General features: G+C 40.8%; 2 protein-coding genes across 3 annotated transcripts; one reads left to right on the top strand and one right to left on the bottom strand.

The window, feature by feature from the left end:
* Nucleotides 1-19,271: 19,271 nt before the first annotated feature.
* On the bottom strand, nucleotides 19,272-41,024 carry golph3a (golgi phosphoprotein 3a). 2 transcript variants are annotated; one of them, XM_026311697.1, is made up of 5 exons: nucleotides 40,927-41,024; nucleotides 40,291-40,502; nucleotides 38,740-38,871; nucleotides 29,488-29,602; nucleotides 19,272-22,486 (listed from the first exon to the last, which is right to left on the bottom strand). In XM_026311697.1, exons 2-5 carry the CDS (start codon nucleotides 40,498-40,500, stop codon nucleotides 22,062-22,064), a joined length of 882 nt encoding a protein of 293 aa, XP_026167482.1. In that variant the 5' UTR covers nucleotides 40,501-40,502; nucleotides 40,927-41,024; the 3' UTR covers nucleotides 19,272-22,061. The 2 variants fall into 2 exon arrangements, with proteins under 2 accessions (XP_026167482.1, XP_026167491.1); XM_026311706.2 differs by lacking the exon at nucleotides 40,927-41,024 and having other exon boundaries at nucleotides 19,272-20,613; nucleotides 22,062-22,486; nucleotides 40,291-40,911.
* A 29,978-nt stretch (nucleotides 41,025-71,002) lies between these two features.
* Nucleotides 71,003-138,925, top strand: npr3 (natriuretic peptide receptor 3). Its single transcript, XM_026311744.1, has 8 exons — nucleotides 71,003-71,820; nucleotides 96,900-97,022; nucleotides 98,225-98,394; nucleotides 104,437-104,572; nucleotides 133,109-133,203; nucleotides 133,320-133,437; nucleotides 133,528-133,612; nucleotides 137,171-138,925. Exons 1-8 carry the CDS (start codon nucleotides 71,157-71,159, stop codon nucleotides 137,271-137,273), a joined length of 1,494 nt encoding a protein of 497 aa, XP_026167529.1. The 5' UTR covers nucleotides 71,003-71,156; the 3' UTR covers nucleotides 137,274-138,925.
* Nucleotides 138,926-144,179: the final 5,254 nt, after the last annotated feature.

Here is a 144,179-nt window from a genome sequence, read left to right as displayed (position 1 = left end):
AAAAATTTAGGCCCCGTAGTCACTTAAATATGTTTGTTGTATTGTCATGATGAAATACCTTTCTTTTGATGTCAATTTGCATGAGCTACTGTATTGTACTGCACCTCTTTGAGGAAGTGTCTGCAATGTAAGTCAGGCCTCCTCCTGGCTTCCATGGTGAAGATGGGGCGTTGGGGGAGCGGAATGAATGACTGCCGCTATAGAAGGAGATGTGAAGTCCCGAGTGCAACAAGACATGTTGGAATGGTTAGTTGACATTTGCTGGAGCCAGTGTCCAATAATGGTGGACAGTGGAGTTCTGCTGAACTTTTCTGTGGGCAGTGTTTGGACAGAGCCTGAGGAGGGACCTGCGCCTTGTCTCCGGATACAAGAGAAGGAAGTGGAAAACCTGTCGTTTCGCCACTTCTCTTCAAAAAACAGGAAAAGGGGGAGAGGGGAGGTGGTGCATCTCCACCTTGCTTGGTGTGTGCAGACACCAGATGGACATATACAGTGGTACCCCATCTTGACAGAAAAAAACAGAAATGTAGAAATTTTGCAAATTTATTAAAAAAGAAAAACTGAAATATCACATGGTCGTAAGTATTCAGACCCTTTGCAGTGACACTCATATTTAACTCACAATCTGTCCATTTCTTCTGATCCTCCTTGAAATGGTTCTGCTCCTTCATTGGAGTCCAGCTGTGTTTAATTAAACTGATTGGACTTGATTAGGAAAGGCACACACCTGTCTATATAAGACCTTACAGCTCACAGTGCATGTCAGAGCAAATGAGAATCATGAGGTCGAAGGAACTGCCCAAGGAGCTCAGAGACAGAATTGTGGCAAGGCACAGATCTGGCCAAGGTTACAAAAGAATTTCTGCAGCACTGAAGGTTCCTAGAGCACAGTGGCCTCCATAATCCTCAAATGGAAAAAGTTTGGGACGACCAGAACTCTTCCTAGACCTGGCCGTCCAGCCAAACTGAGCAATCGTGGGAGAAGAGCCTTGGTGAGAGAGGTAAAGAAGAACCCAAAGATCACTGTGGCTGAGCTCCAGAGATGCAGTAGGGAGATGGAAGAAAGTTCCACAAAGTCAACTATCACTGCAGCCCTCCACCAGTCGGGGCTTTATGGCAGAGTGGCCCGACGGAAGCCTCTCCTCAGTGCAAGACACATGAAAGCCCGCATAGAGTTTGCCAAAAAACACATGAAGGACTCCCAGACTATGAGAAATAAGAATCTCTGGTCTGATGAGACCAAGATTGAACTTTTTGGTGTTAATTCTAAGCAGTCTGTGTGGAGAAAACCAGGCACTGCTCATCACCTGCCCAATACAATCCCTACAGTGAAACGTGGTGGGAGCACCATGTTGTGGGGGTGTTTTTCAGCTGCAGGAACAGGACGACTGGTTGCAACTGAAGGAAAGATGAATGTAGCCAAGTACAGAGACAACTCTGTGACCCTTCTTGACTGGCCCAGCCAGAGCCCTGACCTAAACCCAATTGAGCATCTCTGGAGAGACCTGAAAATGGCTGTCCACCAACGTTCACCATCCAACCTGACAGAACTGGAGAGGATCTGCAAGGGAGAATGGCAGAGGATCCCCAAATCCAGGTGTGAAAAACTTGTTGCATCATTCCCAAGAAGACTCATGGCTGTACTAGCTCAAAAGGGTGCTTCTACTCAATGCTGAGCACAGGGTCTGAATATTTATGACCATGTTGTATTTCAGTTTTTCTTTTTTAATAAATTTGCAAAAATTTCTACATTTCTGTTTTTTTCTGTCAAGATGGGGTGCTGAGTGTACATTAATGAGAAATAAAATGAACTTTTTTGATTTTGGCAAATGGCTGCAATGACACAAAGAGCGAAAAATTTAAAGGGGTCTGAATACTTTCCGTACCCACTGTAAGTGTATCAAAATGACCAAAAAGTCAAGTTTGCATAATAGAGGTGTTGTTTAGAGAGTTTAGGAGAACACGGGCAGTATACCCTGGGGTAGCTCATTGTCTGTACTATGGTTTGTGAATAAACACCTGTGAACTTGGATCCAGTTGTGTCTCTACTGTTTGTGATCCTATAGAAGAGGATTGCCAGCTATACTTAGGAAAATTGACTCAGTTATAGTATAGTTAGATTGGAATTTTCACGGAAAGCATCAAGGTCGTCAGCACATGACAAAGGACCTTTAAACAGTGTGTCTCAATTACAAGTTCACCATGTGTTATTATAGAGAGGATATGATATTGGATTCACGTTAATCTTAATGTTCAGCCACATGTCGTTGTTCTGTTGCTGGCTGTCTAGGTGGTGTCCAGCAAAGGTGGTGTCCCTTTCGCATGAATTACTGCAGCAATATGCCATGGCATAGAGGCCCAGGTTGCTCTTCAGTTCTTCTGTGTTGTTGGGTCAGAAATCAGCATCTCCATAAAGCTGGTCAGCAGAGGAAAGCATGAAGTGCTCTAAAACTTCCTGGTAGATAGCTGCGCTGATCTTGGACCAACACCAGCAGATGACATGGCTCCCCAAACCGCCACTGACTGTGGAAACTTTACACTGGACCTCAAGCAACTTGGATTCTGTGCCTTTGATTTCCAAATGAAATGCAAAATTTACTTTCATCTGAAAAGAGCACTTTGGACCAATGAGCAGCAGTCCAGCCTTTTGTCCTTAGTCCAGGTGAGAAGCCTCTGATGTTGTCTCGGTTCAAAAGTGGCTTCACATGAGGAATGCAACAATTGTAGCCAAATTCCTTCAGAGGTCCATCCGTGGTCGCTCATGATGACTCCAGCCTCAGTCCACTTCTTGTGAAGTTCCCCCAAATTCTTGAACAGGTATTACTTGGTAATCTTCTGAAGTCTGTGGTTAAGTCAAGAAACCTTTGCATGTGTTTTGAGTTAATTAGCTGATGAGTGTGTGACAGCAATAGTTAACAGTATTGGACTTTTTATAATACAATTTTTTGAGATACTGATTTTTGGGTTTTCATTAACTGTAAATCAAAAGAAATGCTTTAAATATTTTGCTTTGTGTGTACTAAACAAATATAATATAGAAGTTTCATATTTTTAATTGAACTACTAAAATTAATTAACTTTTCCACAAAATTATTATTATTATTATTTATTTAGATGCACCTATATTGTAGAGGACAGCGCACACACTAAAAGACACAAAATTGTGTTCAAGGTTCAAGGTCAAGCTAAATTAAAATCACGTTTATGATTAGGCACTTCCAAACTCTTGGTTTATTTTCTAGGATCAATGTACAAAGACTAGAGGTCTGTTTATTTTGACAACATATAATCTCTCATTTTCAGTCTGCAATTTGAGGTGATTTTCACATATCAGTCACCCACTAATCACTCCAAGCCCTTTGCAAAACATACAATATGGAAACTGTAGCAAAGCAACATCTTTCACAAGATCCATGAAACTGAGCAGCAAAAGTTGCGTTAGAACAAATGTGAAGATAAAATCTAAAAAAATAACAAGGCAATGTAAAGTTAAAATACAGTTCATAGTCAAAATGCTTAGGTAGTTTAAGAGCCCAGGGCCTAACATTTTGAAAGACTGCAGCTGAACCATGACAGACTTTAGAAAGCGGACATTGCAATTATGACAAAATGTCCTTTTTTGTGTCTGCCATAAATACAAAATTCTATACATGAACATGTGAAATGGGAGCCCACATTTAGATTTTCCGGGAGAAAATGGTATTACATAATCCATCAAGTTTTTTCAAAATGTCTTAAGTAAAATTGATTCATTAATAGAGCTCCCACGAGTATCTGCAGACCAAGACTGTCCGCATATTAAAGCATATCTAATGGTTTGGAAAAGCACTAAATTTGACATCAAGCTCACACTAACATAAAAAAACCAATGTGTATTTTAGCTCTGTGTAATATAAATAAATATATTTGAAATATATTTAGCCTAGCATATAGCATATAGACTGGAAGTAGGTTGCAACTTTCCCCATTACAATTAAATGAATTTAAAGAAGTACCTTCCAACAACTCTGATGTGCATATTGTATGTGCTGAGCTGCTGACTAAAGGATTGGGTTTGTGGACAGTACTGGGCTCTAATAAACACAATGAGGTTAAACCTTTTGAGATGCATGGAGTCACAATTCAATTCAATTCAATTCAATTTTATTTGTATAGCGCCAAATCACAATACAAATCATCTCAAGGCACTTTATAAAAACATGTCTGGTAAGAAGAAGGAGCATGATAGTTTGGTTAGTGTGTGGCAGGAGAAAACAGCAGAGAACCCTCGCTGATCCACTCCCATAGAAGAAGACCAGAGTGCAGGGTCCATATGTCGTCTGCTTAAAGTGCCGCGACTTTGCCAAAAGCGTGCGGTGACCAGCGGCATAGCCCTGCAAGATCCTTTCTACAGGGGTCAGTGGGCAGTCTGTTCCATTCCAGCAGAAAAGAAGAAAGTAAGAAAGAACAGTGCAGGTAGTATCAGGCTGAACTGTGCCACCTCTACAACTTTATGGACATTTTTAGCAACTTGTTTGCTTGTTGAAATACTGTTTATTAAGGATAAAATAGTTTGTTTTCAACTACAAGAATAGACTAACTATTGTTATTTCTGTTTCCAAGTTTCCTTGTTACAAATATCTAGTGATATTTGTTTTGAGATTTCAACTGTTTGATCAAGGGCTAAATATAGTCTCTAAGCACTTACGTAGCTGCAAGGGGTTATATGCACATTAATTATGGTAGTGTTCTAAATCAAAATGTCATGAATGGAGAAAATTCGCAGAGTGCTGATTTTAGTGCACAAATGGACACTCTTCAAGTACAACTGGCTAAGTGAACAGTTAAAATCTCAAACTGAAGTGAAATGGAAAGATTGGAGTCACTTATAAGTGATGTTAAATAGCAATGATGGAGTCTACATCTACCACTTCAAAGACAGCTGAAAACAGGAAATCTTCACGGAAGAGAAAGTTAATTCCAAAATTGCTAGAGCTGAAACAGCAGGAGATTTCTCAGGAGAGTAATTTCATTAGGCTACATGAAAGCGGGAAGGAACAAGTTAGTGCAACACACATCAAAACGAAGTGCTCAGACCAAAGGTTTGAGTGCCCAGGCCAAGACTTGATCGACATGATGGATGCTGTTGAAGGGCTAGAGAAACAAATGAAAGATGTGTATGAAAATCTACGATCTCAATTGGCACCACCCAGTGAGATTAGAAGATGGGTTCCTGTAACATCAGATTTAATGGGTTTAATGAAAGTGTACATGAGTGAAGTGGGACAAGAAGAGTTTGATGATAAAGCAGAAAATGCAAGAGTATATTTGGGACCATAACCTCCAAATCCCGTTTGTAGCCAGTATTCACACTGTTCATCAGAACAGCTAAGCATCACAGCCAAAAGAGCAGAATGTGCTGCACACTTAGATGCAAAAGAAGCCGAACTGAAAATGGAAATTGCTGCACAAAGGCTAGAGCTCAAAAGACTGGAAAATCAAAATAAGAACTGCAAAACTTAAAGCATACTCAGGGAGGCCTGTGAAACCAGTAGAACAGCACACAGTGAGGTTGTCAGTTGTGTCCCAGTGTTGTGTGACAAAATTAATAGAGAAAACACATGTAAGCACAGCACCAAGATTGAAGCATCATTAGTACAAGCCCTAAATGACACAGTGGCTCTTACCAGACTTCCTGTACCTGAACCCACATTCTTCTCAGGGGATCCACTTAAGTTCTATGATCAAGCATGGGAAGCGCTTAACATTTGGTAAGGCCGCTCTTTTGTAGTCCAACGTGCAGGTAGAGAGAGACTGAATAACTGGCCATAAATTGGCTCAAAAGAGAATCTGTGACAATTCAGTGATTTTCTAACAACCTACAGCAATGCCATGCCACACATGATCATCATCAAATACAGTAACACGCATGTGCTGTGGAGAAAGCCACTCCATCCACAAATGCCAGATGTTAACCCTCTGGGGTCTGAGGGGGTTTTGGGGCCCTGGACAAGTTTTGACATGCCCTGACATTTGTGCTTTTTTCAGTGTCTTTTAAACATATTAATGTCTAAAGTCTAATAACACTGTAATCAGCACAAAATTGGCTACAATAATATGTGAGCAGCACATTTATACATGATTGTGTTTTTGAGAAAACAGCGTTTTTCGCATGGTTAGTGAAATACTAACATTTTTAAGTCACTGAAATAAGATCATAAAACACATACAGAAGACAAGACAACAAGAAGACAAGTTCACAAGACTTTTGAGGACTGGATCTTGTAGCCTAAAGTTGTTTGCTTCAAAATGATGTGAAAATCATTTTGTTCACTCATTCACAGAAAACAATGCACTGATTAGACTTTTCTAAGGCCCTTTTTAGTAGAAAGGGAATATGCAAGAAGGTGTGCATGATCATGAATAATCATGATTTACCTGAGAAGACAAAGACTCGCGTAATGAGCCTTTCAGTCAGGAATGTGGCTGAGAGGGAATTACTGCAATGCAATGAAGATGCAAACATTCATCATCTGAGTAACGTTTTTCCTCTGAGGACAAAATAAATTCTTTGTCGCTGTCTGGAACCATCCAAAATGCTTCTTCACCCAAATAGCAGGTCATCATCCAGACACGAAGAAAAAGTAAGTAAATTCTATGATGAAGCTTGACGTTTTATCAGATTAGCTATAATGATGTGAGACAGGAGAAACCGTACAGCTTCTTACTTTCATACGGATTACATAAAAAGAGATGATTTGTTTTCAACATGAATTGTCTAATTTAAAAGAAGACATTTCAAGCTTTCTATACATACAGTGGGTACGGAAAGTATTCAGACCCCTTTAAATTTTTCACTCTTTGTGTCATTGCAGTCATTTGCCAAAATCAAAAAAGTTCATTTTATTTCTCATTAATGTACACTCAGCACCCCATCTTGACAGAAAAAAACAGAAATGTAGAAATTTTTGCAAATTTATTAAAAAAGAAAAACTGAAATATCACATGGTCATAAGTATTCAGACCCTTTGCAGTGACACTCATATTTAACTCACATGCTGTCCATTTGTTCTGATCCTCCTTGAGATGGTTCTGCTCCTTCATTGGAGTCCAGCTGTGTTTAATTAAACTGATTGGACTTGATTAGGAAAGGCACACACCTGTCTATATAAGACATTACAGCTCACAGTGCATGTCAGAGCAAATGAGAATCATGAGGTCGAAGGAACTGTCCAAGGAGCTCAGAGACAGAATTGTGGCAAGGCACAGATCTGGCCAAGGTTACAAAAGAATTTCTGCAGCACTCAAGAGCACAGTGGCCTCCATAATCCTCAAACGGAAAAAGTTTGGGATGACCAGAACTCTTCCTAGACCTGGCCGTCCAGCTAAACTGAGCAATCGTGGGAGAAGAGCCTTGGTGAGAGAGGTAAAGAAGAACCCAAAGATCACTGTGGCTGAGCTCCAGAGATGCAGTAGGGAGATGGGAGAAAGTTCCACAAAGTCAACTATCACTGCAGCCCTCCACCAGTCGGGGCTTTATGGCAGAGTGGCCCGACGGAAGCCACTCCTCAGTGCAAGACACATGAAAGCCTGCATAGAGTTTGCGAAAAAAAACATGAAGGACTCCCAGACTATGAGAAATAAGATTCTCTGGTCTGATGAGACCAAGATTGAACTTTTTGGCGTTAATTCTAAGCGGTGTGTGTGGAGAAAACCAGGCACTGCTCATCACCTGCCCAATACAATCCCTACAGTGAAACATGGTGGTGGGAGCATCATGTTGTGGGGGTGTTTTTCAGCTGCAGGGACAGGACGACTGGTTGCAATTGAAGGAAAGATGAATGCGGCCAAGTACAGAGATATCTTGGAAGAAAACCTCTTCCAGAGTGCTCAGGACCTCAGACTGGGCTGAAGGTTCACCTTTCAACAGGACAATGACTCTAAGCACACAGCTAAAATAACAAAGGAGTGACTTCGGACAACTCTGTGACCGTTCTTGACTGGCCCAGCCAGATCCCTGACCTAAACCCAATTGAGCATCTCTGGAGAGACCTGAAAATGGCTGTCCACCAACGTTCACCATCCAACCTGACAGAACTGGAGAGGATCTGCAAGGAAGAATGACAGAGGATCCCCAAATCCAGGTGTGAAAAACTTGTTGCATCATTCCCAAGAAGACTCATGGCTGTACTAGCTCAAAAGGGTGCTTCTACTCAATACTGAGCACAGGGTCTGAATACTTATGACCATGTGATATTTCAGTTTTTCTTTTTTAATAAATTTGCAAAAATTTCTACATTTCTGGTTTTTTCTGTCAAGATGGGGTGCTGAGTGTACATTAATGAGAAATAAAATGAACTTTTTTGATTTTGGCAAATGGCTGCAATGACACAAAGAGTGAAAAATTTAAAGGGGTCTGAATACTTTCTGTACCCACTGTATATGTCATCTCTTTGAGGCAAGTATTCGCTGAGATTCAGGTTGTTTTATTTACGTGTCTGTGAAGAGAGATGACAGAGACAGAGAAGACAGAGTGCACCCTATCTGCTTTCTCTTTTGTTATTGAGTGTATACAAATAAAACTGGACCTTTTACAGATTTGAATGATACATTGCTTTTATCTGTACGATCAAAACTAACAGAGAAATTTAAGTTAGTTTTGGCGTTATCAGGAGAAGATGTAACAAAATGCGCCGGTATGTTTGTCGACCCCTGAGGGTTAAGCAGCCAGCCTGTGGAGGAAAGGAGAAAGTTCATCCATCCATCCATCATCTATACCCACTTATTCCTTAACCAGGGTCACAGGGATCTGCTGGATCCTATCCCAGCTCTCTTTTGGCTGGAAGGCAGGGGTACACCCATAACAGGTCACCAGTCCATCACAGGGTGGAGAAAGTTCACATTAAACAATAATCTGTGCTTTGACTGTCTTACGAGAGGAAACATCTCAAAGGACTGTAAAAATAAGGCTACTTGTGGGATTTTCAAAAAACATCACCTGGCACCAATACATGAGGAATGTCCCTATGCAGCAGAGACATCTTCTCAAACCATGAAAGCCGAAAAAAATACATTTTCCCTTTCCTGCTGTGTGGACAGCAGTGATGGTGGGAGCACATCTACTTCTCTGTTCTCTGTAAGAACTTTTTTAATCACAACCCCTGGAACAGAAATCCTTAGTTTATGCATTGCTGGACACTGGACAGTATAGCAACACTTTTGTAGAACGAGAGATATTTGAGAAAATGGGAGCAGGTGCGGAGCCAGTCAATTTAAAGCTCACCATCAGGATCATGATCCCTTTAAGACATGCCAACAACTGCCTGAAAATAGGCAGCTGGCTCTGGTGTGGCAAAAGTACCTAAAGGGGAAATTTGAGAAAAATCCCAAATTCAAGGATGACTATGGAAGGTGTCTTTAAAGATGCGGCGAGAACAGAAAACCATCCTGAAACAGAAAAAAAAAATGTGTGTCCACACCAGGGGTCTGTCACTCTAGAAAGCCAGGGAATATCAGGGTGTTGTTCGACTGCTTTGGCTCTGAATGATTACTTATTGGCCCAATTTCACAAACAGACTAACAGGTGTGCACTGTAGATTTTCGCCAACACCCAATTGCAGTCATCTGATGTGGAAAAAATATTCCAGAGATTCCATGTAATCAAGAAGACAGACTTCTTAAGGTTTCTGTGGTGGTAAAATGGAGATACAAACTCAGTGCCAAAACAATATTGCATGAAAGTCCACCTTTTCAGAGCAGGATTCTACCCCAGCTGTGCAAATTATGAAGTATCTTGCAAGCCAAAATGAAAAGGAGTCCTGCATCAGTCAACTTCATCAGAAAAAATTTCTACGTTGAGGGTCTCAGTGTAGAATCTGTGGACATAGCCGTCTAACTAGTGAAAGAAGCACAAACTGTGTGTGCAAAAGGTCAGTTACACCTTCATAAATTCATCTCTAACATCCAGAGGTTGAGTCATGGCAAATGGACTTCCAGTTTTTAGGTTGAAACGTTTCACTACTCATCCAAGTAGCTACATGGTGTTGTGAGTAAACTGGAGTGCAAACAGTGATACTCTTTTTCAAAGTTGCCCTAAATGAGAAACCAGCAACACAAAGGGGAATCTTCACAACTATAGCCTCTGTGTTGGACCCTCTATGTCTCTTGGCTCCCTTCCTCTCACTGAGAAAGAAAATATTGCCAGAAATTTGTCAAAGGGGCATTGGATAGGATGAACCACTGCCCAGAGAACTAGAATCCCATTGGGAAAGCTGGCTTAATGATTTGAAGAAACTGCATGAACTCCAGATTCCTAGATGTCTGGCTCCTTGGAAACCTAGGCATGGTCCAGAGAATTGAACTGCATCATTTTTTTAGATGCAGGTAGCCAGCGTTATGGTAAATGCTCATGTATCTGAGTGATGAGTTAAGACAAAGTGCATTGTTCCTTAGTCTTAGATAAGGCAAGGGTTGCACCCACAAAGGTTGTAACCATACCAATGCTAGGGCTAACAGCTCAAAATTGACCAGGTAGTCCTTTTGGACTCATTTACAGGTAGTCTTGGGCTACATTAATGATGAAGCCCAGAGATTTCATATTTTCGTTGTAAATTGAGTTAAAAGAATCAGAGAAACATCTAACTCTGCACAGTGGCACTATATCGACACTGACCAAAATCCAGTGGGTCATGCATCCAGAGGGCTCCAGGTGCTAGAACTGAGCTCTACTTAGCTCTACTTCATTTACTGGATCCAAGTTTTGGTGGAAAAGAGAGATTGTCACACCAAAATTCACTACAAACCTTCTGGTGGGTGATCCTGAAGTCAAATTGACACAAGCACTGCAAACCCATGTAGTAAGTAGACAGTTTCTTGGAGGGTTTTGAGCATTTTTCAAAATGGTGCACAGCAGTGAACACTGTTGCTCGGATCAAGCAGCTAGTAAAGAGAGCAAAACAAATAACACCCATAAATGTCAACCACAGGAGGAAAGTCATTGCTTGTGAGATTGGGGCAAAGAGATGCTTTCAGAGAGGAAATGCAAATATTGAGTCAGGGCAATCCTTTTGTGGGATGCGCTGTTTTGGACCATTTCACACTAAACAAGGAAGCAAAGAGCATAAGATATGTGGTTTCATATTTACCTGCCTGCTGTCCAAAGCAATTCACATAGAAATGTTCGAAGATCTAACAACCAATGGCTTCATCAATGGGTTGAGATATTTTATACAGTGGTGTGAAAAAGTATTGGCTCCCTTCCTGATTTCTTATTTTTTTGCATGTTTGTCACACTTTAATGTTTCAGATCATCAAACAAATTAAATATTAGTCAAAGATAACACAAGTAAACACATCATGCAGTTTTTAAATGGTTTTTATTATTAAGGGAAAACAAAATCCAAAACTACATGGCCCTGTGTGAAAAAGTGTCCCACCCCGTTAAAACATACCTTAACTGTGGTTTATCAAACCTGAATTCAATTCCTCCAGCCACACCCAGGCCTGATTACTGCCACATCTGTACACAATCAAGAAATCACTTAAATAGGACCTGCTTGACAAAGTGAAGTAGACCAAAAGATCCTCAAAAGCTAGACATCATGCTAAGATACAAAGAAATTCAAAAACAAATGAGAAAGAGAGTAACTGAGATCTATCAGTCTGGAAAAGGTTATAAAGCCATTTCTAAAGCTTTGGGACTGCAGCGAACCACAGTGAGAGCCATTATCTACAAATGGCGAAAACATGGAACAGTGGAGAACCTTCCCAGGAGTGGCCAGCCAACCAAAATTACCCCAAGAGCGCAGCGACGACTCATCCAAGAGGTTACAAAAGACCCAACATCATCCAAAGAACCGCAGGCCTCAGTTGTCTCAGTTAAGGTCACTTAAACATCTTGATGATCCCCAAGACTTTTGGGAAATTACTCTGTGGACTGACGAGACAAAAGTTGAACCTTTTGGAAGGTGTGTGTCCCATTACGTCTGGCCGCATTTCAAAAAAAGAACATCATACCAACAGTAAAATATAGTGGTGGTAGTGTGATGGCAGCAAAATAGCAACGTTTTGCTGCTTCAGGACCTGGTAGACTTGCTGTGATAAATGGAACCATAAATTCTGCTGTCTACCAAAAAATCCTGAAGGAGAATGTCCGGCCATCTGTTTGTGACCTCAAGCTGAAGCGAACTTAGGTTCTGCAGCAGGACAATGATCCAAAACACACCAGCAAGTCCACCTCTGAATGGCTGAAGAAAAACAAAATGAAGACTTTGGAGTGGTCAGTTTAAAGTCCTGACCTGAATCCGATTGAGATGCTGTAATATGACCTTAAAAAAGAGGTTCATGCTCGAAAACCTTCCAATGTGGCTGAATTACAATTCTGCAAAGATTAGTGGGCCAAAATTCCTCCACAGCGCTATAACAGACACATTGCAAGTTATCGCAAACACTTGATTGCAGTTGTTGCTGCTAAAGGTGTCCCAACACTTTTTCACACTGGGCCATGTAGTTCTGGATTTTGTTTTCCCTTAATAATAAAAACCTTCATTTAAAAACTGCATGATGTGTTTACTTGTTATCTTTGACTAATATTTAAATTTGTTTGATGATCCGAAACATTAAAGTGTGACAAACATGCAAAAAAATAAGAAATCAGGAAGGGGGCCAACACTTTTTCACACCACTGTAGCTATTCATGGAGCTGTAAGACAAATCACATCTGATTAAGGAACATATTTTGTTGGGGCCAAAAATAAACTGAAAAAGGCTTTGAAAGAAGTGGACAAAGACAGATTGGCTGCATACAGTGGGTACGGAAAGTATTCAGACCCCTTTAAATTTTTCACTCTTTGTGTCATTGCAGCCATTTGCCAAAATCAAAAAAGTTCATTTTATTTCTCATTAATGTACACTCAGCACCCCATCTTGACAGAAAAAACCAGAAATGTAGAAATTTTTGCAAATTTATTAAAAAAGAAAAACTGAAATATCACATGGTCATAAGTATTCAGACCCTGTGCTCAGTATTGAGTAGAAGCACCCTTTTGAGCTAGTACAGCCATGAGTCTTGTTGAGAATGATGCAACAAGTTTTTCACACCTGGATTTGGGGATCCTCTGCCATTCTTCCTTGCAGATCCTCTCCAGTTCTGTCAGGTTGGATGGTGAACGTTGGTGGACAGCCATTTTCAGGTCTCTCCAGAGATGCTCAATTGGGTTTAGGTCAGGGCTCTGGCTGGGCCAGTCAAGAAGGGTCACAGATTTGTTCCAAAGCCACTCCTTTGTTAATTTTAGCTGTGTGCTTAGGGTCATTGTCCTGTTGAAAGGTGAACCTTCGGCCCAGTCTGAGGTCCTGAGCACTCTGGAAGAGGTTTTCTTCCAGGATATCTCTGTACTTGGCCGCATTCATCTTTCCTTCAGTTGCAACCAGTCGTCCTGTCCCTGCAGCTGAAAAACACCCCCACAACATGATGCTCCCACCACCATGTTTCACTGTAGGGATTGTATTGGGCAGGTGATGAGCAGTGCCTGGTTTTCTCCACACACACCGCTTAGAATTAACGCCAAAAAGTTCAATCTTGGTCTCATCAGACCAGAGAATCTTATTTCTCATAGTATGGGAGTCCTTCATGTGTTTTTTGGCAAACTCTATGCGGACTTTCATGTGTCTTGCACTGAGGAGAGGCTTCCGTGGGGCCACTCTGCCATAAAGCCCCGACTGGTGGGGGGCTGCAGTGATAGTTGACTTTGTGGAACTTTCTCCCATCTCCCTACTGCATCTCTGGAGCTCAGCCACAGTGATCTTTGGGTTCTTCTTTACCTCTCTCACCAAGGCTCATCTCCCACGATTTCTCAGTTTGGCTGGACGGCCAGGTCTAGGAAGAGTTCTGGTCGTCCCAAACTTTTTCCATTTGAGGATTATGGAGGCCACTGTGCTCTTAGGAACCTTGAGTGCTGCAGAAATTATTTTGTAACCTTGGCCAGATCTGTGCCTTGCCACAATTCTGTCTCTGAGCTCCTTGGGCAGTTCCTTCGACCTCATGATTCAACGATTCTCATTTGCTCTGACATGCATTGTGAGCTGTAAGGTCTTATATAGACAGGTGTGTGCCTTTCCTAATCAAGTCCAATCAGTTTAATTAAACACAGCTGGACTCCAATGAAGGAGCAGAACCATCTCAAGGAGGATCAGAAGAAATGGACAGCATGTGAGTTAAATATGAGTGTCACTGCAAAGGGTCTGAATACTTACGACCATGTGATATTTCAGTTTTTCTTTTTTAATAAATTTGCAAAATTTCTACATTTCTGTTTTTTTCTGTCAAGATGGGGTGCTGAGTGTACATTAATGAGAAATAAAATGAAGTTTTTTGATTTTGGCAAATGGCTGCAATGACACAGAGTGAAAAATTTAAAGGGGTCTGAATACTTTCCGTACCCACTGTATCTAGCTGGAAAACAATGTAACTTTGTTGTGAATGTGTCTGATGAAAGTCACATAGGAGTGATCGGAACGGAAAATCAGGACAGTTAGGAGTGTCCTAAACTGTGTCCTCTCACATAGCACTTTAAGACTGAATGATGACTGTACACCAGGAAAAGGTGGCGTAGAGTCCAATATCTAATGGAGTGTTTCTGGAGTAGATGGAGAAAGGAACATCTAGCAAATATTACTCTCTGACAACACTGGCGCTCTCCCAGTCAAAATGTGAATATTGGAGATATTGTCATTATTAAAGAGGAAGCAGTTCCTTGCAATGAGTGGAAACTTGGACAAATACCTGATGTTTGCAAAGATGAAGATGGATTGGTGAGAAAGGAAACAATACAATATAAAGAGGAAACAGAGTTAAAAGGGGTTCAGCAACTCAATCAGTACATTCTTGAACATCCTATTCTTAAATTAGTTGTACTTGTAGGAAAGAACTAAAATATATTTCAGTAGAACCAATCTCTGGGCACCTACTGGTGCTGAGTTTAGAGTGTTAAGTTATGACTTTGTCCATTTATTTTAAAATGTGCCATACAACAATGGTTGTAAGCAGTTTAATACTTCATGTAAAGGTGTTTGTGTATCATTGTCACTGAAGCTTGCCATGTGGCACAACAGTGCCATTATGGATCAGTAATGAGACATGCAGAGAAAGAGCATGCGTCCCAAAATATTGGTATACTGCACTTGACTCAAGAGGCGGACACAGTAATTAGGCCCGAGCCCCCACCGAAGGTGAAGGCAAGGGACTATTATAACTGCTCAATATGCAGAAACCCACTAACCGGGTCAGAGTCACTAACGGACCACTAAACAGTGACCCGGACCCCACCATGACGTGGGGATGCGCAAGACCTTTCCGAAAATGTATATATTGAGGGTGCTGAAAAAACGCTATATTGTTATCGTTAGGATTATTAGGCCCGAGCAAGGACCGAGGTCCCAGCGCAGGGACTATTATAATCGCTCAATGGGCAAGGGACGAATAAGCGGGGGGGGCGGTTTCTGGCTTCCTCTACCGTCTCCCCACACCCCACCATGATGTTACTGGGCGTTAGACCTTTCCAAAAATGTATAGTGTGTCGCTGTCGCGCGGCCGTGGGCCTGGAAATTGCTAGGATTATTAGGCCAGAGCAAGGACCGAGGTCCCAGCGCAGGGACTATTATAATCGCTCGACGGGCAAGGGACGAATAAGCGGGGGGGGCGGTTTCTGGCTTCATCTACCGTCTCCCCACACCCCACCATGACGTTACTGGGCGTTAGACCTTTCAGATAATGTACAGTGTGTCGCTGTCGCGCGGCCGTGGGCCTGGAAATTGCTAGGATTATTATTAGGCCCGAGCAAGGACCGAGGTCCCAGCGCAGGGACTATTATAATCGCTCAATGGGCAAGGGATGAAGAAGCGTTTACAGCCTTATTTGACCCCCTGAACGTGTGTGAAAACTCACCAAAATTTGCACCCCCCTCAGAATCGCGTCACAATTTGATATTTTATGGGTTTCATAAACGACCTCAAAAGAATGGCTCTGCGGCGCCCCCGACAGAGGTCGAGATACATTGGGCCTATGGGAAGTCATGTGACACTTTTTTCATCGTACAGTCGCAAAACCTGGCACACATCTTCTTCATGTTAGGCCAGGCAAAAAAGCTTATTGTGTCCTGGTCGTGTGACCGACAGGAAGTCCACCAGCTGGGGGTTTATCTCGAGGTCATTGAGTTCGTTGATTTTGCTCACCTCGTATTCTTTCGAACTCCTCCTTGGGCTTTTGACCGATCGAGCTCATTTTTGGCCAGCGTCACCTAGACCCATGGGGCTGCAAAAGTTATCCAAATTCTTTGAATAAGTATTACGGTTTTCCTTTAGCGGGCGCGGCAATTTGGCCTAGGCTTTTGGCTCGCCGCCGTTTCTTCAACTTGTAATAACTCTCACACGCATTGTCGGATTGGAATCGGACCAATTGATAAATTGTAGTCCCTGCCGCCCTGGACCCATCTGATTAAACTAAATCCAAATAGGCCATATAGCGCCCCCTGTATAACGATTTGAAAATTGCCATTCAAACCAAACCATTTACTTTGTCAAAATTGTACCAGATTTGGCACACACATCCTTTAGGGCGTCCTGATCATAAAAGCCGATCGGACCCATGCCCTGATTTGCATGTGGTTGCCTTGGCGATGACCGGATCTCGCCATTCGTTTCCTATGGGAATTTTGCAAAATGTCCAGCTTTTGTCAGAACGGTACCAGATTTGGCACAGACCTCCGTGGGGGTCCAGTGAAGGACGTGGTCTACTTGGGGGGGTGGGGGGGGGGCGGATAGCGCCCCCTATGTACTTGCACTTACTTTGTCAGAACTGTATCAAATTTGGCACAGACCTCCGTGGGGGTCCACTGAATGACGTGGTCTATTTGGGGGGGGTGGGGGGTGCGGATGGCGCCCCCTATGTACTTGCATGTACTTTGCCGGAACTGTACCGAATTTGGCACAGACCTCCGTGGGGGTCCGCTGAATGACGTGGTCTACTTGGGGAGGTGCGGTCTCCTCGGGGGAGGGGTTTTGGGGGGTCCGCCAGTTTTTGGGGGACGGTCGATTTAGAGGGCGGGGGCGCTTGGGGAGGCGTTTCGTCCGGGGAGGCCGTTCGCTGGGGGAGGCGGTTCGTTTGTGGACGCGGTTCGCTCGCGGGGGCGGCGCGCCGGGGGAGGCGGTCCGCTCGAGGCGAGGGCCGATCATCGCCGCTTGCGGCTATATTTAGGCCCAAGCAAGGACCAGGGGTCCAAGCGCAGGGACTATTATAATTGCTGAATGGGCAAAAATGAATGAGCGGGGGGGGGCGGTTTCTGGCTTCCTCTACCATCTCCCCACACCCCACCATGACGTTACTGGGCGTTAGACCTTTCAGAAAATGTATAGTGTGCCGGTGTCGCGCGGCCGTGGCCCTGGAAATTGTTAGGATTCTTTTTTTTTTTTTTTAGGCCCGAGCAAGGACCGAGGTCCCAGCGCAGGGACTATTATAATCGCTCAATTGGCAAGGGATGAAGAAGCGTTTACAGCCTTATTTGACCCCCTGAACCTGTGTGAAAACTCACCAAAATTTGCACCCCCCTCAGAATCGCATCACAATTTGATATTTTATGGGTTTCATAAACGACCTCAAAAGAATGGCTCTGCGGCGCCCCCAACAGAGGTCGAGATACATTGGGCCTATGGGAGGTCATGTGACATTTTTTTCATCGTACAGTCGCAAAACCTGGCACACATCTTCTTCATGTCAGGCCAGGCAAAAAAGCTTATTGTGTCCTGGTCGTGTGACCGACAGGAAGTCCACCAGCTGGGGGTTTATCTCGAGGTTATTGAGTTCGTTGATTTTGCTCACCTCGTATTCTTTCGAACTCGTCCTTGGGCTTTTGACCGATCGAGCTCATTTTTGGCCGGCGTCACCTAGACCCATGGGGCTGCAAAAGTTATCCAAATTCTTTGAATAAGTATTACGGTTTTCCTTTGGCGGGCGCTGCAATTTGGCCTAGGTTTTTGGCTCGCCGCCGTTTCTTCAACTTGTAATAACTCTCACACGCATGGTCGGATTGGAATGGGACCAATTGATGAATTGTAGTCCCTGCCGCCCTGGACCCATCTGATTAAACTAAATCGAAATAGGCCCTATAGTGCCCCCTGTATAACGATTTGAAAATTGCCATTCAAACCAAGCCATTTACTTTGTCAGATTTGTACCAGATATGGCACACACATCCTTTAGGGCGTCCTGATCATAAAAGCCGATCGGACCCATGCTCTATTTTGCATGTGCGGTGACCGGATCTCGCCATTCATTTCCAATGGGGATTTTCCAAAACGTACCGTTTTTGCACACGTCGTACTTTAACGAACTTGTCCTAGGGCTTTTCGCCAAATGAGCTCATTCTTTGTCAACATCACCTAGAGATGTGGCACATCAAAAGTTATCCAAATTATTTTGCTAACTTTCACGGTTTTCCGGTACCGCAGCCAGAGAGTTGGCGTCCGCTCTTTCGCTCGTTTATGTCCAATTTGAATGCAGACCAAAAAATTTAGTTTGTCACACTTGAATATAATTTGACACAAAAATTCCTTTGGGGGATACCGATCAAAAAAGCCAATCAGACCTATGCCCTATTTTCAAAGGTGTTGCCGTGGCGATGACCAAAAGCCTCCATTCATTTCAATGTGAATTTTACAAAATGTACCGTTTTTGCACACGACTTACTTTACCAAACTCATCCTAGTGCTTTTGGCTTAATGACCTCACTTAGAGATATGGAGCATCAAGAGATCCAAATTACTTTGATAACTGTTATGGTTTTCCAGTACCACAGCCAGGGAGTTGTCTTCTGCATTCTCCCTCGTGTATGGACAATTTGTATTGAGAATAAAAAAATTTAGTTTGTCACACTTGAATATACTGTTGCACAAAAGTCCTTTAGCATATACCGATAAGAAAAGCCAAACAGACCCATGCCCTATTTTCAATAGTGTTACCTTGGCGATGTCCGAAACCCACCATATATTTTCAATGACAATTCTGTCTAATGGGACACAAAATGGCTGTCATGTTTTCAGGCTGAAAATGTGGATCCCACTGAAATCACTGGCTACACAGTTTGACTTCGGCAGCAGGGGCTGGTCACCGTCCTGGCTGTAATGGACGGTCAATGGTGGATACAGGGGAACCTCGGCGGGTCACGGCGGGTCGCGAACGGCGAGGGCCGTTCATCGCCGCTTGCGGCTATATTTATTTTTTATAATTCCTTATTTTTGTAGAATTAAGTCAATGAGGCTTATATGGACAAATATATTATGACTTTATTTTGTTTACCTCAGTTTTGCTATGCTACCATGTCTGGAACTGTCTTACAATGGACATTTTCTGAGACCTTGAAGTAGTTGTTACACGATTTAAGCTTGTTCTCAAAGGTTATTATTGTGTGTTCACTTTTTTTGGTTTGTTTTCACAGTGTCTGCTGAAGAAAGAGAGAGAGAGAGAGAGACAAAAAGGTTCAGAAGACAGCTGGGGATGCGTGTCTATTACTGAATTGAACCAGTATAGCTACACCAGGGATAGTTGGAAAACAAGCAGGGCAGTATTTCTTGAGGACCAGAGTTGGAAACCACTGCACTACACTTCATGAAATTTAATATTGTGCATACAATCATTTGAGAAATTGCTGAACTAGAAAATAAATAAAATCCCAATAATTGACAATGATGTTCAGATAAGTGTTTCACTAAATGTCTTCAGTGAATAATATTTTTTACAAGTACACTTCTATACACAAATTCAAAAACAGATGATAAATGCATTTATCCTGCATTAATCCTCAAAGATTACGCCATCTAATTCACTAAGTGAAACCGAAATATCTATTTGAATTTTGTTCAAGGTAACTGGCATTGATTGGGTCTACTTTCCTGAGCAAAGCTGATCCCCAACAGCCACTTGCGTAAAAAGGTGTTTTACCCCAGAAAGTTAGTTGACACTGGCAAATCCCATATATTACAAATGTTTAGAACAATTTGTTTTATCAAACAAAAATATAAGCAAAAATGAAAAATCATGACATTGGACATAAAGACATGTTTTCTTTCAAATATTATGTTCTGTTAGACAAGAGTTCAGAATGTAACCTAGTTCAGATTATATATGCACACATTTTAGCTGTGTCTCGATCCAAGGGCTGCATTTAAAGGCTGACTATGTCACAGCATTGCAACAAGGCTGTCCCATTTTGAAGACTCCTTCAAATGCAGCTTTCTATCCCAAGGAAATAAAAGCTTTAAGTGTTGTATCCTTCGCAGCCCAACATTAATGTGATGTAACACCCTGTAACTCAATCGAAGAGATAACAATACACGTTAAAAAACAAGGGGTCTTAAGAAGTTCAAGCTGGCAGTGAAGCATCTCATTTCCCTCCAAAGGGGGGGGGGGGAATTCTGGCTCCATCATTAACAAATTTTCCCACCTGGACAGTTGCTAGATGACAGGAACAGCCCTTTGTGACTCACTGGTAGGGGTGGAAACAGTGACACAAAAAGGAAACTCGCTGTAGTCTAGGCCATCTCATTTCAGTTCAGCCCATAGTCGTCCATGTAGTCTACAGTCGTGGCCTAATGGATAGAGAGTTGGACTGGTAGCCTGTAAGTTGCGGGTTTGAGTCTCAGGATCGGCAGGAATTGTCGGTGGGGTGGAGTAAATAGCTCTCTCCACCTTCAATACCACAACTGAGGTGAGACCCTTGAGCAAGGCACTGAACCACAGCCACAGCAATGGCTGCCCACTGCTCCGGGGGTGTGTGTTCACTGCTCTGTGTGTGCACTTCGTGGGACTAATAAGTCACTAATAATAACTTATACTATACAGCTTTGTGGACTGTGGCCCCTGACATGAAACATCTATGAACAGTTCTTGTAGAACACACCGAATCACAGTCTGAATTCTCGATCAAAACTCGTTTCCTTATGAAAAAATAAATTCCTGGCCTAAGAATATTTAAATAGTATGACCTGTTTTCAGTTATGTCAGGAAATTTCATTAATATTTAGTATGCATCATTTTCCTTCCTTCATCAATATATATGGACTGCACCGATTCCACATTTTTTAGCACTATTTTTACAAAGTAGCCTAAATAACTCTAAAGATATGGCTCTGAGGTCAAAGTGACAAGGAAAGTCATATAGATTAGCTGCTACTTAAATGACAACTAATGGGGATCTGAATAAAGAATACACCTCTTCTCAGGACTGTACATAACTTCCATGCGTGTCTGGATCACTGTAGGACCTGCCCCACTTTAGCCAGGAGAAATGGAATGTCAGGAAACATGGTGACGCAGGTGACTACACTGTTGTCTCACAGGAAGAAACTCTAGAATCAAGCAGACAGCTGCAGCCTTACTGTGTAAATTTTGAATTTCTTCTGAAACAGTCCAATGACCTGGTCCATATATGTCAAGTAATTTGGAAACTCTAAATGACCTGCAGGTGTGAATGGCTGTCTACCTCCATGTGTCTGCCCTGTGATATTACTGGTGACTGTGATAGTAGGTATGGAGGATGCAATGACTTAAGAGGCAGTACCTGATTAAAAATGTTGACAGTACACAGTATCAGGATCTAGACTCGCCACAATAGTGATATCCCAGAAACTGAAGTAGTAGTAGACAATATTTGTCATATGATAACTCAAACGGTGCTATATAAATCATACCTCAAAGAAACAGTTGTAAATATATACCCAACAAAAAAGGAAAGGTATGAATCAACACCTTAATTTTGGTCTCACCTATATCATCACCAACCACTAAATTTCAAGTTTGGTTAAGAGAGAGAGAGAAAGAGTTTTTTTTTTTTTTTTTCCTAACCAAACGTGAACATATAAATGACATATGGGGAAAATGGGTCCAGGAAGGACCAACAAGGACTATTACTGTATCTGGAAGGTAAATTAAGTGTGTCCAAAAGTCTAGGCAGGGATATATTGTTAAGTCAGTTCTCCCCCATTATTCAATGCCACTTGAATGCCATAACTATTTGCTGTCCTCTTTTGTAGTAGACTCATTTGGTGAAGGCAGCTACCACTGCCCATAAGAGCTCATTGGTGTTGGCCTTCATGCTCTCCCCCTCAGGCTCCAGTTCCAGCAGCTGCCGCACCCTCTTCATGGCCAGGTCATATTGTTCATCTAGTAGTGGAGCAAAGGCATTTTCTAAGACATCTGAGGAATGGGCTAAGAAGATCAGTGCAAGTAGCCGCTTGTCCATTCGACGAGGGTCATTCACCCACTTGTCCAGTACGGCTTCCTGGACCTTTTTGATGAGGCGCTGCTTGATGATGTTGTTGGTCAAAGGATGTGTGGTCATATCAAAAAGCAGGAAGTTCTGCTTCTCAGTAGTGAGGACACCTTTTTCCACCAAGTTTTTGGCGAGCCGTTCACGGACGTTCCTCAGTTGATAATGAAGCTTCAGGGGGTTCCATGTCTCTCCTAAAGACGAGTCAAAAAAAAGAAAAAAGAAAAAAAAAAAAAAGTGCTGTCACAAAAAGGTACATCAATGTCGACAGACAGAACACAGCAAGTGCTAATATATTTGACATTACCTACACTACATTTGTAAGCTTGAACTAAGATGATGTCCTCTTTCCAGGGTGTCCAGTGGTGTCACTTTTCATGTGGCTTCACATTTCATACCAACTACATGAACTCATAATAATGCCACTCAGATTTATCTATCTATGAAACCTGATAACACAAACCTGTTGGCCAGAATTCAGGTGTATTAAAAGGACATAAAGGCCTGGATGTCCAGTAACTTTCTACTTTTAAACTCAGTGAAAACAGAAGTTATTGTATTTTGGGCTAAAAACCTCAGAAACAGCTTTTCTAACAATATGGCTACTTTAGATGGCATAGTCCTGGCCTCCAGCACTACTGTGAAAAACCTTGGAGATATTTCTGACCAGGACATGTCCTTTAACTCCTTTAACTAAAATTAGGAACATCCTGTCTCAAAATAATGCAGAAAAACTAGTCCAAGCATTTGTTACTAAAAGGCTAGATTACTGTAACTCATTGCTATCTGGATATCCCAGTATAGTTGGGACTGGTTCAGACAACCCTGAACCTAACCTAACCCTTAGTTATGCTCCTATAGGCCTAGACTACCTGTGGACGCTCCATCGGTGCACCCTAACCCTCCCTTCCCCTTTCTTTTTTGTAAAGTGCCTTGAGATGATTGTATTGTGATTTGGCACTATACAAATAAAAAAAAGAACTGAATCATAACCACAATTAACTCTTGGGTTGCTTGCTTTGAAAAGATGGTGGTGCAGTTCAATTACATTAAGAGTTTTGTGATGTGTTAAAGAAGTGAACTAGACAAAGCCAAACTGTATTTGCCAACTGAGTCAACATGGTTACACACTAGTGTTTGAGATTTCACAGTGCTGTGAAAACCCCAGTGATTGAGATATATAAACTTATATATATATAGATATATATATATATATATACACACATATATATATTACCGAAGGATACGGAATTCTGCGTGGAGAGGGCGCACTGGTCACTGTCTATGAAGCCAAGAGATGTGGCATCACCAAGATTGATTATTGTCTGGTTTTCTGACTACAAAGTTAAAGAAAAGATATTATGCCCTTAATAAATGAAAGGCATAATCAAGTCTTCACAGGCTCATGGGCTGAGGCCATTATCTCAGTTATTTATAAGGATGGCAAACACGCACAACTCACGACTGTGAAGGATATAGACCAATTAGTTTATTATGTAACAATTTAAACCTGCTGACCAGCATTTTAGCTAAAAGGATACAAAAAAAAAAAAAAAAAAACACTCATTCACTTGGAGCAAATGGGCTTTACCACAAACAGGCACAGTACTAATAATATAAGAACTTTGAATATCATGACACAGGCTAAAGAAAGGAAGCAAAACTCCATGTTAATTAACTTTGATGCACAAAAGGCATTTGATACAGTTAATTAGCAATTTCTATATAAAACTCTGATGGCCATGGGATTCCATCCACAGTTTGTGGAATTAATAAGGGTGACATACACAAATCCGAGATCATTTGTCATAGTTAATGGATGCTGCTCGGATTTCTTTTATTTGGAAAGGGGAGTCTGGCAGGGAGACTGTCTTAGTCCCCTACTCCGTTATAAACACTGAACCACTAGCAGCATCAATATGTGGCATTCTTTTCTCTCTCCTCTATCCTCTTTTCTCTCTCCTCTATCCACTCGCCCCAACCAGTCGAGGCAGATGGCCGCCCAAACTGAACCTGGTTCTGCTGGAGGTTTTTTCTTCCGGGAGTTTGGGAGTTTTTCCTCTCCACTGTCACCAAGTGCTTGCTCATAAGGGATTTGTTGGGGGGGTTTTTTGTGTTTTTTTGGAAAGTGCCTAAAGATGATTGTATTGTGATTTGGCCCTATACAAATAAAATTGAATTGAACTGAATAAGGATGAATAATAAGATTAAAAGGTGTGGAGGATGAAAGCAAGAAAGAACACGAGATTTCATTTTCCACTGATGATATCTTGACTGACGTCAGGGATCCTGCCACATTCTGTAAAGAGGAGAACATCTTAGTTCAACCTCACTGGCTATCAGATAAATCAATCAAAATCTGAGGCAATGATGTTAAAAGGCCACTGGCACACAAACCTAACAGATTTAAATTCCAAAAGTCAAATCAAGGCTTTAGATATTTAGGAATTATTATAACCCCTCAAATATCACAGTTGTTTAAAGCAAATTATGGGAAATTGATGAATGAACTAAAACCAGACGTTACAAGATGGGGAATTCTCCCCTTATCACTTATTTGATGGGTAGAAACAATTCGGATGAATATGTTACCAAGGTTGCTCTTTCCGTTTCTTTCATTCTTTCATCTTCTCTGCCCTCAATAAATGGCTCTCAAAATTTATATGGCAGAACAAACGACCAAGGATTAAACTCAAACCATTTATGTGATCAAAAGGAGGAAGCTACAGAGAGCACACAGGAAATCAAGGGGAGATGGGAATTAGAAATGAAAATAATAATTAAGGATGAAGATTGGGAACAGACCCTTTGGGACATACAGTAGAATAACAAACAGTCCTGCATTAAGAGAGTTTGAGTGAAAACCAAAATAAGATTCTTTAGAACATCTTATATCACATCTAAGTTTGGGTAGACCTCATATCAATGTTGGAGGGTCTGTGGTATGCCATACACATATTCTGGGATTGTCCAAAATGACTAAATTACTGGAGAGACATACAAAGTGAAATTAAGAAATGCTTAGGTATTACAACTCCATTAGACCTTAGACCAAGCTTTAAAATAACTTACAACCTAATCAACAGTTTCCTGTATTGAAAATCTTACTTCTACTTGCTAAGAAAATGATTATGGCCCCCACAGTCACTCAGTGGAAGAATAAGGTGAAAGAAGTGTAACACAAGGACAGTATAACTGTAAAATTGCAGATGAAAACTGATATTTATGGATATATGGTCCTGAATGCAAACATATATTTCAAAGTGATTATTGTTTTTGTGTGCACTTATTTTGCTTTCTCTTCATTGTCTCCTGGATAGTTGTAATCCTGTTTTGATTATGACTGCTATATTAGATATGTCTTATATTTGGACTCCTTATTCAATTTGCAATTAATTTTACTATTATTAATTTTAATTTTTAATTGGCAATTCAATATACAATCACACAACGGATACCCATGTCCCAGGCGTGGGATAAAAATTGTTTTCTAGATGTGTCACCAAAGATCAAAGATCACATTTGAATAAAGTCTGACAAACTATATATCAAATGAAAGCTTAAAGTCTTTTAGTTCTTAATGTTTAACAAAAGTGAAAATATACCTTTTCTGCCGTGTTATTTCGTATGTGTACATCAAGTATTGCATGTCATTTTGTTCGTTAGAATCCAGGGAACATAGTCATCCACGTTTTAGTCCAAAAGACGTATTATACCTGAGTAAATACATAAAACCATTGTCGTCCTCGTGAAAAGCTTTAATCCGGTTCGTTTTACGGTTGATTTTGTTGTTTATTCAATAAAAATGGACATAGGAAGTTTCCGTGAGTCACATGAGACCAGAATCAATCTTATTGGTTACATTTTACAATGTAAGTAAGCCTAAAACCAATAGAAATCACCCCTCAGAGCAAATGCCACCCGTGGGATAGACCAACTTCTAATGGAAGTAGATCCAGCCAGTTGCATTGTTTGGCAACGATGACTGACGTATCTTGTAGCCAATGAAACACCCTTTCCAGCAATGTATCACACTGTATAGCCGACAAAGGGTAAGGGGGATTTAAACGGCACCCACCACTACAGTAAGTTGCCTTGACAAAGGTGGGCACGCAGGGGACGAAGCTAGAGGCGGGAGGAGAGTCATATTTCATATTTTACAGACTGCAATAATAAACTGTAAAGCTTTTCCTTCAAACGACACCCAAGGTCATCGATATAACCCTTAAAATGTAAAGACAACAGCCAGTTTAATTTGGGTATGTGTTGTTCAGCCGTCTGCAGAAAAAGGGGCGGGGTGAATAACAGGTTTTAAACATGCAATTTGAAAATGCACCTTGAAAGTGGCAACTCAATGTACAAAGTGGCAGTGCAATATTCAATTAATTTGGAATTATTTTGGTTAAAATTTTAAATAACAGCATAATCAGTTGCTATCAGTTTTTGCAATTGGCAGTCTTGTTCAAGTGGTACTCCAACAACATACCTCAGTGTCTCCTGCCATTTCATTTTTAAGCAGTGCCACATCCACACCTATGACATTTTTCCTCAAACTACCTTGTCAGAGACCCATCAGTACATATTAGCATTTACACTTAAGCAGATATTTGGTCAAATGTGCCCTACAACTCAGCAATCGCCATCAGTGATCATATCACAAACCGTCTTGGTAGTCATTTACACTTGAATGTCACTAACCTTGTGCTCTCTCTCTCCCCTAGTTTGTGCTTTCTCCCTCTCTCTCTGTTCTCTCTCTCTGTACCTTCTGCAGGTGTCCCTGGTCCTGGAGCTGTATATTGCTGATGTGCAGTTACTGGTCCCACCAACCTGCAGTGTCTATTTGTTGTTTATTGTTGCTTTTCTTTTCTCTCTGCTCTATCCACTCACCCTAACCAGGCGAGGCAGATGGCCGCCCAAACTGAGCCTGTTTCTGCTGGAAGATTGTTCTTCCGTTAAAGGGAGTTTTTCCTCTCCACTGTCGCCAAGTGCTTGCTCATAATGGATTTGTTGGGTTTTTAGTTTTAGTAAAGTGCCTTGAGATGATTTGTATTGTGATTTGGCGCTACACAAATAAAATTGAAGTGAACTTGAATTTAACACTATAAACTTGTGAGCCGATCATTCAGGACTCATTAACAAGTAACTTAAAACCAAGTCTAAACATCTATGTTGCATTGGTATGAGGTTTTCACTATAAGATTATCGTCTTAGAAAATATCTGTTTCACAGTATCAGGTTGTGGTATTACACAATTATTGTAACATGTAACTACAAAAATGGTATAACTAACACATGTTCATTTACATGTTATTGCCTGTGGTGCAGAAAGTATTCACATTCTTGGATGTATATTATATTATTATGTATATATATTATTATTAATATTATATCATTACGTTTTTTTTGGCCTCTTCATTCAATTTGCAGTTAATTTCAGAACTGACAATTCAATATCCATTTTGTTCATGCAATATGGAAACGCATTTTACAACTGACAAATATGCAAAGTGGATGTAGCAATCCCTTAGTCAGAAATTATCCTACTAAACTTAATTTTTATATTGTTAAACTTAAAAGACCAACGACTAATGGCTGACCCTGACTACCAGGAAAGATAATGGAAGTTGATTTGAACTCGCACTGGTCTGACTCCCTCAGACAAAGTTACCTTCCCACAGCAGGAAAGCTGAGATCAACACCATTCCAACAAGCGCTTGATGAAAAAACAAAACAAAACAAACAAACAAAAAAAAAAAAGGCACTGAAGTTACTCCTCCATAGATAGGCCAGTGTCAGGTGCTGGAACATGTGTTAATGGAGCAAGTGGGACTAAGTTAAGGTTAAATAAGCATAATTAAATTAAATTAAATTATAATGTAACTGTGGTCTGCAGGATAGTGTGCACAAACACACTAACAACTTGTTGAGAGTCAGATATGAAGTTAGCTGCAGACATAACATTAGCAGTGCTGCTAATTTATATAGCAGAGACCAAATATGACATGCAATTGATTTACCTTTAAGTACCTTAATTCCAAATCCAATTCCATTAATTCCATATTGCATTGTCAATTTGCATATTAAATTGCCAATTGCAGATGAATTATCAAACTGCATGTTCAAATGCTTCACAATTGCAAAATGAAGCATAATTGAGTGGACTGAGTAAAGAGGCTATAAAAAAAAAAAAAAAAAAAAAAAAAAAACATGGAAATATGACATCCACTTCATTTGAAAAAGCCTCCTTATACTAATACCACAGAAATTCTTGAAATGAAAATGATGAATATGCAAGCATTTACACACAATATAAAGTATAAAAAATTTAAAGTGTTAAATGCAGAAAAATATCCCCTGCAACTGATATTCAGTTTTATATTGTTAATCATGACCTAATATAAAAGCATGATTTTACTATTATAGTGGATAGAGCTGGAGCTCTTTTGAACTATTTTGTATCCAACTGAACCTAATGATTATTTTCATTACGAATTATTTTGCTGCTTGTTCAATCTATTAACTGACTGATAGTTACATTTTGAAAATAGCAAGCCATCACAAGTGCTATAAAGGTTTTATTAAAATAGTCACCAATTTATTGTAGGAGCACCACAGAACAGCCAAACCGATCCTGTCAGTACTATTAGTTCACACACAATTACAGTGGGTACGGAAAGTATTCAGACCCCTTAAATTTTTCACTCTTTGAGTCATTGCAGCTATTTGCCAAAATCAAAAAAGTTCATTTTATTTTTCATTAATGTACACTCAGCACCCCATCTTGACAGAAAAAAAACAGAAATGTAGAAATTTTTGCAAATTTATTAAAGGTCTAGACAGTAAGACTGCACTCTCACAGCCAGTCCTGGCAACTTCGCTCTAGTGAAAGTAGACAGCCTCTGTGTAAAAAGTCATCAGCTTTATCGCTAGTCACTTTTTTGAGCCACTAAATTGCACTAAGTTGTCAGCACTGCTACCAAGGGCATGACTTATCCATGCTTCATACACATAAAGCAATGTGGAGAAGACAGGTTGAGTGAGTGAAACTGGAGTTGAAGACAACTTACATGTCCAACAAATAAATAAGTAAATAAAAATAAAAAAGGTTGACAACCCCCACCCCACAGTATGGATCAGTTTCATTTAGAGATTCCATCAGTGTCGGTGTGAGGGGCAATAAAGTAACTACACTCACCACTGAGCAGCTCAATCCAGCCCTGCACAGTCTCTGGTGGTTGGGTGTCTTTGATGTGTTTCAGGGCTTCATCCAAGAGCACATCACCTGTTGGAGCATCTGACTTACAAATCACCTATGGATTTTATTCAGAATGATAACAACCCGTTACAAGGTGTAGTTTAGACGGTAGTCATTGAAATAATAGGAAAGTCAAACCCATTTTCCTGTATTTTTCAAAAAACAATATTTCAGGGGCACAAAAGTGACATATGTATTATTCTGTGGCAAATTAACAAAAATAATTCCTCACTAGGATAGCTAACTTTTTTTTGTTTTAAAACATTAAAAATTTCCTCAATCTAACCAGAAGTGAAACTGTCATTGGAGATTATTTTGAAGCTCATTTATTTGTATTTCCGACACGATGATGCTCAACTTATACCAAATCATAAAGTATATTTAATATAATTTAAACTGATGTCAAAATATCACAAGCTTTGAAATTTCAAAAAAAAAGTATGCCCAGAAAATGCTATATGTGTCGTTTTCTCCACCCACCACACCTGCCTCTCAGCAGGACACAGGACTGACAGCGCGTTGCCTGAGTTTGCATAGCTTTTCTTTCTTTCTTTTAATTACGTCTTGTCTAACATTCCTAGATCATGCTGTATATTTTAATAATGGATTAAACTGACGATACAAGTTGTATGTTTAACCCTAAGGGGTCGACGAACACGCCGGCGCATCTTGTGGAATCTTCTCCTGCAATATATCATTAGAATCTGTAAAGGGTCTAGTTTTATTTGTATACACTCATAATAACAAAATGCTGTGCTTTTCTGTGCTGTGCGCTCTCTGTCTTCTTTGTCATCCCTCTTCACAGACACGTAAATAAAACAACGAGAATCTCAGCCTATAAAAATAAGAAATATATGGCTAGAAAGCTTGAAATGTCTTCTTTTAAATGAAACAATTCAAGTCAAAAACAAATAATCTCTTTTTATTCAATCCATATGAAAGTAAGGAGCGGTACGTTTTCTCCTCTCATCCATTATAGCTAATGTGATCCGGCCTCGCACTGAGCGCATTGTTCATATGGAAATAATCTGAGGTGAGCAACATAATTATGTGCACGCCCCTAAGAAATGGCATAAAACGTCAAACTTCATCATAGAATTTACTCACTTTTTCTGTCCGTTTGGATGATGGAACGCTACGCGGGTGAAGAAGTGCTTTGTATGTTCCGAACAGTGACGAAGTTTACTTTGTCCTCAGAGGAAAAACACAACTCAGATTATGAACGTTTGCATCCGCATTGTATTGCAATAATTCCCTATCAGCCACATTCCCGACTGGAAGGTTCATTATGCGGGTCTGTCTTCTCACATTCATGATAAGACACACCTTCCCGCATATGTCTTTTCTAAACAAAAGGTGTCTTAGAAAATTTAAATCAGTGTGTTGTTTTCTGTGAATGAGTGAACAAGATGATTTTCACATCATTTTGAAGCAAATACTTTTGGCTACAAGATGCATTTCTTAGAAGTCTTGTGAACCAATGTTATGGCCTTATTTCAGTGACAAATTGTAGTTTTTCACTAACCATGCACAAACGCTGTTTTCTCAAAAACACAATCATGTATAAATATGCTGCTCACATATTATTGTAGGCCAGTTTGTGCTGATTACAGTGTTATCAGACTTTAGCCATTAATATGTTTAAAAGCAACTGAAAAAAGCACAGATTTGATCTGTATCCAAACTATTATTGGTGGGAAAAATAATCATCTTTCACTTTAAAACAATTCTGAATCAATGATGGAAAGTTAATTGATTTTAATATTTGATGGAATAAAGTCTGCCAGTCAGTCACATTTTACTACTGCCGGATTACAAACGGTCTACATGTATTCGTGCACGTTTAGGCTCATATGTTTAGGTGCGCTACATGAGAAAATGGTGGAATAAACTAGAATTATACGAGCGCTGCCTGCTTCATTAAAACCTAGAGTTTGGAGACATTATGGATTTTATGAAACTGAATCAGAAGGAAATCGGGGGTCTGCAGAATGTAAATCTACTGTTTGTCTTTTTGTGGTAAATAAACAGAGAAAACAACTGGAGAACAAACGGAATTAAAACTTTTTAATAAGGACTGATAAGTGAAGTGTGTGTGTATATGTGTGTGTGTGTGTGTGTGTATATATATATATATATATATATATGTGCGCACACACACACACACACACACACATATATATAAATTTTAAAAAAATAATCACATCTCTCCTCAATTGACCCAAAAGTTCCAGAAGCGGTTTTGAATTGGTGAAATGATAACTCACTCAAATTATAACATACCTCAAAGATGGCTAATCAATGTTTGTCTGAGCACTTGGTGTCAACAAACCAGTTGCCAACATGGACATTTTTATACTTATTCACAAAGCTGATGTCTTTAACTGTGTAGAGTCCCTTTTCAGTGCAGCACAGCTCCATACGGTGACATTTACAATCAAATTCACCTCATCAAATGCCCCTCCCAGCCCCCCTCAAGGCACTACTAGTACTTTAAAATTTTCTTTCTTACTTGGCGCCCAAGAAAAAAGTTGCAGTAAAACGACAAAGGCCAGTGATAGGGAGTACAAAGAATGAAAAAGGATGACTATAAACTTTGACAAGTCTGTTTAGAGGACCGAAAAGTTATCTGCCACTGGTCACTAATTTAGGTTTCAAAATGGATAGGGATCTTAAATTCGATAAGCAAATCGGTGCAGTGGTAAAATCCGTTTTTTTTCACTTAAGGCGTTTGGCAAAACTACGACCTCTAGTGTCAAAGCAGCACTTTGAGCTAGTAATTCATGCCTTTGTTACATCACGCCTTGATTACTGTAATGCTCTGTATCTTGGGGTCAGTCAGGCATCCCTTTTACGTCTCCAGCTGGTCCAAAATGCGGCGGCGCGTCTTTTAACTGGAACGCGAAAATACAAGCACATCACACCAATCCTGGCTGCACTCCACTGGCTGCCAGTGTCTTTTAGGGTTCATTTTAAGGTTTTATTATTTGTTTTTAAATCGTCTTGCCCCTCCTTATCTTACTGAACTCCTTCACCCTTATACTCCTAGCCGCTCCCTTAGATCAGCCGACCTCCAGCTTCTTGAGGTACCAAAAACGACGAGGAAGCTCCGTGGAGATAGATCTTTCTCTGTTGCTGCCCCAAGGCTGTGGAACAATTTGCCTTTGAACATAAGACAAGCCCCTACATTAGCTATGTTCAAAGTACAACTTAAAACCTATTTGTATACTCAAGCCTTTGGACCAGCGTGATGGAATGATCATAGACTGTTTTTATTGTTTTTATTTTTTTAAAAACTTTTAACTTACTCTTAAAATTCTTATTCATGTATGTGTGTGTATATATATATATATATATATATATATATATATATATATATATATATATATGTAAATTCTTTGTTTTGGTGTACGGCACTGTGTCAGCTCTTGCTGTTCTTAAAGCGCCTTATAAATAAAAGTGTTATTATTATTATTATTAACCAACAGAGTTATGTTTGAAATAGAAAATATGAGAATGCAATGGATGTGTATAACTGTGAACAGAGCATGATTGAGACTTTCTCATTTCCATGAGGAAATGTGCATCTCCAAGTTGTTAAGACATGTTTGACCAGGGATCAGTCAAAAAGGAAGAATTTGAATATACTGTGCCTTAAATTGCCAAAGAAACAGTTAGCTGGTTGAAAAGGAACAGTGTTGTTATGGGTGATGATCTGAGAAAACACCTGATAAAAGAAGGATGCAGACAGATTTTGAGCTTTAAGGAGGGACAGGGTAGATGCAGAAAGAAAACCCATGAATTGTGTTATACATAAACTAAAATTTCAGTCCAAACACAGTGAGAAACTTGAGCAGCAGCATCCCAAAAATAAATAAACTGATTAGTGGTTGAACAATTAAGCCATATAATGACACCAAAAGAACTTGCAAAGCAGAGGATAATAGCAGTCTGGCACAGGTCTACAGTATTAAGACATCACAGAGAATGATGATAGGTAAATATTTGGTGCACTTTATGAGGGAGATGATGAAGTGAGACAGGGAAAATTTACAGATAGAAACTGAAGTTGAAGTCAGTGCTGCAAACATGAAGAGTAAAAAGCACATGGTCATAAATGAACATGGAATAGAACAATGGCATCCAGGAGTAGCAGTTGCTTGTGGCACAGGGGGTTTACTTTTAATTGTACATCTTGAAAGATGATTTGGCATTATACAAATAAAACTGAATTGAATTGTAGGCTGCTTGTATGAGTGTGATCTCTTAGAGGAATATGTGTGTCAAACTTAATTTTGTTGCATACTATGGTGGTGAAACTGATGAGTGGGTTTTTTTTTTTTTTTCCAGTGTGTGGTTAGCAGACCCCTGCATGAAGGGTGCCCAATCCTGGTCCACAAAGGTCCCTTTCATGCATGTTTTCCAGCTATCCTTGCCCTACCCACTACTGACCACCTGTTGCGTTTCAAATACGTGGGCCTGAGGTGGCTATCAAACAGGCTGGGGAGGTCTGGCACTGTGTGTTTTGGTAAAGTGCCCTGAGATGATTGTATTGTGATTTGGCACTATACAAATAAAATTGAATTGAATTGAACTGAATTGGTTCAGGTCTGTTCAGTCCATAAGAAGCCGGAAGATACCATCTCAGATAAGGGTGGAAGTCAGGGCAGACAAAGTGATATGGTATCTCCCAGCTTCTGATCCAGGTAATGAGCAGGAGGTAGGGCAGGGACGGCTATAAAATGAACAGGAAAGTGGCCCTTAAGGAACATGGATTGGACACCCCTGCTCTTAGAGAAACCACAGGTAAATTAGTGGGGTTAGCAGACTACAAAACTGTACATAATACAAACATAAAAACCGACAGCTGTTGGACATTTGAGCGGGCCTGGCTCTCAGAGGAAAAATGCCTAGCCAGTTGGACCACTATATAACCTGAACAAATACAATGTACAGTGGGTACGGAAAGTTTTCAGACCCCTTTAAATTTTTCAATCTTTGTGTCCATTGGGTTTAGGTCAGGGCTCTGGCTGGGCCAGTCAAGAAGGGTCACAGAGTTGTTCCAAAGCCACTCCTTTGTTATTTTAGCTGTGTGCTTAGGGTCATTGTCCCGTTGAAAGGTGAACCTTCCGCCCAGTCTGAGGTCCTGAGCACTCTGGAAGAGGTTTTCTTCCAGGAAATCTCTGTACTTGGCCGCAATCATCTTTCCTTCAATTGCAACCAGTCGTCCTGTCCCTGCTGCTGAAAAACACCCCCACAACATGATGCTCCCACCACCATGTTTCACTGTAGGGATTGTATTGGGCAGGTGATGAGCAGTGCCTGGTTTTCTCCACACATACTGCTTAGAATTAAAAAGTTCAATCTTAGTCTCATCAGACCAGAGAATCTTATTTCTCATAGTCTGGGAGTCCTTCATGTGTTTTTTGGCAAACTCTATGCGGGCTTTCATGTGTCTTGCACTGAGGAGAGGCTTCCGTCGGGCCACTCTGCCATACTGCCCCGACTGGTGGAGGGCTGCAGTGATAGTTGACTTTGTGGAACTTTCTCCCATCTCCCTACTGCATCTCTGGAGCTCAGCCACAGTGATCTTTGGGTTCTTCTTTACCTCTCTCACCAAGGCTCTTCTCCCACGATTGCTCAGTTTGGCTGGACGGCCAGGTCTAGGAAGAGTTCTGGTCGTCCCACACTTTTTCCATTTGAGGATTATGGAGGCCACTGTGCTCTTAGGAACCTTGAGTGCTGCAAAAATTCTTTTGTAACCTTGGCCAGATCTGTGCCTTGCCACAATTCTGTCTCTGAGCTCCTTGGGCAGTTCCTTCGATCTCATGATTCTCATTTGCTCTAACATGCACTATGAGCTTTAAGGTCTTATATAGACAGGTGTGTGCCTTTCCTAATCAAGTCCAATCAGTTTAATTAAACACAGCTGGACTCCAATGAAGGAGCAGAACCATCTCAAGGAGGATCAGAAGAAATGGACAGCATGTGAGTTAAATATGAGTGTCACTGCACAGGGTCTGAATACTTATGACCATGTGATATTTCAGTTTTTCTTTTTTAATAAATTTGGAAAAATTTCTACATTTCTGTTTTTTTCTGTCAAGATGGGATGCTGAGTGTACATTAATGAGAAATAAAATGAACTTTTTTGATTTTGGAAAATGGCTGCAGTGACACAAAGAGTGAAAAATTTAAAGGGGTCTGAATACTTTCCATACCCACTGTATATATTATATGTGTCAAGTCACCAAATATTTGCTCTTGGCCTGGGTGAGGATAGGATTCAGGGATGCTTTGTGTCAAGGTCAAAATAGTGACATTTTCCTAGTGGAGGTTAATTTAAAGATACTTCAGGCCAGACTAAACGCCTATACATACTCCACAAGAACAGAGAAATTTTTTCAGTCTCCTAGGGCTGCGATTTTTTTTCTCATAGCTTGTTCTCGACACATCATCCAGGCAGCACTTTTTTCTCATCTGGTGTCCGACAACTATTGTGTGATTGTTCAGAAATTTGAAGTGGACGTGGTCAATGCAGAATGTTCTCATTCCCGCTTTTTCTGCTGGCGGTTGTCATTGCAATGGATAGTTTTGAGGAACAGCTGGCAGAGGCGGTGAGGAAGTATGAAAATTTTATTGTGCTGTAAAATTGTTTTATCTTTTGGCAGTGAAATGTAGTTTGGTTTGAGATCAAATCACCCTAAACATCAGTAAAATGCTTATAAGCTCAGTGTACATAAATCTGCACCAAAATCTTAGCGATCTAATTAATGCCTTTCAGTTGCACATGAGAAAATGTGCAGTTTTATTTAAAAAATGTATATTATCTAACTCAGAGCAAATGATTTTTAGGTAATTTTTTTTAAACTAAAGCTTTATAAAACAGATGATGTCTGAACATACAATGTGTTCATGTCAGTCTGGCCCAGTATGTAATTTTCTCATGAATTTACAATGACCTAATTTATGCTGGTGTTTTATGCTTATCGTTATAATAATATAAAACTGGGTTATAGTAAAGAAAAGCCTTGTAGACTCAGCCAACGCGCTGCTAGTCCTCTGTAGTAGACAGAATGATTATACGGAACTTGAGGGAAGTGACATTTTTCACATTCAGTTTTACAATGAGGGAAAAAAAAAAAAAAAAAAAAAAAAAAAAATCACTATCCTGGTAAACAATGTTTTTTTTTGCTTATTTATCACAGTGTAATTCATATGTCATTTTTAGGCATCAAAATAAGCTCTAAGTATGGGGGAAACAGGTTTGACCACCCAACTTTGCAAAGGTGTTTGAAAAAGGCCAGCTCTAGTGACAAATGGGGAATGATCAACATGTCAATTTTCCATTTTCCCCACTTGTAAATTACTTTCTGCACAACACTGGATTGGTGAAGGAAAAGGGAAAAAAAAAAAAAAGGAACTGTGATGAGTCCTCTTCTTTTACATTTTCAGCAGCCTAGACCATACACATACACCAAGGGTGTCAAACAAGTCCTTGAGGGCCACTGTCCAACTTGTTTTCCAAATATTCCCACCCTTGCAGGTTGTGATTGGATGAACATACGTGATCCAGGCAATCAACAGTGGGTAAGGCAGGGATACTGTATTTTCCAAAGCTAAGTCACACTTTTTTTTAGTTCTCTGGCTTGTTGTGCCACTTATATAGCAAAGCGACTTTCATGTGTTCATTTAGTGTCATTTTGTTGAATAATAACTAGTGTTAGAATGCACTCTTGGCACTCTTGACTCAGTTGAAGATAATACTATACCCTAATACAATAAGTCTTTTTTTTTTTTTTAACTGGGGTTTGGGGTTTACTTGACATCACTTCTGCTTGTTGTTATGCCTATCCTAAAAAGACCATTTTTGCTAAGAATAACTAATATTCCGGTGAGACTTATAGTTCAGAAGATACGGTAGTTTGAAAACAAGCAAAACAGGGGCCCTCAAGGACTGGAATTTAACACCTCTGCCATAGACACATATTAAGATTTCTGTAATACACTGATGTTCTATGACATGGTCTAGAATTTGGAACTGCTTAAAAAGTCAAACTCAAAATGTATCACCAGCTTTTTGCATAGACAGAAATTGTACCAGCTTACTTTGATGCATACCTGCTATGCAAAACATGTACAAGTTGGCAGGTCTGTAAATGTCTGGTTTTGTCTGACCAGAACAGAGACAAGCAGACATCCACACATTGGAGAAGCTGCAACTACAGAATTATGGGACACTTTTACGCATAATTAAAATGCAATACTTTTGAATTTCTTTTCTATAAATGTTGGAACTAGGGCTGCAACGAATCCTCAAGGAAATCAAGGAATTCGATCACAGAAAGTCCTTGAGGCACATTCTTTGCCTCGAGGATTCGTTTAATACTATCACTTGCGTTATTGAATCTGCCCCGCCCAGGGATCACTGTTCCACATGGACCGTAATATCGCACATCAAATTTCAATATTAAAAGTTGGAGCTATAACAGATAGCGAAACTGTCCGTAAAAGGCAGAAAATGTCCACAGTTTGGGATTATTTCACAAAAAGATGATGACACAGTGCTATGTGTGTATTGTAAAGTAGAACTGGCGAACCACAACAGCACTTTGTCAGTGCTTCAACATCTGAACAGAAAGTATCCAGTTCTGAACCAGACCAGCTCACCCAGCAGAGCCAACACAAGGTAAAGCCATTTCAAGGTAACCTGTCGTCTCTGTCATGCATTACACAGTATTATTGTTTAAAAAATGTAAAAGTCTATTTTATCTGATTACTCGAGTAATCACTGAAATATTCGGTAGAATAGAATCCAAAAATAATCGATAGCTGCAGCCCTAGTTAGAACATTATGAAAGTTAATGACAAACCAAATGTCCTCATTCACTTTCACTCTGGGCTTTACATTTATATAGCATATAATAAAGGAAAACAAAGTACTTTAGGTGCAAAGAGGTCATCTCCATGAATTTGTTGGAATTGGTTGTGCCTTTTTGCAAATAAATGTGCAGAATACTGTACAGGTTGCTGTTCACAAGTCATACAAAATTAGTTACTGTGATGGCAAAAAAAACATAAACAAAACATAGAGCACCAGGAGAGTTATAGAGGAGTAAATACAACTGCTCTCAACTAATTACGCATTAAAATGCTTTGTAGTCAAACCATAACTACACACATATGTCCTACCTTTCTAGCCAGCAGACTTTTCCGCCTCATGCCACACATCTCCAGCTGCAGTCGTCCTCGTAGGGCCAGTTCAATCAGCATGCACCCTCGCAACCCTGATGAAATGCAGTCATTCCAGAACGAGGTGTAGCCCTACATCATAGAAACAAAAACGGTTAATCACTTGTAGGTATTTTGAGTCACAAATGTTTTAAGCACCCTCAAGAAAAAAATTACAGTAAAACATTTAAGTGTTGGAAGAGTGGCACCAAATCTCTATTCACTAGCGCAAAGATTACAACTAACACTACATTATGACAACTTCATCTTTATACTATATCAAAAATGAATAAGCCCCTGTGTAATATCACTGAAATGTTGGCTAAATAATTCAAATCTGCAGCATCTTCCAGTAACTGTATCATTTAAAGGTGATCTGTAGTATAACTAAAAGCAAACAGGTTAGATAGATTGAACATAAAGGATCCATATTTCAACCCCAGCAAACAGGAAGAGTTTTGTGATCACTGCAACAAAAGTGATTGCACATGCGATTTTCAATTAAGGCTAGCTGTATAAACAAGTTTATAAAAGAACTCATGATCGCAGTCCTGGTTATGATTACTACAACTTTCCTAATAGAAAGCAGATTATAATACTTATACAGGAGTATACAAGAGCATCAGTAAACAAGTGAAAATGCTTTGGTCAGATGAAACCGAGAAAAATTACTGTAATTTGGATCAGATGAGGCTACAGCATGCTTGATGTGGACCTGACCAAGACCAGCACAGTGCAGAGGTGAAAGTGTGGTGATATGGGGTTGTATGAGTGCAAAATGTGTAAGTAAAATGAATGCAAAAAATCCCCTCCAGCAAACAACATTTTATGCATTAAATTGACAGTCTTTGTAATTATTAATTTAGTAATAATATCTAGGGGATGTACACATGTATTTTATGCCTACAGTTAGTGTCATATTGGTATCAAAGCCATGTCTGTCCTCACAGGTACTGAGGTTCATCATTAAAAAAAGAAAAAAAAATTAAAACCTAATCCATGTGAATAAAATCTGTCAACTTACTGAATGAATTTGTAGGTGAAGGGGTGGACAGTTTTTAGTTTCAAATGCAGAAATAGTCATGACATGCAATGCCACGGCTTCTGTTTGGAATACTGTATCAGCATTAGTAAAAATTCAACACAGAGGGATGCGATAACTATGTTGACAGCAGATTAACAGATCGATTGTGCGATCTTTTCAGCACTGGAAGAAACCAACATGTAGCTAGGTTTCATCATCGACCTAACATTATTTCACCACAACAATAAATTCACTGAACGCATCGGCAAACTGAATGTACAAGATAGCTTCTCGACATTTCGTTAAGTGATTTAAAACATACAGTCCGGTATGTAGCGATGAAAACTTATTGCTGTTAGCGAACGCTATTGCTAACATTATGGAAAACAAGAACAAAGCTAATGTTAGCTGTTGTGACCACTTAGCATCTAACGCTATGGTCTATCTTAATTTTACAGCGTTAGAGTTAAAGATGTAGTTTCCATTACCTCTCTGTCCTTCAGTCCTAACAACAACACTTCTTCCATCAAGGTGAGGCGTGTTTCTTTGGAGTCTCCGGTGTCCTCGGCGTCCTGCTCGTCTTCCCATCGGGGCTCCTGGTCCTCCTGGCCAGTCGGATGCTCTTTGTCAACGGCATTGCGCGAGGCTTCTGTCCGCCTCTGCACGAGGCCCGAACTCCGCTTAGTCAGGGAAGTCATGTCTACCAGCAAGTTCGTTAAAAAAAGGAAAATAACTCACTTCAGACTCCGGTGGCCGAGGTGTTTTATTTACTTACTTGTTGTCAACCATACAGAAGTTACCACACCTGTTTTGCTAACTGACTAACGTTACTACAACAACGTTACTGTTGCCCTTCCTTGGTCCGCAGTATTGTAACGTCTGTCTAATATGGCGTCGTGTGGTGAATGTGGTACCGAACTTATCCAGCAGGTAGTGGCCAAGACAACCTGAACACCGAGCACCGGAGTCAGATTGAATGAAAACTTGAACAAAAAATCCACTCTGTTATACCGAACCTCTGCATCATGTGACTCAACGGTGCATTTATATGAATACATTATAATTACCATCATCATCAAAATATTCAACAAAGAACTTCATATTGTAATGCCCGTTATACTCACAGCCGACAGACGCTCTTTCGTTCAACTTTTCTTTATACCTTTTTATTTTCTCTCTCTCTCTCCCTCTCACCACGCACACCCCTTTCTTCTACTCTCCTACACGTCTCATCTCCCTCTAGCGCCCCCTCCCGACTCCTCAAAGAACACCTCGTACAAGGAACAACATCTGTACAGTTATTACACTGCTCCCCCCTTTAAAAAGCCCCTCGCCCTCGAGGGGTCATACAATTCAATTCAATTCAATTCAATTCAATTCAATTCAATTCAATTCAATTTTATTTGTATAGCGCCAAATCACAATACAAATCATCTCAAAGCACTTTACAAAAACTAAAACTAAAAACCCAACAATTCCCTTATGAGCAAGCACTTGGCGACAGTGGAGAGGAAAAACTCCCTTTAACGGAAGAAAAAAACCTCCAGCAGAACCGGGCTCAGTTTGGGCGGCCATCTGCCTCGACCGGTTGGGGTGAGTGGATAGAGCAGAGAGAGAAGAACAGCAACAATAAACAACAAATAGACACTGCAGGTTGGTGGGACCAGTAACTGCACATCAGCGATATACAGCTCCAGGACCAGGGACACCTGCAGAAGGTACAGAGAGAACAGAGAGAGAGGGAGAGAGCACAAACTAGGGGAGAGAGAGAGCACAAGGTTAGTAACATTCAATGGTGGAATATACATGAGGTGGGAGGAGAGAAGAGAGGGGAGGGGAGGGGAAGGGAAAGGGGGGGGTTAGGGTGCGAGTTCCTGTCAGGACTCTGGCTGCGGCATTCTGGATTAATTGGAGGCTTTTTATGGAGATATTGGGACATCCAGATAGTAATGAGTTACAGTAATCTAGCCTTGAGGTAACAAATGCATGGACTAGTTTTTCTGCATCATTTTGAGACAGGATGTTCCTAATTCTGGAAATGTTGCGCAGTTGAAAGAATGCAGTTCTAGAGATTTGTTTTATGTGTGAGTTAAAGGACATGTCCTGGTCAAAAATAACTCCAAGGTTTTTTACAGTAGTGCTAGAGGCCAGGGTTATGCCATCTAGAGTAGCTATAATTTGAGAAAAGTTATTTCTGAGATTTTTTGGCGCAAATATAATGACTTCTGTTTTCTCTGAGTTTAAAAGTAAAAAGTTACTGGTCATCCAGGCCTTTATGTCAGTTAGACAGGCTTGAAGTCTGGTTAACTGGTTTGTGTTAACAGGTTTAATAGATAGATATAACTGAGTGTCATCTGCATAGCAGTGGTAATTAATAGACTGCTTCGTAATGACATAGCCTAAAGGAAGCATGTACAGGGTGAACAGAATCGGTCCTAGCACGGAGCCTTGTGGAACTCCATAACTAACTTTTGTTCGTGTGGAAGGTTCATCATGGACATGAACAAACTGGAATCTGTCCGATAAATAGGATTGGAACCACTTTAACGCTGTTCCTCTGATACCAATCACATGCTCCAGTCTCTGTAATAAGATGTTGTGGTCAATGGTGTCGAATGCAGCACTAAGGTCTAGGAGGACAAGTATTGAAAGAAGTCCATTATCTGAGGCTAAGAGAAGATCGTTGGTAACTTTCAACAGTGCTGTTTCTGTACTATGATGTGCTCTAAATCCTGATTGAAAATCTTCAAATAGTTCATTCCTGTGTAAGTGGTCTGATAGCTGCTTAGCAACAGCTTTTTTTAGGATTTTAGAAATAAATGGCAGGTTGGATATTGGTCTATAATTAGCCAAGACTCCAGGATCAAGACTAGGCTTTTTGAGTAAAGGTTTGATTACTGCAGTCTTAAAAGCCTGTGGTACGTAGCCTGATACTAGAGATAAATTTACCAAGTACAATAAAGATGAGTTCATTAATGGCAGGGTGCCTTTAAGCAGTCTAGTCGGGATGGGGTCTAAGAGACACGTTGATGATTTCGATGAAGCAACTACTGATGTAAATTCAGAGAGATCTATGGGAGAGAAGCAGTCTAAACACAGAAGTCCTCAAACTGCCAGGGTGTGTTCCTCCATCTGCGGCCGGGGATTAACAGTTCGCTGTTCGTTCTGCAGCTCCTCCTGTGCAGAACTCCCTTGTTCTGTGACCGGAACGCCCCTCCCTCTAATCAGTGCTAGCCTGTCCCAATGAACATCTGCCTTCCTCCCCCTTCCAGGCAGCTGCACCCTAAAAACTACCTCCCCTATTTTCTCCAACACTCTGCCTGGCCTAACCCAGTGGCAGTCCAGTTTTGCGCAGCAGCCTTTTTTCCGCCTGGCAGTTCCTCGACCTGGAAGTCTCTCCCCTGACTCTTCAGGTCGTAATTCTTTTTTTGTCTCATACCAGCCTTCTCCAGCTGATTACGAGCAAAGGTGTGTGCAACCTCTAATCGGTCCTGCAGCTTCCTCGCATACTCCAGTTCAGGGAGGTTCTCCTCACTGGGGTCGGCCATATGCCAGCCAGTTTTGGAGTGATTTTTGCTGTGCATCTGAACTTCTGTGACTTTTTTGTACAGTTCCGGTTCCATGTTTCTATCAGGAAGTTCAGCTGTAATGTATTTAGACACAAAATCACACACCGTCTGATCAGAGTCTTCTTCAAACACAGGGGCACCTTCCACCCATAAGAGACCATGTATGTGTCGGCTTCCTCTGTGCTGAAATTCCAATAGGTAGAAGTAGTCAATGACCAACTGGCTGTGCAGGAGACAGGATCAACTCTCTGTACAGAGCCTCAACATGTTTGTCAAACATGCGCATTGTTGTGATGGGATTGCTTCGCAATATCTCACACTTGGAGGACCAGTCAAGTTCATCAAAATTAACTTGTTCGCCTTGCTGAGTCTTAATTGCTGTGAAAACCTCTTTCCAACGCATCCAGCAGCAGAGATTGTACAAAAGAATGTGGGTGTTCCTAACTGTCTGATCATGGCAAAGAGGTCTTTAGTGTTTTTTTCCCAATAGGCTGGGATGCCTCTCAATGGCGTCATAAATCAGATTGCATCTTTATTACGCACTAGTCTTTCAATCTCACGTTTATCTTGTAACATGGCATTGTTGATTTTGCGGCCATCTCGGGTAAAGGGCCTACCTTTACGCAACTGTATTCTCATGCTGGAAGTAGATGTATTTCAGTCACAAACTGAGCAAAGTAGTTTGTATTTCTAGCAAAACAGTCATCGACACAGCAGAGCCTAGTTTTGAAATAACTGCAGGGTGTTAATCTAATAGGTCTGTTTTCATCTAGTGTATTCTCACCAGTGGGACACTGAACAGGGAAAGCCATGGCCTCCAGTTTAGGCGTTTTGAAAAAGCTTGTTTCCTTCAGCAGGGGCAACAGAATAGATTCCCTCACCAAAATTTAGTATCTTCTCTTAAACATCAGGTGGCTGAAGACATGACTCAAGAACAACACCACCATTAGGTTCATCACTTTCCTGCTGCACGTTATCCAACTGCTCCTGCAACTGATGGTCATCATGTAACTGATGGTGCATACTTTGATTATTGTTTTCAGGATCACTTTATGCCTCGCAAAGGCTATCATTATTAAATCTGTCAATTTCCATCAAATGTTCCTCGTTATAATCATAATCATCCATGTTTTTTTCATCTTCATCACTGTCATCATTATCCTCATCAAGTGTGGGGTCACATAACTGAGCCTCAACTGTTATTGTGACGTCTTCATACTGGGGATGGATTTCTTTTAGTTTAAGCAATGCTTTCACAAGTTTTGTCCAAGTCACAGTTTGGAAAATCTGGTGTCCTTTGTAACTCAATCTCCTTTTTGGCTTCACTCTCATCACTTGAGACTCACTTCTAAGTCTAGGTAAGGCACTGACTGTCTTTTGGACCTCAGACGGGACACAGACCTCACTGCCACAAATGGCTCTTTGTTGACCTTTGGCAAGAGCAATTCAGCTCGAATAGCTGCAAGCTCTAAATTATTAGCCATGGCAATGGATAGCATATTACCATTCTTAAGGTGATCATGGCAAGTATAACATATTCATTCTCTCTTTCGCTCGTTTGGTACTGTGCACTGTTGTGAGATTTGGCATTTGTTACTACAAACATGAACATACATCCCTGTGAGGCAAGTTTCAGAAACATCTGGGTTTTTAACATAATTTATCCTATTGCAAGGTTTTACCTGATTTGAAAACAATGCTCTATGACAAACAGTACAAACATATGTTGGCCCATTTTTTATGACCGAAAAACCTATGGCTTTTCTAATCAGACTGTCATTGCTCTGTTCATGTTGTCGTTTCATTTGCCTGTACTTTTACTTTATTTTCAGTGCACATAACATGTTATTCATGATCCTATATCGAGAGTTTTCTCTCATGAAGCACTGAGGCTTTCCTGACAATTGTGCCGAAAAAGATTCAAAGCTTCGAGACTTCAGTGACGGTGACATCTGGTGGACGACTGAAGCAATAGCAACCTCTAAAGAGCACGACTGAAGCACTGGCACTGTTTCAATCCCATGACAGCAATAAAAGTTCAGACCTTTTGAGATCAAAATGATACCAAACTTTAGAACGTCGCTGTTATGACCCTAGGGGTCATTATGTGTGTATGGTTGTGTGTTATTGGCCCTCCCCATTACGTGTGTATGTGTGTGGGTGTGACGGAGGATGGAGTGGGTGTGGACGTAGGAAGCCCGTGGATTGGACTTCCGGGATTGGTCCAACACTTCCCGGAAGGACTATAAGAAGCCCACGGACTGCTGTTCGAGAGAGCTATTCTCCCACCTTTGCCATTCCCAACTACTTTGCTAGAGATTTCGACTTCGAGTTAGTTAGTTAGTTAGATATTAGGTTTTGTTTCGTTTTGTAGGTAGTGTTAATGATAGGATTTTCGTTATTTAGATTAGAAATACTTAGAGATTTAGGTTACGTTTGTGTTTTGTTTTCTCCGGTTTGTTTTAGGAGTTTCCAGGCTAGCGACCTGTGATTTTGTGTTATTTCTTTTGATTAGCTATTATAGGGCTGTTTAGCGTTTTTGTTATTTTGATCTTTTGTTTGATTGATATCGTAGGGCTCACGGAGCGTTTTTGTTTGAGTAGGGCTAAATTAGCGTTTTGTTTGTGTTGAACATTCTGTATTGTATTCTGTGTTTAAACAGAATAAATATTCTTGTTAATTGTAGTTCGTCCAGTTCGTGTTTGTTGAGAGTGGAAGAGGTTTGGAGGAAAACTCCACAATCGTGTTACGCTCCGGCAACCCCTAGGCTGGGGCGTAACATAGATTTGGGGGCTCGTCCGTCGCGTTTTGCGTACCGTTCCCAAATCATAGATTTGGGGACTCGTCCGTTTTTTTTTCTCGTGTGTGTCGTCCGTCCTTTGCCGGATTCATCAACGAGATACGTCAGTGTTTACTCTTCTGTCTGTTTCGCAGTTTTTTCTTTTTGTGGTGGTGGCAGCATGGAGTTTAAATTAGAGGACTTTACCTTGAGTCCAACTTTGGATAAGTTGGATAGGTGCCGCAAGGCTGATTTGGTGCTAATCGCCAACTTGCACTTGACGTGCATGTGCCGACAAGTGCAAAGAAGGAGGAGATAAAACAACTCCTCATATCAAAGCTGACGGAAAGGGGGTTGTTTGGTGGGCCAACTCCCACAAATGGAGTCGGGCCGGGTGATCTGGCTGGTATTCCTACCCCACCTAAAGACCTCCCAGTCCAAGCTGGACGAACAACAGAGGAGTTGGAACTCACTCTGCGAATTCGGGAGGTGGAGCTGCAGAACAAAAGGTTGGAGGTGGAAGCCATGCACCTTAAGGTAAGGGTTCTGGAGTTGGAGCAGGGAGCTGCTATCGCTGCCAGTCCCTCCTTTCAGTCACCTATTTCCAGACCCCACGAAGGTTTTGACGTGAGCAGGCACATAGCTTTAGTACCACCTTTTAGAGAGTCTGAGGTAGACTCGTATTTCAGCGCATTCGAACGTATAGCTGCCACCTTGAATTGGCCAAAAAATGTGTGGTCTCTGTTGCTACAATGCAAATTTGTTGGAAAGGCCCAAGAAGTATGTGCGTCACTGTCTATTGAAGACAGTTTAGATTATGATACAGTTAAAACCACAGTCCTTCGTGCGTATGAGTTAGTGCCAGAGGCTTACAGACAGAAATTTAGGAATTGTGAAAAAACTGCTACACAGACTTATGTAGAGTTTGCACGAGAGAAGAGCGTTCTCTTTGACAAATGGTGTCAGGCCAGTAAGATTACAACCTTAGACAATCTACGTGAGCTTATGTTAATGGAAGAATTTAAAAATTGGTTACCAGAGAAAATCGTGCTTTATTTAAACGAACAGAAAGTTACATCTCTGGACAATGCTGCTGTTATGGCTGACGAGTTTGCGCTAACGCATAAAACCGTCTTCGTTCCACCCGTCAGGCATGACTTGAGTTTCGTTGAGAGGAAAAATCCCTCTCCAAAAAGCTTCCGTCGTACATTCCCAGTCACCGCTGAAAAACGCGAGTGTTTCTACTGCCATGAGCAGGGTCACCTCATTGCTGTGTGTCCTGTTCTGGAAAAAAAAGAGCAGAATAAAAATCTTAAATCTGCTAAGTCATCATCTCCAGTGGCTCTTATACAAACCCCGCCACCTACCCTGCCACCTGTGGGCATGGTTGGAAATAACAAAGTGGACAAGGCATTTAAGCCATTTGTTACAAAAGGGTTTGTTTCCTTAGAAAATAGTCAATCCAAATTCCAATTACGATCCTGAGAGATACTGGTGCAAAGCAGTCTGTGTTACGTAAAGACGTACTACCTTTCTCGGCCCAGTCTTACTGCGTGTCCGACATTTTGATGTGGGGAGTTGAAATGAATGTTGTACGTGCCCCATTACACTTTGCGCAACTGTCATCCCAATTTCTGTCAGGCAAATGTAAAGTTGCCATTCGAGAAAAACTGCCAATAGAAGGGGTAGATCTTATTCTTGGGAATGATTTAGCTGGCGGACAAGTGTTCCCGTCACCGGAAGTGATCGAATGTCCGACCGCTTCCGTAACTGTTTCAGATGACTCTGTGTTAAACTCACCTGTAGTATTTCCCTTGTGTGCTGTAACCCGTGCTCAAGCACGAAAGTTTGGAAACTTGGTGGATCTCAGTGATACTTTTGTGAGCACTTCTGATCCGCCAAGTCTACCTACAAAATGTGAAAAAGAAAAATCTGTGTGTGTTGAACTACAACCTGATGACAAAACACTGTCTCTGTCAGTGGACAGAGAACAGCTAATTAAGGCACAACAAGCTGATGTTACGTTGTCTTCCTGTATGTCACTGTTACAAAGTCAACAATGTAATCGAGGTGTGTCTTACCTTGTGAATGATGGTGTGTTGATGTGACGTTGGACTCCGAGCTCTGGTAATGTACATGACTCTGTTTGTCAGGTAGTAATACCCCAACCCTTTCGTTTCCAAATTTTGACATTAGCACATGATCACAGTATGGCAGGACATTTGGGAATACGAAAGACATACAATCGTATTCTTCGTTACTTCTTCTGGCCAGGACTCAAGTCCGATGTGGTAAAATTCTGTCGTTCCTGTCATACATGTCAAGTGTCAGGTAAGCCCAACCAGGTAATTCCTGTTGCCCCATTGAAACCAATTCCTGTAATTGGGGAACCGTTTGAGCACGTCACTATTGACTGTGTGGGTCCGTTGCCAAAAACCAAATCCGGAAATCAATACATCCTTACGATAATGTGTGCTGCCACTCGTTACCCCGAGGCAGTGCCACTCCGAACATTAAAAGCTCGTGCCATAATCAAGGCACTTGTGAGATTTTTCTCCACATTTGGTTTGCCCAAGTATATTCAGAGTGATCAAGGTTTGAATTGAATTGTGTGACCCAGACCCTCCGGCCTTGTTCCCTTGTGTCCATGTCCTTGTCCCATGTTAGTGTTTCATGTAGACCCTCGTGCCTTGTTTTCTTGTGCCCTGTTCATGTTTCGCACCCATGTGTTTCCCTGCCTTGACCTATCCCTGCTTAGTCAGTGTTTGTTTCTTGTTAGCCTTGCTTAGTTGAATAAAGTCTTGAGTTGAACCCTAAGTACCAGAGTGGGCGCATCATTGGTCATAAAAATAAATATTAATTTTCCAAAACTTGACACCATCCATCCATTTTCTATACCGTCTTCTTCCTTAACCAGGGTCATGGGGATCTGCTGGAGCCTGTCTTAGCTCTCTCTCGGGTGGAAGGCAGGGATACACCCTGGATAGGTCATCGGTAAAAATGAAACAGGAATCAAGAAACTATACAGCATAGCTAAACATATGTGGACATTGCAAGGTTAAACAGGACTGTAATCGGCATTAATGCTTTGCAAGGACAGCCTCCAATTTTCTGATTTCATGCTTTCTACTAACCTGGAACCTAGCTGCAGGAATTTGCTCCCATTCAGCCACAACAGAATTCATGAGGTTCAACAGTGATAAGACCTGAATCACAGCTGGAAATCCAGCTCCTTCATCCAGATATGCTGGATGAAGTTAATGGCGTGCAGGACAATCAGGTTTTCCACAGCAAACTGGGAAAGTTTGAAGTGAGAAAGATACAGTTTGTAATATAGTGTGCATATTTTTTAAATAGTAAAGTTGTGTAGTCATTAATGCAGAAAAAGGAACAACATATCAGTAGCATTGAAATCATGGTTGTGGCAGCATGTCTTATTGAATAGTTTGAAAACACAAACCAAGCACACTCTCCAGGCACTTTTCAGCACTGTGTCTTATGTCCCACAAGGTAAGGCACAATATTTTACCTTTTTGTGTAATGATTGAATGATTTTAAATGTTCTGACAGATCTGGAAAACATTGGCATGTACGTCAGCAAATTCTGCTTCACTTGCCAGGAAACAAAATGTGTCTTAGAGATTTAGTGGGTGAATCAGCAGTGGCACATGTTAATGAGCCATGATAAGTGCAAGGCTACTAAATCATTAGAGGATATGAGCTGAACTTTATGTTTTGTTTTGTTTTTAATTCTGCACAGTAGTCAGCTGCTCTGTAAGAACGAATCTCTGTGCTGTATAAAAACATTACTATATTTTATGTTCTTAATTATACTCTTCCCTACTTTATTACCCATAAAATCAAACAACATACATTTGTTCTTGCACTTTATTACTGCATTTACCCCAGTATATTTTAAATATAGGGACCTTTCTGTGTGGAGTTTGCATGTTCTCCCTGTGCTTGCGTGGGTTTTCTCCAGGTACTTCAGTTTCCTCCCACAGTCCAAAAACATGTATGTTAGGTTGATTGGTGACTCTAAATTGCCCATAGGAGTGATAGTGAGTGTGTGAGGTTGTTTGTCTCTATGTGGCCCTGTGATGGACTGGTGACCTGTCCAGGGTGTACCCCTGCCTTTCACCAGAGACCTGAGATAGGCTCCAACAGATCCCTGTGACCCTGGTTAGGAATAAGTGGGTATATATAATCAATGCATTTAGTAGTATTCTTAATAATAGTGTATTTGGTGGGGACTATTTTCAATGGTAGATTAATCAGTATTTGTGTATCAAATTACAGTGTTATGGTAATGAAGGAACATGTCACATCACAGCACAACAGTGTGGCTCAATGATTTTAATCATTTTTGGACAGTGATGTATCATGCTTTGGATACACATATAAAAATTTGTTTTGGTCTTTTTATGTCAATTTATGGACTACAAAATGACAGACGAATAACATTTAGACTTATTCGGCTCTATGTACATCACGGTACCACAGTAATTTGATCGATGGGTTGTTATAGCTGTTTATTTAAGATCTGTTCCGGAAGGTGGGGGAATTATCCTACTCTTCAATCAGAAATGGGTTAACCCCCAAAATGTGACTGTGAAAGAGAGGGTCTGCTGTCCGGACATTTAATTGGTCTCAGTTGGTTTCAGCCCAAGGGAGTTTACATACATAGTCGCCATTGTTGTTTACATTCCACGGAAGGCGGCGACCGCAACGGCATGTGATGTCATGCATGATGACATTGCTAGGATACAGATCCAGCACCCTGATGCATTTAATTGGCGATTCCATAGTCAGGAACGTGGAAATAGAGACGCCAGCGACCATAGTCAAATGTTTCCTGGGGCCAGAGCGGGCGACATCGAGTCAAATCTGAAGCTGCTGGCTAAGGCTAATCGTAAATATGGGAAAATTGTTATTCACGTCGGCAGCAATGACACCCGATTACGCCAATCGGAGGTCACTAAAATTAATGTTGAGTCGGTGTGTAACTTTGCTAAATTAATGTCGGACTCCGTAGTTTTCTCTGGACCCCTCCCCAATCTGACCAGCGATGACATATTTAGCCGCATGTCGTCGTTCCGTCGCTGGCTGTCTAGGTGGTGTCCAGAAAACGATGTGGGCTTCATAGACAATTGGGCCACTTTCTGGGGAAAACCCGGTCTGGTAGTGAGAGACGGCATCCATCCCACTTTGAATGGTGCAGCTCTCATCTCTAGAAATCTGACCGAGTTTATTAGCCAACCTAAAGACTGACAACCCAGAGTGGGGACCGGGATGCAGAGACTCAGTCTAAAACACCTCTCTGCAGTTTCCTTAGAGCCGCCGCCCCCCTCAAACCACATAGAGACTGTGTCTGCCCCTCGAACATATAAATCAAATAAATCAGAAGTTAACAGAAGAGGAGTTATTCATAAAAACTTAATAAAAATTAAGACCACTCCTCTTATTGAACAGAAAAACAGAACTGTCAAATGTGGACTATTAAATATTAGGTCCCTTTCATCTAAATCTTTGTTAGTAAATGATTTGATAACTGATCACCAAATTGACCTACTTTATCTTACTGAAACCTGGTTACAGCAGGATGAATATGTCAGTCTGAATGAATCAACCCCCCTCAGTCATAAAAATTATCATGTTCCTCGAAGCACAGGTCGAGGTGGAGGAGTAGCTACAATCTTCCACTCAAACTTATTATTAAACTTTCATCCTCAGAACAATTTTAACTCATTTGAGAGCCTCACTCTTAGTCTCTCACATACAAACTGGAAAACACAAAAACCAGTTCTACTTGTCACTGTGTACCGTCCACCTGTCCCTTACTCAGAGTTTTTAACTGAATTCCCTGACTTCCTGTCTGATCTAGTGCTTAGATCAGATAAAGTTATTATAGTGGGAGATTTTAACATTCATGTAGATGTTGAAAATAACGGCCTCAGCATTGCATTTAATTCTATATTAGATTCAATTGGTTTCATTCAAAATGTTAATAAACCCACCCACTGTTTCAATCACACCCTTGATCTTGTTCTGACCTATGGCATCGAAATTGAACATCTAATAGTTTTTCCCCCAAATCCTGTTTTGTCAGATCATTCTTTAATAACTTTTGAATTTAAAATGATGGATCATGCAGCGTTTGGAAGAAAATTCCACTACAGCAGATTTTTATCCGACAACGCTGTTAATAAATTTAAGAAAATGATTCCATCTTTATTTACGTCTATGCCAAGTATAAACATAGTGGAGGGCAGCTGCTTCAATCCCACTCCCTACCAAATTGATCATGTTGTTAACAGCGCTGTAACCTCACTGTGTGAAATGCTTGATTCTGTAGCCCCTCTGAAAAAGAAGTTAGTGAATCAGAGAAGACTAGCCCCATGGTATAATTTACATGTTCGTACCTTAAAGCAGGCATCACGAAGGCTGGAAAGGAAGTGGCGTTCCACAAACTTAGAGGAAATTTTTCTGGCCTGGAAAAACAGTCTACTAACATCTAAAAAAGCTCTCCGTAAAGCCAGAACTGCATACTATTCATCACTAATCGAGGAAAATAAGAACAATCCCAGGTTTCTTTTCAGCACTGTAGCCAGGCTGACAAAAAGTCACAGCTCTGTTGAGCCCAGTGTTCCCTTAGCGCTCAGCAGTGATGAATTTATGAGTTTCTTTACAAATAAAATCACAACTATTAGAGATAAAATTCAGCAGATGCTTCCTATACCTGCAATAAATGAATCTTCTACTACAGTAGCTCTTGAATCATCCGTAGGACCTCAGTTATGTTTAGACTGCTTCTCTCCCATAGATCTCTCTGAATTTACATCAGTAGTTGCTTCATCGAAATCATCAACGTGTCTCTTAGACCCCATCCCGACTAGACTGCTTAAAGGCACCCTGCCATTAATGAACTCATCTTTATTGGACTTGGTAAATTTATCTCTAGTATCAGGCTACGTACCACAGGCCTTTAAGACTGCAGTAATCAAACCTTTACTCAAAAAGCCCATCTTGATCCAGGAGTCTTGGCTAATTATAGACCAATATCCAACCTGCCATTTATTTCTAAAATCCTAGAAAAAGCTGTTGCTAAGCAGCTATCAGACCACTTACACCACTTACACAGAACATCCTGTCTCAAAATGATGCAGAAAAACTAGTCCATGCATTTGTTACCTCAAGGCTAGATTACTGTAACTCATTACTATCTGGATGTCCCAATATCTCCATAAAAAGCCTCCAATTAATCCAGAATGCCGCAGCCAGAGTCCTGACAGGAACTAGCAAGAGAGATCATATTTCTCCTATATTGGCTTCTCTTCATTGGCTCCCTGTAAAATATAGAATAGAATTTAAAATCCTTCTTCTCACATACAAATCCCTTCATAATCAAGCTCCTTCATACCTTAAAGACCTCATAGTACCATATTATCCCAATAGACCACTTCGCTCTCAGAGTGCAGGTCTACTTGTGGTTCCCAAAGTTTCCAAAAGCAGAATGGGAGGCAGAGCCTTTAGTTATCAAGCTCCTCTCCTATGGAACCAGCCTGGGTTCAGGAGGCAGACACTCTCTATACTTTTAAGCCCCCCCCCCTTTCCCCTTCCCTCTCTTCTCTCCTCCCACCTCATATTCCACCATTGAATGTTACTAACCTTGTGCTCTCTCTCTCTCCCCTAGTTTGTGCTCTCTCCCTCTCTCTCTGTTCTCTCTGTACCTTCTGCAGGTGTCCCTGGTCCTGGAGCTGTATATCGCTGATGTGCAGTTACTGGTCCCACCAACCTGCAGTGTCTATTTGTTGTTTATTGTTGCTGTTCTTTTCTCTCTGCTCTATCCACTCACCCCAACCGGTCGAGGCAGATGGCCGCCCAAACTGAGCCCAGTTCTGCTGGAGGTTTTTTCTTCCGTTAAAGGGAGTTTTTCCTCTCCACTGTCGCCAAGTGCTTGCTCATAAGGGAATTGTTGGGTTTTTAGTTTTAGTTTTTGTAAAGTGCCTTGAGATGATTTGTATTGTGATTTGGCGCTATACAAATAAAATTGAATTGAATTGAATTGAATTGATTCAGTGTCCACAGTGTGTTTTACCTTCAAAAGTTCTGTTCCACATTAGTGAGGTGATCTTCATACCATTCTTCTTATTGTATCCATTTCGCATGGCTTCATGCAAGGCAATGGCATATAGCAACATGGCATCATGGAATCCCTCCACAAATATGTTGACCTGAAAAGGAACATATAATCATGAAGCGGAAGAGGAATTGTATTGCAGCTGCTAAGTTATGATTGACTGCTCTACATGACCATCACAGCAACTTAAATACAATAATAGAGATCTATTGTTTATCCATATTTTACTCTTTTTCATCAGTTTAATCATGATTATTCTTTTTTAAATGCTTAGTCATTGTGCCTTGTGACTATCAGAACATTTGGGTCATTAACCCTCTGGGGTCTAAGGGTGTTTTGGGTGTTTAAAGGTGTTTTTGACATGCCCTGATATTTGTGCTTTCTTCAGTTGCTTTTAAACACATTAATGGCTAAAGTCTGATAACACTGTAATCAGCACAAACTTTGCTACAATAATATGTGAGCGGCAAGTTTATCCATGATTGTGTTTTCGAGAAAACAGCGTTTATGCATGGTTAGTGAAAAACTAAAATTTTTTTTTTTTGAATTGAATTTATTGCAATTACAGGGGATCCCCATCTGTCTCTCTGTCCTCCTGCCTGACTGACTTGGTACAGTATGTGGACTGTCCAACACATGGAGAAAGGACATTAGATCTGTTCTATGATAACGTCAAAGAAGCCTACAGGGCTGTACCTCTTCCACCACTGGATAGATCTGATCACAACATGGTCTATCTTCAGCCCACATATAGACCTTGTGGGCAGAAGCTTCCTTTTACCACCAGGTCTTTCAGGAAATGGTCAATAGAGGCAAGGGATTCATTGAGAGACTGCTTTGAGTGCACAAATTGGGATGTACTGATGGAGGAGCAGGAATTGGACAATGACTTGGACATCATTCTGACTACATTAATTTCTGTAGAGACACTATACTCCCAATTAGTACAGTACAGTGCTATCTTAACAATAAACCATGGATCACCAGTGACATTAAAGACCTCCTGAACCAGAAGAAGAGGGCTTTCCAGGACAGGGATAAGGAGAAGCTGAGGAGTATACAATGGGAGCTCAAAAAAACACTGAGGGGAGCTAAGGTGGAGTACAAGAAAAAGTTGGAAAAACAGCTGGAGAACAATACCAGGGAGGTGTGGAGAGGGGTAAGGACCATCACTGGCTACAAACTGAAGAACTCTGTCTTTGGATGGTGGTGTGGATAGAGCCAATACCAGTATTACAACCAGTATTACATCAGGTTTGACAATGTGGCTACTTCCACCTACATCTCTAGAGTTACTCCCTCCACCTCTGAACCTCCTCACTACACCTCATTCTCTATGTCTGCTCCCTCCACCTCCACCTCTGCTGCTGCTTCCTGTACCTCTATGTTAAAGGCTGCTCCCTCCATCATTATTAACTCTATGGCTGTTCCCTCCACCATTACCTCTGAGGCTGCCCTCTCCACATATTCAGCTGTCTCCTCCACCTCTGCGGCTGCTCCCCCCCTCTCCAATGTGGCAGAGGCTCCCTCCATCCCCACCTCTGCAGCTCCTTAATATACCTTGTCCTCTATGGCTGCTCCCTCTTCCTCCACCATCCCTCTGTTACAGTCTGAACAGCTGCTTATGTCTCTTACAATGGTAGAGGTTGGAGCTGAGCTCAGGAGACTTCGGCCAGGGAATGCAGCTGGACCAGATGGAGTATGTCCAAGTCTTCTGAAGGACTGTGCAGGACAGCCAGCTGTTCCTCTTCAGAAGCTCTTTAATATGAGTCTTTGGCTGGAAAAAGTCCCGGTGCTGTGGAGGACTTCTTGGAGCTAAATCACTATAGACCGGTGGCTTTGACATGTCACATGAGGCTGCAGGTTTAGGAGGATCTTGATCGCCTTCAGTTTTCATATCAGAAACACATGGGAGTGGAAGATGCGGTGCTTTACATGCTGCACCGGGCATATGCCTATCTGGATGTGCCTAGTTCATATGTGAGGATTATGTTCTTTGACTTCTCCAGTGCTTTCAATATTATACGGCCTCCCATACTGAGAGAGTTTCTATGTATGGGGGTGGTCCCCTCCCTGACTTCATGGATTGTGGACTATTTGACATCCAGCCTGCAGTATGTCAGGCTGGGGAGATATGTTTCTGGGACACTGGAATGCAGCACTGGGGCTCCATGGGGGACTGTTCTTGCTCCTTTTCTGTCTACACATCAGACTTTGGGTATAACTCAAGAGTCTTCCTACCTTCAAAAGTATTCTGATGATACGGCTGTTGTGGCATGTGTGCGCAGTAGACAGGAAGGGGAGTACAGGGACCTAGTGGAGGCCTTCACTGACTGGAGCAAAAAGAACTATCTTCTCCTGAACACCACCAAGACTAAGGAGCTGGTGGTGGATTTTAGGAGCTCAAAAGCACCATGCCAGTCAGTCTGCATTGATGGACAGGAGATAGAGACTGTACAGACCTTCAAGTACACTCAAAAAAATAACTCATTGGATGAATTCAATTTAATTGAGTGCAGGATTTCAATCCAATAATTATGTGTAGCTCCAACTCATAAAAAACAAATTCATGCAATGAAATGTAATTGAGTTTGGCCAACTCAATTTGATCAAATATAGTTTAAATGATATTAATACATTTACGAAATGAATTTTTTTTATGCTTGTTGAACTCAAACTAAAACATTTCACTATTTAACTTGAAAATAAATTATGTAGAAATCCTTCTAATTGTGTTCCCCCTGAGAGACAAATCTTGATTTATGTTTTAATGTAAAACACATAAAAACACATGTACAATACTGTACTTTTTTTTTTTTACTGTAAAACAATCAAAACGTTTATTTAACAAGCTGACAGTTAAATACACTGTTTTTAAACATCCTTCTGGTAATTTGCCTTTGTCAGCATGAGCAGCACATGAACAATTTTTGGTATGCCAAAGTCAAGTACTTTTAATAAGAAGTCAATATGAACTTGACCAATTATAAAGGTAACATAATATAAATATGAAACAAGAAAAACATCAAAAATAAACCATGAAGGCACCAGCATACAGCTGCACAGAAAACCTTCCATAAGACATGGGGTTTTTTGTGTTGATGTAGAAATCAACATCAGTTCCCAACTTAATGAGTGTGCCTCCACATCTCATGCAAACAGCTTAATTTTAAGCTGCTGGATCTTTGCATTCAACTTATGTCCATCCATGTTCATTATGATTTTCTGGAAAAACTCAAAGGTGTACTTGAGGTTGTCCGGAAAGCTCAAGGAAAGAGCGTAAATGAGACCAAACAGCATGATGAACGCCAAGATCACACAGTCTAGGTGGCTCAAAACTTTAACGCCCTCGATCACAACTCCTATGTCATCTGGTCCTGTAGAATCTCCTCTTCGAATTGTGTAAATCCCCATGACTGTGCTTGTGATGTCATTTTCTGCATCTTCCATGGCTGAAGCCTAAACAAAATATAAAACAATTTGGTTAAGCCTTGTTTAAAACTCAAGGTGATTTTTTTTCCTTTAAAAAATACACAAATTGCATTGAGTCTTACATTTGTTTTCCTTAATTTCTTGGACTGTTTGATTTGAAATACAAAAAATGAATAGAATATCAATAAGGGAAAATTGTAATTAGAAAAATGTATAAACAATTTTTGGGGTGAAAGTATTAAAATCAGTCTATTTAATTGTAATGAATCAAGTAGGCCAAATCTGACCCTGTAAATATGGAGTGGGATGTCACTGCTAAAACTACAGCAGAGATCATTCAAGATCATCAACTTCAGGCTAGTGGACTGGAAGCTCAGTTCAAGGTACAGGTGAAGATAAGATGCTTATTGATTTATTATGTTTTGAAACTGCTGTAAACATAAAGTTAAAAAGAACAGCATTTGATCAAATATTTTCTAACATTAATAACATAAGTATTAACATAGTAATAACATTTACTATCACTTTTTATTTTATTTAACACTTTCTTGCTGAATAAAAGTATTAATTTCTTTAAAAAAAAAAAAAAAACTTTACTGACCCCAAATGTTTGAATAGTACTGTGTATTGTAACACAAAATTTCTATTTTGAATAAACACTGTTCTTTGTAACCTTTTATTTATTAAAGAATCCTGAAAAAATTATCACAGGTCCCAAAAAATATTAAGCAGCACAACTGTTTCCAACATTGCGTATAAATCAGCATATTAGAGTGATTTCTGAAGGATTATGTAACACTGAAGACTCAAGTAATGATGCAAAAAAATCCAGCTTTGAGGCACAGGAATAAATTATATTTTAAAGTGTACTAAAATAGAAAGCTGTTATTTTAAATTTCAAAATTTCACAAAATAATTTTTTTCTGTATTTTTGATCAAATACATACTGCCTTGATGAGCACAACAAAAACCATTTTTAAAAAACATTTAAAAAAGTTTTTAAAAAACTCATCGCAAACTTTTGAACAGTAGTGTATATCATATCACCCAGGCCAAACACTGCTCAATGTAAATTATAGGGTATCTAGACAATGTAACATTTGCTCTTAAGCAATGTGGATTGTAGTACTTACCACATAGTCCTTGAAGAATGAATCTGGATTTTCATTGAGGTAGATAACAAGGCCTTTCAGGATGCACTCGCTCCTGATGTTTATGTTGTCACACTACAGCAGATGGAAAATAAATACTGATTTTAGCCAAATGTAGAAAGCTGCACAATAACTACACAACACAGAACCTGTTGCATGCATTTCTATTAACAGAGTCAGTGATCGCCAGGGTACTTTTGAGCTTCTGCCCTTTTACTCCTCCTCTGCTCTTAAAGATCTGGATCAGTTAATCTGAAAAGTGGTCCAGCTTTGATAGGAATGTTGACTGCAGTGGCTTAGTAGTGATCCGCATGAACTCTCACCTGCATTCAAATAAACAAAACAGAAATTAGTTATGTTTATTACTACCATAAAAAACAGACTAAAAACAAACACTGTAACACATTTACTCACGTCACTCTGCTGAAAAAGAGCTGGCCACTGATTCTTAAAATCCTCAATCATGGGCCTTTGCTCCACAATCTGCTGACGTCTGTGGGAAAACGTTCTTTCCATTTTTGCCTTTATCACCACTTCGTTGTCACACTTTTTCACTTCTGACAATAAAACAATTCTCTCTCCCTCCAAGCTTTCTGTAGATTCACCTTTTGGATGCAAAGGAATGTAATTGACCTCAGCCTTCCTTGGTTTCTTGATGTTGGCCGCAGCTTTGCCTTGCCCTTTTCGTTTGTTCTTAAAGGAATTCACACAGATTTCAGGATGTCCAAGCCAAGCTTTGTGCGATAATTTTGCATCTTGTACTTAAGTGACTGTTTCCATCCCCAAAATCCTGTCTTGGAACCCAGTTGCCCCAAACAAGGATAGGCCCTAGTTAAAGCTGCTGCTACCTCTTCACACTGGTAGTCTTTAGGATATTTTGTGTATTTTATCATTTCTTGGGCGAGGCCATCCAGAATGATCCCTTTCAGATTTGGGCCAGGGTTAAAGTATGTCCCATTGGCCTCAAACTCTGCATTCTTTATGTTTAGCTCAAATTCTGCATCGTAGGTAAACTTGGGGACCATAAAAACTTTGGGCCATGGGGCTAAACCCAAGGGCATTTCTGTTGATGAATGAGACAATATATCCTGTGTATCAACATCGAAGGATGAGGCAAGTGATGCGGTTTGTGGTTCTGAATCAGTGGTAGTCTCACTAAATGAATTTACTGGGTACACCGTGATGCAGGGCACATTAATCTGAGGTTCCTCAAGTGACAAAGCAGGCAAGTGTATTACCTTCAGTGTGCTTTTGTGTTCAATTTCAGAAACTGAAGTGAGGTTCATAAACTCTGAAGTCAGTATCCATGTACTGCAGATGGAAATCCTGATTCAAACCAAAGGATGTCCTTATCAAAGCATGAAGTTCTTCCACAGTCTCTGGAACTCCAGACATCAGGGACAATTTTCTGGAGTCAGTCTCATCACCGAAGATAATCCGTAGAGCAACAGCAGGACCCGTCATAATGGAACACCTTTAAACTATTGGGAAAAGAGAACTAGAAATCATCAAAATTGTTTTTTTTTTTTTTATTACTGTAGACACTGGTCTTCAGACCTCAGACTAGACTAGAAGGATTATACTAATCTTCAGTGATGATGAATCTTCTCAAGGTCACCATGCGCATAACCCCAACCTTGTATTCCACAAGGGGGTGTGGGTGTTTCAAATCACCATGCTCAATCAGGGCAACCTCTGTTGTAGGCAAGGCAGATAACTCAAACCCTCTATAATGCTCCCTATACCAAGCACACAAAGGTTTCACAAGGAAACACAACTTCTCCTTAAGAATACATAGTTTAAGGATCTTGTTGAATTTAGGCAGTCCATCTACAGATTCATGTACAATAAGCATCCCTTCACTGTAATGTATACCACTGCAAGACACATTTTTTGCCATATGAACCTGAGTCACATTTGGGTATCTTTGCTTCAGTGTACACATTACTCTCTCATTAAGGACATCAACAGGCATAATTGACATGTCTGTGACCTCCAGGGATGACCTCTTGACACTCAAGGAATGTGTATGATAGGAAAGCATGAACTGGTGTTTAAGAGCTAATGAACGAGCTATATTCTTAAAACAATTTGTATGGTGAGCAACCTGCTTGAAGAAGCTATGCTTCGCTTCAAATCTCATTGTCCACAGTCCAATTAGAGGCCCGAAGCAATGGATCATTTGTGGATAGTGCTCCAAATAATGATGTTTCAGTATGTCTTGAGGGAAAAGTTCAAGGTAGCGCTGTCTGTGTTCATAAATCTTGGCCTCAAGATATGCAGTGGTCTTATCTGTGTGAACAGGGGCTACAACCAGTTTCATGTGCATTTCCACCTATGGTGTTGCTGGATGTGAAGAAGCGAGGTATGGCTTCTGGGCGATTAGTTTTGTCCCCCCATTTGTATGGAAATGTCTGTATTAATGTGTTGAGAATGTCAAGAGTGAAGTACTTTTTGGAGAGCCACAGACTGATACAATGTGCCAGTTCAACTGGAACAACACCCTCAAAATCGAATCACTTACTAGAAAAAAAAAAAAACTTTTCCCTGGGTTCGAAAACTTTAGAAGTTGAAATGAGTTGATGGCTTTAAGCAAAAGGCACGCGTGGAACATTTCACCTTACTTTACCGTACTTCACTCAGCATTACGATATTCATATTCTTTTACAGTGAAGTACATTTTTAACTACAAAAAAAGAATACTTAAGAATAACGAATCCAATTGCTAAGCAATCCTTCTCTTTAGAGTCCTCTCCAGCACAAGAAAATGGTGGTCACACACTCTGAGTTGAGCTTGTTCTGCACATGCTCAAATGGCGACTCCAAAATCAACTAATTTGTGTTAATCAAATTGAAACTAGATAGATATACTCATAGATGACACTATTTATACATTTTATGTTATATTCATTAAATATATATATGAATTATTCGTAATTACATATGTTTAAATGAATTGAACAGAATATTAATGTGTCATATCTATGAAGTGCTTGAATCATTTTTTTGAGTGTACCTGGGGGTGGTACTGGACGAAAAACTGGAGTGGTCTTCCATTGTGGATGCAGTTTACAGAAAAGGACAAAGCCGCCTTTTCTTCTTGAGATGGCTCAGTTCGTACAGTGTCTGCAGTGACATGCTGTGCATGTTCTACCACACTGTCATGGCAAGTACACTGTTTTATGCTGCTGTCTGTTGGGGGAGTGGCATTATGGACAGGAAGTGTAGGCGCCTAGACAAACTGGTGAAAAAGGCCAGTTCTGTGCTAGGCAGGGAACTGGACCCTCTCAGAACTGTGGTGGAGCAGCAGATGTGGAGGAAGCTGCTTTCTATATTGAACAATAATTAACACCCCCTTCATGATATACTGACTAAACAGAGTAGCAGCTGCAGTGGGAGGCTCATCTCACTACGCTGCAGAACTGGGAGGTTGAGGAAGTTCTCTGTCCCCACAGCCATTAGACCGTTTAATAGTAATTGTTGACATGTTAGTTATGCTATTTATGTTATATGTTATTGACTGAGTGCCTGTCACTTTTCTTTATTAATTTGCTTTAGTCAGAACAAGTAACAGGCTACTGTTCCAGCCGTAGCCACCCTAACTCCTTTGAAACTGAACAGCTCTCCTTCCCTCCCACACACACACACACACACACTCTTCTTCTCCTCTCCTCCCTGTCTCACTTACCTCTTGCTCTTGCTTTAAGAAGTCCCTCGAGGGGTCATACAGAAGTCCACAAACCACCACGGCCTGATCCTCCATCTCTGCAGCCAGGGATTATTAGTCCGCTGTTCACTCAGTGACTCCTTCTGTGCAGAACTCCCTTGTCCCGCGACCTGAACTCCCCTTCCTCTATACAAAGCTAGCCTGTCCCGATGAACAGCTACCTTCCTCCCCTTTCCAGGCAGCTGCACCCTAAAAACAACCTCCCCTATTTTCTCCAAGACCCTGCCCGGCCCAACCCAGTGGCAGTCCAGTTTTGGGCAGCGGCCTTTCTTCCGCTTGGGAGAGTAGATCCAAACCAGTTCCTCGACCCGGAAGTCTCTCCCCTGACTCCTCAGGTCGTAATTCCTTTTTTGTCTCATACCAGCCTTCCCCAGCTTATCTCGAGCAAAGGCGTGTGCAACCTCTAATCGGTCCTGCAGCTTTCTCGCATACGCAAGTCCAGGGAGGTCCGCCTTGCCAGCCGGTGGTCGGCCATATGCCAGCTCCACCTGTCTCCCAGCCTAACATCAGCAAAGTGGGCGTGCAGCCTGTTGAGCATTGGACAGCTGAGCGATATGCCATTAGAACAAGTGGATGGTGTCTGTCCCAATCTCGCTGGTGGTTTGCGGTCAGAATAGCTAACTGCTGCTGAAGAGTGCGGTTAAAGCGCTCCACCAACCCATCACTCTGTGGATGCAACGGCGTGATGCGAGTCTTTTTTACAGCTAGCCGCTCGCACAGGGCCGCGAAGACCCTGAACTCAAAATTCCTGCCCTGGTCACTATGCAGGATCTATGGGGCACCAAAGCGGCTAACCATGCCCTCCAATAGGGCATCTGCCACTGTCTCTGCCTCCTGGTCCGGCAGGGCGTAAGCCTCCGGCCATTTTGTAAAATAGTCCATTGCACACAGCACATATTTGTTTCCCCGGTCTGTCACTGGAAAAGGCCCCATAATATCCACTGCTACCCTCTTCATAGGTGCCCCTACAGCTTGCTGTTGCAAGGGAGCGTGTGACCTGTCCCTAGGACCCTTGTAGGCTGCACACTCATCACAGCGCCTACAAAAATCCTCGACATCGCAGCGGTGCTGACCCCAGTAAAATCCCTGATGCAGCCTGCGTAGGGTTTTAGAAGCCCCGAAATGTCCTGACACTTCCATGGTAAGGTCCCAGCACTGCATCCTGCAGGTCCTTGGGGAGCACCACTTGCCACCTCTCCTCCCCCGTGGCATGGTCCTTCCATGCACGCTCGAGCACTCCATCCTTCAGATGAAGTGCCTCAAACTTCACAGTCCCTTCGTGGCTACCGAAAACACACTCTCCCAAGACGATCTACCAGCCCCCAGGAGCCACTGTCTGACCGGCCTCAGGTCCCCATCTCTGTCCTGTTGCTCCGCCCAATCTGTGATGCCCCCCACCTTCAGCGAACAACACGAAGGCTCAGGTCCCGCTCTGTCCCCCTTGAGCTCGTCCTCGCTAGCGTCCCTCCGATCACAGCATCCGCACCCAGCTGCTGCACATGGGCGCCTTGAGAGGGCGTCTGCATTCATGTGTTGGGACCCAGGCTGATGTGCGATTTCGAAGTTGTAGGATTGCAGCTCCTCCAGCCACCGAGCAATCTGTCCCTCAGGCTCTCAGAAGGACATTAGCCACTGTAATGCAGCATGATCAGTCCGAATAACAAAAGGCATTCCACACAGGTAGTACTTGAAATGTCGGACAGCCAGTACCACCGCCAACAGTTCTCTCCTTGTCATACAGTAGCGGCGTTCACGCTTGCTGAAGTACACTACCACCTGCTCCCCCTGCGGCCCAGCTTGTGCCAACACCGCCCCCATTCCGGTATCACAGGCATCTGTGTCCAGAGTGAATGGCAATGCGGGATCCTGGGGCATCAGCACGGGGGCACTCATCAGGGCCCACTGCAGGGTGGAGAACGCCTCCTGGCAACCATCAGTCCAAGAAAATGGCTGATTCTTCCGAAGAAGCTGGAAGAGGCGGCTCCGATGAACGAGAACCCCTTGACGAATCTCCTATAATAACGCCAAGCCCAAGGAAACTCTTAAGCTGCTTTTGGTTCCTCGGAACTGGCCAGTCCTGAATGGCTTGAATCTTTTCCCGCAGTGTACTGATGCCTTCCCCGCTCACCTTGTGACCTAAGAACTCCACTTCCTTATGCATAAAGTGGCACTTATCCGGGTGCAGTTTCAGGCCCACAGCTGCAATCTCCCCCAGCACCCGTCGCAGAGAGTCCAGTGTGGCTTGAAAAGAGTTCCCGTGGAAAAGAACATCATCTAAATACACCAGGCACTCCTGCTGGGGCACACTGGCCAAGACACGGTCCATTAGTCTCTCAAACGTACCTAGCGCATTACAAAGTCCGAAACTCAGGACCTCAAACTGCCAATGTCCCCTCCCGGTGCTAAATGCCGTTTTTGGTCTTGACTCCGCCAACAATAGGACCTGCCAATTGCCGCTGCGTAGGTTGAGCGACGAGAACCACGACAAACCTGAGACCAAGTCCAAGGTTTCATCGGCCCGTGGTAATAAGAATAAGAATAAGAAAATCTTTATTTGTCCCGCAATGGGGAAATTGCATTGTTGCAACAGTAAGTACAGTACACAGCAGAGAGCCAGAAGTAGCAAGATGTGAGATAAATAAGAAATTAAAAATATTAAAAAAGTACTAAGTGGAATAAAACTATAAAGCTACAAAAACTATAAGTATATACAATATGTGCCTATGGGTATGTACAGTAAATGGACATCACTGGATATATAAATAAATACCAGGTAAAGTGACTACAGTATATTTCACTGATGTGATTTACATTATACTACACTATTGTACATGATTACAGCAGATGGATGACAAATGTACAGCAGTGATCATTGTAGAGTCTGACAGCAGCAGAAAGGAAAGACCTGCGGAATCTCTCCTTCACACAGCGAGGGTGAATCAGTCTATCACTGAAGCTGCTTTCCAGGGCAGACAGGATGTCCTGCAGGGGGTGAGACTCATGGTCCAGCATAGAAGTTAGTTTAGCCACGACCCTTCTGTCCCCCACCTCCCTCACTGAGTCCAGAGGATAGCCTAGGACAGAGCTAGTCTTCTTGATGACCTTGTCCAGCTTCTTCCTTTCCCTCTCCGTGATGCGGCAGACCACACTGTACAGGATGGCTGATGCCACCACAGAGTCATAGAAGGTCCTCAGGAGTGACCCCTTCACCCCAAAAGACTGCAGCCTCCTCAGGAGGTAGAGTCGGCTCTGGCCCTTCCTGTACAGTGCATCTGTGTTATGAGTCCAGTCCAGTTTGTTGTTCAGATGAACACCAAGGTAATTATAAGAGTCCACTCTCTCAATGTCTATTCCCTGGATGTTCACTGACGAGGGGAGAGTAGACCAACGTCTGTGGAAATCCACCACCATCTCCTTGGTCTTCCCTGCATTGATGAGGAGGTGGTTCTGCTGACACCAGTCCACGAAGTCCTGTGTCAGTCTTCTGTACTCCGTGTCATTATCGTCCGTGATGAGCCCGACAATCGCAGAGTCGTCAGAGAACTTCTGCAGAACACAGCTGTCCGTGTTATGTCTGAAGTCTGCAGTGTAGAGGGTGAAGAGGAAGGGGGCCAGGACGGTCCCCTGGGGCGCCCCCACACTGAAGGTCAGGAAGTCAGACACACTGTCCCAGGCTCTCACAAACTGGGGTCGGTTTGTGAGGTAGTCTCTCACATCCAAACTGGAAAACACAAAAACCAGTTCTACTTGTCATTGTGTACCGTCCACCTGTCCCTTACTCAGAGTTTTTAACTGAATTCCCTGATTTTCTGTCTGATTTAGTGCTTAGATCAGATAAAGTCATTATAGTGGGAGATTTTAACATTCATGTAGATGTTGAAAACAACGGCCTCAGCATTGCATTTAATTCTATATTAGATTCAATTGGTTTCATTCAAAATGTTAATAAACCCACCCACTGTTTCAATCACACCCTTGATCTTGTTCTGACCTATGGCATCGAAATTGAACATCTAATAGTTTTTCCCCCAAATCCTGTTTTGTCAGATCATTCTTTAATAACTTTTGAATTTAAAATGATGGATCATGCAGCGTTTGGAAGAAAATTCCACTACAGCAGATGTTTATCCGACAACACTGTTAATAAATTTAAGAAAATGATTCCATCTTTATTTACATCTATGCCAAGTATAAACATAGTGGAAGGCAGTTGCTTCAATCCCACTCCCTACCAAATTGATCATGTTGTTGACAGCGCTGTAACCTCACTGCGTGAAATACTTGATTCTGTAGCCCCCTCTGAAGCCCCATGGTATAATTTACATATTCGTACCTTAAAGCAGGCATCACGAAGGCTGGAAAGGAAGTGGCGTTCCACAAACTTAGAGGAAATTTTTCTAGCCTGGAAAAACAGTCTACTAACATCTAAAAAAGCTCTCCGTAAAGCCAGAACTGCATACTATTCATCACTAATCGAGGAAAATAAGAACAATCCCAGGTTTCTTTTCAGCACTGTAGCCAGGCTGACAAAAAGTCACAGCTCTGTTGAGCCCAGTGTTCCCTTAGCTCTCAGCAGTGATGAATTTATGAGTTTCTTTACAAATAAAATCACAACTATTAGAGATAAAATTCAGCAGATGCTTCCTATACCTGCAATAAATGAATCTTCTACTACAGTAGCTCTTGAATCATCTGTAGGACCTCAGTTATGTTTAGACTGCTTCTCTCCCATAGATCTCTCTGAATTTACATCAGTAGTTGCTTCATCGAAATCATCAACGTGTCTCTTAGACCCCATCCCGACTAGACTGCTTAAAGACACCCTGCCATTAATCAACTCATCTTTATTGGACTTAGTAAATTTATCTCTAGTATCAGGCTACGTACCACAGGCCTTTAAGACTGCAGTAATCAAACCTTTACTCAAAAAGCCTAGTCTTGATCCAGGAGTCTTGGCTAATTATAGACCAATATCCAACCTGCCATTTATTTCTAAAATCCTAGAAAAAGCTGTTGCTAAGCAGCTATCAGACCACTTACACAGGAATGAACTATTTGAAGATTTTCAATCAGGATTTAGAGCACATCATAGTACAGAAACAGCACTGTTGAAAGTTACCAACGATCTTCTCTTAGCCTCAGATAATGGACTTGTTTCAATACTTGTCCTCCTAGACCTTAGTGCAGCATTCGACACCATTGACCACAATATCTTATTACAGAGACTGGAGCATGTGATTGGTATCAGAGGAACAGCGTTAAAGTGGTTCCAATCCTATTTATCGGACAGATTCCAGTTTGTTCATGTCCATGATGAACCTTCCACACGAACAAAAGTTAGTTATGGAGTTCCACAAGGCTCCGTTCTAGGACCGATTCTATTCACCCTGTACATGCTTCCTTTAGGATATGTCATTAGGAAGCACTCTATTAATTACCACTGCTATGCAGATGACACTCAGTTATATCTATCTATTAAACCTGTTAACACAAACCAGTTAACCAGACTTCAAGCCTGTCTAACTGACATAAAGGCCTGGATGACCAGTAACTTTTTACTTTTAAACTCAGAGAAAACAGAAGTCATTATATTTGGGCCACAAAATCTCAGAAATAATTTTTCTCAAATTATAGCTACTCTAGATGGCATAACCCTGGCCTCTAGCACTACTGTAAAAAACCTTGGAGTTATTTTTGACCAGGACATGTCCTTTAACTCACACATAAAACAAATCTCTAGAACTGCATTCTTTCACCTGCGCAACATTTCCAAAATTAGGAACATCCTGTCTCAAAATGATGCAGAAAAACTAGTCCATGCATTTGTTACCTCAAGGCTAGATTACTGTAACTCATTACTATCTGGATGTCCCAATATCTCCATAAAAAGCCTCCAATTAATCCAGAATGCCGCAGCCAGAGTCCTGACAGGAACTAGCAGGAGAGATCATATTTCTCCTATATTGGCTTCTCTTCATTGGCTCCCTGTAAAATATAGAATAGAATTTAAAATCCTTCTTCTCACATACAAATCCCTTCATAATCAAGCTCCTTCATACCTTAAAGACCTCATAGTACCATATTATCCCAATCGACCACTTCGCTCTCAGAGTGCAGATCTACTTGTGGTTCCCAGAGTTTCCAAAAGCAGAATGGGAGGCAGAGCCTTTAGTTATCAAGCTCCTCTCCTATGGAACCAGCTCCCAGCCTGGGTTCAGGAGGCAGACACTCTCTATATTTTTAAGGATAGACTTAAAACCTTCCTCTTTGACAAAGCGTATAGTTAGGGCTGGCTTCAGGCAACCCTGAACCATCCCTTAGTTATGCTGCTATAGGCCTAGACTGCCCGAGGACCATCGGTGCACTGAGCTCCCCTACCCTAACCCCCCCCTTTCCCTTCCCCTCCCCTCTCTTCTCTCCTCCCACCTCATGTATATTCCACCATTGAATGTTACTAACCTTGTGCTCTCTCTCTCTCCCCTAGTTTGTGCTCTCTCCCTCTCTCTCTATTCTCTCTGTACCTTCTGCAGGTGTCCCTGGTCCTAGAGCTGTATATCGCTGATGTGCAGTTACTGGTCCCACCAACCTGCAGTGTCTATTTGTTGTTTATTGTTGCTGTTCTTTTCTCTCTGCTCTATCCACTCACCCCAACCGGTCGAGGCAGATGGCCGCCCAAACTGAGCCCGGTTCTGCTGGAGGTTTTTTCTTCCGTTAAAGGGAGTTTTTTCCTCTCCACTGTCGCCAAGTGCTTGCTCATAAGGGAATTGTTGGGTTTTTAGTTTTAGTTTTTGTAAAGTGCCTTGAGATGATTTGTATTGTGATTTGGCGCTATACAAATAAAATTGAATTGAATTGAATTGAATAGTCCAGGATCCACTCTGCCAGGTCAAAGTCCACGCCAGCCTTCTCCAGTTTGTCCCTTAAAAGCACCGGAGGTGGCCCAGGACCAGTCTCTCCAGTGTCTTCATCAGAGGGGACGTGAGAGCCACCGGCCTGAAGCTGTTGAGATCTTTAGCGTGCGGTGTCTTGGGCACTGGTGCCACACAGGAAGTCTTCCAGAGCTGTGGTACCACCCTCAGCTTGAGGCTCAGGTGGAAGACATGCTCCATAACTCCACACAGTTCATCTGCGCAGGACTTAAGGAGCCTGGAGCTGATGGGTAACAGTCTTTGTGTGTCACCTTATTCAACAGCCTGTAGTCGACACAGAATCTCCATCTCATCCACTTTTTCTTCGGGACCATGACCACTGCTGACAATCACGGGCTATCCGAAGGTTCACTGATGCCCGCCTCCAACATGGCAGCAACTTCCTTGTCCGCCGCCTCCTGCCGAATCAGGGGGAGGTGCCTAGGCCGTACCTTAATGGGTTGTGCCCCTCCGCTGTTTATTATATATAAATATTTTATATTTTATAGTGAAATTTCTATGTTAAAGTTAATATAAGAGCTGCAGGACAATCTGAATTTCCCCCATGGAGGATGAATAAAGTATCTATCTATCTATCTATCTATCTATCTATCTATCTATCTATCTATCTATCTATCCAATCAACTGTAAATATTGTGCAAGGAGCTAAAAACTTTCTGGACCAAATTAAAATGCATTCATAGTGCATCTCATTGTTGAGGTCAAGCCCATAAGGTACCCATTACAGTTCAAGAAAAACCAGGAGTCCTGCAGCAGATGGTCTGATCCCACAGAGTCCTAATCTCAGCAATGTGGAGTCAGTCTGGGATCACATGAAGAGACAGAAACACTGGGACACAGCTGAAGAATTAAAACCAGCTTATATACCTTATATATAGCGACCTCCGGGAAGTAGTATTATTGTCATGTCGACACAGGTAATGGCTATTATAATCAATTACAAACATGCTATATGCCAGCTAGAGAAATAGTAATCATTCTCCCCACAGTGCAATGACCCAAATGCTTATGATTCCAAAGTGAATTGCAGAATACACAATTTCAGGTTTAACACGCAATGTATCACTTAGATTTGTGAACCGTGGCGCGATGTGTATAATGCATCTTTTAAAAACACAGAGGTGTGTGTGTAGTTAGCTGTTTCAGGCTGAAATGTCTGTAATATTCATTAATAACATTAGCTCATGAGGCGTTGAAGTGGCTCATTGTCAGCTCCGCAGTAGTGTAGCTTTAAGAAGGAGGTGGGCATCGCTCCGATGACGCAGGAATAATACTGAAAAGATGCTTCAAAACTCCAGGCCGGAGCCAGCGTGTGTGTTGGCTGCTGACTGAGCTGGAAGAATCTCCGATCCTGGCAAGATCAACTGTTGAGAGAATATTTAGAGCAGGTTCAAGAGCTTTCGAAGGAACTCTCAATGCAGAATAAAACACACATATTTTAGCACCTTCGCTTCTTTAAAAGACAAACTGGCTTAGTAATAAATAACTCCTTTACTCACAGCGGACGGCTTTCTGTTTGCGCTTATATGTGCACTACCAAGTGGAGCCAACTTGGGGAAAGAAACATTTAAAGAACATCTCTGCAACGCTGTTTATTGATCTGAATTGGGAATTGGAAAGTCGCGTCATGCTATATTTCATTATACTGTGTGTGTACTACTTTTTGGTGGTCCTGAGCCCAGTTATGACCAACAACATCACAGAGGACATAGAGGTTTTGGTATTTTTGCCACAAAATAACTCCTACCTTTTCTCGTATGCAAGAGTCGCGCCAGCGATCCTTTACGCGCAACAAAGGCTGAAGATAGAGGGAGGACAGTACTCCGGGTTCCTCTTTAACATCCAGTTTGAGAACTCCGACTGTGTCAATGATGCAATGTTTATGTTAGCTGACAGATCGTGCGGACAGAAGCCGGACTTGATTCTGGGTCCAGTGTGCGAATATGAGGCGGCTGCGGTGGTGAGGCTGGCATCCCACTGGAACATCCCAGTGATCTCAGCAGGTGCCCTGGCTGCCGGCTTCAGCAACAAGAAAACTGAATTCTCCCACCTGACTCGCATCGCCCCGTCTTACGTGAAAATGGCAGAGATATTCACTGCAATGTTTGAGCATTTCACCTGGAAGACAGCGCTGCTGGTCTATGAGGACGACAAGGAGGAGCGGAACTGTTACTTCACTTTGGAGGGAGTCTATCACCTGATGGCTGACTATAACATTAAAACGTACGCTGTCTCCCAAGAGAATCGCTTGGACGCTGACGACATTCTGCAAAAAATTTATGACACCGAAGGTAATGCAATTTTCACTACGGCTACTTGATTCTGATGGTTCATATATAGCCTAGAATTATTTCTGTCAACCATTTTATTTAGACATTATAATTTGGAATCAGATTTTAGTTTTTGGTGTTACTTTTACATCTGAAAGTAAACTCATTAAATATTAAATTGATTTTTTTCTCGTATAAGGTTACAACATTACAGTGTAGTCTACATTACTGTAACTTGTCAAACGATCTGCCCAGTGGTGCTGAAAACCTTGACTACTGTAGACTAAATAATCTACAGGTTCGAAAATCAACCTTTTGTCCAACAATTAACAAGTTTCAGTAACTAGCAACATTTAGAAAGTCTATTTCAGTCTGGATTGAATTCAGGGTGCAACTAACGATAATTTTTATTATGAGTTAATTAGTTATTTTCTCTGCGAAAATAGCCTAGGCACAAGTTCCTAATCCAAGGCGACATTTTCAATTAGCTTGTTGTGCACATCCAATAGTCAAAAACACACTGATTCATCTGAGGATAAGACAAGCAACAAATCCCTACCATTTCGAATTGTGTTCAACTGAATTTACACACCAGTAAAATAAAGCATTACCAATTGTAAGAAATACTTTTAAAGTACGCCTAATGCTTATAAAATGTTACAACTTATCATTACTACGATATTCCCTTTTAACAAGAATGCAAGTTATAACTATTGTATACATTGAAATCACAATAAGAAATCATCTTTTTGAAGGCCAGTATGGACAGCAATTATTCATTGCGGAACTTCACAGAAATGTGAATAAAGCCTGGAACTTCTCAGAGTTACTGGGTGAAAAACGTAAAAATATATTTTCTTTCCATTGTAAAAATGATACAGTTAGACTTTGAGCATTGGGAATTAGAAAAGTTACCACCCTCACTGTTCAAGCTATATTAATGTATTTTGCATGTATTTATTTATTTATTTGAATGTGCAATGTGTAAAATGTTAAAGATTTAGCAGCATATAGTGGGAAGATTGCAGACTGTGACCTTCTGAGCAGCCAACTCACTCCCCACCAACCCCACCCCCGTTCTCAGGTGTGAGGGAGGTTATAACTCACTTTTAAAACAAAACACTATTCCTTATCTAGGGTCAGTGTTTGGTTTGTCCATTCCGGCCTATTGTAGAAACACTGTCACAACATGGCTGCCTTCATGAAAAGAGACCCACTCCCCATGAAGATTTAAAAGACTGATTCTAAGATTAAAACAATACAATGGTTGGTATTTTCTGGTGATCACATTAATGACAACATATATATATATAAAAGATTCCTGAAAGAAAGAAAGAAAGACAAAGTCACCAACGGGCATATTAAATCAATTAAAAACAGGCAATTTTAGAATTTTTAGAAGTTTTAGTAATGGTAGGTTTTGTGTTTAAATAGTTGTAACTGTTCTTACAATGTGAAGCATTAGCTCTTAGTTTGACATGATATATAGATTGGAGGAGCCAATCCCGAATAGACAGTGTGGAGGTGGGGTACACCCTGTACAGATCACCGGTCTTTCACAGGGTTGGAACATAGAGACAGACTCTCTCAGTGTAAAAAGTATGACAACTTTCTGCATTTAAGCCAAATGCAAAAATACTTTATTAGTCCTGTTGTGACCTGTTGTGTAGCCTTTTTACTCATTTTAAAGTCAAACAAAATGAGAATACAAAAATGTCAGGGCTGTTTCCAAGATAATTCCTCATGGAGCCAAATGGTAGCCATATGTCTTGAAATTTTGCGAAAGAAAACTGTAATTGAAAAGCAAAAATTGTACTTGAAACCTGAAAGGAAGCGCAGGACTGTAGGACTTAGAGTAGGGACTTTGAATGTAGGGACTTGGATGTAGGGAAAACTAGAATTGGCTGATATGATGGAGAGAAGAAAGGTGGATATCTTGTGTGTTCAGGAGACCAGGTGGAAAGGGAGGAAGGCATAGAGATTAGGAGCAGGATTCAACCTGTTTTATCATGGTGTGGATGGGAAGAGGAATGGAGTAGGAGTTATCCTGAAGGAGGATTTTGCTAGGAATGTTCTGGACGTTCTGAAGCTGGTGTGATGTTGAATGTTGTCAGTGGTTATGCCCCACAGGTAGGATGTGAGTTAGAAAATAAGGAGAAATTGACAGATGACATGTAGTGAGAGCAGGGAGCAGGTGGAGGAAAATCAAGAGAGGTGGAGGTTTGCTCTGGAAAGGAGAGGAATGACGGTTAGCCATTAGCCCATAATGTAGCTCCATAATTTTACAGATCATGACCATGATGATAATGTGCAATATTATTGCAGGCAAACATTGGGCAAGATGCTAACCATCCTGCTATCTGAGATCAAGTATTACAGTACCTGTGTGTGTGTCATTAATCGGTCTACGCTCTATAACATGTAAAACGGGAACATGAAAGGAATATTCTAAAAGTAACCTTCCTCTTTGACAAAGCATATAGTTAGGGCTGGCTTCAGGTAACCCTGAACCATCCCTTAGTTATGCTGCTATAGTCCTAGACTGCACACGGACCATCGGTGCACTGAGCTCCCATACCCCTCCCCTCCCTTCCCTCCCCCTCTCTTCCTCTCCTCCCCGCTCACATCTACCATCGAAAGTAGCTAGAATTTTAGAGAAGTTATTTCTGAGGTTTTGAGGTCCAAATACAATAACTTCTGTTCTCTCTGAATTTAAAAGTAGAAAGTTACTGGTCATCCAGGCCTTTATGTCAGTTAGATGCGCTTGAAGTCTGATTAAATGGTTTGTGTTAACAGGTTTAATGGATAGATACAACTGAGTGTCATCTGCATAGCAGTGGTAATTAATAGAGTGCTTCCTAATGACATAGCCTAAAGGAAGCATGTACAGGGTGAACAGAATCGGTCCTAGCACAGAGCCTGGAACTCCATAACTAACTTTTGTGCGTGTGGAAGGTTCATCATGGACATGAACAAACTGGAATCTGTCCGATAAATAGGATTGGAACCATATTATCGCTGTTCCTCTGATACCAGTCACATGCTCCAGTCTCTGTAATAAGATGTTGTTGTCAGGATTCAGGAAGCTTGAGGACCAGAAATGCCACATCCACAGTCGAACACCAGGTAGTGTCTTTATTTACAATAGTCCACACATAGAATGGAAGATGGTGGTACAGAGGAGTCTAGTCAGGAACTTCAAAGTATAATCCTAAATTTGTCTAACAAAAATGCACCTCCAGAATAATGCCCAATTGTCTTAGAGGGAAAACACAAAACAGTCAATTGGCTCCACAAAACCATCCGTAGGCAAAAACTCAAAACTCCATCCTTAAACGTTCAACAAAAATTCACCTCCTGATTAATTAACTGATTGGAGGGAGAACAAAAATAGTCACTTGGCTCCACGGTACCTCCCGAAGCCACACAGGATGACATTCGAATCCTTCATCCTCCTCGGGTAAAACGTGACTCTCTATGTGATAGCCGCTCCTTGGAATCCACTTAAAACCCTTCGTTACTGTGCTAGGTTCGAGCGAAACCTCCGTCCTCGGCGGCGAAGCAGATAATCCGGCGACCAGTCTGTGACCAAAGGTGAGTATAAGTACAGAGAGATCCTCAAAGACAAACAGGTGAGTAGCGTTAATGATTAATCCCGGAACCCGAGAAGTGACCGATCGCACGTGGAACTTTTCAGAACAAAAGTCACCACCGGAACCTCACGTAACCGATCGTGACAGTACCCCCCCCTCAATGGCCGACCCGTGACGGCCCCTTGGGCTGATCGGGGTGGGTCCTATGGAAATCCTTGATGAGGTCAGGGTCCAAAATGTGCTTCCCAAGTACCCAAGAACGCTCCTCTGGGCCGTAGCCCTCCCAGTCCACGAGATACTGCACGCCCCGGCCCTGTCGTCGAGACTGCAGGAGCCGACGAACCGAGTAGGCGGGACCCCCGTCCATAAGCTGGGCGGGTGGGTGGGGAAGGGAGGGAGGGTAAGAGTCTACTCCTGTGGACTGGTTTAACGCGAGACACATGAAAGGTGGGATGAACCTTTAATGTCTTGGGTAAACGTAACCTTATTGCCGCTGGGCTTATTACCCTCGCAATTGAAAAGGGACCAATGAATCTGGGAGCCAACTTGGGGCAGGTTGCTTACAGGGGAACCTCTCTAGTTGAAAGCCAAACCTTCTGTCCAGGTCGATAAAGAGGAGCCGGCCTCCGCCTCCTGTTCACCTGACGAACATAGCTGGTTCCTGTAGCCAAGAGGGCCTGTCGAGCCCGTCTCCAAGATAGGTGACACTGGCGGAAGGTCGCAGCGGCAGAAGGAACTCTCGCCTGTAGAGTCTTGGGGCCGAACACGGGAGGTTGATATCCATAAACTACTTGGAAAAGAGAGAGTTTAGTGGAGGCAGAAGGAAGGGAATTATGGGCGTACTCAATCCATGAAATGTACCTTACCCACGAACTGGGATCCTCCGCACACAGGACGTGCAGCCCCTTCTCCAACTCCTGATTTAACCTCTCGGCCTGGCCGTTGGTCTGAGGGTGGAACCCAGAGGACAAGCTCACGGAAATTCCCAGGAGCCCAGAGAACTCCTTCCAAAATTTTGCGATGAACTGCGGCCCTCTGTCAGACACGATGTCCTGCAGGATGCCATGCAGCCGGAAAACGTGGTCGACGAGCGCTTGAGCAGTTTGGGCAGCAGAGGGAACCTTGGACAATGGAACAAAGTGCACCATCTTGGAGAATCGATCAACAATGGTCAGAATTGTGTTCGTACCCGAAGAAGTGGGAAATCCCGTAACAAAGTCCATTGAAATGTGGGACCAGGGTCGGCTGGGAATGGGAAGGGGCTGGAGGAGACCCGAGGGCACCCGGTTTGAAGCCTTGAACTGGGCGCAGGTCGGGCAGGCCAGGACATAATCTCGAACATCCTGTTGCAGCCCAGGCCACCAGAAGCGTTGTAGAACCACTTGGAGAGTTCGCCTGATTCCCGGGTGGACGTGGAGTCGGGAAGCGTGGCAAAAATCCAATACTCTGCATTGGCCTGGAGGATATCTTGCTCCACAGAGAGTCGAGCCACCCCTAGTCTTACTGAGGGTGGCAGGATGTACTTTGGATCCTCCACCTGGTCGGGTGGTGTGTGTAGGCGTGACAAGGCATCAGCCTTGTTATTCTTGGTTCCCGGACGGAAGGGTAGGGTGAAATGGAATCTCGCGAAGAAGACGGACCAGCGGGCTTGGCGAGAGTTGAGTCTCTTAGCTGTACAGAGATATTCCAAATTCTTGTGATCTGTGAGTATGGTAAATGGGTGCCTCGCTCCCTCCAACCAATGTCTCCACTCCTCTAGGGCCAATTTCACTGCCAGCAGTTCCCGATCTCCAACATCGTAGTTTCTCTCTGCGGAAGACAATTTCTTAGAAAAGAAGGCACACACGGGTGAAACTTAGAGTCCTCTGGATCCCTCTGGGAGATGATGGCCCCGACTCCCGTGTTGGATGCGTCTACTTCCACCAGAAAGGGTAAGTCATGGTCAGGGAACCTGAGGATGGGAGCCGAGGTGAATCGGGACTTCAAATTGTGAAAGGCTTCTCTGGCCTCGGAGTTCCAGTTGAACCGAAGTTTAGAGGAGGTGGGGTGGTGAAGGGGATGGGCTATCGAGCTGTAGTTTCTTATGAACTTGCGATAGAAATTTGTAAAACCTAAAAAACTCTGTAACTGTTTACGGGTTTGTGGTTCCCGCCAATCCCTAACTGCCTGTACTTTTACTGGGTCCATTACGATCCTTCCGGGTTCTATCACAAACCCTAGGAAGGAGGTCTTCTTGGTGTGAAACTGGCATTTCTCCACCTTGACAAACAATCGATTCTATAGTAGTCTTTGGAGGACAATTCGGACATGGTGAGAGTGTTCGGCCTCAGACCGGGAGAATATGAGGATGTCGTCTAGATATACAAAGACAAACTTATTAATCATATCTCCCAATACCTCATTGACCAGGTTCTGGAATACCGCAGGGGCATTAGTGAGCCCAAACGGCATGACCAAGTACTCATAGTGACTGTTGGGTGTATTGGAGGCAGTCTTCCACTCGTCCCCCTCTCTAATTCGAACGAGATGATAAGCATTACGTAAATCAGGCTTAGAAAAAATCTTGGCCCCCTGAATGAGTTCGAAAGCTGATGTGAGAAGGGGCAAGGGGTAGGTGTTCCTTACTGTGATCTTATTGAGCCCACGATAATCAATACAGGGCCTTAACCCACCATCCCGCTTCTTCACAAAGAAGAATCCAGCCCCTGCTGGAGACCTGGACGGCCGAATAATGCCGGCCGCTAGAGACTGCTGGATATCAGAGTGCATAGCCTCCCGCTCCGGGCCTGATAGAGGATATAGCCGGCCCTTTGGGGGAACAGTGCCCGGTAACAGGTGAATCGCGCAGTCATAGGGACGATGAGGAGGTAAAGAAGTGGCCCAAGTCTCATTAAAGACCTCTTGGAGATCATGATAGATGTGAGGAACCTTGGTTAAATCAGGCTTGTACTGACTCACTGGTGTTGGTGCAGAAGGATTGAGGGCGGAACGTAGGCATGAAACGTGACAGCTCGTACTCCACTCTACTATCTCCCCAGTAGTCCAATCGAGACGTGGGTTGTGAGTCTGCAACCACGGAAGGCCCAAAACACTTGAAGAGAGACGAGAATCAACCACATAAAAGGCAACATACTCCTGGTGGTAGCAATGGACAAAAATACAGGCTTGGTTCTGACCTGAACTTGGTGCAGCAGTACGTCGTTGAGAGCCTTGACTTGGAGGACCTGGGCCAACGGTTCCGTCTCTAACTGGAGTAGGTCCACTGTGGATCGTGACATGAGGTTGGTGTCAGCCCCGGAGTCAATGAGGACGGGAAGCTGTTGCTGATGCGGGGCTGCTCCAATGGTGACCATGGTAAGTGGACGTGAGGATCTGCGTTCCGAAGGGGCCTGGCTCAGCAAGGACCTCACCCTCCTTACTGAGCCAGATCTTTTATTGTGCAGTGACGGACCTGGTGTCCCGGTTGGCCGCAGTAGAAACACAACTTCTGAGCTTGACGTCGTTCACGTTCAGCCGGAGAAATCTGGTTTCGACCAAGTTGCATGGGCTCGGGGCTAGAAGATCTAGGTCGAACCCCGGAGGTCTGAGTTCTAGGATGTTGAGTAGCTACAATTGCTCTGACCTGATACTGTTCCTGTTGTCGCTCCTGGAACCGTTCCTCCAGACGAGTAGTTACCTGGACCAGTGTGTCTAAGTCTTTGGGTCGGGGTTGATGGGCCAAGTCATCCTTAAGCCTTGGGTTGAGTCCCAAATAGAAGTGATCATAGAGGGCGGAGGCATTCCACGAACTGTCCTCAGCCAACCTCCGAAACTGGACCACGTATTCCGCCAGAGGTCGGTCTCCCTGCTGCAGCTTAGCCAAGTGGTGCATGGCGCCCACTTTGGGTCTGATGGGATCGAAAATAGAGGAGAGCTGCTCCCCAAACTCCTTTGCCGTCCTACAGTATCTCTCCTGCTGTCGCCAGGCGGACGTTCCCCACTGCACTGCCTCCCCCTCCAGTAGTGAAATAATGTAGATGACCTTGGACTCCTCCGTGGGGAAAGCCGAAGGTTGTAATGAAAACAGAAAGTCACATTTAGTGAGGAACGCACGACTGCGTCCCACTTTTCCACTCTACGAGATAGGGGGAGGGAGCCTCGGTTCAGAAACCGTAGGACGACTGGCCGGTGGAGGAGAAGCTGGAAGGGGAACGCTGGACGCATCTCGTGCAGAGAACACTTGGATCATCTGATTCAGCTGATTAGAAATCCGGTCCATGGATTGATTAATACCACGGAATCTGTCGTCATGGCTCTGGATGGCTGCCTCAATATTCGAACACAATGATGGTGGGGAGGAAGTGGCTTGGTCCATTATGGCTGGATTATACTGTCAGGATTCAGGAAGCTTGAGGACCAGAAATGCCACATCCACAGTCGAACACCAGGTAGTGTCTTTATTTACAATAGTCCACACATAGAATGGAAGATGGTGGTACAGAGGAGTCTAGTCAGGAACTTCAAAGTATAATCCTAAATTTGTCTAACAAAAATGCACCTCCAGAATAATGCCCAATTGTCTTAGAGGGAAAACACAAAACAGTCAATTGGCTCCACAAAACCATCCGTAGGCAAAAACTCAAAACTCCATCCTTAAACGTTCAACAAGAATTCACCTCCTGATTAATGATTAACTGATTGGAGGGAGAACAAAAATAGTCACTTGGCTCCACGGTACCTCCCGAAGCCACACAGGATGACATTCGAATCCTTCATCCTCATCGGGTAAAACGTGACTCTCTATGTGACAGCCGCTCCTTGGAATCCACTTAAAACCCATTGTTACTGTGCTAGGTTCGAGCGAAACCTCCGTCCTCAGCGGCGAAGCAGATAATCCGGCGACCAGTCTGTGACCAAAGGTGAGTATAAGTACAGAGAGATCCTGAAAGACAAACAGGTGAGTAGCGTTAATGATTAATCCCGGAACCCGAGAAGTGACCGATCGCACGTGGAACTTTTCAGAACAAAAGTCACCACCGGAACCTCAAATTTTGACATGTCCTGACATTTGTGCTTTTTTCAGTGTTTTTTAAACATATTAATGTCTAAGATCTGATAACACTGTAATCAGCACAAAATTGGCTACAATAATATGTGAGCAGCAAGTTTATACATGATTGTGTTTTTGAGAAAAAAGTGTTTATGCATGGTTAGTGAAAAACTAAAATTTTTTACTCACTGAAATAAGACCATAAAACACAAACAGAACATTGGTTCACAAGACTTTGGAGACCAGCATGTTGTAGGCTAGTGTTTACTTCAGAGTGCTGTGAATGTCATCTTGTTCACACATTCACAGTAAACAATACACTGATTTAAATTTTCTAAGACACTTTTTGTCCAGAAAGGCCATATGCAACAGGGTGTGTCTGAGGATGAATAGTCATGTGATTTACAGTGGGTACGGAAAGTATTCAGACCCCTTTAAATTTTTCACTCTTTGTGTCATTGCAGCCATTTGCCAAAATCAAAAAAGTTCATTTTATTTCTCATTAATGTACACTCAGCACCCCATCTTGACAGAAAAAACCAGAAATGTAGAAATTTTTGCAAATTTATTAAAAAAGAAAAACTGAAATATCACATGGTCATAAGTATTCAGACCCTGTGCTCAGTATTGAGTAGAAGCACCCTTTTGAGCTAGTGCAGCCATGAGTCTTCTTGGGAATGATGCAACAAGTTTTTCACACCTGGATTTGGGGATCCTCTGCCATTCTTCCTTGCAGATCCTCTCCAGTTCTGTCAGGTTGGATGGTGAACGTTGGTGGACAGCCATTTTCAGGTCTCTCCAGAGATGCTCAATTGGGTTTAGGTCAGGGCTCTGGCTGGGCCAGTCAAGAACGGTCACAGAGTTGTTCCGAAGCCACTCCTTTGTTATTTTAGCTGTGTGCTTAGGGTCATTGTCCTGTTGAAAGGTGAACCTTCGGCCCAGTCTGAGGTCCTGAGCACTCTGGAAGAGGTTTTCTTCCAGGATATCTCTGTACTTGGCCGCATTCATCTTTCCTTCAATTGCAACCAGTCGTCCTGTCCCTGCAGCTGAAAAACACCCCCACAACATGATGCTCCCACCACCATGTTTCACTGTAGGGATTGTATTGGGCAGGTGATGAGCAGTGCCTGGTTTTCTCCACACATGTCGCTTAGAATTAACGCCAAAAAGTTCAATCTTGGTCTCATCAGACCAGAGATTCTTATTTCTCATGGTATGGGAGTCCTTCATGTGTTTTTTGGCAAACTCTATGAGGGTTTTCATGTGTCTTGCACTGAGGAGAAGCTTCCATCGGGCCACTCTGCTATAAAGCCCTGACTGGTGGAGGGCTGCAGTGATAGTTGACTTTGTGGAACTTTCTCCCATCTCCCTACTGCATCTCTGGAGCTCAGCCACAGTGATCTTTGGGTTCTTCTTTACCTCTCTCACCAAGGCTCTTCTCCCACGATTGCTCAGTTTGGCTGGAGGCCAGGTCTAGGAAGAGTTCTGGTCGTCCCAAACTTTTTCCATTTGAGGATTATGGAGGCCACTGTGCTCTAAGGAACCTTGAGTGCTGCAGAAATTCTTTTGTAACCTTGGCCAGATCTGTGCCTTGCCACAATTCTGTCTCTGAGCTCCTTGGGCAGTTCCTTCGACCTCATGATTCTCATTTGCTCTGACATGCACTGTGAGCTGTAAGGTCTTATATAGACAGGTGTGTGCCTTTCCTAATCAAGTCCAATCAGTTTAATTAAACACAGCTGGACTCCAATGAAGGAGCAGAACCATCAAAAGGAGGATCAGAAGAAATGGACAGATTGTGAGTTAAATATGAGTGTCACTGCAAAGGGTCTGAATACTTATGATCATGTGATATTTCAGTTTTTCTTTTTTAATAAATTTCATTTTATAAAAAATTTCTACATTTCTGTTTTTTTCTGTCAAGATGGGGTGCTGAGTGTACGTTAATGAGAAATAAAATGAACTTTTTTGATTTTGGCAAATGGCTGCAATGACACAAAGAGTGAAAAATTTAAAGGGGTCTGAATACTTTCTGTACCCACTTTACCTGAGAACACAAGACTTCTCCTCACGTTCATACGGATTGAATCAAAAGTGATGATTTGTTTTTGACTTGAATTGTTTCACTCAAAAGAAAACATTTCAAGCTTTCAATTCAATTCAATTCAATTCAATTTTATTTGTATAGCGCCAAATCACAATACAAATCATCTTAAGGCACTTTATAAAAATTAAAACTAAAAACCCAACAATTCCTATATGAGCAAGCACTTGGCGACAGTGGAGAGGAAAAACTCCCTTTAACGGAAGAAAAAACCTCCAGCAGAACCGGGCTCAGTTTGGGCGGCCATCTGCCTCGACCGGTTGGGGTGAGTGGATAGAGCAGAGAGAAACAGCAATGATGGGCAGAGTGAATGGCTTATTTGAACATTTGAAAAAGGTAAACCCCAACCTCCAAGGAAGGAGTACTTGTTTTAATCAATACATACTGTACTGTACTGTACTGTAATGTACTGTATACTACTGTCATTGTTCATTTCCTTTAAAAAAATTAGAATCAGAATCAGCTTTATTGCCAAGTTTGTGTGTTTGGGTGCACATACACACAAGGAAATTGTTTTGGTACGGGGGGGTACTCCAGTGTAAACAGACATAAATACAAATGCTACAAGAACATATCAAAACATGTCCAAACAATGTCCTAAATGTAGTTGTATCTTGAAGTTTCTTCAATATTTCTCCACAGAGAAAACATAATTTGAAGCAACACATGTAAATCATACAAGGTATAACAACCCTGTAAGTGTCTGTGTTTCGTCATTGTTCTGGGTGGCATATTGGTGCAGTAGTTAAACATGTTTCCTCTCAGCAAGAAGGTTTTGGGTTCAATTCATCTTCTGCCCATGTCTGTGTTTGCTTTTCTCCAGATTCCTTCCAGTACAAATCCACACAGAATAGGTGACTGTAAATTGCCTGTAGGTGTGAATGTGAGTGTTTGTCTCTGTGTCAGCTCTGCAATAGACTTGTGATCTGTGAAGGATGTACCCAGGTTCTAGACCAGGGTCAAGCTGATTGCTCCCATCCTAGTTCAGTAAATTCTAAACATGTTGAAAGGAATGAGTGTTCCCATATTTCAGTGCAATACCAATCCTTGCTCTGTCATTAAATTCACCAGCTCAAAATATAGCAGGTTTTATTATACACTAAAGCATTAACTATATAGAAAATACCATTCCATTATAACAAGCACATTGTGTCATGATTCCCATTTGGGACTTCCTGCCGGGGAACCTTTATTTTGTAAAGACTTTTTCCCCTGGCACTGGTTCCTGGCAGCTTTACTTTAGTTATTTGTGTTCATTGTTTTCACCTGTTGTCTATTGGTTATCCTTTTCACCTGTGTTTAATCACCTTGTGTTCTCCCTATTTATACCTCCCTCTTTCCTTTGTTCCCCGCTGAAGCATTAGTTGTATTTAGTTGGTGTTAATGAGTGAGCGTGTTTTTGCAATGACCGTCTTACCTCAGTCGTTTCAACCGTCTCATCCGGTCTTAGTGGGAACACCGTCTCACCCGGTTCCCGTGGTCTTTGTATCTTGTTTTGCCCTGGAGTTCCCAGGAGGAAATAAAGCTTTTTGTGTCCTGCAATTGGGTCCTACCTTCACTCCCGCACTTCCACTCCGACACCAGCACATGACACATTGATACACAATAAAAGAGAAGGGCTGTCAGTTAGATACAAGGCTTACCATTAAGTGTGTTTTGGGGCCCTGGAGAAGTTTTGACATGCCCTGACATTTGTGCTTTTTACAGTTGCTTTTAAACATATTAATGGCAAAAGTCTGATAACACTTAAATCAGCACAAACTGGGCTACAATAATATGTGAGCAGCATTTTTATACCAGATTGTGTTTTTGAGAAAACAGCGTTTACTAAACAAAAATTTTAAGTCACTGAAATAAGGCCATAAAACACATACAGAACATTGGTTCACAAGATTTTTGAGAACTGGATCTTGTAGTCTAGAGTGTTTGCTTCAAAATGATGTGAAAGTCATCTTGTTCACTCATTCACAAAAAACAATATATGCAGGATGGCATACCTGATCATGAATAGTCATGTGATTTACCTGAGAAGACAAAGACCTGCATAATGAGACTTTCAGTCAGGAATGTGGCTGAGAGGGAATTACTGCAATGCAATGCAGATGCAAACAATCGTCATCTGTGTCACGTTTTTTCTCTGTGGACAAAATAAATTCTTTGTCACTGTCTGGAACCATCCAAAATGCTTCTTCACTCGCGTGCCATCATCCAAACGTGCAGAAGAAGTGAGTAAATTCTATTATGAAGCTTGATGTTTTATGCCATTTCTTCGGGGCGTGTACATAATTACCTGGCTCACCTCAGATTATTTCCATATGAACAGTGTGCTCAGTGTGAGGCAGGATCACATTAGCTATAATGAGGTGAGACAGGACACACTGTGCTGCTCCTTACTTTTATACAGATTACATAAAAAGAGATTGTTTTTGACTTGAATTGTTTCATTTAAACGAAAACGTTTCAAGCTTTCTATACATATATTTCTCATGTCTTTGAGGCACGTATTCGCTGAGATTCTGGTTGTTTTATTTACATGTCTGTGAAGAGCGATGACAGAGACAGAGAAAACAGAGAGCGCACCCTGTCTGCTTTCTTTATTTTACAAAAGCACAGCGTTTTGTTATTATGAGTGTATACAAATAAAACTAGACCCTTTACAGATTCTAATGATATATTGCTCTTATCTGTACGATCAAAACTGACAGTAATTTAAGTTCATTTCAGCGTTATCAGGAGAAGATGCCACAAAATGAGCCGGTCAACCCCTGAGGATTAAATGTCATAATACATGTCATCATCTCCTCTCCCTGGAGTTTTTCATGGAATGTGGCCAATACGTTTTGAAGCAGTACTTGGATTACAGGTTTCAAGTTTTAATGCAACAAAACAAGACAGGAAATGACTTTGCCCCTCTCTATTTAACAGAATTTTTTATCTCTTCTTAAAATCAGTACATTCATTGCACAAATATATCTCTTTAAAGCCCATGCAAAGCAGAGAGAGCAATGTCAGTCAGGAGATTTTATTGTACAGTGATGGTACACCAATTAGCAAATCTAGAAATGTAAACGTGGTGGCAAAAGGTTTTGGTAGGGTGACAGGGAGAAAGAAGTATATGTGGGTCCTTGTCAATAAAAATACAATTTTATTTCTGTAAATCTGGCACTGGTTACACCATATCATTACAATGAAATAGTAGGCAGCCCAGCAATAAACTAGCAATCTCTCCAGGGTGTACACCACCCCTTGCCCAACATGAACTGTGATTGGCTCCAACCCACTGGAATCCTTAATTGGACTAAGGTGTATACAGAATGGATGGATTGATGGAAATAGAAGATGAGATGAGCTTGTTCTGTGTAGAATTGATTATTGGTGATGAGCACACAATGCATGCAAAAAAATTCCACATGAGCAAGCACTTGGTGACAGTGGAGAGGAAAAACTCCCTTTAACGGAAGAAAAAACCTCCAGCAGAACCAGGCTCAGTTTGGGCGGCCATCTGCCTCGACCGGTTAGGGTGAGTGGATAGAGGAGAGAGAAAAGAACAATATACAGCTCCAGGACCAGAGAGAGAGAGGACAGTGTTCACTTAAATCTTTAAGTTAAATATACACCCACATTCATAAATTATAACTATTGGTTGCCGCTTTGGAAACAGCTTTCCAAAGAACAGCACCTTTACTTCATCCCCATTTCTCCCGCCTCTTTGAAGAGTGTAATGTGCAACACTGGGAAATGTGAAATATCTAAAGCAACCCTGCACAGGAATCAAGCTCCATACTGGAAGGAAAACAGCAGATAATGTACAACTCAGCACTAGCAGTGTTTTTCTGGCTAAATATTACTATGTGTAATTGTTGCAGCGAAGCAACTACATGCAAAAAATCAAATGTAATTTACAGTACTTACATTGATGTCTACATTATAAATAGTACATATTACACTATAATGTAATATTGCATTATGACGGTAACATAAGAGAATCACAAATCAGACCACACAATACTTTCACTTTCACACGTTTCATACTCGTCATCAAGGTATGCACTATAAAGTTTAACTGGCAAAAACACAAAAAAGGCAGAATGAAGTAGAAACCAACGATATCACAAGCTGCCACATTTTAGCAACTGTATATCAGATTGATGAAAATTCTGCATCTTGCACTCTCAGTCACACACAAAAGGTATGTTCCCCAACAGTCTTTGACATCTGTAGACAGCAGCATAAATTGCATGCCTGTATTATTATTGTCTCACTAATGGGATTTTATTTTGTGTCACAGTGAAATAAAAAGCCGAATAATGGTAATTATCCATCCATCTATCCATACATTAGATACTACTTATTCCTGCTATTCAGGGTCATGGGGAAAATTAATGTTACCTGATTTATATATTTTATATTTATAAATTTGGTACAGAGGACCACTTTAGCTATGGTTCATGTAAAATGACAGATTTTCATTTACATTCATTAGAAAGGGAACAGACAAGACAAGACAGACAAAAGATTAATAGGTTTGCTAGTTTCAGAGCTTAACAACTTGCATTTTTTATCCAAACTGGTATCCAAATTGGTATACTGGTATACTAGATGTATTACAGAACCAGCTAATGGAAAACTGCAAAACACCAAAAATAAGTTGTATTAAAAGAGAATTATTGTTTATGGTTGGAGTGCAGTAAACATCCTCAGCAGCATCTGTTCCTCATTATGTATCCTCGACTAAAACGCTACTGAAGGTGACTGTTTTAGTACGTCATCAGCTTCTGTGTACCAGGTCTGGCAAAAGTGGAGCCTAAGGCTGTGTATTTGTAAATGTAATACAGATGTGTTGGAGAGATGAACAACATGATATGATCAGTACAAAATCACTTTCAGTTAAACTGGATAATGGGGCAGTTTATTATTGTGCAATTATTTGGTATTGAAAATGCAGCTTTTGACACAGTCATGTTATGTTTGCCTATTGAAAGGCCAAACTGAGTTGAATTAATTAACGGAAGTAATGACTGTTGTTTTTTTTTTTTTTTTTTAGAACAACATGGTACTGTGCAAGCTCTGCAAATTGCTGTGGCCGGGTGGGACTGATGCTTGGGTAGCAGAAGTCCAGTTGGATCACTAGTTGTGTGCAGGCAGTGATTGAGATATAAGGGGCATTTGCAGGCAAGCTGTATTATTGCTTTTGTGCTTCGTCTGTGTTTTACACACATCACATGAATTTCACACAAAAAATAAACAACATACATAAAAATAAATAATCAAACCAAGACAACATCCATCCATCCTGCTTATTCCTAATTAGGGTCATGGAGATCTGCTGGAGACTATCCCAGCTCTCTTTGGGTGAAAGGCCGAGGTCCAGTACAACATAAAAATGTAAATACCTTCAAAACATAGCCCGTTTCCACACACTAAGCATAATGGCAAGATACCTCCAGAACACATGGAATTTCCAGTTAAACACTGGCTTTTTCACTCTTGTACACGTAACCCCACTTATGTTTAGCAGTGTTGAAAACACGCTACACAGAAAACAAAGCCCAAAATGAATAACAGCACTTGCTAATGGGTGCTTATCAGTTCTGGCCACAATACAAAGTGGTTATTATTAAGAAAACTGATTTGCTCATTATTATTGCTATATAAAAGTTATGTCAGTTCCCAATCCAGACAGATCTGTCTGTTGGAGACTGACTGCAGTGGGCGTGGCAGCTCTGTCTCACACATGCATACTGCAGTACACACACTCATGGGTTTGCATGTAAGAGTGAAAACACTAGCAACCTGTGAAAACATCTAGCAAAAGTCCATCACAGATACAGAAATGCTGTTTTTTATCTGCCTAGTTCATAGTTCGTCATTTTTGACTGGCTGGAGTGCACAGAACAGGGGTGTATTTAGTACTGTAAAAATTAATTTCCTACATTTGAATTTTTTTATTGATTGATTATCATACTGCTTTTGGATGCTTCAGGGATTTATGAACTGAAGGACAACATATACTAAAAGAAGAAACTAATTTAAAAGTAAATGCAGACTCATTTGCTCTATGTATTTACTTTACTCTTGTTGGTAAAATCACCAAAGTGACTTTGTTATTTTGAAAGATTGATGTGCTAAGAACAGATGTGTTTTTTAGACATCTGTTCTCAGTGTACAGGGCATACCAAATCTTGTAATGTAAGCTGGGATCTGCTCCAGCTCCCATGTAACCTGCTGCAGGACAAAAGATAGGCCTATTGAAAATGAATGGACTGATGCTTTACTTTCAAGAATTTACCTGCTACAGATTGTAATATTAACTGAATAATATTCCGAAATGTAAAAAACAGTTAAGAGGGAAACTTAACTGTCACATTTGGTCCATTTCTGAGAGGCATGCAGTGAATCTGTATGAATTCTTCGTGTTTGGAGAAAACTGTCCCTTGGGCTCCTGTATTGTTGTATGGTAATGACTTGCTTTTAAATAAATCTGAAAGGTCACAGACAGCAATTATTGTTATCAAAGGCAGTACTGTTAATAACAAAAAACAGGAAGGTTATCAGTATATTTAGCAGTCATTCAATTAGCTGTATCTGTAGTTGTCAAGGTCCATCCATCCTCCATCTGACAAATTCATTTTAAAAGAAAGTTGTTTCACCTTACAGTTGCTTTTTTCTTTATACTTTTCACCTCTGACAGACAGTTCCAACAGCATACTGTAAATCAAGTTTCAAGTTTACCACAAACACGGGGCACTTGGAATACACTATGACCACTCAGTAAGTGAGCATATGTTGCCCCATTCCTAAGTTAATTTATGACTAGAATCAGTGCCCTAGTAAAAAGGAAATTTCAGAAGTTTTGAAATGTTTCTGGCTGCAAGCACTACTCTGTGGAACAGCTTGCAGAGCATACACAGGGCCAGTAGTGTGTGTAGAGCCGTGTAATTAAAGGGTGCTATAGTGCTGGCAGGACTGAGGTGAAGTTTGTCCCACAGACTCAAGGGATATTTCAGGAGGCGTATTTAAGTGACAGAGTTTTAAGGAATGTTCCAGCAAGATTCTGAATCTTCCTTATAGTAACAGAGATGCTGGGGTTACTGTGTTTTTAATTGTAACCCTTGTTTGTGTAGCTACTTGTTTGTTGGTTTATTTGTTTTTAATCACTAGGACATGAAAATGTTTATATTAAACCAGTGAAATAATTTTTACATTCAGTTTCATCAACCTGTTTCAGTTTCATTCAACACTTTCCCACTGTTAATTTTCAGTAATCAAATGTATAGTTTAAAACTATATGGCTCCAAGTGAGGATAGCTACTAAATTAATAAATTTCCATCACTGGTAGGACAGCTGACAGTGTGTCACTGTGCTGTAATAGTGCTGTAATCCTGTCATTGTTACTGACTTGCTTATGTGTAATGCAAAACACCTGAATGTGATAAGTACTTAATTTAATCGTTTGAACCCTCTATTCTAAACTGCATGTAATCATATATTTTAGCCATCGGACAGACAGACTCAAATACAACTGTGTGATAACTATGCAAATTTGAAAGTCACAATGGATATTGACCATTTTTGTTTAACTTTGTTATACCAGAGATGTTATTTATTTAATTGCGGTAAATGTGTGCCCATAATAATTTATCAACTAATCTTCACTGATTCATATTTGACATTGTAGACATTTTTGTGTAGATGCATGACACAAGTGAAAAGCAACACATCAGCAGTTCAACATCTTTTTTGTCCCAAAGATGCAATCAGGGTGTGGAGTGAATTAGAACTTGTTACACAGCTTGTGTCGTGTAGACAGCTGTATTGATTAAGTTAAAAGCCAGCTGTCAGACATGCATCTGACTGTTGACTGAAAAACACCACCAAAATGCATCTTGTGTTTTTTTTTCCTCAGCTATCTTTGGTATGTTGGTGACTCACGGTGCATCCTAGTGGGAATGCAGTTGAGGTTGTGCTGTTGCTAATCCAGCAGTATACAACTATCTTGCTTCAAAAAGCCTAATCTAGATGCTTCAGCAGTAAGTAACTACAGGCCAATATCAAATCTTCCATTTTTGGGAAAAATAATTGAAAAAGTAGTTTTTCAACAAATTCATAGATTTATGGTGCAGAACAATCTTTTTAATGCACTTCAGTCTGGATTTCGCGCACACCACAGCACTGAGACTGCACTTATTAAAATTTTAAATGGTTTACATTTGAATAATGATGAACCCAAAACCTCTGTTTTAGTACTACTGGATCTAAGTGCTGCATTTAACACAGTTGATCATGATGTGCTGCTTGATAGACTAGAAACGTGGGTGGAAGATACTGGCACAGTGTTAAATTGGTTAAAATCTTACTTACAAGATAGAGACTTTGTCTCACTTGGTAATTACGAGTCTGAGCGAACAAAAATTAAATGTGGGGTTCCTCAAGGGTCTATTCTTGGACCTCTCTTATTCAATATCTACATGCTGCCCCTTGTTCAGATTATGGAATACTACAACATTGACTACCATACCTATGCAGATGACACCCAATTTATATATCAGTATCATCTCATGATTATAGTCCTCTAATTTCATTATGTGAGTGTATTAATCAAGTCAAAGAATAGATGTGCCAGAATTTTCTCCAGCTCAATACAGACAAGACAGAAGTGATTGTTTTTGGCCCCAAAAATGAAAGGTCAAAGGTCATTGCTCACCTTGACTCCATGTCATTGAAAGCTACAAATCAAGCCAGAAACCTTGGTGTAATCATTGACTCAGACCTGAATTTTAACAACCACATAAAATCCATCACTAAATCTTCCTATTACCACCTGAAAAACAAACAGAATGCTGCTGCCAGAGTCCTTACAAACAGCAAGAAACTGGACCATATCACACCAGTTCTCAGATCACTACACTGGCTTCCCCTTAGTCAAAGGATAGATTTTAAAATCTTATTGCTAGTTTATAAAGCATTAAATGGTTGTGGACCAAAATATATTCAAGATGTATTAGTTCCCTATGAGGTTTCCAGACCCCTCAGGTCATCTGGGACAGGTCTACTGTGTGTTCCCAGAACCAGAACCGAACAAAGTGAAGCAGCATTCAGTTACTATGCTCCTCACTTGTGGAACAAACTTCCTGAACACCTGAGGTCTGCTCAAACTATCAGCTCATTCAAATCTGGGCTGAAAACACTGTTGTTTACTGCTGCCTTCAAATAATTGTTCATCCTTGTTTTCTTAATGTGCTTTTACATCTTATTTTAATTTATTTTATTAAAATTTATTTTATTTTAAATGTCTTTGTTTTTAAATTCTCTTTTCCATGCTTTTAATGTAATTATATGCCTTGTAAAGCACTTTGAATTGCGTAGTGTATGAATGGTGCTATACAAATAAATTTGCCTTTGCCTTCAAAGAAGACCACATTTTGATCTATTCACCATCCAACTTGAGGCATCACAGCACTCGTTCCACACAAATTTTCAGTAACATTTTGATCACTCACACATAAACCTCATCTTTTGCTTGTTTGTGGGGCCAGATCTCCTCTGCATCCCCTGAAGTCCAATAGCATCTCCTTAGTTTTCAATGCAATTACATTTATTTACAAGATGCTAAATAAATTAATGTCAAGGGACTTTACATAGAAACCCTGCAAATTCCTTATGAGCAACCACTTTCTGGGGAAAATTTGGTCTGATAGTGAGGGACAGCATCCATCCCACTTTGGATGGTGCAGCTCTCATCTCTAGAAATATGGCCATGTTTGTTAGACAGCCTAAAGTTTGACAATTCAGAGTGGGAGATGGAATGCAGAGTCTTATATGTCTCTCTACATTTCCCCGTAGAGTTGACTGTTGTGGAAAAAATACTTGGAGGCAAATCTCAGGTCAAAGGATGGCAAATTTAATAGGCAAGGCAACGGGCAAAGCAACAGAGTCACAACAGAGCATACGGCCTGCAGGACGACCACGAGCACAGAAAATGATCAGCTTTTGTATCAGTTGAACAGCATTAATTTACACATCAGTCACTCACATGTAAATCATGCCGGCAGGATGGCATACATGATATAATTAGCGTTTCCCTGACTTTCCGTCTGTTTCCTTGTGACTACAAAGAAGTGTTAAAAGTCTTTATTGAATTAACATAGGACACAAAAGGGAGGTAGTAGACATTTGTCTGTCAAGGTATAAATTTCCCTCACATTGACCACCCGAAATACAAATGTGGTGATTAATGGCAGGGTGTCTTTGAGCAGTCTACCCGGGATGGGGTCTAAGAGACACGGTGATGATTTAGATGAAGCAACTGTTGATGTGAATTCAGAGAGTCTATGGAAGAGAAGCAGTCTAAACATAACTGAGGTCTTACAGATGATTCAGATGAAGTCTTAAAAATGATTCATTGTAGATTCATTTACGGCAGCTATAGGGAGCATCTGATGAATTTTATTTCTAATAGTTGTGATTTTATTTGTAAAGAAAAGGGGCCACAGTATCAAGCGTTTCACACAGTGAGGCTACAGCACTGTCAACAAATGATCAATTTGGTAGGGAGTGGGATTGAGGCAGCTGCCCTCCACTGTGTTGGTACTTGGTATAGATGTAAATAAAGATGGAATCATTTTCTTAAATGTATTAGTTTTTTTTTTTTTTCCAAATGCTGCATTATCCATTATCTTAAATTCAAAAGATATTAAAGAATGATCTGACAAAATAGGATTTTGGGGAAAAACTATTAAATGTTCAATTTCGATGCAATAGGTCAGAACAAGATCAAGGGTGTGATTGAAACAGTGGGTGGGTTTATTAACATTTTGAGTGAAATCAGTTGAATCTAATATCGAATTAAATGCAGTGCTGAGACTATTATTTTCAACTTTTACATGAATGTTAAAATCTCCCACTATAATGACTTTATCTGAACTAAGCACTAAATCAGATAGGAAGTCTGGAAATTCAGTTAAAAACTCTGAGTAAGGGACAGGTGCATGGTACACAATGACAAGTAGAACTTTTTGTTTTTGTGTTTTCCAGTTTGGATGTGAGAGACTAAGAGTGAGGCTCTCAAATGAGTTATAACTGTTTTGAGGATGAAAGTTTAATAATAAGTTTGAGTGGAAGATTGCAGCTACTCCTCCACCTCCATGTCAGCCTGTGCTTCTGGAAACGGCTCTAAGGGAACTGCAGAGAGGCGTTTTAGACTGAGTCTCTCCGTTCCAGTCCCCACTCTGGATTGTCAAACTTTAGGTTGGCTAATAAACCCCGCCAGATTTCTAGAGATGAGAGCTGCACCATCCAAAGTGGGATAGATGCTGTTCCTCGCTAGCAGACTGGGTTCCTCAGAAAGTGGACTAGTTGTCTATGAAGCCCACATCGTTCGCTGGTCAGATAGGGGAGAGGCCCAGAGGAAATTATCCAACATTGGTTTGGCAAAATTACACACCGATGCAACATCTCTGACAGTAATTGTGTCATTGCTGACAACGCTTCAAATTTAACTGAGTGTTACTTGCTCCAGCCCCAGGAATGCATTTGACTTTGGTTGCTGGAGTTTTCTAACTTCATGTTTCTGATTATGGAGTTGGTTTCTTAGCAGGTGAGTCGCTGGGGAAAATCTGTTTCAGGCAGGTGATGAACCGTGGCGACTGTAAAAGAAAAAAATCAAAACACTTGTCAAATGTCATTATTTCTAACTGTAGCAAGCCTCGTGTAGTATTTAATGCTATTGATATGGTTCTAAATGTCCCACATACTGTCTGTGTTGAGCCTTCTCCTGTCTATGCCAGGGTGCTGGTGAGGAGGATCCGGCCGGTGGTCGAACCTTGGATCCAGGAGGAACAATGCGGTTTCCGTCCCGACTGTGGAACACTGGACCAGCTCTATACCGAGGGTGCTCGAGAGTTCATGGGAGTTTGCCCAACCAATCCACATGTGTTTTGTGGACTTGGAGAAGGCATTCGACCAGGTCCCTCGCGGCATCCTGTGGGAGGTGCTTCAGGAGTATGGGGTCCGGGGCCCTTTTCTGAGGGCTATCCGGTCTCTGTACAAACGGAGCAGGAGCTTGGTAGTAAGTTAGACGTGTTCCCAGTGCACGTTAGACTCCAGCAGGGCTGCTCTTTGTCACTGGTTCTGTTCATTACTTTTATGGACAGAATTTCTAGGCGCAGCCAGGGGCTGGAGGGAGTCCAGTTCGGGGACCACAGGATCTCATCTCTGCTTTTTGCAGATGATGATGTCCTGTCGGCTCCATAGAGCCAGGATCTCCAGCGTGCGCTGGGGCAGTTTGCAACCAAGTGTGAAGCGGCTGGGATGAGAATCAGCACCTCCAAGTCCGAGGCCATGGTACTCAACTGGAAAAAGGTGGCTTGCCATCTCCAGGCCAGGCGAGAGATCCTGCCTCAGGTGGAGGAGTTTAAGTATCTCGGGGTCTTGTTCACAAGTGAGGGAAGGACGGAACGTGAGATTGACAGACGGATCGGGGCATCGGCAGCAGTAATGCAGTCAGTGTACCGGTGCGTTGTGGTGAAGAAGGAGCTGAGCTGGAAGGCGAAGCTCTCGATTTACCGGTCAATCTACGTTCCTACTCTCACCTATGGTCATGAGCTCTGGGTCATGACCGAAAGAACGAGATCGCGGATACAAGCGGCTGAAATGAGCTTCCTCCGCAGGGTGGCCGGGCGCTCCCTTAGAGATAGGGTGAGGAGCTCGGTCACCTAGGAAGAGGTTGGAGTAGAGCCGCTGCTCCTCCACATCGAGAGGAGTCAGTTGAGGTGGCTTGGGCATCTGTTTCGGATGCCTCCTGGGCGCCTCCATGGGGAGGTGTCCGGGCATGTCCCGCCAGGAGGAGGCCCCGGGGAAGACCCAGGACACGCTGGAGGGACTATGTCTCCCGGCTGGCCTGGGAATGCCTCGGTGTGTCCCCCGGAAGTGTCCAGGGAGAAGGAAGTCTGGGTATCCCCGATTAGGCTACTGGCCCCGCATCCCAGATAAGCGGAAGAAGGTGGATGGATGAATAGACTGCCTTTCTCTACTAGATGGTCTTAACTTCCTCCATTTTAATGAAAACAAGACTGAGGTTATTGTGTAGACCTGGGCCCTTTGACACAACTGTCTAAACCGATTGTCACAAACCGGGGTGTGAAAATGGACAGTGATCTTAAACTGGAACGGCAGGAATCCACACCTTTATTACAACTCGGCTGGATTACTGTAACTCACTTTACTTTGGTGTCTCCAACTCATCCCTGTCCCATCTCCAGGTGGTACAAAATGCTGTTGCATGTCTTTTAACTTTAGTTTTTAAATCTATAAATGGTCTTGCCCTGCCCTACCTCACTGAACTCCTGCCTGTCTACTCTCCCTCCTGGTCGCTCAGGTCAGCTGACCAGCTGCTCCTGGATGTGCCGGGGATGCGGAGGAGGCTCAGAGGGGATAGGGAATTTGCTGTTGTGGGCCCAAAACTGTGGAATTTGCTGCCTTTGCAGATTAGACAGGCCTCTTCAGTTGTCCATTTTTAAATCTCGGCTTAAAACCCACCTTTTTACTTTGGCTTTTAACCCAGTGTGAGATGTTGATTTTATTTTACTTTATTGTTTTATTGCTTTTATTACCTTATTGTTTTATGGATTTTAATTTTTATATGCTTTTTTTTTAACTATCATAATGTTAAGCATTTTGGTCAGCAATTCCTGTTCGTTAAAGTGCTTTATAAATGAAGTTGGCTTGGCTTAGCTTGGCTTTCCAGTAGCTAAGTAGGAACCTACCGAGCCAGAACTATGGTCTGATAAGAAGCCCAAATGGGCCATTGAATAGCTGATAATAATAATAATATGGTAACTGAATGATTATTAATAATATGCTTGTTAAACCAAGTAAATCTTTTTATTTGAAAATTTGGTTGGAAAATTCTAGACCTTGCAATTGATGACCCCTGGTGTATGAGGTCAGTGGTTCCCAAACTTTTCTCTGAAGTAGTTTAAATAGTAGTAGTTTTAAGAACTATTAGAATTCTCAGTTCCTGCTATGCTGACACACAAAAAAGAGCAACTTCCTCCAAAGGTTCTGTGAACTATGAAACACTTGTCAAGCATACCTCATGCCCCCCCCCCCCTCCCCACCCACCCACCAGGCCTATAAATGTTCAAGGAATAAGGAGTCACATACTGTTTCTGCTGATTTGTCATTATCTAACACTTACTTAAATGGTTTTTTCAAACGTGCCTTAACATACCTAAATGGCAGCAATGAATTGATGAAAATTCAGAAAATTCACTCTTAGTGAAGCAATGGGTATTATAAAATATTTTTTGCAAACTGATGACTGTAATGACTAACTGTATGTAATGAATAATTGCGTTTGTCATTCTTCTGCAGTGGTGATCATGTGCATGGGAGCAGACAAAATTCGAGAGATTATGCTGGCTGCACATAGACAACAGTTCACCAATGGCAGCTATGTTTTCTTTAATGTTGAACTCTTCAATGCTTCTTCTTATGGTAATGTTAACATCATATGACTTTTATATGTGTTTTATATGTGAAGTAATGCTGAAAATCTTTTGGTAGCTTTAGATGAATACACTTTTTTATTATCTATAGTGCAGTTAATACATATGTGAACATTGAAACAATTTCAGTTGTTTTGGCACCATATTCTGTAAAGGGAATAGTCACTACAGATTTTGGGTTTCATTTGAGGGTGTTTATATTCTGATATAGGGTATAAGTAGTGAAATTATAGTCCGGTTGCTGCCACTTTCTCCACAGTTCACTCTGGAATGAATCTAGACACAAATCTGACTCCAGATGAATGTTAATGTTGCTAGACGTGAAAATAGACAACTGTTAACAAATACAGATGGGTGACAAATTAGGGGAAAAACTAACATGAAGAATCTTAATAAAGTGTTTGGACACCATGTACGACCAGAACAGCTTCACTGCACTTTGGCATTGATCCTACAAATCTCTGTAATTCTACAGGAGGTTGGAACACCATTCTTGCAACATATTTTCTCATTTGGTCTTTTGTTGACAGTGGTGGTGGCCAGGGCTGACTAATACATTGTTCCAAAATCTTTGATATGTATTAATTTGGGCTCAATAGGTATTCATCTGGGTTAAGGTCTGTTGACTGTGAAGGCCATAGCACATAATTCACATTTTTATCATACTCAATTTTGAATTGATTTACAGTGACACCTTCCACTAACAGCACAAGTGGATGCAAACCATGCCATCAAAATGCCACCCACAGCAGACCAGCCATCTGATTCACTCATTATGAGGGTCAAACATTTAGGTTTTTCCTCTCATTTGTCACCTGTCTGTATGTTCTGTATAAAAAAAAATCAAAGTCACATGTCCTATGTGTCCAATGACCTCACTTTTACTTTGAACTTATTTAAATAATGAGCTGTTTGTTGTGGGCTGCAGAATTAGAATGAGCATGTTTTATGTTTTGTCATTTAGTGTTATTACATTTTCAAAATGCTGAGATTTTTCTGAAGACCTCTGTTCCTTAAGTTTCACAATGTATTAATGTGTAGCTAATTTCTTGGCTGATCTGTAATGCCTCACTGCAGGTGTATCCAGTTTAGCTTTAGGGAACAGTAAAACAAATTTTGATCAACTAGCAATGTTTTTCAACATTGTTTGAAGAATGTATTTTGTTCTGTCCCTCTTAAATTAAATTGTAGGAAATGGCACATGGAAGAAAGGAGATAAATATGACAATGCTGCCAGGCAAGCCTATGCTTCTCTGAACACAGTGACTCTGCTCAGGACAGTCAAGCCAGAGTTTGAAAACTTCTCCGTGGAAATGAAAAAGTCCATTGAAGAAACTGGCCTTGATGACTGCCAAGACTGTGTATGTATATCTTTCTCACACTAAAACGAACTATTGTATCAGCCGTGAACACAAAAGACAGATTGTCTACACACTGAAATTTGCAACCTCCAAAAAATGTATGCAATATTTTCTTATATCCAAACAATGAATGACATTTACAACTAGGAGATAACGTTAATGTTCAGTTTTATTTGGAGTATAAGGCCATGTGGCCACAGCATTTGAGCTTCTAAATAATTTTTAAATCAATTAGGATATCACATTTCTCCAGTCAATTTGAGACAACAAAACATCAAAAAAAAAATGTCAACATGTCTTAAAGATTTAAGGCCATATTCAGAAAGATTTGAAGAATCCTCTCCTAACTTAGCTTAAAAACTTAACCAGGAGTCTTACCTAAAGGACTAATCTTAGAGCAAGGAAAAGACAAAAAACTCATCTCAGTGAGGAGCTGGGGCTCTTGCTAGGTACAAAGCATCCTTTTGAAGACTGTGACTGCTTGTCAAAAACCACGCCACCCAAACAAAACTACGATATATTAAAAGCCTTTACTTTGAAAAAAAAATAGGCCTATTCTGTATATTTTACTCTTATCATACACACATGCATTATCTATTTAAAAGTAACTGGGAAAAAATGGCCCAGCTGTTTATAGTCCATAATGAAAAGAACTTGATAAAGTTCGATACTGTGTTATCTCTTTCTGTTTACATAAGCCTCTACACTTGAAGTTGTGTTAAAATGAAACTACTTAAATTGCACTTAATACACTGGAAACTGCACTCTAAATATGCTTTAGTACATTAAAAACATATTTTTGTTACGATCCGTAACCTGACTTCCTGCCCTGCACTTATTTTGGTTTCCATCCCAGTTTCGCCTGTGGCTTAGTCCCAGGTAGATTTAGGGTAAATAGGTTTCATCAGTTTCACTGGTGTCTGCTCTGTCCCTTTGTTTCTCTGTATACAGTGGGTACGGAAAGTATTCAGACCCCTTTAAATTTTTCACTCTTTGTGTCATTGCAGCCATTTGCCAAAATCAAAAAAGTTCATTTTATTTCTCATTAATGTACACTCAGCACCCCATCTTGACAGAAAAAAACAGAAATGTAGAAATTTTTACAAATTTATTAAAAAAGAAAAAATGAAATATCACATGGTCATAAGTATTCAGACCCTTTGCAGTGACACTCATATTTAACTCACATGCTGTCCATTTCTTCTGATCCTCCTTGAGATGGTTCTGCTCCTTCATCGGAGTCCAGCTGTGTTTAATTAAACTGATTGGACTTGATTAGGAAAGGCACACACCTGTCTATATAAGACCTTACAGCTCACAGTGCATGTCAGAGCAAATGAGAATCATGAGGTCGAAGGAACTGCCCAAGGAGCTCAGAGACAGAATTGTGGCAAGGCACAGATCTGGCCAAGGTTACAAAAGAATTTCTGCAGCACTCAAGGTTCCTAAGAGCACAGGGGTCTCCATAATCCTCAAATGGAAAAAGTTTGGGACGACCAGAACTCTTCCTAGACCTGGCCTCCAGCCAAACTGAGCAATCGTGGGAGAAGAGCCTTGGTGAGAGAGGTAAAGAAGAACCCAAAGATCACTGTGGCTGAGCTCCAGAGATGCAGTAGGGAGATGGGAGAAAGTTCCACAAAGTCAACTATCACTGCAGCCCTCCACCAGTCGGGGCTTTATGGCAGAGGGGCCTGACGGAAGCCTCTCCTCAGTGCAAGACACATGACAGCCCGCATAGAGGTGGCCAAAAAACACATGAAGGACTCCCAGAATATGAGAAATAAGATTCTCTGGTCTGATGTGACCAAGATTGAACTTTTTGGCGTTAATTCTAAGCGGTATGTGTGGAGAAATCCAGGCACTGCTCATCACCTGCCCAATACAATCCCTACAGTGAAACATGGTGGTGGGAGCATCATGTTGTGGGGGTGTTTTTCAGCTGCAGGGACAGGACGACTGGTTGCAATTGAAGGAAAGATGAATGTGGCCAAGTACAGAGATATCCTGGAAGAAAACCTCTTCCATAGTGCTCAGGACCTCAGACTGGGCCGAAGGTTCACCTTTCAACAGGACAATGACCCTAAGCACACAGCTAAAATAACAAAGGAGTGGTTTCGGAACAACTCTGTGACCGTTCTTGACTGGCCCAGCCAGAGCCCTGACCTAAACCCAATTGAGCATCTCTGGAGAGACCTGAAAATGGCTGTCCACCAACGTTCACCATCCAACCTGACAGAACTGGAGAGGATCTGCAAGGAAGAATGGCAGAGGATCCCCAAATCCAGGTGTGAAAAAGTTGTTGCATCATTCCCAAGAAGACTCATGGCTGTACTAGCTCAAAAGGGTGCTTCTACTCAATACTGAGCACAGGGTCTGAATACTTATGACCATGTGATATTTCAGTTTTTCTTTTTTAATACATTTGCAAAAATTTCTACATTTCTGTTTTTTTCTGTCAAGATGGGGTGCTGAGTGTACATTAATGAGAAATAAAATGAACTTTTTTGATTTTAGCAAATGGCTGCAATGACACAAAGAGTGAAAAATTTAAAGGGGTCTGAATACTTTCCATACCCACTGTATTTATACCAGCCCTGTCACTTTATTCCCTGCTTGATTGTCTTGTCTATCAGTCTGGATGTATTCTTGTGTCACTGCCGGTCTCCTGTCCCTGTGCACCTTCCGTTAAGTCTTTAATTGGTTTGAGTTTTCAATAAAGTCTCTTGCCTGCAACCTTGGGTCCAAGTAAAAATAATTTATAAAACATGACAATTTTTCATGTATTATTGTGTATGGGTACTTTTGCTTACCAAAATCGTACATAAAGTATATTTTTAAAAGTGGTTTGGTATTTTTTCTGAAAATGAGCCCACTAATCATGATTTCTTGTAAAGTACAAAGTAATATGTAAAAAAATGTTTATGTACTAAAGCAGATTTATAATGCAGCTTCCAGTGTATTAAGTGCAACTTAAGTGGTTTCAATTTAACACAGCTTCCAGTATAATGAAATTTAACATTTAAAAAATATACTCAATATACTTTTAGAAAATATACAAAAATATATATATATATTTTGGCACGACTGTGTAACTTCTGAAGTAGGCTACATGTAATTTTGGTATATTCAAAACTACACAGTATTACTAGTACTAATGAGTACAAGCATGGGTAGCCAAGACTAAGAAACAATGGGCACAGGAGAGAACTCGAGCTGTGTGTAGAATGAGTGGAGAACAGAGGAGGTGTCCTAGTGAGTTAGACTATAGCTAATATTGTTCGGTCCTGTTCAACAAGTAATTCAGTTCAGAAAGGATCGAGGCATCCTGCGAGTAATGGTATTATGTATAACAGAAAAATGACCAAAAAAAAAAAAAAAAAAAAAAGAGTAAAATGCAGCAGACAGCACACTGCTATTATGGAGAGACGACTGCATAGGTTGACTCTATCCCTGGTCATCGTTTACTATATAATTTGTATTAGTTTGGGCAAAATATCAATTTTGAGAATGAAGCGCAGATGCAGCTGGAAAATAATGTTTTAATGCACTGAAAATGGCGAAGGAGCATCACAAGTCACTTCAGGAGCAGGCGTTCATTACTTTTGCTGAACTGTAGCAAGCTCATCTTCCGAAAATATTACCAATGACCTATCAGGTAATGTTATGCCTTCCATCTCCCTAAATTTTTTTTTCTGTGACCTTTTGTAAAGCCTACAAGTTCTCATTATAAACATTCTTACTATACTGTGTTGGGTCCTTGATGTGTTGTAGTAACCCTAACTTACCTTTGCTTCAGCTTGCTTGTCATCAATCAGTTTGATGTTTGGCCAGATTACAAGCCTTTGTTGCGAAATTTAGTACTTTTATTTAAAGTAAATAATCTTATTGTAAGTGTAAAATTGTAATACAAAAATAAAATTACATTGCCTTAATTCATCTTATAATAATAATAGTAATGTAAATTAAAAGATATTGTCCTTACAGTTATCATAACTATGACTAGAAGAATAATTTCATCTTTCTGTTAAAAATGTTAGTGGCCCCAAATCAACGCAACCTGAATAAATGATGATTGGCTGAAAAACTAGTTTCAAACTAGTATGCGACACTCTCCAATCTTGGTTAACCCGACAGAACACTAAATACAGACGGCCAGTGCCCGTAGAGGCACGTGTTGCAATTTGTATTTGGAGGTTAGCGACAAATCTGGAGTACAGGTCCACCTCACACCTCTTTGGTGCTGGATTATCAACATGTCACCCAAGAGGTTGTGACTGCCATAAATGTGGTCATGAAGCCTCTGTACAACAAGCATCCCTCCGCAGCAGAGTTCAGACAGGAAATACACGGTTTTTGAGACAAATGGAGAATCTCTCAAGTGGCCGGTGCGATAGATGGAACCCATATCAAGACCAGAGCTCCACCAGACAACTCCTCTTATTGCACCAGAAGGGATTCCATCATTCTACAAGGTGCGGTGGACAACAGAATGAGATTTTGGGACATTAATATTGGGTGACCCAGCAAGATATATGATGTCCGTGTTTTCTCCCTCTCATCGTTGAATGAGCAGGTGCCCTTTTACCTCATTGGACTGAAGTGTTTGAGGGGTTCGACATGCCTCTTTCTTTTGGGTGATTTGGCTTACCCTCTACTAACTTGGCTCATGAAAGCTTACCCAGAAGGAGGAGCAGTAAGACCACAGCAGCTCAACTTCAACCACAGATTAAGCCAAGCCCACATGACAGTGCCTTTGGGTGCCTCAAAGGGACGCTGGCGATGCCTTCTTAAAGAAAATGACACCCACATAACTTTTGTAAGCCGCATTGTTTCTGCTTGCTGTGTGCTGGCATAATTTCTGTGAGGTGCACAAGGAGGCATTTCTGGAGGGAGAAAGAGTTGCAGAAGACGGACCTGTACATGATGAGCAGGGGCACACAAAGCAGCAACATTAGAAATGCACTGCGTAGCTACTTTGCTACAATATGAATGACCAAAGCCCACAAATATTCTCTGTTCAGTATTCAGTATGTTAAAAAAATTATCTCTCATGAATTCATCTTCAGTTATTCTTTCAATTCAATTCAATTCAATTCAATTTTATTTGTATAGTGCCAAATCACAATACAAATCATCTCAAGGCACTTTACAAAAACAAAAAACCCAACAAATCCCTTATGAACAAGCACTTGGCGACAGTTGAGAGGAAAAACTCCTTTAACAAAAGAAAAAACCTCCAGCAGAACCAGGCTCAGTTTGGGCGGCCATCTGCCTTGACCGGTTGGGGTGAGGAGAGAGGATAGAGGAGAGAGTAAAGAACATCAACAATAAACAAATAGACACTGAAGGTTAGTATACAGCTCCAGGACCAGAGACACCTGCAGAAGGTACAGAGAGAGAGGACAGAGAGAGAGCGGGAGAGAGCACAAACTAGGGGAGAGAGAGAGAAAATTTAAATCGTTGTATCATATTCTGTGAATGAGTAAACGATAATTTTCACATCACTTTCAAACAAACACTCTAGGCTACTAGAACCAGTTCTCAAAAGTCTTGCGAACCAATGTTCTGTTTGTGTTTTATGGCTTATTTCAGTGACTTAAAAATTGTAGTTTTTCACTAACCATGCATAAACGCTGTTTTCTCGAAAACACAATCATGGATAAACTTGCCGCTCACATATTATTGTAGCAAAGTTTGTGCTGATTACAGTGTTATCAGACTTTAGCCATTAATGTGTTTAAAAGCAACTGAAAAAAGCACAAATATCAGGGCATGTCAAAAACACCCTTTAAACACCCAAAACACCCTTAGACCCCAGAGGGTTAATGACCCAAATGTTCTGATAGTCACAAGGCACAATGACTAAGCATTTAAAAAAGAATAATCATGATTAAACTGATGAAAAAGAGTAAAATATGGATAAACAATAGATCTCTATTATTGTATTTAAGTTGCTGTGATGGTCATGTAGAGCAGTCAATCATAACTTAGCAGCTGCAATACAATTCCTCTTCCGCTTCATGATTATATGTTCCTTTTCAGGTCAACATATTTGTGGAGGGATTCCATGATGCCATGTTGCTATATGCCATTGCCTTGCATGAAGCCATGCGAAATGGATACAATAAGAAGAATGGTATGAAGATCACCTCACTAATGTGGAACAGAACTTTTGAAGGTAAAACACACTGTGGACACTGAATCAATTCAATTCAATTCAATTCAATTTTATTTGTATAGCGCCAAATCACAATACAAATCATCTCAAGGCACTTTACAAAAACTAAAACCCAACAATTCCCTTATGAGCAAGCACTTGGCGACAGTGGAGAGGAAAAACTCCCTTTAACGGAAGAAAAAACCTCCAGCAGAACCGGGCTCAGTTTGGGCGGCCATCTGCCTCGACCGGTTGGGGTGAGTGGATAGAGCAGAGAGAAAAGAACAGCAACAATAAACAACAAATAGACACTGCAGGTTGGTGGGACCAGTAACTGCACATCAGCGATATACAGCTCCAGGACCAGGGACACCTGCAGAAGGTACAGGTTAGGAGCTCAGTGCACCGATGGTCCTCGGGCAGTCTAGGCCTATAGCAGCATAACTAAATGATGGTTCAGGGTTGCCTGAAGCCAGCCCTAACTATATGCTTTGTCAAAGAGGAAGGTTTTAAGTCTAGCCTTAAAAGTATACAGAGTGTCTGCCTCCTGAACCCAGGCTGGGAGCTGGTTCCATAGGAGAGGAGCTTGATAACTAAAGGCTCTGCCTGCCATTCTGCTTTTGGAAACTCTGGGAACCACAAGTAGACCTGCACTCTGAGAGCGAAGTGGTCTATTGGGAAAATATGGTACTATGTCTTTGAGGTATGAAGGAGCTTGATTATGAAGGGATTTGTATGTGAGAAGAAGGATTTTAAATTCTATTCTATATTTTACAGGGAGCCAATGAAGAGAAGCCAATATAGGAGAAATATGATCTCTCTTGCTAGTTCCTGTCAGTGAGGACTTGATCGGATTTTAAATATCTTAAAACACAATACATTTCATGTATTTCACGTTTTTGTTGTTCCATCCCACAAACATCATTAGGAACAAATAGAGTTGTAAATAGTAACTGATAGCCCAGTTGTATAGATTAGGCTGCTGACATCAGATATAACATCAGCACGGCAAGTATTCTTAATGTCATGGTAGGCTTAATACCTTCTCAAACAGAACATATGACATACCGCTATCATGCAGTATTATAAAGTGTCAATGCACTGTTTGCACTCTAAAATACTTGTGTGGCATGAATGGTTTGTGTGCGTACTATACAATATGACAAAACACAAAACATGCACATAGACAAAAAAGCCAAACAAAGAAAACGTACATGCAGTATTTAGATAACTGTATCACATTAATACACCACCAGGAAATACACAACACTAATGAATCTGACAACATGCAAGCTCTGCAAACACAGGAAATTCACTGTACACAGTTAACTATCAAGAAATCTTCAATAAATAATTCCTGGCTATTTATCTAGTATGCTTATACAGTTTGGTGCAATCCCATACGGATTAGCAATAAATTCTACATTTGGAATCTGTTGGATGAATTTTCTTTTTGGTTAAGTTCTCAGAAACAGTTCTCACGCAACAGTAAGTGAATCATAAAGGCAATACAATCAGAAGTCTTCTTTAATGATTACAGATGTACCTGGGTTTAATCAACACAAGTAGTGAGAAGGTAGAAAGAACAAGTCTTGAGAAACCTTAGGGGAATAACTACAGATAAACAGTGTTTTTTGTATATTTTGCATATACTGTATTATCTTTAAGACACCAAAGTAGCTTTGTGCAGTCTGAAACAAAGTATCATAAAATCTCCTTACAGCTAAGTAGTTATCTTGTCTCATGAATATTTACATTTCAGAGTAAGTTATCTGTGGCTGTAGAACGCCACTTCTTTTCCAGCCTTCGTGATGCCTGCTTTAAGGTATGAATATATGAACTTTACCATGGGGCTAATCTCCTCTGATTCACTAACTTCTTTTTCAGAGGGGCCACAGTATCAAGAGTTTCACGTAGTGAGGCTACAGCACTGTTAACAACACGACCAATTTGGTAGGGAGTAGGATTGAGGCAGCTGCCCTCCACTGTGTTGGCACATGGCATAGATACGGGTCGGATTATTAACATTTTGAGAGAAACCTATTCAATCTAATATTGAATTAAATACAGTGCTGAGACTATTATTTTCAACACCTACGTGAATGTTAAAGTCTCCCACTTATGAAGTCATTTACTAAAAGATTGATATGGTGCTGCTCTGCCGGCAAGAGGAAGGAGGGCTCCTGCTGCAATTGACTGGTTTGGTGATGTTGTGGTTCCCCAGTCTTACGTTTGCTGTCTGCTGGAAAGTCCACGAGCAGTGGCCAGATAACATACGGTGTGACTGAACTGCTTATACTACGGTACAGCAGAATGCCACTGACAACTGGTCTGCTGAACAACTTACCCCGGGAGCTACACCTTCATCCCAGTCCTGGCCCCTGCTGTTGGACGAAAGACAGGAAGAGAGGACACAGAGACAGCATCAGGCAACACGTCAAACGTCAAACAAACTGCCGCCCATGAGTCTCTGCAATCCCCGCTCTCTGAAAAACAAGCTGGATGATCTACACCAGCAGGTTGGAGCTTGCTATGGATTTCGTGAGTCTGGTCTAATGGCTTTTACTGAAATGTGGTTTGGGGAGGACATGCCAGACAATCTTTTGAGGGTTTCTCCCATGTACAAAAGATAAAATGCAACTCAGGTAAAACTAATCTAGACCTGATACTGTTGTGCATTGTGCAAAAGAGGAGCTGCTTTCTCTGCACAAAATGGGATATCTTCTTTGAGGATGCAGGCATTGATAGATAGATAGCTAGATAGATAGATACTTTATTTAATTTAACCCTCTGGGGTCTGAGGGGGTTTTTGGGGCCTGGACAAATTTTGACATGTCCTGACATTTGTGCTTTTTTCAGTGTTTTTTAAACATATTAATGTCTAAAGTCTGATAACACTGTAATCAGCACAAAATTGGCTACAATAATATGTGAGCTTCAAGTTTATACATTATTGTGTTTTTGAGAAAAAAGTGTTTATGCATGGCTAGTGAAAAACTACAATTTTTTACTCACTGAAATAAGACCATAAAACACAAACAGAACATTGGTTCACAAGACTTTGGAGACCAGCATGTTGTAGGCTAAAGTGTTTACTTCAGAGTGCTGTGAATGTCATCTTGTTCACACATTCACAGTAAACAATACACTGATTTAAATTTTCTAAGACACTTTTTGTCCAGAAAGGCCATATGCAAGAGGGTGTGTCTGAGGATGAATAGTCATGTGATTTACCTGAGAACACAAAAGACGCACTGAACGACCAGACAAAGGCGCGCATAATGAGCCTTTCAGTCAATGTAGATGGGACGGATTAGTGCTGTACAATACAACACTGAGGAGCCAAACGATCCTCATTTGAGTTAAAATCAGTGTTTTTACTCTGAGGACAAGCTGAACTATTTGTCTCTGTGAGGAATGTAAGGAGCGCCGCTTCACGTGCGTAACGCGCCATCATCCAAACGGGCCGAAAAAGTGAGTAAATTCTATGATGAAGTTTGATATTTTGTGTCATTTCTCGGGGGCGTGCACATATTTACCTGGTTCACCTGAGATTATTTACATGTGAACAGTGGACAGTGTACAAGGCGGGACTGCATTACCTGTAATGAGGTGAGACAGGAAAAAACGGACTTCTCCTTACGTTCATACGGATTAAATAAAAAGTGATGATTTGTTTTTGACTTGAGAAGAAAACATTTCAAGCCATATAATTCTTATTTTTATGAGCCAAGTATTCGCTGAGATTCTGGTTGTTTTATTTACGCGTCTGTGAAGAGAAATGGCAGAGACAGAAAAGTCCGAGAGCGCACCCTGTCGGCTTTCTTTATTTAAAAAAAGCACAACGTTTTGTTGTTATTATGATGGTATACCACTAAAACTAGACCCTTTACAGATTTGAATGATATACTTCTTTTATCTGTACGATCAGAATTGACGGAGTAATTTAAGTTTGTTTCGGCCTTATCAGAAAAAGATGCGTCAAAACGCGCCGGCGCGTGCGTCGACCCCAGAGGGTTTTAAATTCAGATGTCCTGCAACTGCCATACATTCATAAAAACATCAATAAATAAATCAATTAAAAAAAAATCAATAAATAACATTCAAACAGGACACAAGACAACAGAATGATAGCACAGCCCAACCGGCATCACATGGATTTGTAGTGTATGCGTGTGTGTGTGTGTGTGTGGGGTGTCACAGAGTGTTGAAGAGTCTTATGGCTGTGGGGACAAAAGATCTCCTAAAGCGCTCAGTTCTGCAGCCCAGTGAGAGGAGCCGCCCGCTGTTATTGCTCCTCTGCCTGGAGGCTGTGGAGAGGGTGCCTGCTATTTTTCAAAATAGCCTCATGTTTTCTCAGTGTGGCCTTCTCTGCCACAGTCTTCAGAGTATACAGCTTCCTACCAAGCACTGAGCTATCCAGCCGTTTGGTGTTCTTGTTAGCTTTAAGCGACACCCAGACAATAAACCATACATTACTGAAGGAATCAGGGAATGCGTTAGAAGAAAGAGAGCTGACTTTATTTCTGGTGACTCTGCAGGTGTTCGAGCTGCGCAAAAAGACCTTAATCTCTAACTGAGAGCTGCCCGGTGTTGGTACAAGGAGCGATGATGATGATGATGATGTTCCCATTCTGTCTGACAGGCCACAGCAGGTGAAGTTTAACTCTGTTCTATGAGTTATAGCAGTATGGACCCCAGGGGTGTGGCAGTTTGTCATTTCTGTTTACCTTTTGCTCTGAGCCTAATCAATATATAGTGAAATTTTCTGATAACACCATTCTATTTAGTCTTTTAGACTAAAATTTTAGATTTAAATTTAAATTTTTAGATTAATCAGATGCATTAACGCGTTAACGTTGACAGCCCTACAACTGGCACGCTAAGAGAAAACCCACAGCACACAAAGCACATTAATTTCAGCCCTCTTGAAAATAAGAATATGGGTTTGTTTTTGAAAAGTATTGTGCCGTGTGCACATTTTTTTTAGAAAATGTTTTTTGCCATACTGCCAGCGTTAAGTGCCATTTTGAGACAAAACATGAGAAATCCTTCAAAGATCAGGCGGATAAGGCAGAGTCCATCAGACACGCTGTCTCCAGTTATGAGAAACAAACAAGCACACTTCATGTTTTTACTAGACTTAAAAATAATGCTACTGAAGCAAGCTACTGGACTTGCTCACTGCATTGCGAAACATGTTCACTAATGGAGAGTATATTTATGATGCATTCCTCTCTAGTGCAGAGGTTTTATTTGATGGGTTACTGAAAAAAGAGACTGCTATATCGAGAATCTAGGATATCCCCCTGTCATCTGGAACTGTTCAGAGACGCGTAGAAGAAATGGCAGAAAGCATTAATCAGCAGCAAACAGCTGGACTAAATGATGCAGTGGTGTTTAGTGTTGCACTGAACAAGAGTGTGGACATAAATGACATACCATGCTTGGCAGTCATGGCAAAAAATATAGTGATTTGAATGGAAGAGTGGAACTCTGTTCAATCAACAAAGCAACAAAATGCAATACAACAAAAGGTGAAGGCATTCCCAAGGTATTTCTTGAGCATTTTGAGGAGGGAGGGGTTGATGTCTGAAAAATTTTTGCAATTACAACAGTCGGAGTGAGGGAAGTCCCTTCTCGAGGAAATGGACTGCTCATACAAAGACATTCTTCTCCACTTTCATCTGAAAAGAGGACTTTGAACAACAGTCCAGTACTTTTAGTCCTTAGCCCGGGTGACGCTGATGTTGTCTCTGGTTCAAGAGGCTCCAGCTTACTCCAGCTGGAGTCCACTCCTTTTGAATCTCCCTCAAATTGTTGAATGGGCTTCGTTTCACAGTCCTCTCAAGGCTGCGGTTATCCCTATTGCTTGTGCACCTTTTTCTACCACATTTTTTCCTTCCATTTAATGTTCCATGAATGTGCTTGGATACAGCATTCTGTGAGCAGCCAGCTTCTTTAGCAATGGCCTGTGTCTCACTCTCCTTGTGCAGGGTGTCAATGATTGTATATGTATATGTATGAATGTGTATGGCCATATATTATCCAGAATCCATCTCTCTATCTGTCTCTCTATATATATATATACACTGTATATTCTCAGCCCTCTCAGAAGCCCGATGCAGAGAAAGAGGAGCAAGAACCATCATGGCAGGACAAAGCCCTGCACAGTATGTACCACCGACAGATAGAAGAAGTGGCTCATATCGAAAAGTCCTACCAGTGGCTGGAAAAAGCTGGACTGAAAGACAACACAGAGGCACTAATCGTAGCAGCACAAGAAAAGGCCCTGAGCACAAGCTCGATAGAGGCTGTGGTCTACCACACCAGGCAGGACCCCAGGTGCAGGCTGTGCAAAGATGTCCAGCACATAACAGCAGGTTGTGAGATGCTAGCAGGCAGGGCATACATGGATCGCCATAACCAACTGGCTGGCATAGTGTACAGGAACATCTGTGCCAAGTATGGGCTGGAGGTCCCAAAGTCAAAATGGGACACACCTCCAAAGGTGGTGGAGAATGACCAAGCTAAGATCCTGTGGGACCTCCAGATACAAACCGACAAACAGGTGACGGCTAACCATCCGGACACAGTAGTGGACAAACAGCAGAAAAAAGCCGTAGTGATAGATGTAGCAATCCCAAGGGATAGCAACATCAGAAAGAAGGACCATGAGAAGCTTGAAAAATACCAGGAGCTGAAAGAACAGCTAGAAAAGATGTGGAAGGTGAAGGCAACAGTAGCCCCCGTGGTAATCGGCACCCTTGGGCCTGTGACCCCCAAACTGGGAGAGTGGCACCAACAGGTCCCAGGAACAACATCAGAGCTCTCAGTTCAGAAGAGCGCAATGCTAGGAACAGCTAAGATACTATAAAGAACCCTCAAACTCCCCGGCCTCTAGTAGAGGACCCGAGATTGAGGAAGACACACACACATACCACCCGTAAGGGTGAGAAGGGAAATTTTTATATATATATAAATATATATGATATACATATATATATATCTCAGGTGGGGGTTCGACCCGTTGATCTCCCCATACCGAAGTCAGTGGCCATAACCACTGAGCAATAGAAATACTGGAGTCATACCGCTCGGACATCGCCCAGGTCAACAAGGCCCACGTCAGGTGCTATAGGGGACCAGGGCAACCTGATGAGAAATGGGCTACTGGAACATGACACTCATGGACGAAGGCTGAGAATAGAGAGCTGTTGGAATGCTACTACATGAGTAACCCCAGCGATGGGAGTTACATGAAGAGGATGTGGGACCTCTGGAAACTTCGAAACCCACCATCTATACTAGGGCCAAAACAACTAGTATCTCAGTGTTCCAACATCCGCAAATGGCAACTGCTGTCACAACTGGAGACCGAAGAGATATAACACAAATGCTACGGCAAGGGGGAGCCAGGGTGCTAGGTCAGGGGAGATACAATACCATCCCCACCCAAGATTGGGTACCAAGCCCCAATAACAAGCCCCCACATGCTCAACACAAGAGCAGCTGACCTGAGAGTGAAGATCGTGAGTAAGATGGACACCTGGAACCTCCGTAGCCGGTTACCAAGACTAAGTGAAGTTGTTAGAGTGATAAAATACTTATGTATATTTTGTGTTGAAGAATTGTCATTTTGCAGTTTAAAAGTATGTACAAGCACTACAGGTCTTAAGAGGAAACACATTGTCTCAAGCTTCAGTGTTGTAAGTGATGGTTAAGCACAATGTTACAATAGCAGGATGTGTGCGACCAAGATATGCCTCAGGTCAGCACAATGAATTATCTGAGGAAATGTCATCGGTTGGTAATGTCTGTGCATTCAACTTGTGTGAATAAAAAGCAGAGAAGGGGAAGTATCCGACAGAGTGCTGTGGGAGACTGACGCTGTAAAGTGCAGGCTCTGTCGGTACTCTCCTTGCTGCAAGAAATAAGAAAGACAGCAAACGTTTGCTTAAGAGTGGTGAGTCCTTAGGTAAAGAACCCAACAGAAGTACCCTCTGAAAGTCTACTAGAAGATGTGAATGCAGCATTACGAACAATCCCTACTCTCCCCATCACTGAGACCAACAAGCTGATATACACCACGGCTCTTTGAGATGCTTGGCCACAAAATACAGACCACCACCAAGGAGCAGTATCCTGCATGGAGAAGGAGGTTAGAAGCAAAAATAAGGGCAACACAGAAAGAATATAGCCAACTATCAGAAATGCAGAGAAGTGGGATGAAGTTGGGTAAGAAGTACAGCAAGCTTTCCATACCAGAGGCCCTGGAGACTGCCAGGACGACTCGCAACCCTGGCTACACGCCTGAAGAGGTACACCAGAGAAATAGAAGCAAGGAGAATAAACAAGACGTTCTCCACCGAACCGTCTAAAGTGTACTCTCAGTGGCAGGGTAACAAGATGAGAGCAGCCCAGCCAAGGCTGGAGACTGAACAATATTGGAAAAACAGATGGGAGAAGGGGGCATCACATAATACCAATGCTCACTGGTTGGTGGGCCTGAGAGCAGACCACAACAACCTACCTGAACAGGACCCAGTAACCATCACAATGGCAAATATCCAAAAAAGGGTCTCAAGCACGAAGAACTGGAAAGCACCGTGGCCTGACATGATCCACACCTACTGGCTAAAGAAGCTAACTGCAACCTATGAGCACCTGGCAGCTCAAATGAACCAGCTGCTAATGGAAGGGACTCACCCTGAATGGCTGACTGAAGGCAGAACAGTCCTGATCCTGAAGGACCCCTAAAAGAGAGCAGTCCCATCCAACTACCACCCGATAACCTGCCTCTGCACAATATGGAAGCTCCTGTCACGCATCATAGTGGTTAAGATGAGTAAGCACATGGCTCAATACACGAGTGGGGCCCAGAAAGAAAGACCAGAAGAGCAAAACATCAACTACTTGTAGATAAAGCACTCACTCAAGAATGTAAGAACAGACAGACCAACCTGTGCACTGCCTGGATTGACTACAAGAAAGCCTACGACTCAATGCCTAACACATGGATCCTGGAATGCTTGGAGCTATACAACATCAATAGGACTCTAAGAACCTTCATAAGGAACTCAGTGGGACTGTGGAAAACAACCCTAGTGGTCAATCTCAAGTCAATTGCACAAGTCTCTATCAAGTGCGGCCAGCTACCAAGGAGATGCTCTGTTCCTGCTGCTGTTCTGCATAGGCCTGAACCCCCTCAGCCAGATCATCACTAAGTCTGGCTTCGGATACAGACTACAAAATGGAGCAACCATCAGTCACCTCCTGTACATGGATGACATCAAGCTGTATGCCAGGAGTGAGCGAGACATTGACTCACTGATTGACACCACCAGGATATACAGCAATGACATTGGAATGTCATTCGGACTGTTATTCAGTCCGAATGACATTGGTCAGTGTGGTCAGATGATAACAAAGAGAGGGAAGGTTGTCAGGACTGAAGAAATTGAACTGCCAGAAGGCAGTATAGCGGATGTTGAGGAAAGTTACAGGTATGTTGGTATCCCAGAAGCTGCAAGGAAAGCAGCCACAGCCAAATACCTACAGAGAGTAAGGCGAGTCCTAGGAAGCCAGCTAAATGGGAAGAACAAGGTCCAAACTATCAACACCTACACCCTGCTGGTCATCAGATACCCTGCTGGCAGAATAAGCTGGCCAAAAGAGGAGATAGAGGCCACTGACATCAAGACAAGGAAGCTCCTCATGATGCATGGAGGGCTTCACCCTAAATCCAGCATCCTGAGACTGAGGAAGGTAGGAGGCCGAGAAGTGGTGAGCGTCAGAACCACGTTCCGAGATGAAGCAGCAAAAATCCAGGAAGATGGCCCCGAATGATGGAGTACTTCGTGAATATCTCAGGTGTCTTCCCTTTTTTATTTTTTTATTATTTCGCCCTTTCTTTGGTCGCTATCTCTTAACATACGCTTTGGACTAAAAAGTCTGTTCAAACTTTTAGACGTGCATCTTGGCTTTCTGTATTCCTCCTTTTTGTGAGGTGAAGTTTTCTCAGCTTCTCGTGGGCTGTGCCTGCTTAACCCTCTGGGGTCTGAGGGGGTTTTGGGGGCTTGGACAAATTTTGACATGTCCTGACATTTGTGCTTTTTTCAGTGTCTTTTAAACATATTAATGCCTCAAGTCTGATAACACTGTAATCAGCACAAAATGGGCTACAATAACATGTGAGCAGCAAGTTTATACATGTTATGTTTTTGAGAAAAAAGTGTTTATGCATGGTTAGTGCAAAACTACAATTTTTTAGTCACTGAAATAAGACCATAAAACACAAACAGAACATTGGTTCACAAGACTTTGGAGACCAGCATGTTGTAGGCTAAAGTGTTTACTTCAGAGTGCTGTGAATGTCATCTTGTTCACACATTCACAGTAAACAATACACTGATTTAAATTTTCTAAGACACTTTTTGTCCAGAAAGGCCATATGCAAGAGGGTGTGTCTGAGGATGAATAGTCATGTGATTTACCTGAGAACACAAAAGACGCACTGAACGACCAGACAAAGGCGCGCATAATGAGCCTTTCAGTCAATGTAGATGGGACGGATTAGTGCTGTACAATACAACACAATGAGGAGCCAAACGATCCTCATTTGAGTTACTTCACAGTGTTGCGAAAGTTATCTTGCTCACACATTCACAGTAAACAATAGAGTTAAAATCAGTGTTTTTACTCTGAGGACAAGCAATTTGTCTCTGTGTGGAATATAAGAAGCACTTCTTCATGTCCGTGACACATTTTATGTCATTTCTCGGGGGTGTGCACAGAATTACCTGCTTCACCTGAGATTATTTACATGTGAACAGTGAACAGAGTACAAGGCGGGATCGCATTACCTGTAATGAGGTGAGACAGGAAAAAACGGACTTCTCCTTACGTTCATACGGATTAAATAAAAAGTGATGATTTGTTTTCGACTTAAATTGTTTCACTTAAAAGAAAACATTTCAAGCTTTCTAGCCATATAATTCTTATTTTTATGAGGCAAGTATTCGCTGAGATTCTGGTTGTTTTATTTACGCGTCTGTGAAGAGAAATGGCAGAGACAGAAAAGGCCGAGAGCGCACCCTGTCGGCTTTCTTTATTTAAAAAAGGCACAACGTTTTGTTGTTATTATGATGGTATACCACTAAAACTAGACCCTTTACAGATTTGAATGATATACTTCTTTTATCTGTACGATCAGAATTGATGGAGTAATTTAAGTTTGTTTCGGCCTTAACAGGAAATGATGCATCAAAACGCGCCGGCGCGTGCGTCGACCCCAGAGGGTTAAACACAGTTTAGGAGGAAGTTCTAGTAATTATGGAGATCAACTGAGATTAGTGTAACACAACCAGCACAGCCACGGGTTACTTGCTTGTCCTCTGGTTTACTGAAGCTTGGTCCGTTCCGCTGTGGGCTGGTCCAATTGCAGTCTGTAGGAGAGGGGAGAGTAGAAGTTCTCAGGAGTCTTGGGCTTCGGGCCTTGGTCCGTTCATCACCTTTTCTCACTCTCCTTCTGGCCGCTGCAGGGTCGTCTCATGGAGTTGGTTGATGTGAGATGGTCATCTGGAGGACAGCCACATGCAGGGAGAATGTCTTTGTTTCTCCTTTGCTTGACAGTAAAACAATCTCTACCTCATGGTTCTCCCATAGCTCTCTTTCTGAGTCTTTCTCCTCAAAGCAAGAGCATTTTGAGTCTGGAAATCTCTTAACTTTCTTTGAATCTGTCTGGAACTTTGTCCATTTCTGTTCTCTTCGGGGTGTTCAGTTCCAAGAGTTCATTCTCAAGTCTGCTTCAAATCTCAGTTCTTTGGTTCGGTTCTTGTTCGTTTTCTCTTTTTCTTTCTCAGTTTGGGTGTGTCTGTCTGTGTAATGTGTTCTTGTGCATTGCCGCGCTGGGCGGGGGATTCCATCTGGTTCGTCTTTCATTGCGCATAACACGATGTGATCGGTCCAGGAAGTGCTCCATATTTGGTTCAGTCTCCTGACTGTGATGGGCAGTCTCACTAATCTCTGTGAATCAAGAGATTACCCTATTCTTTAAGTGTTGTAAGTTTTAAGACTGTTTCCTAAGATGGGAACATAATTTCTTTTTTCACCCAGCAAAGTTTAAACACATGACAAACTTAATAACTAATCAGAGTCAATCAGAATAGTTCAGTAAAATGTAACTCTTGTCTGGACACAGTGTAAAATGTGTTCACAGATTTTCCATTAGGCTCCTTTTTTCCCCAGGAGAAGTGGAGGAAGTAAAACACAAAACAGCCCAATTGAACTAATACACCCACACAGCCGGCATTTATTCACATATTTTTAGTATACTCGGCAAACCCAGTTAACTTTTTTTCTTCTGTCCGTTTTTTTTCTTTTAACCATCAGGGTTACAAAATTAACTAAACATGAAAACCTTCAGAGCTCTGAATAAAGAACAAAATAATGTCAATCACGTTCATCTACCCGGGTAGTATGTTTTTGACTTCCCTCAGCTTTATTTTGATGAGGTCACAATGCTTATCTGGAGTTGTAAGCGATGAAAACTGGCATTGTTTAGTCTTCTCGACTGGCCAAAACGTTGCTGCTCCCACACTGCACGTCCTCCCCTTGACCGCAGAATCATCGCCCGCTGGCCTCGTTCAATTTCTCTCACTTTCGAAATCTTTAGTCACCAAGCATGTCAAAAAAAAACCTGAAGATATAGCATCTGAACAGTAGATCTTCCAAATTTACATTTTTAATATATTTTGTCTCTTTAGTTGTTTTTCCTAGCTACCGAAATCTCCTCGCTCTCGCTGCAGCAACAACTCTCTTTTTTTCTACTCCTGATTCAAGGCCAGGGAGACCCGATAGCTTCCAGTTTATTTTTTCATGACTATATTACACTGCCACCTATTGGCCTTCTACAGAAATACCCATTCAACACAGAAATACACAGAATAACAAAATACACAAACTTCACTTTGGTCTTTTTGTTTACTTTACATTTTGAGTGGGTTACATAAACATAAATGAAAGTCAGTAAAACTTCATAATTACAGTGGGTACGGAAAGTATTCAGACCCCTTTAAATTTTTCACTATTTGTGTCATTGCAGACATTTGCCAAAATCAAAAAAGTTCATTTTATTTCTCATTAATGTACACTCAGCACCCCATCTTGACAGAAAAAAACAGAAATGTAGAAATTTTTGCAAATTTATTAAAAAAGAAAAGCTGAAATATCACATGGTCATGTGCACAAAAAGCCCCAAAAACCCCCTCAGACCCCAGAGGGTTAAACCTCAGAATCAAACACAGAATGTAAACTGCAAACAACCTACTGTTAAACTGTTATGTTTTATTCCTTAATTCAGCTGATTTCTCTGATCAGTTCTCCCTCCATTTCCCCATAAATAGCTGAATAAATTTTAAAAAGACAACTGTGACTGGTATTGTTATTTCACACAGTAAATACATCACTGAATCGGGAGAACTCTCACGGCCTGCTCACGGGGCTCTCAAAACAAGCTATAAGGTAGCTGCAGTACATTCAGAACACTGCTGCTCAGGTCCTGACTAGAACCAGGAAGTACAACCACATTACTCCTGTTCTCAGACCTCTGCACTGGCTTCCTGTCACTAAGAGAATACACTTTAAAATAGCAATGCTTTGTGTATAAGTCTCTTCATGGCTCAGCACCACAGTACATCTGACAGGTTGGTGCCATATGAATCATCTCAAACTCTGAGAACATCAGGGACAGGCCTTCTGCTCGTGCTCAGGAATAAACATGGGGAAGCAGCATTTCAGTTTTTTTGCAGCTAAAATCAGGAATAGTCTTCCTGATGATGTTAGACAAGCCTCATCTCTGGTAATGTTTACGACCAAGCTTGCCTGAAGTTTTAGCACACTGACTCATGCGGTCATTGCATTATCAACATATATATCAACCACAGCATCTTATTACAGAGACTGGAGCATGTGATTGGAATCAAAAGAACAGCTTTAAAGTGCTTCCAGTCTTATGTAACACTTTTACCACCTGGCTTGCTATAATGAGGTAATACTATCTAGTATAAGACCCCTTTACTTCAATAACATTATGGTAAAAGAGACATTCCGATGTATAAAAGATCTGTCTAGGGTAAAAGTATGACTTCAACCTTAAATAATGAAAGGCTTCTCTGAAATAATATGAACCAATCAAACATAACTTGAAATGAAATGATTCTTTTGCAGTGTGAGTCTTACAGTACAAATATTAAACATACACAATAACTGCGTTTTAAGTTTTTTTTGTATTATTTAAATGCAAGAATAGTTAACAGAAATTTATACTCCAAAAAGTATTTTTATACCCATTGAAAATGTAAATTAATGGTTTGTCTGTGAGTGCACTCTTAATTTGTTTTATATGCAAGCTTGCAATTAACGTTGGCGCGCGTTGGAGCTCACATCCATTTGGAATTAATCATCGGTAATCCTACCAATCTGGAAAAACCAAATCCCTCACGGTCCAAAGAACAAAGAAAAAGAATGGTATGCAGAATCCACTTCCCTTACTGACTTCTTCAGCGCAGGTGAATGCAGAATCTCCGGCAGCCTCACCGTCTCTCCTCCCGCTTGGCTCCGTGATAATTAATACAGACACGGCGATGCTAATGCTAGCTTAGCTCTTTCAGCTTCGTCCTCGGAACAGTTCAAAATTCACAACCTTGCGGCGCGAGTCGTCCACGAATCCTCCGCTGTCCTTCGGAGCAAGGAGAACTGTCCAGGATAATTTAATCGTGGCTCTAAACACCTTTTTATTCCCTCAGTGTGCACTTACTTCCAGCGAGCATCGCCATCTTCAGCTCACTCGCCTTTCGCTTACTTGTTTCTTCTTCTGCGTATGCGCTTCTGCGTCCATACGTCACACGCCAACACAATAATAATAAAACATATATATATATATATATATATATATATATATATATATACCTGGGTGTTTTTTCTTTTACTGAATTCTCTATATTCATAACATTATGCAAATGCATATTTTAATTTTTTAGTAAAAACATCAAATTATTTTAAATCAAAATGAAATACCCCAAATGCCTTTATGCACTATCATAACGAAATAAACCACATTCTTGTGAATATATCAAACACAAAATATCCTGATATGCTCAATATTCAGGTTATTACACTTATTTATCAGACAGATTCCAATTTGTTCATGTTCATGATGAATCTTTCACACACACACAAGTTAGTTATGGAGTTCCACAAGGTTCTGTGCTAGGACCGATTCTCTTCACCTTATACATGCTTCCCTTGGCAATGTTATTCGGAAACACTATTAACTAGAAGATGCAATTTCAGAAGAAATTGCGCTGGGATTGCTGGGTGCTAAACAGATAAATGCATGGATGAGTCTTTCCAAGCCTGACAGACATGATCCTTTTGATTTTGATGTTTTGGAGATGGTAAAATGCTGGCAATTTTATAGATTTAATGTGGCTGTTAAAATTCAAGTCTGAGCCCATGATTACCCCTAGATTTCTAACCTGATTCTTAGATTATAGAGAAAGAGTCAGCAGTCACTGCTGACAGTTTCTCTTTGTTTCTGTGGCAAAGATGATTAGCCTGATAACAGCACAGTAAGCCCTAACTGATATGTGCTGGGTCCAGGCTGCAATACTGTTAGTCATGGCTCTCTCCAGGAAAAGCCGGGGCCCAGAATGCAAATAGCTGTTTCAATCCCAGTTTTGATAGCTAACAGAAAAAGTTTAGTAAATCTACAGAGAAATAAGATTTACCCAATGCATTCTGCAAATTTATGTATCCCTTTCCAATCACAGTATGTCCCAAAACATGGGGAAAATAATGTTTTTAACACACTAAATTAACACACTTTGGTAGGCAAATCATTTTTAATCAATGCTTTTATTATTAAGCACAAGCTTAATTTTATGTTTTTAACTGAAACATGTTCTGAACAAAGGTGAAACAGAGTTAGTCAAAAAGCGGAATATTAATGAGAAGAGCTGTGCATTATTCTTTCAGGTTTTTGCACCATCACCAACCATGCCATCAGCCCCTGTTGATGATCTTGTAAGCAGTTTCAGTTCCAAAGTTATGACTGTTATTGATTCCATTGCCCCAATTAAGACCAAGGTATTGTCAGCAAGAAAAAAATCACCTTGGAGAAATGTCAGTGGTTAAAATTCAGAAAAGAATATGCAGACAGGCAGAACGCAAGGGGCGAAAAACCAAACTCCAGGTTCATTTCCAGGTACAAACAAAGTCTTTACAACTATAACCAAAAACTAAAAAATGCAAGGCAATCATTTTTTCAGAGGTCAATAGAAACAGCAATAATGCCAGCACATTGTTTTCTGTTGTAGAGACTCACAAACCCAGCAGCCTCTGTTCCTTCTGAACTGCTGTCCAAAAAGTCATGCAATGATTTTGCAGCATTTTTCACAGATAAAATATCAAAGATAAGACAAACTATATCTAGCTGCAGTTCAAGGAACATGACAATATTACCTGTGCCTCCTTGTTCTCGAGTGAATCTAGAACATTTTGATCTCCTTGATAACAGAGCTCTGGCAGAAACGCTTCTACAATTAAAATCTACATCATGCTGCCTTGATATTACCAACAATTTTTTAAAAAAAATGTTTTTAACAGCTTAGCGCCAGATGTATTGCAGATTGTCAATAGTTCTCTTCAGTCAGGGCAGTTTCCCCAGGCCTTAAAAACTGCTGTTATAAAACTGCTTCTTAAAAAGCCTAATCTAGATGCTTCAGCAGTAAGTAACTACAGGCCAATATCAAATCTTCCATTTTTGGGAAAAATAATTGAAAAAGTAGTTTTTCAACAAATTCATAGATTTATGGTGCAGAACAATCTTTTTAATGCACTTCAGTCTGGATTTCGCGCACACCACAGCACTGAGACTGCACTTATTAAAATTTTAAATGATTTACATTTGAATAATGATGAACCCAAAACCTCTGTTTTAGTACTACTGGATCTCAGTGCTGCATTTGACACAGTTGATCATGATGTGCTGCTTGATAGACTAGAAACGTGGGTGGAAGTTACTGGCACAGTGTTAAATTGGTTAAAATCTTACTTACAAAATAGAGACTTTGTCTCACTTGGTAATTACGAGTCTGAGCGAACAAAAATTAAATGTGGGGTTCCTCAAGGGTCTATTCTTGGACCTCTCTTATTCAATATCTACATGCTGCCCCTTGTTCAGATTATGGAATACTACAACATTGACTATCATACCTATGCAGATGACACCCAACTTTATATATCAGTATCATCTCATGATTATTGTCCTCTAATTTCATTATGTGAGTGTATTAATCAAGTCAAAGAATAGATGTGCCAGAATTTTCTCCAGCTCAATACAGACAAGACAGAAGTGATTGTTTTTGACCCCAAAAATGAAAGGTCAAAAGTCATTGCTCACCTTGAGTCCATGTCATTGAAAGCTACAAATCAAGCCAGAAACCTTGGTGTAATCAAAATAGTCAAAATAGAAAGGTACTTGACTAGTACCGGAATGTGTAGCAGTTAATGAATATTTTAGAGAGTTTAGTTCGTTTTTAGGTATTAGACTGTAGCTAGTCTATTGCCAATCTGTAGACGAACTATACAGCAAACACAGCACGACACGCTTGCAATAAGAAGGGATTCACTTACCCGGAAAGAGCCGAAAATTCAGAGAGACATGCACAACCCCCCTTGCAGTTTTATTGCTTGTTTAATACCTTGAACATTGTCATTAAAAAATAATGCAAACTCGTTGCATTTAGATGGTGAAATTAGTTCTGATGGTAATGGAGAAGGAGGGTTTGTTAATCTAAACAAAGCGAGTTTTATTGAACACATGCATCTGCCTAAAAATATCATAATGAACCTGGAGCTTTAATTTACGCCATTTTTGTTTGGCCTTCCTGCACTCCATTTTCTGTGCCCTGACCAAGTCATCATTTCTCCACAGCGCCTTTTGCCTGTTCCTGATCACTTTAACAGGAGCAATAACATCCATGACATATTCTTGAAGTATATGAATTCTATAAATCGTCAACATGAGAAAAAGTGGTATTTTCAAACCTAATCATCTCCATAAACAGTGTCCTGGTGTCGTCATTAATGTGTCTTTTCTGAACAAATGTAGGTCCAGGAGAGCAGAAAGTTCTTTGGCATTTCTGTCACAGACCTTATCCACGTGAACATTAAAATCACCTGTAATAGCTAAACAGTCAAACTCTGTGAAGACAACTGAAAGCATCTCAGTAAAATCATCAATGAAATTTTGGGAACATTGGGGAGGTTGTAAAGGAATATGAAGAGGACAGAGGGAGATCATTTTAGCTTCCTTTTAAAATATACATAGTCTAATGATGAAAACTCCCCAAATGACAGTCTTTGGGTAGCCATATTATCCCTAAAAGAGGCACAGACGCCCCCACCCTTTTTGTTTTCTCGTGTTTCTGATAAATATGTAAAATTAGGTGGGGTGGATTAAATAAGAGCTGCATTTCCTGTCCTGCTGTCTAACCAAGTTTCTGTTAAAAACATAAAATCAAGATTGTAAGAGGAAATAAAATTGATAAACAGGGTCTAACAGGGGTGCTCCACGGAAAGACAGGTGTGAGTGTTGGCCGAGGTGGTAGATCTGATGGAGTTTTAATTGTTTGTTTGCTAGGGGAATGAATTCACTGGCGTTGATGATAATACCCATGACCTTGCCAGGTTAGGAGTAAGGGGCACCATTTTAATTCCTAATTTCACCAAGGTTTCCAAATGATTTGGAAATCCCATTGGTGCAGCTGGGGATGGAATGGACAATGACAAGTCTATAGAGGGTGTGGAGGCAGCTGGAGGTGCCCAGGGCAGGGGAGGGGGCACCAATGGAAGTGCTTTAGAGGGGCGATCCTTGGCTGATGAGGGGTCCATTGCTGGTGAGGTATGAGTGATTCTTCATTCCTCTCTTCTCTCAGAGGAGCCTTTGGCTTTTCATATGACCGTCCAGACCCAGTCTGGTGGTCAATCATAGAAATCCCTTTTCTCTTGCTCCCTTCATTTTCAAACCAGTCAAGTTGAAGGACTACATTGTATTATATAATTCTCATAGTGTTTGTCTGTTTGTCCTCCCCAATCTGACCAGCGATGACATGTTTAGCCGCATGTCGTCATTCCGTCGCTGGCTGTCTAGGTGGTGTCCAACAAACGATGTGGGCTTCATAGACAGTTGGGCCACTTTCTGGGGAAAACCCAGTCTGGTAGCGAGAGATGGCATCCATCCCACTTTGAATGATGCAGCTCTCATCTCTAGAAATTTGGCCGAGTTTATTAGCCGACCAAAAGCCTGACAATCCAGGGTGGGGACCGGGATGCAGAGACTCAGTCTAAAACGCCTCTCTGCAGTTTCCTTAGAGCCGCCGCCCCCCTCAAACCACATAGAGACTGTGTCTGCCCCTCGAACATATAAGTCAAATAAATCAGAAGTTAACAGAAGAGGAGTTATTCATAAAAACTTAATAAAAATTAAGACCACTCCTCTTATTGAACAGAAAACAGAACTGTCAAATGTGGATTATTAAATATCAGGTCTCTTTCATCTAAATCTCTGTTAGTAAATTATTTGATAACTGATCACCAAATTGACCTACTTTATCTTACTGAAACCTGGTTACAGCAGGATGAATATGTCAGTCTGAATGAATCAACCCCCCTCAGTCATAAAAATTATCATGTTCCTCGAAGCACAGGTCGAGGTGGAGGAGTAGCTACAATCTTCCACTCAAACTTATTATTAAACTTTCATCCTCAGAACAATTATTACTCATTTGAGATCCTCACGCTTAGTCTCTCGCATCCAAACTGGAAAACACAAAAACCAGTTCTACTTGTCATTGTGTACCATGCACCTGTCCCTTACTCAGAGTTTTTAACTGAATTCCCTGACTTCCTGTCTGAGCTAGTGCTTAGATCAGATAAAGTCATTATAGTGGGAGATTTTAACATTCATGTAGATGTTGAAACAGCCTCAGCATTGCATTTAATTCTATATTAGATTCAATTGGTTTCATTCAAAATGTTAATAAACCCACCCACTGTTTCAATCACACCCTTGATCTTGTTCTGACCTATGGCATTGAAATTGAACATCTAATAGTTTTTCCCCCAAAACCTGTTTTGTCAGATCATTCTTTAATAACTTTTGAATTTAAAATGATGGATGAGCTATCCACTCACCCCAACCGGTCAATTGAATTGAATTGAATTGAATTGATCATGCAGTGTTTGGAAGAAAATTCCACTACAGCAGATGTTTATCCGACAACGCTGTTAATAAATTTAAGAAAATGATTCCATCTTTATTTACATCTATGCCAAGTATAAACATAGTGGAGGGCAGCTGCTTCAATCCCACTCCCTACCAAATTGATCATGTTGTTGACAGTGCTGTAACCTCACTGCGTGAAACGCTTGATTCCGTAGCCTCTCTGAAAAAGAAGTTAGTGAATCAGAGAAGACTAGCCCCATGGTATAATTTACATATTTGTACCTTAAAGCAGGCATCACGAAGGCTGGAAAGGAAGTGGCGTTCCACAAACTTAGAGGAAATTTTTCTAGCCTGGAAAAACAGTCTACTAACATATAAAAAAGCTCTCCTTAAAGCCAGAACTGCATACTATTCATCACTAATAGAGGAAAATAAGAACAATCCCAGGTTTCTTTTCAGCACTGTAGCCAGGCTGACAAAAAGTCACAGCTCTGTTGAGCCCAGTGTTCCCTTAGCTCTCAGCAGTGATGAATTTATGAGTTTCTTTACAAATAAAATCACAAGTATTAGAGATAAAATTCATCAGATGCTTCCTATACCTGCAATAAATGAATCTTCTACTACAGTAGCTCTTGAATCATCTGAAGGACCTCAGTTATGTTTACACTGCTTCTCTCCCATAGATCTCTCTGAATTTACATCAGTAGTTGCTTCATCGAAATCATCAACGTGTCTCTTAGACCCCATCCTGACTAGACTGCTTAAAGACACCCTGCCATTAATGAACTCATCTTTATTAGACTTAAATAGATAAATAGATAAATCTCTAGTATCAGGCTACGTACCACAGGCCTTTAAGACTGCAGTAGTCAAAGCTTTACTCAAAAAGCCTAGTCTTGATCCAGGAGTCTTGGCTAATTATAGACCAATATCCAACCTGACATTTATTTTTAAAATCCTAGAAAAAGCTGTTGTTAAGCAGCTATCAGACCACTTACACAGGAATGAACTATTTGAAGATTTTCAATCAGGATTTAGACCACATCATAGTACAGAAACAGCACTGTTAAAAGTTACCAACGATCTTCTCTTAGCCTCAGATAATGGACTTGTTTCAATACTTGTCCTCCTAGACCTTAGTGCTGCATTCGACACCATTGACCACAACATCTTATTACAGAGACTGGAGCATGTGACTGGTATCAGAGGAAAAGCGTTAAAATGGTTCCAATCCTATTTATCGGACAGATTCCAGTTTGTTCATGTCCATGATGAACCTTCCACACGAACAAAAGTTAGTTATGGAGTTCCACAAGGCTCTGTGCTAGGACCGATTCTGTTCACCCTGTACATGCTTCCTTTAGGATATGTCATTAGGAAGCACTCTATTAATTACCACTGCTATGCAGATGACACTCAGTTATATCTATCTATTAAACCTGTTAACACAAACCAGTTAACAAGACTTCAAGCCTGTCTAACTGACATAAAGGCCTGGATGACCAGTAACTTTTTACTTTTAAAGTCGGAGAAAACAGAAGTCATTATATTTGGGCCTAAAAATCTCAGAAATAACTTTTCTAAAATTATAGCTATTCTAGATGGCATAACCCTGGCCTCCAGCACTACTGTAAAAAACCTTGGAGTTATTTTTGACTAGGACATTTCCTTTAACTCACACATAAAACAAATCTCTAGAACTGCATTCTTTCACCTGCACAACATTTCCAAAATTAGGAACATCCTGTCTCAAAATGATGCAGAAAAACTAGTCTATGGATTTATTACCTCAAGGCTAGATTACTGTAACTCATTACTATCTGGATGTCCCAATATCTCCATAAAAAGCCTCCAATTAATCCAGAATGCCGCAGCCAAAGTCCTGACAGGAACTAGCAAGAGAGATCATATTTCTCCTATACTGGCTTCTCTTCATTGGCTCCCTGTAAAATATAGAATAGAATTTAAAATCCTTCTTCTCACATACAAATCCCTTCATAATCAAGCTCCTTCATACCTTAAAGACCTCATAGTAACATATTATCCCAATAGACCACTTCGCTCTCAGAGTGCAGGTCTACTTGTGGTTCCCAGAGGTTTTCCAAAAGCAGACTGGGAGGCAGAGCCTTTAGTTATCAAGCTCCTCTCCTGTGGAACCAGCTCCCAGCCTGGGTTCAGGAAGCAGACACCAACCTGCAGTGTCTATTTGTTGTTTATTGTTGCTGTTCTTTTCTCTCTGCTCTATCCACTCACCCCAACCGGTCGAGGCAGATGGCCGCCCAAACTGAGCCCGGTTCTGCTGGAGGTTTTTTCTTCCGTTAAAGGGAGTTTTTCCTCTCCACTGTCGCCAAGTGCTTGCTCATAAGGGAATTGTTGGGTTTTTAGTTTTAGTTTTTGTAAAGTGCCTTGAGATGATTTGTATTGTGATTTGGCGCTATACAAATAAAATTGAATTGAATTGAATTGAATTGAATTGAATTGAATTGCTTATGTCAGGTTCCCCAATCTGTCTGTGGTTTAAAGAAACCTTTTGTAACTTTATTATTTATTTATTTATGAATTAAAAGACATTTTCAGTTTATTGCCTGATGAAGCATCATACAGCTACCATATCACATACTTCTGCACTTTCAATGATTCTGAACTGTGAACTGTGCTGCTCAGGTCTGCAGGTCAGTAAAATTAGAGAAATATTCACATTCCGCCTATAGTAAGACAGACAGCAAGCTACAAGTTCAACTTGTAAACTTGAAAAATTAAATTAAATTGATGATATTTGGCTGTAGCTTGTCTGTCTTATGAGGGTTGAAGTGGCAACTTATCACAGCAAAGTGTGACACTTGAATCCGAACTGCTACTACTGTAAAAATGGTGAGGGGTTCCTATTGTAATTTGTGATTTCATGGAAGTCATTCTAGCCCCCCCGGTGGGCCTCATCGTTGGGTCAGTAAAGACATGAGTTCTTCTGTGAACCAGTCCACTATGTACCACTATTGTACCTGTCATGTGGAGGATGCACTTATTCTCACAGAAACTGATGTAGGATGATACATTGTCTGTGTAGTCATCCAGGTCTGTCAAAGTCGCTCTAAAAATATGCCGTGCAGTATATCATCTATATATAAATATCAGTGCAGAGCAGGTAGGACGGTAGTTGTACAATGCTGTCCTTCATCCATCTTTTCAGTGTGTCAGGCTTGACACATTTAAGCTTCTGTCTGTAGATTGGTATTAGGTTAATTAATCAGAAACCAATGGCTGCACGGGGAGTGGAGTGATATACCCCTTTAGCAGTGTAACAGTTGTCCACTGTACTCTTTTCTCTGCTGGGGTAGGTAACATGCTATCTGTATTTGGGGAACTCACAGCTCAGGTTAGTCACATTAAAGTCCCCTGGGTCCCCCAGAACCTGAGGATGCAGTGTTTGTTGCTTGGCTGTGCTAGTGAGAATGATGTCACAGTGTGCATATAAGCAGAGTGGGGAGCATACACTGTTATTAAAATAACATGTGAAAACTCTCTGAGAAAGTAGTAGAATCTAATGGCTACCAGTTCAACATCTTCTGTTAAGTGTTAATTTCGTTGACGAAAATTATAACGAAAATACTTCGTGACAAGTTTTCACTGACGAAAACGAGATGTTAACTAAATAAAAATTAAGTGATGATGACGAAAACTATAATTAAAATATAATGACATTTTCGTTGACTAATAAAAACGAGACGAAAATGTGAGTGAGGGACGTTTTTAGAAAAGATCCAATCAGAATTCATCTTCTTAGACGCACACGCACATTTGAAAAGTAACTGATCTACCTAGTGACGTGGGATGCGCGAGTACACGACATCATCATAGCCTACACTGGGTTTCTGTCTGACTTAAACTATAATGAAATGGAAACAGCTGGGAGAAAATGAAGAGAAGATATATGGGTCAGTTTCACGTTTGATGCAATGGCATTACTGCTAAATACAGTTTTTCTCTTAAATATTTTGGAGTTGCACTTTTGCTTTAAAGAATGAAGAATGTCATATGCAAGTTCTAAACGATGCATATCTAATTTTTGGTCTTTTATGGAAAGGCCATATTCCATATATATTTAATGAAACTTGTTTTTTATTTAAATTTAATTTAGAATATTTTGTATATTACAATAGTTTTACCAAATTACACTTAAATTAAACCCAATATATTTTAGTCGACTAAATTTAGTCGACTAAAATCTTATGCTATTTAGTCAACTAACACTAGACTAAAACTAAAACAAAGCAGATGAGTAAACTATGACTAAAACTAAAATTGCATTTTAGTCAAAAGACTATGACTAAAACTAAATTTTTATTTAAATTTAATTTAGAATATTTTGTATATTACAATAGTTTTACCAAATTACACTTAAATTAAACCCAATATATTTTAGTCGACTAAATTTAGTCGACTAAAATCTTATGCTATTTAGTCAACTAACACTAGACTAAAACTAAAACAAAGCAGATGAGTAAACTATGACTAAAACTAAAATTGCATTTTAGTCAAAAGACTATGACTAAAACTAAATTAAAATCTGCTGTCAAAATTAACACTGCTCTGTGCAAAGCTTTTTTTTTAATTGTGATGTGCCCTGGGTTACACCACATAGCATTCACAACTCCCCTCCTTTCTTCTTATCATACTCCTCTTGTCTGTCTGCACTTACCAGCTGGAAACCATCCAAAGTTATGACAGTCAGGAATAAATGCAGTCATCCTTCCATGTTTCTGTGAAGCATAAGCTGCATTCCTTCATCTGCACTACTAGTGTATATCTTTTATTGGATAGAGATCTTACATTCCCCATGATTGAAGGGAAACAAGGCTTATAACCTCCCTGTTTTTCACAATACTTTACTCCTGCTCTGTACCCTCTTCTCTCCTCTTCTTAGTAAATAATTCCTCACTTGTTATTGTCATAAACAAATATATATCAAAAATTTCAAAAACAACAAATATAGATAAGGTTAAGATAAGAACTATGTGCTGTACTTGTACAATTTTGAAGTATTTGAACTTTACCTGAGTTCTGTTTTATATGTTATAGTTCTGCATTACTAGATTATAATATTATACTTTTTCCATTAAAAACATAGAATAAGCTTAGAAAATCCTCACAAAAAGCAGAGTTGGGGCCTCTCAGCTTTCAGATGTTTCTGATTTTCTTAGCAGTTACTCCAAAGAAACATTTAATCTCTAAATTGATCGTTTCATTTAAATAATAGTTTGAGGCCAACATTCCACAAAAACTAAAGATAAGAGAAAGTTTTTCTTTTACTCTCCCTTTCATCGCCTCATGACCCCTCAGATTTATCTTCAGTCCCGTGGTTCCACATGTTTGACACCACCGTTATGTAAAGTGGTTAAACTGCACCTTCACCAGCTACATTTAAATGCTACTTGTGCATTGATACATTAATATTAGCATTAAACAATCTGAATATCACCCCATGGGGGATGAATAAAGTATCTATCTATCTGTCTATCTATCTGTCTATCTATCTATCTATCTATCTATCTATCTATCTATCTATCTATCTATCTATCTATCTATCTATCTATCTATCTAAACTATTATCATATATATATTATATGATATTTGTATCAGTCTTTTATCAGACTGTTACTTAAGTTAAGTTTTTGAATACTTCTTGCACCATTGCAAATACTTAAAAGACTAGGCTAGTGATTTTTATGTTTTACACAGACTACAGACCACAGACTATACACCACACTGTCTCCCAGCTTTAGATACTAAAGCCAACTTTTTGTATAGTAAATAATGCTTAATGTCTGAATTTTAGAGCTGAATTTTAAAAAATCAGTCCCAGTGGTTTCAATCACACACATCCTGTCAATGAAGCACACACACACATCTGATGTGACAGCCTCCAGTCATCTGCTACACATCTCCCATCCCACTGACGGTTCCGCCTCCACATACCCACACTGCCCAACCTGGTCCAGGGAGCCTGGTTGTAAAGCCAAATACCAATGGGGGATTCATGCATTGACATATTTCATATGGTGCAGCAGTTTGAATGAACAGAGAATGAAATGGTGCCCAAGCAGGTAATAGTGGAGAGTGTAGACTGCCCACCAGAATGCCGGGCACTCTTTCGCCACCGTGCTGTATCTGTTCCTGCTCAGATAATTCCCTGTCCAATGCATTTGTCTGCAGGATATGCAGTTTAGAAAAGTCTGGAGTGTGCAACAGCAGCTTACCACAGATGGCTTCCTTTACCCAGTGAAATGCCACCTGACACTGCTCTGCCCACTGGACCAGATCTAAGGCCTTCAGGTGAGATCAGTCAGGGGATCAGTCAATGTTTGGAATGAACCTGCAGTAACAGCTGCCAGCCTCATGAGCCACCTCACCTTTTTTTGGTCTTGGGCCATGGACAGGCTGCGATGGTGGTGTTTTTATCCATCTGAGGACACACTGGGTGTACCTCCTTTCATCCAGTTGCATACTTCACTGGGTTGGCGGTGAGCCCAGCCTGCTTTATGGACTCCAGCACCACAGCTACCTGTCACACATGCTCTGGCAGTCTGTATGAAGCCCAGAAACATTTCAGTGTGGTGCTCTGAGTGACCAGGCATGAGAGGCCACCAAACGCTGTTGCAGTGCAATGCTGAGTATAACATGGGTGCACAAAAGTTACGTATCCTCATAGTCTACATCATTCATTCACCGTGTGACTACTTGGCAAATAAGTGAACTGAACTGGAAGATGGCTGAGGCCTGCAGTACCTTATCTCCTGGTGAAAACTGCCTCAGCCTTGTTCTTCTATTGTTTAATTGCTGCTGACACTTCTGGGTCTGGAGTGAATTCTCCATAAGTGAATAAGGTTTTGCTCTGAAGTTCAGCACATATTGGACCCATTTTTCCTTAAGCAGGTCCAAAACCTGGATGTACACACCTAATCTGCACCTGTAAAGCCTCCACTAAAGACCTGGGTCAAACCAGGTTCTGGTGGATCATGTACTGAGTACACGCCTAGAAATTCTGTCCATAAACGTAATAAACAGAACTGGTGACAAAGGGCAGCCCTGCTGGAGCCCAACGTGCACTGGGAACAGGTCTGACTTAGTACAGCCAATGCGAACCAAGGTCCTGCTCCGTTTGTACAGAGACCGGATATCCCTCAGCAAAGGGCCTCGGACACCATACTGCTGGAGCACCTCCCACAGGATGTCGCGAGGGACCCGGTCGAATGCCTTCTCCAAGTCCATAAAGCACATGTGAACTGGTTGGGCAAACTCCCATGAGCCCTCGAGCACCCTCGAGAGGGTATAGTGCTGGTCCAGTGTTCCACGACTGGGACGGAAACCGCATTGTTCCTCCTGGATCCACCGGCCGGATCCTCCTCTCCAGCACCCTGGCATAGACCTTCCCCGGGATGCTGAGGAGTGTGATCCCTCTGTAGTTGGAACACACCCTCCGGTCCCCTTTCTTAAAAAGAGGAACCACCACCCCGGTCTGCCAATCCAGGGGTACTGTCCCCGGACGCCACGCGATGTTGTACAGGCGTGTCAGCCATGACAGCCCAACAACATCCAGAGACTTAAGGTACTCGGGGCGGATCTCATCCACCCCCGGTGCTTTGCCACCGAGGAGCAGATCTAAATAGATTAACTAAACTAAAACTAAACAAAACTAAAAACTAGGGGCCTGAGAAGAGACTTATGAGGAACCCCAGTAAAATTTCTGATTAGGATATGTTTGTGTCAGTCTGCGTGAATTGTTTTCTCATAGTCACAAAACCCGTAGATGGCATATGTAGATCTAAAAACACCACCACCCCTATCAAGTTTTGCCCTGACGTGCTTAATAAAATAACAGCAGTTTCTGTTGAATGTTTTAGAACCCCAGATTTTATTGGAAGCAATACATTGTGTTGTGCAGTGAGGAAATTCAGTTCTCCTCTAATACTAACTATTCAAATATCTCAGAAACTACTGATATGGTGGAAATAGGCCTGTAGTTGGTTGTTTCACCAGGCTGGGGTGATTACTTCAGTCTTCCTATCTTAACTACTCTGGCTTGTGCTACTATTTAGATTGCTCTCTCATACTCTGTTCGACTTTGTTGTATATTATGGTAATTTGTCGTTTCTCTAATGTCACTGTGAACTCCTTACCAGGGATACATATTAACTGAAATACTTTTCCCTTTATATTGTTAAGAGTGTGATGATGAAGGATGTTGACATTGTTTTCATGATGTTGAACAGGAATCGCTGGCCAGGTATCCATGGATGCCAACGGTGACAGAAATGGTGATTTTTCCTTGATGGCCATGACCAATGTTGAGGCAGGGACCTATGAGGTAAGAATAAGCAAATTCCACTGTTTTGAGGGGCCTCACTAACAAGCAAAATGACTGTTTTCATAATTCAAGTAGACTAATTCAACTTGATAATAATATGGTATGCTAACTTACAGGTGGTGGCCAACTACTTTGGTGTTAATGGAACTTTTCAGCTGCTCCCTGCTTTCAATATAGACAGTTTCACTCTGAGAGGGAGACACAAGGCACACACAGAGATACCAAGCAAATCATGTAAATGCACACTACTATTCACTTAAATATGACCCAGAAATTATATGTTTTATAAAGTAGGTACATGTTTTAACAAATAACTGCTTCCAGGTGGACTAGGAATGTCAGCTTTGACAGGAGTCAGTGTGGGGGCTGTTCTGGGGACTGCAATGCTTCTAGCATTCTATTTTTTCAGGTAAAAAAAAGTTTATTTGTATCTTCTCATGTATACCTATATTTTCCATTCAAATACATAAACTATCTGTCAAATACTGTTAACTCTTTAAATGACAATTTCATAAGTAATGTCACAGATTTGGGGAAAAAACACACAAAATGACTTATTTTCAATATAAAGAGTGATACGAGGTAAAAAAAATATCCAGTCCACAAACACATATCTTGGATATCTCAAAGATTAGCAACAACACTGATTTTGATGCATTCTTAGTTTTTGTGCAGCATTAGATTTTTATTTTTTCTGACAAATTTGCTGTTTGTGGATGTTTTTGCCCCATTCACTGCCATTATAATGACATTTTTTGACTGCACAGCCATGACACTATATAATGATGCATTCTTGATGGTTGGTGGTTTCACCTGTTGGGAAGAGGTAAAATTTGTGATTTTTACTGTTGACAACCAAGTGGCCCTATTAACCCTTTACAAAGGCCTGTGCATAGAAAGCTTAGTTTCTGGATTTTATATGGAGTTTTATATGGACTATATCAGCATATTATAGTGTGTGTGGTGTAGGTGTGTGTATGTGTATGTGTATGTCTACATGTATACATGTCTACATGTGGACCAGTGATGGACTGGTGACCTGTCCGGGGCGTATTCCTGCCTTTCACCCAAAGAGAGCTGTTCCCTAGTGACCCTAAATATGAATAAGTGGGTATAAATAATCGATGGTTTTAATCACATTTTAGTCACCACCTTCATAGTTGAGAACTTGGGTACATGACATTGCTGTCCAGCATTGCATGCAACCACACAGAGTGAAAACAGACTTTTAGTTGAACCATACTAAATATCTCTGTTGGATTTGGCAGCAAAAGTGAACACTCAAATGCTTGTTGAATATGGAAACTTTGTGAAGGCATGTGTTATTACTTTGAAAAATGTTAAGTACTTTGAACAGCAGCTGAAGTCTTAAGTTAGTCCTAAAAGCCTGTGATATAAAGTTTTGTTGCTGTCATGAAATATGAGTGTATTTCATTTGTGTAGTTAAGGTCCAGTGTTATTTGGGACAGGCCTAAACTAGACTGGGCTTTATTTTCAAAATTTCCATTTCCCCAATTAATATAAACTCAACACTTGATCTATGTATACCTACTCTCTTAAACATTGCAATACAATATATAATTTCCATAGAGCGTCAGGCATGATATCAACATTAAACTACCATAGTTGCAATGCAACACCACTCATGTTTTTGTTACGTAGCCTTTACTTCATAGTTAGGCTCAGACAGTGAAAAAATAATCAGGCAGTGTTTTTATTATCACCAGTTTGTCACAATTCCTGTTTCCTGTCTGTGTCCTTTGATAGTATTCCCTGTTCCTAGTCTGTCCTGATTTCTGTTTCACTTTTTGCCTGAATTGCTTTTCTTTGCTCTTTCTTTGTTGTGTATGATGTTCTTCATGTTGTTTGTTGGAAATTGGCATGTTGCGTTTTTGTTTTCATGGATATTGACCCTCTGGGGTCTAAGGGTGTTTTGGGGCCCTGGACAAGTTTTGACATGCCCTGATATTTGTGCTTTTTTCAATTGCTTTTAAACATATTAATGGCTAAAGTCTGATAACACTGTAATCAGCACAAAATGGGCTACAATAATATGTGAGCAGCATGTTTATACATGATTGTGTTTTTGAGAAAACAGCGTTTATGCATAGTTAGTGAAAAAATTTTTAAGTCATAAGACCATAAAACACAGACATTGGTTCACAAGACTTTTGATAACTGCATCTTGTAGCCTAAAGTGTTTGCTTCAAAATGATGTGAAAGTCATCTTGTTCACTCATTCACAGAAAACAATACAATGATTTAAATTTTCTAAGACACTTTTTATTTAGAAAAGACATATGCAGGAAGGTGTGTCTGACCATGAATAATATGTGATTTACCTGAGAAGACAAAGACCCGCATAATGAGCTGCATAATGAGCCTTTCAGTCAGGAATGTCACTCCCTCCATTCTCCGTTCATTGACTTCCCATCAAACTAAAACCATAACCCCCCAAGATGTTCTGTCAGCCTCAGTATCCCTGTGTTTCTGCCTACTCCTGCTCTGGCCCTCAGTCTCTGTCTAGCCCTGTGTATTGTAATAACTCTGCCCTAAAAGACATCAGCAGCCCTTCTCTAGTTGCACCTGAGGCTTCATCCCTGTCACCCCTGCCTGAATCACCATCTCTGTCAGCCCCTCGACCAGGAGGTCGGCACAACCTGTGACCTGGAGAGGGCTGTCCAGGTCGACACAGCCTGTGGTCCAGAGGGGCTGCAAAGGTGCCTGCCTGCGTCCCTTTGTACCTTTGTCTGACTCTGCTCTACTGCTGCTACTGCAGAGCGGTTAATTCAAGAAATCACTTAACCTAAGCTTGTGTTTTGCTCTAATCTGTGCTTTTGGGTCTGCTGATACACCGGTCCTGACAGAATCTGGTGTATATAGATGTATAAAGCATTTCCATTGTAGCAAATGTAGGTACCTTACGCAGGCAGGAAAAGTCCCAGAGAGAAAAATGATCAACCCCTCGTGACTTTGTTCACGACAATGTAAATCCTTAGCCTAGTATATTTAACAATGAAAGATACTGTGTTAATGCTGATAAAACAAAGCTCTAGTGGTGAATCTATAAATGGATATTATTGTGAAAACAAGCTGCATAAATCTTTGCTTCCTTGAACATGAGAAACTGATCAATGATCAATTCAGAATCAATGCTACTGAAGCAATCTATTTTTACTGATAGACTTGCTAGATTATGTGCACATTATGCATTAGGCACATACAGAACCAAAATAGACTCATCTCTGTAATAAGGTAGTCTAACTGTACACTCTAGCCACACTAACAACTCTTATGTTCATTTTGATTGGTTGACATAAAAACAGGTGTAAATCTTTAAAATGCATATATGAGTGGCATCATTTATGTTTATTTCACATAAAAAACTCATCACTGAATTCGAGAACTCCCTCTCAGATTAAAGACATATTATTAATTATGTACTACCTGACTGGTTGTTCCGCCATCCAGGGATTTGGTGCCCCGAAATTATGAAATTTTTTATGATATAATTCATAAACCAGACATTATAAACATTATGTTTGCTATATGTACAAACTGCAAGTGTCAATATGATGAAACAACATATGTTGAAACTGCCTAAACATCTGATCCTCCACCACAAAAGTCAGTTTGTGACTGTGGCTTAAATTTTATTTACTTAAATTTGTTATGCAGAGTCTTACAGCAAAAATTAAAAGTAATTCAAATTCAAACTTAGGTCTCCTGAATGACAGCGAAGCATTGTTCACCTCCACCCACTTTTCCCTATAGTGCCCAAGTGTTACTGTTTCAATTCTCTTACAGACTGTATCTCTTATCAGCTTCACATGTTTTATGTATGTAATTATTAATTTACTGTCTGCTTAGATTGTATTTCCTTGCTAGATTTTGTCTGATTTCCAGAGTTAGATTTTTTTTAATGCAGAAATTCAAATGTGCTTTAATGTGACTCATTCTTCTGCAGGAAAAACTTCAGGATTACCATTGAGCGTCGCACACATAGTGAAGAAGCAAACACTAGGAAGCACTATCAGTTACGAGAAGACTCCATCAGAACAAACTTCTGAGCGGCATAATCCGCAGCAGTGGCAGTCCCTTCACAGACTAATCACACATCTGAATATGACCAAAGACTGAGATACGTGTTTTGTATTGTATTTGTATCCTTCAGTGTTTTGACTTATTGTAACTCAGGACAGTTGTAGCAGTCACAAAGCAACACTTGTATGTTCCTTTACACAAAGATAGATTATTTTATTTTTGGCCATAATATTCTTTTAGGATTTTTAAATAATTAGTTTCATTTATTTCTTTTATTTTTTTAACATTCAGAGAATGGGTGAGGTCTACATTAATTTTGCCATTTTAGGCTAACAAATAGAAGCCGTCCTGTTTAGGGGCAGTAGACAATGAAGGCAAAGGAACTGCTGGAACTGACTATAAAATTAATACAGGAAAAAGCTATATCTACATATATAAACTATAAGCTACTGATATTAAGCTACTGATATTGTCAAGTTTTCAGTTCACTATAACCTTGTATAACCTTGTTGAGATCCAGCCTCCATACAAACCCAATTCTGAATCCCAAACTTCACAATGCAAAATATAAATAATAAATTTAGGTGTTACCTTCATAAATTATGGTACCACGTTCTAATAAAAATATGTATTTTATTAATGGTTAAAATAATATTCACTATTGTTTTAAAGCAACACTATAGTTTTTCAACCTTAAAATTATCTCTCTAAAATTATTTTAAAATTCTACCACTGCTGCAGCCTGATCGGGCTTGCATCATCTGCAACAGCACTATGTAACTTTCGTGTTCAGGTAGGATCATTCAGCCCCCTCATCTGCTGCCAACTAAGTGATCTAACATGGTATTCAGCAAAGAAACCAAAAAGGGTTTTGTCAGAGGAAGACAGTGATCAGACACGAGCCCGAACACGAATCAATATCAGATAGGCTTACACTCTGGATTTGCCAGTTTCATTAGTTTAGTCAACAAATTTATGTGTATTGTGCTGCTGACAGGAGACGCTTATACAGCAACAGTATTCACAACACTGGTAACAGACTGCGCTTCTCAATCAGATGGGGGAAACCATAGTGTTGCTTTAAAGATAATAAGCCAATATTAGGAGAAACATATTTTTGTTGTTACAGCTGACTATTCTCCCACTAAAGTAAAATTAAAATTCATTACAATTTGTGCTTTTGTGTTTGTAGCTCTGGCCTTTGGTTCTACATTGTTTATTCTGATTATATGACTCCTCTGAGCTTAAGAACACTCAGTCCATTGGCCTTTTTAGCAAAATATTATTGTTCTGAAACCTTTTCACTTACTGTGGTGGGTACATTGTTAAAATAATGAAATCAATAGTCAGAGCTGCAAAAAAAAAAAAAAAAAAAGCTGAAATTATACGTGACTGATCTTTATGATTTCCATAAATTGCATAAGTATTTCACTCCACATTTTTGAACTTGCTAGTTTATGTAATTTTTTTCATTTGGGTTGCATTGTTCATGCAAGATTTAAAGACAAGGGTTTTATAGAATCAAAATAAACACAATGAACTTGGTAAATACTTTTCCTATATTTCCCATTAATTTTATGTGTTCAGGAAAATATTTTGAGTGTTAACAGATTTATTGTATACAGTTTCACAAATCGTTTAATTTTTGAGCACCACATTTTTTAATTAAAGTTCTCTATAATATTACTTTGAGGACTTTTGGTATCTGATAGGATGTAGTGATGTAACAGTGACCTTAATGTATTTAAATTATTTTTTTATGTCATATAAAGTTTTAAAATATGTTTCTCTCAATATTAAATGTATAGTGATTTATAGTCAAATTTGTTTCTTCATATCATTTTTTCATCAGTACTTATGCTTCTTCTATACACAGCCTTAATGGTTTTCTTTACTGCTCTGTTTTTGTTTTGCCAGCAGATTTTGATTGGATTTTAATGTTAGGATTAGATTGTATATTTTGGTTAGGTTTATGTATATCATATTTGGACAATTTAATTGAAATCACATTAAATATAGCTTAATGTCTGTCAAGCTTTCTAAATTAGTTTGCCTGTGGAATTTCTAAAATATTAACACCCACTTATTTTAGTTTACCACCATGGTTACATTGTAAAAAATGTTGATCAAGTAAACTTGACTTTTTATTGAGGGCACATATAAAGAAAACACATAATCAAGCCAAGTAACAAGATACCCCTGGTGCTATTTTATCACATTCTAGTTAATGTATGAAATTTCATACCACATGCCAGTTTTAAGTAGATCCTCAATCTGTAGTGTACGTATACTGGAAAAAGGTCTCACTGTCATGATTCCCAATCCACTTCCTGTCCATTGCTTATATTTTAAAGAATTTCCAGCACTCTGGTTACTCCCATAGTGTTTCTGCATTTCCACCATCATTAGCTTCCAGATTGTTTTCACCTGCACCTTGTTATTCAATGCTCATATACTATATAAGCCCCAGCCACTTAGTTCTAGTGTCATAACAATTAACAATTAACCTGCATCTACCAGCTGCAGTTTTCCAGCTTATTACCTGTCAGTAATGCTGTCAACCTTTCTGCTTCTCTGCTTTTGTACCTGTCCATCTCAGCCCTTAAACTCTAGTCAGTCCCTAGATTATGACTCAGCATAATCTGCTTGCATTCCCACACTCTAAACTGGCTGTTTCAGCCCAAACCCCCTGTCTGCCTCAGTCAGTAACTCTACTAACTGCTTGTCTCCTGGTACTAGAGCCTGCCTGTCTCTACCTGTCTGCTCTTGGTCAGTGACTCAGCTCGCCTGCCTATCTCTGTACGCCAGAACCTCCCTGACTCTACCCCAAACCAGAGTTTATTAGTCTGTCTCAGCATATCCAAACAAAGAAGAATGAACTAAATAAACTCATGAGCATTGCTAAAATGGCTGGAACGGAAAGCAGGGAATTGAAATAAGATGAACATTATTCATCCCCAAAGGGAATGAAATAGCTTAAAATTGTAATATAAAAGAAATTATTGAAGGAAGGTGTTCTTGTAGTGAAAGAAGAGAAATAGGAAGAAAGGACTGAAAGAAGGATGAATTAAAGAATAAACATGAGCGTTACTAACAAGGCTGGAAGGTAAAGTATGTGCTGGAAACGTAGGATGTTGAAATGGCATGGCTTAAACTTATAAAGTTTTGTGGTAATACAAAATTTATAATGGAGTTCGTAAAATAAAAGAAGACAAGAAGAAATAAATTAAATATGAATCAATAGATAAAAAGTGATTGTGATTGCTGAAAAGTCGAAGAAAAATTATGTGCTGGCAAAGCAGGAAGGTGAAAGAAAATGGCTTAAAATTGTGAAGCAAAGTTTTGTAGTAGTTTAAAACAATTTCAAGGAAGGAGTTCTTATTATGAAAGACGAAGGAAAGATGTATTGAAAAAAAGAAGTGTGAATTAAATGAGGAAAGTGGAAAGGAAGGGAAAAAAGAAAGAAGGAAGTGTAAGAGGAATAGGAAAATAAAATAGGAAAGAATGATAATGATAGTGTGAGTGTGTGAGGTTGTCTGTCTTTGTGTGTCTCTATGTGGCCCTGTGATGGATTGGTGACCCGTCCAGGGTGTACCCCTGCCTTCCATCCGAAAGAGAGCTGGGTAGGCTCCAGCAGATCCCCGTGAGCCTGGTTCAGGAGAAAGCGGGTATAGAACATTGATGGATGGATGGATAAAAAGGAAGTGTAGGAGCCAAATTGTTAATTTTCTTTGTTTTGCATGTTTGCACTGGTAGGTGGCAGTGTCTGTGTTCATGATATTAATATACAATATTCATGTGGGTAATTAGCGCACGCTGGGAAGCATGACCGTGTCATGGTGTTTGTGTTAGTGCACAAACATTTCTGGAAGGTTATGTAGGAAATATACTTAGAACCTGTTATATGTATGGACTATGGAAAATAAACCGTCAATAAGTAATGGTAACTTTTGGACAATTAACTTTGTTCCATGCACCGACACTGCACCATATATACGCCTATATAGATACACCTTCAAACCACTTAAACCAGCATGTACAGATAGTGGCATGAGGCCACTATAGGAAGAAACAAAATAATGTCGAGTGTGGACAGAAACAATTAAGGAAATAAAGAAACATAGGAATAAGAATGAATAATGTGAAAATAACAATAAAACAGGAAGGTGGCAGGAGGTGGACATCTCCTGTTTTGGGAAGACAACATGGAAGACATTGGTGCCTAAAGCAGCTTGCCAAGTCCATGATAAGATCACATTACCATTATTCACTATTAGCTTGTAACAATGTCACACGTGGACTTTTATATTGAAAATACAACATTTCGCATGGCATGCACATGACCTGAATTAAAACCTGAAATTTATTTTGATTAATTGTTATATTTTAGAATGGTTTAGTAACTTCCTCTGAATAACTGAAGTTTTTTATTGTGGTAGTCTGAACATATCCTGCTGGGACATGACAACATAGCTGACATTAAAAATGCCCTAATTTGATGCCTAAAACAGCTTACCAAAACACAAAGTCCATGGAGAGCATTGCTTTGCTTTGACTTTGAAACAATGCAATACAAAGGCTTTTATTTTGAAAGAGGGCATACTGCAACAGAATCACAGGACCCTGATTTAAAGTCTGAACTTCATTTTGAATGTTCATCTCATTTTAGAAAGGTGCTGACATTTAAAATAGTCTATGTATAAAACTGTATGTCAATATCCAAAGTGCATTTTAAGCTCATATTACTGTGTTTTGGTTTTTATTTTTAAAAAATGCAATAAAAGGCTTTTATTTTGAAAGTGGGACACTCACATAACACAATTAAAGACCAAATCTTAAATCATAAGTCATTATACTTTAAAAATGAGCTGTAACTTCCTATAAATAACTATAGACTTTTATTGTAAAAGTCTGCACATGTCCTGCTGAGATAAGACAACATTACAAAATGGCCTCATTTGGTGCCTAAAGCTGTCTGCCAATAGTCAAAGTCCATTTTCAGCTCATATTAGTGATTCTTGGCTTTTTGTTTGAAAGAATGCTATGAAAAGGCTTTTATTTTGAAAGTACAGCATGCTGTGGGGCACTCACATGACTCTAAATTAAAAGCTGTCTTTTCGGTCATTTTAATTGGGCAGTTATCTGAATATCCATTATAATTTAGAAATGTACAATCATTTCCTCTAAATAACTGTAGACTTTTAGTTCTTGTGAAGTTTTCAGTCAAATGACACATGTGACGCTTGGAGGGCTAAACAATAGTTTATGTTCACAAAAAGATGGCCGCTCACACTGGAGGCGACGCAACAAAAGCTGGTCAGTTTACCTTTTGATTTCACGCCACGGATATTTGGATCATCTCTCCACACATGAAAAGTTACGATACAAATTCAAACTAGAGGTTTTGGGTACTTGCAATCCATACACAGCACCCGCCGCAATATTTCAGTCTCTGCAGTCACAGAGGCCTCTTCTAGGGCTTGAATTTGGGGATGTTTACATCTACCTTGTAGAGAATCCTTCTTACACTGCTGCCAGGATGAAAGCATGCAACAGTATTATTTAGAGTTATTTGTATTTTCAATCTGAATGGGTTCATAATGCTGTAGTTTGGGAGGTGAGGACCAAGAAATTTTTCATTGTAAAAGCAAAGGGGAGTATTAATTACTAACACTAGTTATGAGGCATTAATCTATGGGTCATTAATATTAGGGACATTGTAGTCAGGGATCTGTGATAGACTGATGACCTGTCCAGGGTGTACCCCTGCCTTTCACCCAAAGAGAGCTGGGATAGGCTCCAGCAGATCCACGTGACCCTAGTTAGGAATAAGCGGGTATAGATCATAATTGGAATGATGTTGGCTAAAAATATGTAACACAGAATGGTGTGATCACTTTACACTTTATGCTTAATAAACAGTTGAACTAGATGGGTTAATTTGACCCGGGAGGACAACAGGTGTGACTATTTGCTAACATTAAAAAAATGTAAATAGTTCAAAACAATATCTTGACTAAACTTTGATATATACCAGTCTGTGATATTCCATATACTTGTGTGCCTCTGATCATAACCATAGTGAAAATAATTCAGAATTTCAGATTTTTTTTTTTACTTAAAAATGAGGCATAATTTTATTTAAATGAGGTCTATCATACTATACATTAAAAAATAAGTGTAAAATATATATTATGTTGGAAACAAGTTCACTAAAAAGATGAAACTAAAAAATTAGTGATCATTTTATACCTCATGCTTTATAAGCAGCCAAAACAGACCGGGTCAATTTGACCCAGAAGGACAAAAGGTGCGTAGTAAATTTGAAGACAATACGAGGGTTAAGCATAACAGAAGAACAGGTCAGTCAGTAAATATACTTGAATACATGGATGTCAGGATTCAGGAATATCACAGGCACAAGTGCAGAAAAGTTTTCCTCATTTTCTGTTTTTTTTTTTTCAGTAAATGTTTGTAATTGTTCACATTTGTCACATATTATAAACTTAACTGAACCAGGTTAAATTTTTGTCTCATGAAAGAGAAGAAAGGGAGACTAAGGTGCAATCAAAATGTCCCATGTGGTTTGATCAGAAAGCAGGAAGGGTGATAACATAAAACATCCAAGCAGCTTGCCATACGAACCCTGACAAATCAACTGTCTCACTGCTGAAGAAGCTGTGCTATCCTGTGGCCTACAAGGACCTAAAGGATGCACCGCACTCTCAGGTATTCAGATTCACTTTATCCATGAGCAAACAACCTACTGTAGAACAAATGGTGAAGGAAGCCATTCAAATGTAGAGAAAGGTTTAATACAGTGTTTAAACACTAATCTTTCACAGCACTGTAAACCTAGACAAAAAAAAAAAAAAAATCAGCACATCAACATGGCATCTCTTCCATGACTTTTGTGATTCACATTTACTTAC

This window comes from Mastacembelus armatus, unplaced genomic scaffold (genome assembly GCF_900324485.2).
Source record: "Mastacembelus armatus unplaced genomic scaffold, fMasArm1.2, whole genome shotgun sequence".
In the NCBI taxonomy this organism is placed as follows: Eukaryota; Metazoa; Chordata; class Actinopteri; order Synbranchiformes; family Mastacembelidae; genus Mastacembelus; species Mastacembelus armatus.
Note: the sequence above shows the minus strand (reverse complement) of the source record. Positions and strands in the feature narration are given on the sequence as shown.

Excerpts from the sequence above, each read along its gene's own strand:
- golph3a (XM_026311697.1), bottom strand. The coding sequence starts at position 40,500 with ATGACTTCCCTGACTAAGCGGAGTTCGGGCCTCGTGCAGAGGCGGACA. Across the intron at positions 38,872-40,290 it reads TAGGACTGAAGGACAGAGAG|GGCTACACCTCGTTCTGGAA; the intron begins GTAATGGAAACT and ends TCTATGATGTAG. Across the intron at positions 22,487-29,487 it reads CTGGATTGAGCTGCTCAGTG|GAGAGACATGGAACCCCCTG; the intron begins GTGAGTGTAGTT and ends ACTCGTCTTTAG.
- npr3 (XM_026311744.1), top strand. The coding sequence starts at position 71,157 with ATGCTATATTTCATTATACTGTGTGTGTACTACTTTTTGGTGGTCCTG. Across the intron at positions 98,395-104,436 it reads TTGATGACTGCCAAGACTGT|GTCAACATATTTGTGGAGGG; the intron begins GTATGTATATCT and ends GTTCCTTTTCAG. Across the intron at positions 133,204-133,319 it reads TTGAGGCAGGGACCTATGAG|GTGGTGGCCAACTACTTTGG; the intron begins GTAAGAATAAGC and ends GCTAACTTACAG.